The sequence below is a fragment of the Chelonia mydas genome, chromosome 3, assembly GCF_015237465.2.
Source record: "Chelonia mydas isolate rCheMyd1 chromosome 3, rCheMyd1.pri.v2, whole genome shotgun sequence".
Lineage (NCBI taxonomy): Eukaryota > Metazoa > Chordata > Testudines > Cheloniidae > Chelonia > Chelonia mydas.
In genome coordinates this window covers 8,695,293-8,839,471 of record NC_057851.1, presented here as the reverse complement: position 1 = coordinate 8,839,471, position 144,179 = coordinate 8,695,293, and the positions used below count along the sequence as shown (strand labels likewise).

The 144,179-nt window shown below is 45.2% G+C and overlaps 1 protein-coding gene across 5 annotated transcripts; it reads left to right on the top strand.

Moving 5' to 3' along the window:
* The first annotated feature begins 45,792 nt into the window (after nt 1-45,792).
* LOC114021560 (XK-related protein 6) lies at nt 45,793-138,073 on the top strand. 5 transcript variants are annotated; one of them, XM_043542097.1, is made up of 5 exons: nt 45,793-46,574; nt 46,947-47,030; nt 47,842-47,889; nt 49,158-49,397; nt 50,192-50,874. In XM_043542097.1, the coding sequence occupies exons 1-4, from the start codon at nt 45,850-45,852 to the stop codon at nt 49,165-49,167; spliced, it is 867 nt and encodes a 288-aa protein (XP_043398032.1). In that variant the 5' UTR covers nt 45,793-45,849; the 3' UTR covers nt 49,168-49,397; nt 50,192-50,874. The 5 variants fall into 5 exon arrangements, with proteins under 5 accessions (XP_043398032.1, XP_037749783.1, XP_043398033.1 ...); XM_037893855.2 differs by lacking the exon at nt 46,947-47,030; XM_043542098.1 differs by lacking the exon at nt 47,842-47,889.
* Nucleotides 138,074-144,179: the final 6,106 nt, after the last annotated feature.

Genomic DNA, 144,179 nt, shown 5'->3' with positions numbered 1-144,179 from the left:
CTGAGGTCCATAGGGACACAGAGGGAAAGTAGCTCAATATGAAGAAGAAACTGAAGGTTTCTTCTTGGCTCACCATTCTCTTGCAGGACAACGTGAGACACAAAACAAGTGGATCTGCTCAGTTCCCAGGTGAAATTTCCTTGTCTGAATTGAGATTGTTTTCTGCCAGCTTTCTGGTATGGGCCTAGATTGACATAAATAACTTGCCTCATTTCTTATGGACAAATTGGGAAGGTGAATGGAAGGTTAAGTTGTAATCAGGGGGTTGATAAACTGGAGTCAGGATGCTGCAGTCAGGATGTTTGTGCCAGCTAAGATATGCACAACACCTTAATGCTAGGGACCACGGACAGATAAACCTGGAATGTAAAGATCGGGTCCCACGTGAACAGTACACGGACAGAGCATGCAGGACCAGGACTGGTTCCTGCAAAGTAACCAAACCATTCCAAAAATGTGTGGTGTAATGTATAACAAATGCAATGTGTTGTGTAAATGTGTATAAAGGAAGAGGTTGTCTCTGTAACTTTGGGTGTGTGGTCTGATCAACTCAGTGTAGCTTTGCAGTCTGCCAAATAAAGGAAACTGAGTGACAAAATCCAGAGTCAAACCTTGCCAATGAGGCAAGTTATTTATGTCAAGCCAGGCCTACACCAGAGAGCTAGCAGAAAACAATTTCACCTGGGAGCTGGGCAGATCCACATGTTTTGTGTCTCACGCTGTCCAGCAAGAGAAAGTTGAGCTGAGAGGAAACCTCCAACTTCTTGATAAAATTGAGCTACTTTCCCGCTGTGTCCCAATGGACCTCAGCAGTGGTGGGTGGTTCTCATACTCTGATAAGAGCCAATGCAGCAGCCCTGATGTGTTAACATGTGGCGGAATTAGCAAGACTCCTTTTGAAGGGGGGAAAAGGCACTTCCATTTGAGGTTCCGAGCCTCTCCCTTCAGCAGCCTGGTCATTAGAATCAGCTGATGTGTTCTGTTTACTGCAATTTGTCTCATTCCCTCGGAGCCAGGCAGCCGGATATGAAGGAGAGAGCATTCCCCCACTTTTGTCCGGCTGCTGGGGCCAAGGGAATTGTGCAAATTTCACATGAAAAGCCTACGGTGCACCTGGAGGGCCAACAAACGATTGTTATCGACCATGTGACGGGGGGCAGTATTGTGATCTGATCCACTGGGTCAGAGCGACACTCAAGTGTTTTAAGCAGCGAACAACCTGTACTTGGAGAGCTTTTAATTTATGCTCCTCTCCCACTGCACCGATCTCTATAAATCGAAAGGCTTTCCTGCATTGCCCTCTGATCATTCTCAATTAGGCTCAATCTCTCTTTGCTTCTCTCCTCTCCAGACTCACTGAGATCCCAGCTGACCTTCAGCCATGATGAGTTTTCACCTTCCATTTGCTGTTCTTCTCTTGCTCTCCCTGGCTGTTGCAGGTAACATGGAAACTGATATTTAGTGGTAAACAAGGGTGTTGGTAGAAGTTAGGAAGTTAAGATCGCAATGGGCTGAATTCTAGTTCCCAGGGACCATTAAGGGGCTGGGACCATTAAGCCATGTGGTACAGACTGAACCAGATTATGAGATGGGATCCCACCTGGAGAATTAAAATACCAGCATCTTGCTACATTCTGTAATTAGTTATTCCTTCATCGCTCCCCCTCAAAATTAGAAAATTAACAATTAACAATACATAGGAAGCTGCTGTAGCTGTACAATTTGCATGTGAGGTCTTGTAAATTAGGATCACAGTGAGAGCTCCTCAAACTGAATTTTTCTGGGATTTTTAGGTTTTCTGAATATTATTAGTATTTTAATAGAATATTTTGCACTCCAAAATTTGCAAACTTTAACATTTCAAATTTTTTGAGAGAGATTTTTGTGCTTTTCCCTTTTCTCCACTCATTCCCCCCCTTTTCACCACTGATTGCAACAGAATGAAGCCTGGCTAGGGTTTCCGAAACATAGTTACACTTTTTTCTTTTTGCCTTTCAGTAACTTTGTAAAACTCCCTGAGCTTTGATAAAGTTGTGAGTTGTTCCCACATGGCAGAGTTCCAGAGTTTCTTGGTTCCTTGGGCTACTCAGTAACGTCTTCAAAGTTAAAGAAGTTTTGCAAAGTTGTAGAGAAGGAAGCATGTGTGTGTGGAGGAACCCCAGGGTCTAGACTTCATTCCTTTTATTACACTCTGTGGCAAAAAGAAAGAGGAAAATATTTATAAATGTTTTATGAAAATTTAAAAAAAAAACACTTTTCTTCATTACGAACCTAGTGAAAAAGAAATGGCTTTGAAATTACAAAGTTCTTCACATACCTGATTGTTCCATTTTTCAGCCAGCTTTATGTGTTTGATATGTTCATGCCCCTGATACCAAGTGTGAGCCTTTGGCACCACACTGCCCCTTCCTCTAGTTCAGGAGGTCCCAGCTGTAAAGGATCTGGGAGGAGGAGGTCTGTGTCTAGATATGTGACCTGTGCATCCAGTAACTCTTCTACAACTGATGGCAGATACATCTTAGTTACGGTGGGGAGTGGTTCTCCTTAGAAGGCTCTTCACCACCAATGGGTAAAGGCCCTCCTTGTTCATGTATTCCCATAAGAAAGGCCAGAGACCTGCTTGTTAGCAACGTACACACAGGTGCTGTGTGATTTAAATGATACCATAATGTGTGAAATAAGTAGGGTTTAATCACTGTTAGCTGGCACAAGGGTGACCATGAGCTGTCCTGATCTATGCTGACTGCCAAGGCCTTGTTACCATCAAATCAGCTAACATAATCCTTCATGTCAAGGTTCCTTCCGCACTCTGAACTCTAGGGTACAGATGTGGGGACCTGCATGAAAACCTCCTAAGCTTACTTTTACCATCTTAGGTTAAAACTTCCCCCAGGTACAAACTATTTTACCTTTTGCCCTTGGACTTTCGCTGCCACCACCAAATGTCTAACACCGGTTACTGGGAACGAGTCCGTTTGGAAACGTCTTTCCCCCCAAAATCCTCCCAAATCTTACACCCCCCTTTCCTGGGGAAGGTTTGATAAAAATCCTCACCAATTTGCACAGGTGACCATAGACCCAAACCCTTGGATCTTAAGAACAATGAAAAAGCATTCAGTTTCTTAAAAGAAGAATTTTAATAGGAAAAAGGTAAAAAGAATCACCTCTGTAAAATCAGGATGGTAAATATCTTACAGGGTAATCAGATTCAAAACATAGAGAATCCCTCTAGGCAAAACCTTAAGTTACAGAAAGACACAAAAAAGAGGAATATCCATTCCATTCAGCACAGCTTATTTTCTCAGCCATTTAAAGAAATCAGAATCTAACACATATCTAGCTAGATTACTTACTAAATTCTAAGACTCCATTCCTGTTCTGTCCCCAGCAAAGGCATCCCACAGACAGAGAGAGAGGCTTTGTTTCATCCCTCCTCCCAGCTTTTGAAAGTATCTTGTCTCCTCATTGGTCATTTTGGTCAGGTGCCAGCGAGGTTACCTTTAGCTTCTTAACCCTTTACAGGTGAAAGGGTTTTTCCTCTGGCCAGGAAGGATTTTAAAGGTGTTTACCCTTCCCTTTATATTTATGACACTTCACAACCACCGGGGCACACGGTAATGCTGTGTAATGTCGACAGGCCCTCAGAAGTCCCTCAGTGACTTTTGCTGAGAGAGGAAGAATGGTGCAGTGATTAGGTTGCCAACTTGGGAAACCCAGGTTCAATCCTCAGCTCTCTTATAGACTCGCTGTGTGATTGTGGGTCACTCCCTGTGGCTCAGTTCCCCACCTGTACAGTGGGGATGACAGCGCTGCCCTCGCTCACAGGGGTGTGGTGAGCGTAAATGTATTTCAGGTTGTGAGTTGCACACATACTGTGGTAACAGGAGCCAGCTAAGTCCCTAGACTAGACAGACACCACTTCCGGGAAAATCCAGGGGCTGCTGAGAAAACTGCCTAATACTCTCCTGGTGTGACAAGTTCACAGCACAAGGCTCCAGATTTGGTAAGACTTAGGGATTCTTTACACTGCAATCGGGAGTGTGAATGCAGCATGTGTAGACTCACCCAAGCTAGCTCAAATACCATGAGCAGTGAAGCTGCAAGGAAATGAGTAGATACCCAGGGTATGTCTATGCTGCAATAAAACACCCGCAGATGGCGTGTTCCCCAGCCTGAGCCCAGGTGTCTGCTGTGCGGTTTTATAGCCCAGCAACCCAAGCCCCCATGAGCCTGAGTCAGCTGACCTGGGCCAGTCATGAGTGTTTTATTGCAGTGTACACATACCCCCAGGGGCCCAACTGGGCTTTGCCAGCCCTGTGGCTTCCCTGCTGTTGTTGTCTGAGCTAGCTGGATCAAAGCTCCATTCGAGACCCCCCGGGATGAGGCTCCCCAACAGACAGTGCTTACAAGCCCCCATGCAAACAGTGTGTTGATCTAATACTGATGTGTTCCCGTTTCCTGTTTTCCTCCATTTGTGTGTACAAACAGATAACCTGCCCCTCCTTTCTCTTGCAGGCTATGTAGAGCTACCCTTAAATCTCTGTAGGATACTTCCCATCTGTTGATTTAGTGGCCTGCTCCATGGAATGTGCAAGACGGGGAAGAAGTTTTGCAGCATCGAACCCTGCAGATGACAGCTAAAGAAATTGAAGAGGGTACGTGAGATCTAGGGCCGCAGTCAAGCTGCTCATGTCCTGGTCTCGGTTTAAATAAAAGTTCTGGCTGTTCGATTTCCTGCAGGCTGCTTTTTCTTTTCCTTTGGTAAAGCAGAACATACACAAACCTCAAAGGTGAGTTTGTCAGAGGGGGTCTCTGACCACCTGCCACAGCCCTACAACAATATGTTACTGGGCCAATTCCTCGTGGCTTAAAAAAGTTTCCCATAATATCCCTCATGCTTTCAAAATGCTACACGAGATGGAGCCAGAGTCTCTGCTGGTGTAAATGGGTGCAACTCTACTGACTTCCATGGAGTTGCATCAACTCACGTCAGTGGAGAATTTGGCCTCCTAGATGAGTTTGAGATTTTTCGTTTCTCTTTAAATCTGCTGATGTGGATTCAGTGACTCTGAAAGCTGCTGGCTTCACAGAGCAGGAGCAAGGAGAGGGCAAATTGCTCCACCATCTCCCACCAGTAATGAGGAGGGGGCTGTACAAGATGCATAGCTATAGAGAGCCACTGCCCAGAGGAGCTTTACAGTCTAACAGATGGACAGAAAAGATGACACCCGGAGGCTCTCAGAGGATGGAGCTAAGGTAGATGTCTAAGTCAGTGTGCTCTGTCTTCTCTTCTCAAGTAACAATGGTGAAGATGATGGCATGGGTTTTATATCAAAATATATTTCAAAGACAGCAAATACACCAAAATACCAGAATTATCTTAATACACAAAGTAAAGAGAGGTAGCATAAAAAGATGGGTGGGGAAATGACATATCTAGCTTCAGAGTCTGCATTAATCATAGATCCCCTAAAAAGTCAGCCCATATTACTTTAAATTTGTTGGGCTTTCCTCTTCAGTGGAATATCATTCATTCATTGGCTGCAGAGTCAGCCAGTTCACTGAACCAGGCAGCTGTATTTGGTGGCTTTTCCATTTTTGCAGGTTCAATTTTTTAGTTACCGGAGCTGCACATTGGAGCCTTGTTATCTGCTAACCTCCAGGCATCAGGAATATATCCAAGAACAAAACTTAAGGGGGACGGCTCCAACTTAGCAGCCAACATCAAATTGGTGCTTTGACCCACTTCATGTCAGAAATTCTTGATACTGGGGCACTCCTGGCTTATAGCTTGTGTGTGTTGTCATAACACCTCCCTCCCTGTGGATTTTACCTTGACACTGTGGGAAAGCCAGAGTATTCCAAGGACCCTAACAGCTACACTGAGACTTCTCTTCTGGACAGAGCATGCCTTCAGCACTACTCAGACACACTGTGGGCCATGGCTCCCACCTCAGAAGAGGCCTGGTCCCATATCGTTACTCATTTGAGTAGTCGTATTGAAACCAGAGTGAAAGCCCACTGCAGGGCCAGGCTTGTTCGGCCCCGTAAGGGGTGCACTAGTGCTTCTTTCATTCCTTTCCCCATGTGCTAATCAGTGGTTCTTAGCCTTTCCAGACTACTTTACCCCTTTCAGGAGTCTGATTTGTCTTGCGTACCCCAAGTTTCACTTCACTTAAAAACTACTTGCTTACAAAATCAGGCATAAAAATACAAACATGTCACAGCACACTATTACTGAAAAATTCCTGACTTTCTCATTTTGTCTGTAGGAAATTTTAGTTTGTACTTATTTCACTAGTATGGTGACAATGGTAACACCCATTGTTTCATGTTCTCTATGTATATAAATCTCCCCACTGTATTTGCCACTGAATGCATCCGATGAAGTGAGCTGTTAGTCTCTAAGGTGCCACAAGTACTCCTTTTCTTTATTTCACTAGTGTTTTTTATGTAGCCTGCTGTAAAACTAGGCAAATCTCTCTAGATGACTTGATGTACCTCCTGGAAGACCTCTGCGTACCCCCAGGGATATGAGTACCCCTGGTTAAGAGCCACTGTGCTAAAGTTCAAGCAGTTAGTCTCGTTTGTCTGGGGCGCAACAGTTATGCTCCTTGAAATTTCAAAGTAGCTGTAGGGTAGAGCACCACGCAGTGCTGCTGGCATGGTGGCAGAGTGTCACTGGGCCAAAGAGGATGCACCTCTGGGGAATGTTTGGGGGGAAAAACCCTCTTACTTAAGTCAACAAAGTTTCTTTGCCTGAGCTGGGGCCAGTTCCTGAGTTGGGGGTAGAGGGAGAAATCTAGGCTAGAACTTGCCTTCCCTTTCCTCAGTCTCTCCCATCTCCAGAGGAGTCCAACAATCTATCCTTGGAGGAGACCAAGAACCGCAGCCCAATTTGTGTCCAGAGCTTCCCTTCCCCCAGGGCATCCCGGCCAATCTGTCCTGCTCACTCAGGGGTCAGCCAGTCTGACTGAGCCTTCCCATCCCCTGGTCTCACCAGCTGGATGCCACCCTCAGGCTGGTGACCCCGTTCCACTAAAACACACAGAAGACTGAGGTGCTCAGATACTATGGCAACAGGGACCGGAGACGCACCTATTGTAGAAAGAGCTACACCTCTTCCTGAGATCAGGTCAGCCGCCCCGCCACCTTCTCCTTCAGAGCCTGGTTTTCAGAGGGAGGGAGCTCTGTGCTTTCTGAGACTCAATCAGTCCCTGTTAAGATGTCTCCAGTGGGAAACCCTAAATCACTAGTCTTTGAAATCTTGGCCTTGGTGTTCTCTTAATATAGATTTGGGCAAGACTGCTGTAAACAAAACCCAGCAGAGTAACAAACTAGAGCCCTTGCCCCAGCCCAAGAAGAAGAGAGGGAAGGGATAACAAAATGCCCCTGCGTGGACACTTGTGGTCCTCCAAGCCCAAGGAGCTGGCACTCGTGGTATATCCTGTAGCCTGGGGATCAGACCTCGCAATCATTCCTTCCAGGTAACAATAATATCAGTTTGGTGTTGGCAGATGATAGCTACCATCTGAGGGGTGGTGAGAGGCTGGTGCTTTAGCAGTGAAATGTTGATCTGGTTTATAGCAGGCATCAGGCTGCGGCCAACAGCCAGCATGGAAAATTTGAGGCTGAATAGTTAACATTGGGAAAATTAAAAGCAACTGAATGTGGGACCTTATGAAGGAAAGTGTTGGGCAACCTTAATAGGCCCTGGCTATAAATATGATAATCAGATAGTTACACGTCATAACTGTGGACAACTACTTTGTTTTTATTAAGCTGTCTGTCTTTTTGGACAAGAAGTGAGAGAATCAAAATCCATGATGAATCAGGGAATATTGTCAGAAATTTGAGCACAACAGGGGAGAAAAGATACATGGGGAATTTCAGACAACTAGGACTCTCTTCTTGTAGCAGGGTAGAGCAATAATCAGGGACTGAACTCCATCTAACTAGCTTGCTCACCAGGGAGAGCTCGTCACCTGTGTGCTCAGTAAAAGGCAACCAGATCAACCAAGTATCCAGTCTTTGATTTCTGGTTCATGTAACCAGGGCCAGCTCCAGCCAACCCAAATTGCTGCTGAAGACCCAGACGTGCCGCCCCAATAACGCACGGAGTGCCGCCCCTTTCTACTGGCCGCCCCAGGCACCTGCTTCCTTCGCTGGTGCCTGGAGCCGGCCCTGCATGTAACTTCCCCTGTCACATGCCAATTGCTACTGAGCCAGTGTAAACTCTGGGAGAACTGGATATTACTGCATTGGCTGCTAACTGCATTGGCTGTCTTGAGCTCTGCGCTCTCCCAAAGAGCTGAGAGAGGCAAGCTGGCTCCATGCACATGGACAACAAGCTCTTTGCCTGAACAAGGCCCTGTCAAGATTAACCCTTTGCAAACTAGCGAGTGCTCAGGCAGCCAGTCACCAGGGGCTAGATCCACAAGGGGATTTAGTTGCCTAACTAGCACTGTAGGCACCCGAGTCCAACTTTTAGATACCCCTAAGATCTCTAAAACCCCCACTCAGCTGCCGTCTAATCCTGTAGGTGCTTACGTTTCCGCTGGTGGGCACGGGCCAAACTGCCAAACTCCTGATGCTGCTGAGCCATAGGCTCCCCAGCGGATGCCTAATCCCTGTCAGGATTTAAGTATTCACTGGGCCAGAGAGAGGGGGCAAGACTCCAGAGCCTAGTGGTTTGGTCATTGAGCTGGGATGTGGGAGACCTGGTTCCCAGGCCCTGCTCCAAGTCAGGCAGAGCAGGGATTTGAAAACAGGTCTCCCACAGGTGAGTGCCCTAAACATAGGGCTATTGGCTGTAACGGGAGGCTGTGAGGAAGGAAGGAAGGAAGGAAGGAAGGAAGGAAGGAAGGGCTGACCTTGTTTAGGCACCTAACTCCATGAGAGGTATCATGGCTGTGAATCTGGATCAGAGGGAGAGGCCTCCCTCTGGTCTGGACTTAGGTACCTAACTACCTTTTGAGAAGCAGGGCCCAAACCTGCTCCTCTCCTTGGCATTTCCTACCGGCTGGTTTAGGTGGCTACGGTGAATCCCTTTCTTAGGCACCTAACTCTCCCCACCCAATGCATGGGAGCCTGGGCACCTAACTCAGGGCTGTGAATTCCTCTGGGTGACAGGACATCTAGGAGTTAGGTGTTGCAACACCTAGATCTACAATAGGACTTAACCCCAGGTGACCTCTAATCTCTAAGGGCTTGGGAGGGGACATGAGTAGGCTTTGAGCCATGTTGGACTCAGAGTTGACAAAGTGGGTCCCACTCAGGAGAACTCTGGTAAGTCTGTCCTACGTGATAGGACCCCAACCCTTCCCATATGTCACTCTCTTGGCTGTGGAGCCACTTCCTCTTTGGGCCTGGTATCAACTGATTTCTCCTAGGCTGGGGCCCGCCAGTAGGGAGGGTGCATTGGGAGGCCAGGGACAGGGAAGAACTAGTACAATGCCCAAAGTGATGCAGCCAGGATGGGTCAGCAGGGAGTGTGGAGGGTCCCAAATGGGAAGAGGTGGCACCTTCAGGTGCTAAAGAAGGGCTAGGAAGGTGCTTGGCACAGGTTTGTTTGCCAAGTGGTGCTGTCTCCCTCCCTCTTGGGGGTATGAGAAGGTGTTTTTGTTGAAGTGGGAGCTCTGATGAATGGGCTGAACAGCCCCCAGGCCCCTGCTGCAGCATTACACCAGGACAGGGGCTCATCAGAGTCTCAGGCAGAACCCTCCTATGGGACCCACTTGCTAAACATTGGGAGTGAGGGGCAAAAAACAACAAGGCAGGAGTAATTTTCCTGTAATCCCGTCCCTCTACTCCTTACCCTAGTTTCCTCCCCTGACTTAGTGACAACACTGGGCTCACTTCCAAGACAGCCAGTGAGGGGCTTTTAGAAGAGACAGTAGCTTAGACTGCAGACTCTTTGGAGCAGGGACTGTTATTTGTTGTGGTACCACCTAAGAGCCGCATTCATGGGCCAGGCCCCCTTTGTTGGAAGTGCCATACAAACAGAATAAAAAGATGATCCCCGCCCCAAAGAGCTGGCAATCCAACATCACCAAATTATCAGGAGAAACATAGCTCTCACAAGGTGTTGCAGATGTAAGCAGGGTCTGAATGAGCTCTCCCCTGACATCTAGTGCTGAGCTGGGGGAAGAGACTTCAGGAACAGGCTGTGTTTGCAAAGACATGCCTATTAGATGCTTAGATACGCAGCATGATGGAGCTGCTTTCCCCAAATGATCACTTTTGGCTGGTGTTGGATTACAAGTCACTTTGTCATTGAGTGCAGGGGTGATGAAAAGTTGTCCTTGCTGTGTGAGTGGGGGGTGGCAGAGCTGTGCTTGGCTTGTCCTGGTTGAAGGAGTCACTCTCAACTGAACTGCACTTGCTAAGCAGTGGGGAGTGTGCCAAAGCCCAGTGTGGATGAGCAAGTGTGGGGGGCAATTGTTCCTAGTTGGTGGGGTGGGCTCTGCTTGAGAGTGCTAGATGCCATTTGACCTTTGATCTGTCTCCAATGCTTATTGACAGAGCTGATTAGACTCAATTTAGGTTAAGGACTATTTAGAAAATCTGGACATGCACAAGTCCATGGGGCCGGATCTAATGCATCCGAGGGTGCTGAGGGAGTTGGCTGATGTGATTGCAGAGCCATTGGCCATTATCTGTGAAAACTCGTGGTGATCGGGGGAGGTCCTGGGAGATTGGAAAAAGGAAAATGTAGTGCCCATCTTTTAAAAAGGGAAGAAGGAGAATCCGGAGAACCACAGACTGGTCAACTTCACCTCAGTCCCTGGAAAAATCATGAAGCAGGTCCTCAAGAAATCCATTTGGAAGCACTTGGAGGAGAAGAAGGTGATCAGGAACAGTCAGCATGGATTCACCAAGGGCAAGTCATGCCTGACCAACCTGATTGCCTTCTATGATGAGATAACTGGCTCTGTGAATATGGGGAAAGCGCTGGACTTGATATATCTTGACTTTAGCAAAGCTTTTGTTACGGTCTCCCACAGTACTCTTGCCAGCAAGTTTAAAAAAGTATGGATTGGATGAATGGACTAAAAGGTGGATAGAAAGCTGGCTAGATTGTCGGGCTCAACGGGTAGTGATCAACGTCTAGTTGGTAGCTGGTATCAAGCAGAGTGCCCCGGGGGTCTGTCCTGAGGCCGGTTTTGTTCAACATCTTCATTAAAGATCTGGATGATGGGATGAATTGCATCCTCAGCAAGTTCGCAGATGACACTAAGCTGGGGGAGAGGTAGATACGCTGGAGGGTAGGGATAGGGTCAGCAAGGACAAGAGGGGAGGTTCAACAAGGACAAGTGCAGAGTCCTGCACTTAGGACGGAAGAATCCCATGCTCTGCTACAGGCTGGGGACCAACTGGCTAAGCAGCAGTTCTGCAGAAAAGGACATAGGAATTACAGTGGATGAGAAGCTGGATATGAGTCAGCACTGTGCCCTTGTTGCCAAGAAGGCCAAAGGCATATTGGGCTGTAATAGTAGGAGCATTGCCAGCAGATCGAGGGAAGTGATTATTCCCCTCTATTCGGCACTGGCGAGGCCACATCTGGAGTACTGTGTCCAGTTTTGGGTCCCCCGCCACAGAAAGGATGTGGACAAATTGGAGAGAGTCCAGCAGAGGGCAACAAAAATGATTAGGGGGCTGAAGTACATGACTTATGAGAAGAAGCTGAGGGAACTGGGCTTATTTAGTCTGCAGAAGAGAAGAGTGAGGGGGGATTTGATAGCAGCTTCTTGAAGGGGGGTTCCAAAGAGGATGGAGCTCGGCTGTTCTCAGTGGTGGCAAATGACAGAACAAGAAGCAATGGTTTCAAGTTGCAGTGGGGGAGGTCAAGGTTGGATATTAGGAAACACTATTTCACTAGGAGGGCGGTGAAGCACTGGAATGGGTTACCTAGGGAGGTGGTGGAATCTCCTTCCTTAGAGGTTTTTAAGGCCCAGCTTGACAAAGCCCTGGCTGGGATGATTTAGTTGGTGTTGGTCCTGCTTTGAGCAGGGGGTTGGACTAGATGACCTCCTGAGGTCTCTTCCAACCCTGATATTCTATGATTCAACTGAGAGTCTTTTGTTACGGATCACTGGAGCTAGAATCAGGGATCACCAGGTCTCAGTGCTAAGGCTTAGACCTGCGGTGGGGCAATGTCTCCGGTGAAAGAGCCTGCCCAGCCGGCACTGCGGCTCCCCCACTAACTGCTGAAGTCACTGGGAGCTGTCGTGGGACCTCAGGCCATCCCAGAGGCTGCAGTAGAGAGGGCAGTGGCAGAGCGAATGGTGGCGGAGCATCTGACAGCGGGGTGACGGGTGGCAGAGTGAACGACAGCACCGCTGTGGCAGTGGGCAGCGATGCAGAGTGAACGGCATGGCAGCAGCAGCAGTTGAGGTGTTGCTGACTACCTTCCCCCCCCCTCCCTGGGGGGTGGGAGAACTCATGCAACTGCCCCTCTGAACGCTGGGTCTTTGCTGACCAAGGACAGCAACCATGAGTGGGATGTGGTGTGTGGAGGGAGAGGGGAGTGGTGTGTTAAAAGGGACATTTGTTTGTCAGACTTTCATGCTGCAAGGTGAGAGGCTGAGGCAAAGGACGCTGCCCAACGCACTCTGGGGCATATGTTTCCAAATCCCGCTTGTGGTGTTTTCCCAGATTGGTGCTGGGTTCCTTTCCCCTTTTATTAGAAGTTTTCTTTTCCAGACACAGACTCTGTGCTTGCCAGAGGGGAAGTATCGCCTCTTAGAGGTGCCCAGGGTGGTGCGTAATTTTACCAGGTTACTGGGTGAGGGCTCGAGCCGGTTCTGTGTTGTATTGTTAAGAGGAACCCCTAGATATTGGAACTGGTTGCTGCCAACTCCACCAGGCAGAAGGGTTACACAGGACAGACTTATAACCTTCCCCCACTTAAGCCAGTTCAGCTGAGAGCCTTACAGCAGACCTGGATTTGACTCTGGGACTCTCTCGTGCTTTCTGAAGTCACAATCACTAAGGCTCTGAAGTTGGTAGCTTTAGAAGCAATGTCTACACTTATGGCAGCGTGTCGACTATCAGCCCATGCACACACCCCTAGAACGAGTATAAATAGGGGTGTAGACAGTGAGACATTGCTGAGGCAAGTGGAATAAAGACACCCCAGAGCTGTAGGGTATAGACCCTACACGGCTCTCTACACGCCCAAACAGTGCCTCCCTGTCTACACTGCCGTTTTCAGCAGGGTAGTGTCTCCCTGCCAGAGCCTTTCCCCACTCCAAGGAGCTGCCGGAGCCTTTCCCCACTGCCTCACCCCACCAGAGCTTTCCCCTGCTGCATGTAGCTACACACCGAAGCGAAGGCACAGCTTGCTTTTCACCAGCTACACGTACCCCCCATGCTGCCACCAGGGTAGACAAGGCCTAAGGAGGGGAGACATTCCTCGTGTTGCTCAATAGCGACATCTGCTGTCTGCTCAGGAGAATCCTTCCCAGACGACTGCAAGATAGTGACGCAAGATCTGTGCCTGGGGAAAGGCCCAGTTCCATGATTATTTCTATTACAATGACACCTAGAGGCCCCTACCAAGATCAGAGCTTTATTGTGCTTATGCTCTGAACATGCACATAATGACGAGCAGTCTCTGTCGCCACAGGGAGTGACTTGTTCAAGATCACACAGTCGGTCGGTGGCAGAACCAAAAATGACACTGAGGTCTCCTGGCTCCCAGTCCAGTGCTCTCTCCACTAGAACAGACTGTCTCTCAATATAGGCTTTTGTTCGCTTCCCACCACCTCCTCCGCCTGTCCTTCTCTCCATTTCATGACTGGACCCGGTTCCCTCTCAACATGGGGTAGCTCCAGCCTGTGCGGGACTTCTACATGGGTAATACCAGTCCCTGGGCTTCTAAGGTTAGAGGGAAATGTACCATGTGCAGTTATACTTTTAATTTCTGAAGTTTCATTACAGAGGAGGAGGAGGAGGAGAGAGCCGGGCAATAATATTTTAGCAGTGTCACCTTTCCAGGCAGTCAGCAATAATGCAGCTCTTACGGAATCCTAACGGGTTTGCTCCTTAAAGACTTTCTCTTGTCGTTTGTGAGCCCGGTCTCCTGTGGGTACTTTCCCTGCTGTTTTGGGCCTAGGCCGAAAGCGCAACAAGACTTCACAGCCCAGCATGGCTTAAAAGTAAAAAAAGAGACTGTTGCCACCTTTTGGCTTATTTTATAATTGAGTCTTCTTAGAAAGCTTCTTTGCCAGATCAGGTGGCTTCAATCGTTTTCTTGGAAGAAAAATGTCAGTTGTAGAAGCCTGAAGTTACTTGGTTTTGAACCTTTCTGGGTGCAAAGATTGACCTGGATCTGAATTAAGGGCAAGCTGTTATCACAGAAATCAGAGCTGGGCAAGAGCTAGCTGGTCATCTAACCCATCCTTCTGCCAGTGCAGAACTCAGATACCATAGTGAGGGCGTGAAGCGCTCCTTCCACAGCAAACAGGAGGTGAAGAAACTACCCAGGCACGATGGGATCCAAATCACCATGTTGACTAAGTATACACACTGCTGCTCTGGCTGGATTCTGGCAGCTTCTAAAAACATAGCACACGGTGAGCGCTACTAGAGGGCTCACAAACTATTTAAAGGAATCCTACCCTGCCAGTGGGGTATGATTGCCTGGACACTAGGTATGTACGCTGCAGTCGTGGGTACACGAGCTACAATGTACACATGCCTGAGCGAGCTTTAATCTAGCTAGCTCGCAAGAGCAATTAAGTTATGGCAGCACAGACTTGAGCAGCCGCACCTTGGTTAATTACTTGTGCGGTTAGCCTGCACTGAAGCCCACGGCTTCACTGCCAGGACCTGAGCTGTTCAGATTAAAGCTAGCTCAGGTATGTATAGACAAGCTGCTCTCACACCCTGTGAGTGCAGAGCAGACTTACCCTGAGAGAGGGCGGGGCAGGGTGGTGGTCTTGTAGTTACAGCACTGCAGGAGGACTCCAAAAATTGGCATATAATTCCTGTCTTTAACCCAGACTCCCTGCATGACCCTGGCCCAGTCAATTCCAGTGTGCCTCAGTTGCCTATTGATAAAACGGGGGTGCTGTATTTGTGAGGTGTTCAGACATTACCATGGAGGAGGAGGTGGCATAAATACCTAGATCTAGAGAAAGAATTCCCTCCTCAGCTTTGAAACTCATTCCTACCCTACAGCTGAAAGAGTCCAAGGTTGTTTAACTTCTAAGCAGGCTTCAAGGCCCATCTCTTTATGGGAGGCCTTTGGTGCAGGAGATGTGACTTGAGGGCACTGTTTAGTGGGGCTGGGGTATTCCTCCTCATTTCTCCTCTGCTCTAGAGGTTAATCTGGTCCTGCTGTGGAAGGTGGAGGCTGTACTGGGCTTGGAACTCTCGGCTGCACTAAGGCCAGTGGAAGTTTTGCCATTGATTTCACTGGGGCTGGGACTTTGCCCCATTTTTAAATAATGACATAAGATGCTTATTGTCTGGGCCAGGCGGCTTTGCTGTGTCTGTCCTTAGAAATCCAAATAAATTCTCTCTGGGTGAGACTTTCCCTTATCTTCTGATGAGAAGCAAACTCTCCTTCCCACTTCATTCCCTTGCTTTACACCCTTCCTCCTGAGTCTGAAGACTTTGCCTCTTCCTTTCATTGTCTCCTCCTATCTCTAACTACCTCTACCACTTCTTTCTCACATGAAACCATCTTACGAATCCCAAGCTGCTTTATAGCCTTCAACTCATTTGTACACCTGTCCACTTGGTGGCCCACTTCACTGCAGTTTAAACACTCTTCTAATGGCCACAAGTTGGTTAAATATGTCAGAAAATCTCAAGCAAAGCCCCTTTGTGGCTGTCCTGGTAGCAAATGGTTCCCTGCTGGTATAGTTCACAGTCCCACAAAAAGATGAGGGGTGTATTCTGTTTTCTCAGTGCTTTCTGCAATCCAGCCTCCATTTTTTGTCTGCTCTCTGAGTCTGGGGCGATGTGGAGGGTGGGATGACAATGCACCCTGTTTTAATCCTCCCTATTTAGGGTGGAGAAGTTCAATTCTGGACACCCATTTTCAAGAAAGATGAATTTAACCCGGAACAGATGCAGAGAAGGGCTACTAGGATGATCCGGGAATGGAGAACCGGTCTTATGAGGGGAGACTGGAAGAGCTTGGCTTGTTTAGACTAGCAAAAAGGCAGCAGGGAAGGGATGTGACAATGCTCTATAAATACAATGGGGGGTAAACACCAGGGAGGGAGAAGAGCTATTTAAGCTAAAGGACAACGCTGGCACAAGAAGAAATGGCTATAAATTGGCCATGAACAGATTCAGTCTGGAATTTAGACAAAGGTTTCTAACCATCAGAAGGGCGAGGTTCTGGAACAGCCTCCCCATAGGAGTTGTGGGGGCAAACAACTTGATTAGTTTTAAGAGAGCGGGACATATTTATGAGTGGAACTGTGTGACACAGTTGCTTTTGCCGGTAGGGAGCAGGGCTTGGCAGCCCTGGGGCTCACTTCTGGTTTATTTTCCTAAAAGGTCATGCTTCAGGGTTTCAGCTGGCTGCCTGCAGGGGTCAGCAGGGATTAGCCCCTTCCCCTCAATGGATTCTGGGAAGGCTTTTTAGCGCCTTCCTCTGAAGCATCAGGGCTGGAGATGGGACACGGGCAGGGAGGGCCAGGGCTCTGAGTTGGCACCGAGCGCTCTCTCTCTCTCTCAGGTGCTTGGCTGGCTGGTTCTCGCTCACATGCGCTAACTGATCACCATATGTGGGGTTGGGAAGGAATTTTCCCCCAGGTCAGATTGGTAGCGACCTTGGGGCTCTTTCACCTTCTTCTGTAGCAGGGGGGTGCGGGTCATTTGCCAGGATTATCTGGGTACATCTCATTGAATCATTTTTCTGCCATTGCTTGGTTTCTCATGTGCCCCAGGCAGAGAACAGAATAGTCTAGTCTCCTGTGGGCTGTGCTACTTTGGTCTCATTTTGGTTGTTGGGTTTACTGTCCAGTGGTGGCCTATGACATACAGGACATCAGACTAGCTGATCTGGTGATTCCTTCCGGCCTTGAACTCTGAGTCAGTGGAGTAAGCAGCAGACTGGGATTCAGGAGACCTGGGTTCTATGACCAGCTCTGCTGTGTGACTACATGCGTGTTCCTGCTTCCTCTGTCTTGTCCTGTCTGTTCAGACCTGGGGGTCGTGACCCCTCAGGGGATTGCAAGGTTATTACATGGGGGGTTGCGAGTTGTCAGACTCCACCCCCAAACCCCGCTTCGCCTCCAGCAGTTATAATAGCGTTAAATATTTTTAAAGTGTTTTTAATTTTAAAGGGGGGTCGCACTCCGAGGCTTGCTGTGTGAAAGGGGTCACCAGTACAAAAGTTTGAGAACCACTGGTTTAGATTGTATTCTATTTGGGATCAAGACTGTCTCTTACTAGGTGAATGTACAGGGCCTAGCACCATGTGGCTCCCATCTCACTTGGAGCCTCTGGGTGTTACCTTAATGCAAATAACAATAATATTTAGCAAAAGCAAAAATCAGATCAGAATCAAAGCGTTCAGTGCCAGGGTTCCAGGAACTCCCTCTTCTCTGTTGCTCACTCACTCAGCCTAAACTTTCCCTTTATATTAAAGCAATGACCTTTGCTCTCAACCTGTGCACCCACAAATGCATCTAATGAAGATAAAAGCTGGGCATTGAGAGTTCCCCAGGACCTCACAGTCCAGAATCAGCTCACTCAGCAACATGTAACCCACAAACCTCAGTAGGACAAGCAAAGAGCTGTGGACTAGGTTGCCCTATCCTAGGAACAGCTGGTTGGCTGTGGAAGAGGAGGAGAAGCTGCTCAGGGGCTCGGGAACTGCTGAAATGGAGCTCCTCTCCCAAACCACCTTGCCAAATGGGGCTGTGGGAGTTGGTGCCAGCTATTGTAGAAACTCCAGCAGTGGGAGACAGAGGAACTGGGACCTGTTCCCTGTTGCTTTATTTCTATAATTAAAGCAAACAATGCATTTGGAAAACAAATGATGTCTGTCTTATTAATAGTCTCTAACTATCGATAAAGTCACTAATCGAAAAGACACAATACGTACAACAATGCACTGAGACCTGGGCAAGGAATTCCGGCAACAGAACATCCCAGGCCCTAAAACCTAGGAGATTCATCTACAGCTTATGATATTAGTGGGGACCAAAGAGACAGTAAGATCATGTGATGCTAAAGCTTGGCTAAGCCATGGCCTCTCAAGGATTATTGAAAGAAACAATGGGGGGAGGGAGGAAAATGGCTCAGTGTGTCTTATTATGATGTCAAGTATCAGAGGGGCAGCCGTGTTAGTCTGGATCTGTAAAAACGGTAAAGAGTCCTGTGGCACCTTATAGACTAACAGACTTACTGGAGCCTGTAATAACAACATCTTATTAGAGACGCATGGCGCTGTGTGGATGAACGCCAGTGTCCCAGACCCTGAAAAGCTTACCGTCTGCTGGGACAGGAGGATGAATAGTAAATGCTGGCAGTGTAGAGGGATGGAAGGATGAAGGTTTCCGCAAGAATATCATGCAATTGCTCTGGTGTGTGGTGGTAACCCCAGCCCTGAGGTGTGGCTTAAGCCTCTTCCCAGTTGCCCGCTGCTTGGAGAGGCTTCTTCCCGCTCACCTCAGGGTCTGGGTCCTCGGTTCCTTCTCTTGGTGCCTGTTGCTTCCACCCAAATGGGACCCCCTCCTAGTGCCTGGAACACGAGGGAGGCTGTGCCGCTGGGAAATATTTACAACAGCAACTCCTCACTTAATGTCGCCCTGGTGAACGTTGTCTCGTTGTTACGCCGTGGATCTATTCGAGAACACGCTCATTTAAAGTTGCGCAATGTTTGCTTATAACGTCGTTTGGCCATGGGGGCTTGGAACGAGGGTGGGCTGGCAGCCCCTCTATCAGCTCCCCTCCAGTGCCTCTCCCCCCCCGCTGGTGGCCCTGAGGATCAACAACTTGCCCCTCCCTCCCCGTACCTCCTGCCTGCAGCAATCAGCCGTTTCACGGCGTTCAGGAGGCTCTGGGCAGGATGGAGAGGCGCAAGGACATGGAGCACAGCCTTGCCTTCCCTCCCCTCCCCACCCCGAGCCGCCGGACCGCCTGAAACAGCAGATTGCTGCAGGCAGGAGATGCGCCGCCTCCCCACGCCCTCCCCGCCCCTGTCGCCCACAGCAATCCGCTGGTTTGTGGCGTTCAGGAGGCTAGGGGCAGGGGGGAGGAGTGAGGACGTGACGCGCTCGGGGGGAAGGGGTAGAGCGGGGGGCGGGAAGAGGAGGCAGGGCGGGGTGGGGATTGGGGTAAGGGGTGAAGGGGGGGGCAGGCCTGGGGCAGAGCCGGAGGTTGAGCACCGCCTGGCACTTTGGAAAGAACAGGAAGAGGAGCATCCGGACGATCCACCCTCTTTCCCCCTCTGACTCCACCACCTCAACCAAGCTTCCCAATCATTGCTGAGCATAGTAATACATTGTTTGTTTCAAATTGTTCCAGACGTATACTGTATATGTATATATTGTCTTTTGTCTGGCGAAAAATATTCCCCTGGACCCTAACCCCCCCCTACCCATTTACGTTAATTCTTATGTGGAAATTGGATTCACTTAACATTGTTTAGATTAAAGTCGCATTTTCCAAGAACACAACCACAATGTTAAGCGAGGAGTTACTGTACCAGATAATATACTAGGAGCGTAGCTCAACACACAAGGAATGAAACAATGATCACAATCCCCAATGTAACCCTACAACAACACGGGGGACTTTATTAGGTACAAGGGACAAAGGATAAGGAAAGAACACAAGTAACTACCTTAATAAAACAGCATTAATACCTTAACCCCTTTGCCTCCCAACATTTACAATAGGCCCTAATCACCCTGCTCCCTCCTGGCACCTGTCTAGGCAGATAGTGAATTGAGAGTCAGTGCAGCGCTGTAATTGTTGGCCAGGGGTTGTTATGTCCAGGATTGCACCCATAGGGAAGTGGCTGTATAAGGATGGGCTTTACTAACAGCATCGGCTCATAAAATGGGGAGGCAGAAATTGTAACATGCAAGAAAAGTAAGCCACTGTTAAAAATGGAAGCACTGGAACCCAATACTTATGCCAGCTCTCTCTACGCAGTCACAATGCAGCAGAGATTCTGGAGCAACATATAAAGAGGGGAGCAACAGGACTGATTGGCATTTTTATTGCCCCAAGTAGGTGCAGAGCGTGTGCTCTGCCCAGCTTCCCTTCCCTTGCACAATCCACTCTCAACAGCACCCGAGTCCCCGCTTTCGTAGGGCTACAGCCTCTTGTGCTCAAACGCACCACAGTGCGATCTAGCTGAAATGCTTGTTCTAACGTTAAATGGGTTCCATGATGCATCTTTGCTTAAAACTAGCACTTCCCTTCTTTTTAAATAACTGGGGCCCTGGTCACTTGTGGTCATTAATGGTTCCTTGGCATGTTCCATAAGAATAAGGACATGAACCCTGACATCCCAGGCAAATGCCAACCTGAGTAATTGCATTTTCCACAGCTAAAAAAATCCCTACTGTAGCTTCAAGTGGGTCTGAAATTCTTCTTGACTTCCTGTCTGTGATTCAGGACCTACCTAACCCAGGGAACACCTCTCCCTTCTCTGTTACTATGGTGGTAGAGATCAGATGTGGTGCTTTTACTGATAATCCTTAGCTGTTCACCTACAGTGCCTATTCGTGTCAAGAAAGCCAAAGGACATCCTGGAAATTACATGGGTGATGCTTGCTTTTGTTCCAGGGAAACTGAGGAAGAATCTAATTAGGGCTGGAAAGGTCCATGGAAGGGCAATGAAGATGGTAAGTAGGATGGCATGAGTGATGTGTGACTAGAGAAGAAACTAAGCTTATTTAGCCAAGCCAGGAGCAGAGTTAGAAGAGTCTCAGCTGAAGTAGCGGAAGGGCATAGTGAAAACCGACCCATCTTTGGTTTTTTTACCCTGTATTTATTGCAAGTACAAGGAGTTAGTTGATGAAGTTCAAGCGCAGACAATGTAGAAAAAATAAGAGGAAATACTACTTTACCTAGTGTAGCTACGTTATGGCATTCAGAGCCAAAGGAGGTCATCCAGTCATCTACAGTGGCTGGATAATGTCATGACCACAAACAGTTGTACCTATACAAGATAAGATCCTGTAATAAAGGTAATCAAATCTCATGCTTCAATGTATAAACTGATCTCCTGAGGCAGTCAAGGAAGAATTTTTCCACACCACCCCACTGATGTACAGAACTGAACAGTTAGCTAGGTGAATTATGGAGGTAATATTTGACTTCCGCTGAAGCCTCGGGTACTGGCCAGTGCTGGAGGCAGGAAACAGGATTTGATGAGCCAATGGTCTAATTGTGTATGGCAAGTCCTACATAAGAACTGGGGAAATCACAAAACGGAAAGTGTGCGATTAATGTGCTGTAGTGAACCATTTTGCTGCTGCGTTCAGAAATCTATGCAGTTCAGGAAACAGCGTGGAAGGTAAACCATATTCAGACACCGAGGAATAACAGGAGGGAGTTTGTGCAATGGAATCTAAAATGTACTCGGGTATTGGAGTTTGTGGCTTGCTCAGACCAAGGATAAGGACCAATGGCCTCAAGAAAAAGCCCTCAAGCCAAATTCATCCTTAGTGCAACACTATCGATTTTCAATGGCATTACACTAGGGACAGACATGGCTTCTTTACACAAAGAGCAGCTGGATGCCATACTATCAAGGGAGGTGGTCACTGCACCCTTTCACTGCAGGTAATCCAGAGTGAAATGTTGGTGGGAATTCCGCAGGAGATCAGACTGGGTGACCTAAGTGGCCTTTTGGCTCTGTTATTTCTGGGACAGATCTTGAAGGTCAGTGTCCACTCAGTCCTCACTTGGGCAAACTCCCATAGATTGCAAGAGGCATTTAGTAAAACCTGATCTCAGTGGCATTGCATGGGGTGTAATTCTATGCAGAACTTGGTTCTGAGTGAGCCCCTCAGAATTTGGTGCCAGGGTTAGGAAAGTCTAGGTGAGTAGCATTCTCAGACAAACATCCAAACGCTGTATCATGCAATGTTGTGAGCACTACCATATTGAAGTAAACAGAGATGTGAAGTATACTATTAAAAACTACCACTGAGAAACCATTCCCATATGGCACTGAATAATTTTACACAGTACTGGAGACTTTCACACAAATGCATGTAAACAGTGATTCAGAAAGGCACCTAGCTGACTAGTAATTGCACCTCAAAATGGCAGGGTCATCCCAGGTCGTACTTTAGGTAACTTTTAGCAGGCAAACTTTCCTGTTGGTGACACCAGCTCACAGGCTGAGATGCTGAGGTCCCACTATCAAATTTGCTTTGAGTCTCAATTCACAGAGAATTAGCTTAAATTGTGTATGTGACTCTAAAAATATAATCTATGTTGAAGCTGGGAAGAACCCCGGCATCCAGCCACTGCCCCAGCCACAGGCGCCGACTCCGTGGGTAGAGGGGAAGTCAGAACCTATGGCCCCAGCATATAGCTTCTGTGTATAAACAGACGTCAGTCTTCCTGTCCCATCCAGCATCTTCCACCAGCACTTTTGTCTACAAATTTTAAAATCATTGATGCACCATGGCACGGGGTTTCAGGCCGTAGAGGGAAAAAGGTGGGGGGAAGCTCCGTGACTGCAGCTCCTCACCTTTTGGGTGGCGAGGCCTAGCAACCAGAGTCCATAAAGCAGCCCTGGTCCTCAGGGCAGCGTGGCCTAGCAGCCGGAGTCAATAGTCCGGGGCCATAACACCCAGTGCCTATCGCCTCAGGTGGTAGTGCCCGAGATTCAGGGTCTCGGGCAGAAGCACCTCATGCCTCAGGCCTGGGCAGTAGTTGACGCTTCCCCTGGGGGAGGCTAGCTCCCTGTCCCACCTCTTCCACCCGTGGCCTCACCCACACTCCACCCCAGGCCCCGCCCCTTCCTCCTTTGGCCCCCCCTCCCCGCTTGGCCCCTCCATCACTTGCCATGTCCCTCCGCTCACCCGCAAGATGCCCCCCCGCCATCATGAGGCTCCCTGTGTCCCTCCTCTCCTCCACCCCCCTCCCCTGCAGGGGTGAGGAGCAACGCAGTGATCAGCAGGCGAAGAGGTCTTGCAGGGGGGTGGAGCAGAGGAGGGATGCAGCGAGTGGGGGGGTCTCACGGGGGCAGGAGGTCTCACAGGAGAGGGTGAGTGAGAAGGGAGGATGCAGCGAGGAGTGGGAAGTCTGGCCAGGTGGGGAGCAGAGGAAAGGCAGGACGCGGCAAGTAGCAGGAGACCTCACGGGAGAGGTGGAGGAGAAGAGGCAGGGGTGGTCACCACGGCCCAGGCCTATCCGCATAGTAGGTGGGGGGACCCAGCCCCAGCCTACTCCACCGGCTCCTGTCCCAGAGCCCTGTAGAACCAGTAGTCCTGATTTCAGGTTCAGGTTCCTATCTCAACAGACGCGTTCCCTGGCCTGCTTCCTATCCTTGATTCCAGCTTTGGCAGTTCCCCTGGGGGCAGTGGCCGCCTGTCACCACAGTCGACTGGGGTCCTGCAGTGGACTCGGCGTGTTCGTCCTCTACAGTCTGGAGCTCCGGCAGCTTCCTGGCAGGAGTCCGCAGAGTGAGTCCGCTCTCCTCCTTAGGCAGCCCAGACTGAGCTGAGCTGCTTCCTTTTATATCCCGCTCCCAGCTGAAGCATGCCCAGCAAGGGCGAGAGGGCACACTGCGTGGTTAACCCTTGCTGGCAGGGCTTTGGAGCGGAGCCTGCGGAGCAGGTCTGGAGCAGTGGAGCTGCAGGTTTTTGCCTGGAACCTGTCACACATTGTTAAAACAAAGCAAAACTCCTGTCCAGAGGGGAGTGGCCAGGAAGCGACAGAAGGAGGTCATTCCAAACGCCTACCCTGCCTGCTGGACAAGAACCCAAACTGGAGCCAATAGGCATGTTCTTGCACTATGAAGATGAGACCACGGCATAGTCATGCAATTGTTTCTTGCGGCAGTGAAATTGAGGATGAAGGGCTGTAGATTCTTGGCACGCCTCTTCAAAACCAATGTGTCATTAGCTTCCCTCTCGTCCATCCACTGCTGTCATTTCAAAGAAGTTGCACAGGCATTTAAGGATTCCATCTAAGGCTATGTCCATACTCATGGCAGGGTGTAGAATACATACACTGCATGCCCTAGGCACAGGAATAAATATCAGTTATGACAGTGAGGCACTGCTTTGGCGAGCTGAGTAAAGACACACCAGAGCCTTAGAGTATGTGTCCTACACAGCTCTCTACACACCCATGCAGTGCTTCCCATGTCTACACTGTTATTTTTACCAACGTAGCGTCCTGCTGCCAGAGCCTTTCTCTGTGGTGTGTAGCTACAAGTACCCTACATGCCACCACCAGTGTAGACAAGGCCTAAGGTACTGAAATAGCCCTCATTACTGTAGTATCTGAGCACCTCCCAATCTTTTAATGTAATTATCCTCACAATAATCCTATAAGGGAGGAAAGGGCTGTTATTCCTATTTTACAGATGGGGAATTGAGGCACAGAGAGGCTAAATGATCTGCCCAAGGAAGTATGTGGCATAGCAGGGAATAGAACTCCAGTCTCCTGAATTCTAGGCTAGTGCCCTAACCACTGAAACTTACGGCCTCTCCTTCACCATTTTGATTCGCTGTGCGCCTTTAACATACACTTAAAGGTGTGGGGCTACTTTAAACTGTCCGCCCTTCCATCTTTGCTTCAGCCAGCATACCCCATTTGCCCGCTTCTCCTCCGACTGTTTTGATGTCTTTGTCCAAGCTGTTCCCCGCTCATGGAATGCCATCCCTGAACTGATCCATACAGCAGCTACCCTCCCCTCTTTCACATCCCAGCCCCAACACCCACCTCTACAATGATGCTGACAAGCAATGGGCCAGCCAAGGCCCTGATTCAGCAAAGCAGTTAAGCACAAGGTTAATTTTAAGCACGTTTATGTCCCATTGAAGTCATGGCACTTAAGCACATGCTTGAAGCTAAACATGTACTGAAATGCTTTGCTGAGTAGGGATAGCGTTTGGCACATGCTTAAAGTTAAGTATGTGCTTAAGGGCTTGGCTGAGTCAGGTCCTAATAATGGAGTAGTTAGAAACAGAGGACGTGCACTTATTGAATGAAACCAGTGTGTATTAAATTGCGTGTAAGATTATTGCACCCTTCTTAGCCAGTATACAGTATTTGGGGCAGGGACTGTCTGTGTGTGTGTGCGTGCGACTGTTAGCACATTGTGTACCTGCAGATAATAACTTGCTTTTTTCTAACTTGTGTGCACAGCTCGGCAGCCATCTAGTATTAAAAGCCACCTCACAGCCGGGAGATAAAACAAACGGCAGCTTCAAAGCACCTTACAAGCAGCAGCCAGGAGTCACTGCTCACCAGTGCTCACTTACCCGTTAGGGGAGAACAATTCCCTCTATGGCAGGAATGGCTGGGTGGGGTTCTCTGGCCTATGCTATGCAGGAGGTGAGGTAGGGGATCATAATGGTCCCTTCTGGCCTTAAAAACCTAGGAATTAAGCCTTGCAGTGTCCCAGAGGGATGGGTGATCATCATTATCCCTCGTTTCTAGATGAGGCACAAGGAAGTGACTTGCCAAGCACACAGAGGGACATGGTCAGAGGCAAAATTAGAACTCAGGATTTCCTGGCTTGGAGTCCTGTAGTTAGCCCATGCCTGTCTCAACAGGCCAGATCCTGCTGCCTTGACCTGGCTAAAACGCCCACTGGGGTCAATGGGGAATGTTGCTGAGTTCAGACAACTGCTGGATTTAGGTAAGTGCATCAGAATGGCCATCCTGGGTCAGACCAATGGTCCATCTGGCCCAGTATCCAGTCTTCTGACAGGTTTCAGAGTAGCAGCCGTGTTAGTCTGTATCCGCAAAAAGAAAAGGTGTACTTGCGGCATCTTAGAGACTAACAAATTTATTTGAGCTTAAGCTTTCGTGAGCTACAGCTCACTTCATTGGATGCATTCAGTGGAAAATACAGTGGGGAGATTTATATACACAGAGAACATGAAACAATGGGTGTTACCATACACACTGTAACGAGAGTGATCAGGTAAGGTGAGCTATTACCAGCAGGAAAGCGGGAGGGAAAAAACCTTTTGTAGTGATAATCAAGGTGGGCCATTTCCAGCAGTTGACAAGAACGTCTGAGGAACAGTGGGGCGCGGGGAGAGTGCCAGAGGCTTCAGAGGGAGTGAATAAATCAGGGTAGTTTATCCAGTGATCCATAGTTATTTTCCTGTGAGTTCAGCTGCTTTTTTCATTCTAGCCTAAAAATGAAAACATTTATTATCCTCTCAGAGCTGTAACCTGAGCATTGTACTGCAGAATCACCCACCCACCCCTTCTCCCAGCCTAGCTAGGGGATAGCTGAGAGCCTCCTCCTCTTGGAGGACTCCCTGCCATCCTCTGCTAACACCCTTTTACTTCAGCCTGCATCAGACTGACCATCAGTCCAGCGGAGGAGGGCTGCAGGCTGCTCCCTCTGGAGCCTGCCAGGGCCACCCTGAGTTAGCTGGAGGAATCTAGAGAATGACTCTCCCCCCTCTCCTGGGCTGACCCCTGCACTCAGAGCTCTGGGCTGATTGCAGGGTGTTCCTCGGCCACCAGCGTGTCAGGCTAGCCGCTCTCCTTCTACTCTGATATGGCATCAAGTCAGCCTGTCTCGCTAGATCAGCCTGATTCAGTATATAGCAGGGTTCCTGCTCCTCTGCCACAGGGTCAGAGTTTTACAGATCTCATCAGGGCAGCAATTTGTACCTGCTCGTTTGCATTTCTTCCCGCCCTTTACCAGGCAATCTTCAGGATCATTTAGCATCTTCTTCCAGCCTCTGAAATGCCACCAAAGTGCCTGTCATCCTAAATCAGGGACATCAGAGCTCATTTCCCCACTCCAAGCAGTGTTTGTAATGAAGAAGGTAAGCAATATCGGCCACGTGAATGTCTGCGGCGCACCAGTCCGTTCCAAACGGATCCCACGCTGACCGACAGGTGAGTTGAGGTGATGCACTGCAGAATCAATCCTTTTGGGATGACTCCCTGCTTTTCTGCTGCAAACTCTTCCAGGTGTGTTGAGATAGAACACACCAGCTGTATGGGCTGGTATCTTCTAACACACCAGTGATGCGCCATGTGCCATATACAACATGGCCTAACATTCCAGCTGCAGTGATTGGGGAACAGAGATATTGACATGATTGTGAGTACTGAAGCACACAACATTTACAAAGAGAAGGCCATTAACGACTAGCTGAGGTCTACAGACAGTAAGAAAAGGTTCTGAACTACGCTAGCTCTGGTCGCCAGAGAGCATGAACTGGATGGTAAGACTCAGTAAAACAGATACACAGACGACCTTGAAACAACAGGGATGATCCAACAGAAGGGAATGAAAACTCTTTCACATCTATTTTTATTAGTCGGTTACATGGTAGAGGACAGTCCTATACAACCACCTACCTGGGGGATGCACCTTATATACTGTCCCTTACACTATGCTTCTCATTGATTCCATATGCTGACACTCTCACAGAGCTCTAATCACAGGAAAACTGGTTTCTTGCTGTTGTTGTAGGACTCACAATTGTTTTTCATGCTTTTTAATAAACAAATCCAATCCCAACAATGTTGAATCCAAACCTGGATGATGCACCCGGAGTGTATGTAACATTCCATGTATCGTAGATTTTCAAAGCACCCAACATTGGCCTAATTCTGCTGCCATTGAAGTCAATGGGAGTTTTGCCATTGATGTCCATGTGAATAGAGTTAGGCCACCACTCAGCACCTTATAAAATCCTACCCATAATGCACCACTGGACACCTTTCTCCTTGTATACTTGTATTCCTGTTCCTACTGCAGTCAGTGGCAAAGCTTCCAGTAATTCCAATGGGAGCACGATTGGGCTTATTGAAAGTCGCTGCATATCCATACTGCACCAGATTCCTTGTTGTGTCCCTACTTGGGTATTCTTCCATACTAAAATGTATATGGTACAGAAGTGTGCAAATTCAAATACAAACCACTGTACCAGCTTTCCCCTCAAAAATGTTCTCTCTTCTTCCTCTGTACCAGATACCTACCTTTGTAAATGACAATGTGATAGTGCATAAATGGTATTGACATTAACAATTAAAAATAAATATAACCCTGAGCAACAGAAATTGTGTGCAGTAGGAAGGAGATACAATACATAATCATTAGAGCTGAGTGAATAATTCACTCAAATAATGAATTCAGTAATTTTTCCCCCTGTTATTCTCCTCAACTGTCTGAACAAATAGTGAAATTCTTGAAACTATTCCTGATTCAAAATTATTCATGCACATTGTTTTGGTTTAAAGCAAATGGTTTACTTTGTTTGAAGTGCAAATACACAGTTGGGCTGTGCTGTTCAGTGACAGTCACGTGGTATTTCCTCTGTTCCCTGATTGGATGACTTATGTAACTAATGGAGAGTGCCTTTCAAATGTTGACATTTACAATTATTAATTTGCGCTGTGTTCGTTAGTTAACTAAGTCAATCAGGGAAGTGAAAAATGTTATGGGGCTGTATAACGAATGGAAAGAGTACAGAAAGCAAATGTTACAACTGAACACACAATATGACATTTGCTTCTGGTGGATAATCAAGTATTGGAGCTAAACGTTTGCTTTGAAAACTCCCAAGTTCACCGGAAGTTGAACACAGTCAAATCAGAATTCTCTTTCAACGTCAAATGAATTAGTAGAAATCCAACAGTTTGCTCACCTCTGATAATAGGCAGCACTTACGTAGTACATATCCTCAAAACACTTTATGAACATGGACTTACCAATAAATGTGCTTAACACCCATGAATAGGGCCCTACCAAATTCACGGCCATGAAAAATGCTTCAATGACTGTGAAATTTGGTCTCCCCCTGTGAAATCTGGTCTTTTGTGGGCTTTTACCCTATACTATGTAAGCAGTGTCAGGATGAGCTCCACCCTGACATCTGGTGGTGAGGTGTGGCAAGTTGTGGAAAAAAAAACCTTCAGGGGCTGATCTCATTTGCATAGGCACACCCACCCCGCCTAGACTGAGGCCATAGCTGCCCAAATGGTCACTTCGGCTGCTGTGGGATCCCCAGTGTCTCTGTTATTGGGGCGGGAAGAATAAATTGTTATTACCCTGATTAGGGGAACTGTGCTTGGAACTGTACTTGGCCTTTTGTTATGATGGAGGGACTCACCATCAACTGAGTAGCACTCGCTAGGCAAGGGTCATGGGTTCCAAAACTGTGTGAATGGAGAGAGACTTGAGACAGGTATTAGTACCTGGTGGTGTGGGCCCCTTTGTGAGGGCCTGAAGCACCAATTGCACCTCTGTCTCTCTCCACTGTGGAATGTCAGAGCTAATTTTGGGTCTATTAAGAGTCTTGCTACAGGTACTGTGCTGCATTCACTTTGGCCTTATGGTGCACCAGCACTAAGGCCCCCACTACTATGAGCTGAAATCACTGAGAGCTGAAATCACTAAGAGCTGAAATCACTGAGCACTGTGTCAAGTAGTGGGGAGCCGGAAGATCTAGACTGCAGTGGTGCTGTTCGTGAGACGGTGAGCTGTGCAGAGCGGAGCCGTTCGTGAGACAGCGAGCTGAGCAGAGCTGTTTGTGAGACAGCGAGCTGTGCCGAGCAGAGCCGGTCGTGGTGGAGCGGAGCCGTTCGTGAGACAGCGGCGTGTTCGTGAGACGGCGAGCTGAGCAGAGCTGTTCGTGAGACGGCGAGCTGTGCAGCGCGGAGCCGGTCGTGGTGGAGCAGAGCCGTTCGTGAGACAGCGTAGCAGAGCAGAGCCCTGTGGGGCAGTCAGCTTCAGGACACGTAAGGTGCCCCTTACCCCTTTCCCCCACACACAGGCACATTTTAGCCAGACTGGGGGAGTAACACTATGCAGATGAACTTTTGAACTCTGGGGCTGGACCTTTTGGACTTTGGGTGATTTGTGGATTGCTGGACTCAAGAGACGTTTGGGTGCTGGGACTCAAGAACCCGAGGGAAAGGGGCATGCCCCAATTTGCTTAGGGTGGTTTTTTTTGCTCATGGGTTGTGTTATGAATCCTGTTGGTGGTGTTTCCCCAACATAATGCCACATTGTTTCTCTCTGTTATTAAAAGGCTTTTTGCTACACTCAGACTATGTGCTTGCGAGAGGGGAAGTATTGCCTCTTGGAGGTGCCCAGGGGGGTGGTATATATTTGTCCCAGGTCACTGGGTGGGGGCTCGAGCCGGTTTGCATTGTGTTATTGGAATGGATCCCCTAGATATTGAACCCGGCCCTTGTTGCTGCCAGCTCTGATGGGCAGAAGGGTTACACTATACAGATTTAACGGGGGGACACCAGCGTTTCTCAAACTGGGGGTGCTGACCCAAAAGGGAGTTGCACGGGGGTCACAAGATTATTTTAGGACGGGCACGGTATTGCCACCCATACTTCTGCGCTGCCTTCAGAGCTGGGCAGCCGGAGAGCAGCGGCTGTTGGCCAGGTGCTCAGCTCTGAAGGTAGCAACCCATCAGCAGCAGCACAGAAGTAAGGGTGGCAATACCAGACCATGCCACCCTTACTTCTGCGCTGCTGCCTTCAGAGCTGTGTGGCCGGAGGGTGGCGGCTGCTGACTCAGGGCCCAGCTCTGCAGGCAGCAGTGCAGAAGTAAGGGTGGCAATTCCATACCAGGCCATCTTTACTTCTGCACTGCTGCTGGTGGAGGCTCTGCCTTCAGAGCTGGGCTCCCGGCCAGTAGCCGCCGCTCTCCAGTTGCCCAGCTCCGAGGCAGCACCACCGTCAGCAGCAGTGAAGAAGTAAGGGTAGCAGTACCGCAACCCACACCCTCCCCACCACAATAAGCTTGAGACATCTGCCCCCTTAACCCCTTTTTGGGTCAGGACCCCTACAATTATAACACTGTGACATTTCAGATTTAAATAGCTGAAATCATGAAATGTGCGATTTTTAAAATCCTATGACTATGAAATTGACTAAAATGGACCGTGAATTTGGCATGGCCCTACCCATGAGGAAGGGGAGAGTTTTAGATAGGGAAACAGAGGCAGGGAGTGGAAGTGACTATTAGCCATGTCTCACAAGGGAAGTCATGTTACTGCCAGTATTAGATGCTCCCACGTCCTGAACTCTAGCCTGATCCCACAAAGCAGGTCACTATCCACTGAAGTCAATAAGACTATTCTCTTGCTTCAAGTTAGCATGTCCTTCTGTGTTTTGTTGGACTGGGACAGAATGTTCCGCACCTTCTAGCACCGACCTTCTCTGCTTTGCTGTGGGATCACAGTAGAAATAGAAGGAACTGCGGTTCCTCAACAAAAGCCCTCTCCCATCCCCCTCAAGAGCATAAAGCTAAGGCAAACTCTTTTCTTATGGCAGAAGTTGACCCATCTGAGGCCTTCACCACCACTGAAGCTCCAACCAGGGCTTTAAATGGAGCAAGTGGCTTTGTGTGGATCCTCACTAGGGTGAATTTCACCCTCCCATGTTTTATTGTTGTGTTAGGGCAACCAGACAAATCTGTAGACGGGGAATAAGGAAAGATTTAGGAATGATCTGGAAGCTTTATAGACCCCACTGTGAAGACCATGCGTTCATCAGATCCATCAAGGAATCAAAATAAGCCCTGTGCTCTAATCAAAGGCTTGGATTACTTAAAACAAATGCCTGTCTGTGTGCTAAATCATTGCAGATTGTGCATGACCACCATATGAAACATCCCATCAAGATGCCCCCAACAGCCCCCAGTCACCTACAGAACACATTATAAAACAGCAGTTTAAGTTACCTGAAAATCGCACCTTCTATTTTGGGGCTTATTTAATAGATTACAGGCAGTTGATTGAAAATGTAAAAAAAATTGTTCTTATGGGGCGGTTTGGCACAACGATTGCTATAAGCGCATTAAAGCTTTTGCATTGTCTTTGACATTTCAGGTTAGTAAAGGATTATATCTATAGACTGTGGTAATCCCTGTATACTTAGAAAATACATGCACGGCTCTCCAAACGTCAGACATCTGCCCCATTGTGCTGCACAGCTGCCATTCCTGCAGATTTTTGAACAATTTTCTTTGATGAGCAGGTTTACTTCAATGCAAGTCTACAAATGAGAAAAGCTCACATTCCCGTCTGTGAGTGTGTCAAGTCTGCAGTTTCATAGCTTAAATTTTTATCCAAGAAAAACATGCGGTCAGTCAATTTGGACATCACTGTTCCACATGCTTTATATATATATAAATACAAACCTTTAGCTAAAATATGTTTTTGGAACCAACCTTTTTAAAGTAAAATGTAACACAAAATTCTTGAAAACACGAACTGCATCTTGAGCGTAGAACACAAATTATTAGTTTAGCGTTTTCAGCAGCACAATTAACAGCCAGCCCCTATTTTTAACTATTGACTAATTACCAGTAGATCTTAATTATATGGTGTGTGGAGGCACTAATAAGTTTAACAAAGCTGCCAACAACACTAAACACATATGTCTTTACAAACATTAGCTTTTTTTCCCCCTTTAATCACTATGGCAACAGAAGATGCTGGAAAAGGCTGTAATTGTGACTAATTAGAACAGAGCCGTCTTAATACACATCTCTCAGAAGGGTGGAGGAATGGCCCAAAACAAAATGGGGAATGAGAACCAAGTGAGCATCAGCGGAGCTTGGAGGTAGACATGGAAAAGTGAGGGAAAGGGTGTCTTTAAAGCTGCTAACCGCTCATCTTTTTTGCTAAGGACTTGGACTCTGGTTTCATGGGGACATAAATGTCCGAAGACATTTTATCATTGAGTTCTGCTTGGAAAATGATGGCACAGCCTGGCCCACTAGTTTACCCGAGTACTGAAAAAAGGAGCAGATGGAGCAATACATGTGGGTTTATTGACCCTGAATCCTACCCGAAAATGTCTCATTAGCCACACCATGATTCTCCTTCCCTTTGTCTTACTGAATATACCCCTAGGGTGAAACATTGCCCCCCAGGTCAATGGGAGGTTTGCCAATGTCTTCAGTTCACCTCAACTCCGCTTCAGTGAAAGTGTTTGTGGCATAAATTACTCTCGTGTAAGGAAGAGGGGCAGAATTCGGCCCTATGTGATTTTACTGTGCATATTATATCACGGGGTTCGCAGTCTGTATGTTTCAAGACACAAGGCTCAGAAGCGCCAGGAGAAGAAAAAGAGAACAATAATCAATTCTATTATAATGACTGGGGCTCAGAACATCTAAGCGCCTTTGAGGATCTGGGTATTCAAAAGTGTTCCTTCACCCAAAGAACCCTGATCCTGCAAAACACTTACTGCAGGTGGGGAACTTTTACTCACCTGCACGGGTGTAATGCAGCGGGAGGAAGAGGCGGTTGGCCTTTGAGCAGGGCTGGGTGGCATAACAGCAGAGCCCCTTCCCTGGAGGCCAAATTTCAGTTGCATTCCAATCCCATGCACCAGCTCTCAATGCCACACTCACTTAGGGTGGCTGGGTAGCTAACCTGGGCCCTCTCCTTAGCAAAATTCCAGTTGCCCCCCTGCTCGCCTGTGTAGTCTCATTGGCTTCAATGGGGCTATTAGTGAGACCAAAGTCATGCATGTGATTAAAGAATTTAAATTAGATAAATAATTTGCATTATACTTAAAAGATCCCAGAATCTTAGGCTTATATGAGGTTGGGTGTCCTCCAGGAGCCTTAGATTGCGCAGGCCTCCTGCCAGTGACTGCTTACTCACATGAGCTGGCCAATTGACTGGAATGGGACTACTCATGTAGGGTATTTGGGCTCCTAACTTCCACTGAAATCAATAGGAGTTAAGTGGATAAGTACCCTTTGAGGCTCTGGGCCTAGGCATTCATTAGCATGTGGAACGGCTCCACAGTCTAGCCTTATTCATGGACTAGAAAGCTATTTTCTCTACCAATTCAAGCCTTTCCCATTTCTCAGACATTGATACATTTCTGTTTCGAATAGAGCTAAAATACCCGCTTGTGGCTAGCTTCTCCTTGCTCCAGCTTAGCGTGTCAGAATCTCTCGATTTGCACACCAGCCTCAGCCACAGATAATGGCGGGACATTGAGAATGCTAGTGTTAGCTACTTAAAGGCCGCTGCTCCCTGCATATTACACTAGTGCTACAGTATGCTGCAGGGGCTTCTGGGAGCTCCTTGTTATAATTTTGCTACCAAGTCAAACTGGAGTTTGTGGAGGTTTGCCTGTCTCTGACAGAGTCACCCCGTCTCTGGATGCTGTTAAATCTCCTTCGCTAGACAGGGCTTCTGCATTACAGAAATACTTTTGAAGAGCAATTTGGTTTTTGCCTTTGGAATGTAACATACATCAAATGTCAAGTAACTCCCAAATTTTTCTCCTGGGCAGGAATATGCCCATGCTCTTTAAAAGGCCCATTTCAAACTACACAAATTGACTGCGATGCTCTGTTGTTAACACACACACAGCTATTTGTCAGGAACAAAGTATGCATATTTCCAGCGTGTGGCACTTCATAGGACCCTGATCCAGCAAAGTAAGGCGTTCCAATAGGGCTGTGTAACCCACACACCTTCTGGGGGTGGTGTTGTGGCCCATCTAGTGGCACCAAGACCACTTCAAGAAAGAGCTAAAATGAGTCTACTCTACAGCCTTAGCTAGCAGCCAGTTGGCTTTTAGCTTGTGTGGTAGAAGCTCATGCACTAAGCTCCAGAAGTCCGCAGTTTGATCCTGCCCGCCGGCGACCGGGGTTTGGCGGCATTACAACTGCTCAGGTACATGAGTAATTCTTTGCAGGATCGGGGGCCAAATTTGTTTGTCAAGTTCCAATGACTCCTTCTTTGGTTGCATTTATGAGAAAGCATTTTTATTGAAATTTAACTCCTTAGCCCAGCCCACTTGGCAAACGTGTACCCACCCCTACTACACAGGGTTTATTGCAGGTTCAGTAGGCTAATTTTTGTGGGAGGCACTGATTTAATGTTGCTTGAGGGGTAGTGCACACTCTGAATCAGAGAAATATCAAAGGCAGGAATTTACAGCTGAGGATTTTTTGAAATGTAAATTGCTTCAGTTATCTACCAAGGACAAAGTTAATCTTCTTCATAACCCCAGATATAAGCAAACGATGAAGGATTTGCATTTCCATGTTAAAAATATGGGGCTGGATTCTGTTTCCATTTACATCAACGTTGATCCCCGGGCCGAGAGTATCTGCACTGAAACCAGCGGAAGGTACTCCAGTTTTATGATAGTGCAAACGAGAGTAGATTTCTGCCTTTTGTATCGATTTTCTATACGCAGTATGTGCCGTAGGTGATTGTTTATTTTCACATAATGGAGGAGCGGGTGTTGTTGTCAATGGTATTAATGAATTACGGGGGTGCTTGTCACCTTTCAGACTTTTTCCTCACTGAATCTTTGTTCGCAAATACCACAACATACAATGATTGAAATGAGCGTGGGACAATGGACAGGGGTGCAATTCTTTAGTCCCAGTGGTGACATTACAAAAGCAAATCAACACAGAATCAGCATAATTTTCCTGAATAATTTAGATTAATTATGGACAAGCCACACATTTGCTTTTGCGGCAGCAGGCTGACCCCTTTATTCTGATAACTTGAGGAGATATTTCGGTTGTTTAATTAATGGTTGCAGAAATACTGTACACGGCAGGAGATGGAGGAAGCTATAATAGAGTGGTCAGATATTGTAGGGATGGGCACGGTATTAAAAACTTTGATCAGACAGACAGACACTGCAGGTGAAAGGAAAAAATGAGATGATGACAAACAGAGCTTGATTGAACTGAAGCATAATAATGAATTGACGGCAGTAGTGTAGACAAAACCTTATATAGTATTTTTCAACCATAGTTGTCGAAGTGCTTTACAAAGGTGGGTAAGTATTGTTCTCCTCTTTTTACAGATGGGGAAATGGAGACACAGAAGTTAAGTGACTTGCCCAAAGTCAAGTTAATGAAGGACGTAAAAGAACAGAGAGATGATGTGTGTGTGTGTATTCAGGGTGGCATAGGGTAGGGGATTAAAAAAGAACCTTTCCTAGTCCCTAATCCAGAGGTTCTTAAATTCTTACTTAATACACAGGGGAATTTTTACCAGAATAAGGACTATGGGCTTAATCCTGCTCCCAGTGAAGGCAAGGGCAAAACCCCCAATGACTTTAATAGGTGCAGCATCAGGCCCATCAGCAACAGCTCTACTCAGACCACAGGGAGGGGGAAATCAGTGTTTTGTAAGTGGAAAATGTCTTCTAAATGGAGAGTAATGGGTGGACCTTAGTGAGCAGGAAGGGCTTCCGAGGTGTATAGGAGAAAGGCTGAGCCAGAGAGGTGAGAATGAGGATCCTGACCTTGATTTGGGACAAGAAAGGAAGACAGTGAAGGGACCTGGGGATGGTGGGGAGGCGACACAGTCAGAGTGGCAGGAGGGGAAGAGGATTCCCACTACAATATTTTCAAAGAATGTGAAAAAGGGAGGACAGAGAGGAGGGGAGTTAGTAACCTAGTAATTATACCAGGGCCCCAAGCACAGGGCCCCCTCCCAAAACATCTGTAATGTCAGTGTAAATAAAGTGAAATGGGAGGGGTGAATATGGTGTACCCGAGCCCCAGATTTCTCTCAGCGGGCCTGGTGAGAGAAGGCGAGGGCATGGGCCAATGGTTCACCAACAGGGACAAAGAAGAACAGGCAGACTTTGGAGACGCTGTAGTTACTATAACCGGTATAGCTAGCAACTATGTTCTTGTTTTCCAAGAGAGATCCAAGCAGGTTAGGCTTAATGCAACATCCCGTCCTTATCTGATTGACTAGGAAAGGTCATGGATTTAATTAACCGTTCTGCAGTTGCAGTACTAATTATGGGACAATGCTTGATTCTGTCACATGCATGGGGCTGGTTGGGTTCCCAGGATTTTCAGTTATTAATAAGAATATGAGGATGAGTAGAGTTCACTGTTCAGAGGGATATCATTTTGATTATGGCATAAAATCCTGTTCCATGGTCCAAATTCCGCTCAAAGACATGTGTAGGCAGTTCCAGTTGGATCAATCATCCTGAAGAACGATATCACCATATGTCATTCACAACAGCTATTGACACAGTGGTCAAGGCGACCGCTTCCATGCACGCAGTGTCAACATGGGAGGGAAGAAGGTCATCTGTGATGGGAGCTGTGCTTAAGCTTGGGTTAGTGAGGGATGGGCTGGCGACGGGGAGGGGGACTGCAATTGTGGCTAGGCGGTAAGGAAGGAAGGCTTCTTGCAGCCTTCCTCTCCCGCACTGGACAGTCCAGTCTGGCCCTATGATTGCATACCTGATGTCACTAAAAATACCTGATTGTACAAGGACGGTGTCACATGAAAGCATGTTTCTGATGCTTTTATGCATCCGATGAAGTGAGCTGTAGCTCACGAAAGCTTATGCTCAAATAAATTGGTTAGTCTCTAAGATGCCACAAGTCCTCCTTTTCTTTTTGTGAATACAGACTAACACGGCTGCTACTCTGAAACCTGCTTTTCATTCAGTTTCACTTACTGAGAAGTTAGCTGTGCTTTGAGGGTGGCAGCCAGCCACGTGTGAGACCCAGTCATGCACTTCATGGCCAGTTGAAGCCAGTGGAGAGACATTAAGTCTATTGTTCGTACTGCCCTTCAGGAGAGCAAGCTGTTAGCCGTCGTTAGGCCCTTGCTCAAGAAACTACCTTGGAAGTTAACAATCTCATTATTTACCCACTGCCTCTAACCGCCAATGTTTATGGCAAGTAATTGAGAAGGAGCTGTACGGCAACTCCATCTATGCTTGGATACTTACCGTTTCTCTGATCCCCGTCATTCTGGGTTCAGACCGGGGCACACAACTGCAACGGTTGCTCAGTAGCTGCTTCTCTCCTTCTAGCAATGAAAAGGGAGAAGATGGCCGTGGCAGCTCTCTTAGATCTGACAGCCACTTTAGGAACTGTTCACCACAGTATTGTTAAGTCCCTCACAGTATCTTGTTGAAGGGGTTGGAGGGGTTCTCCAGTGGGTTTGCTGCTGCTTCTTCTCAGACAGATCCTGCATGGGAATGGGGTAGTCTGTGCAATTGCTTATGCATCCTAAAAGCCCTTCATGGGGTGGTCCCAATGCCACACCCAGGCTGGAGCTCCCAGATGCTCCGAAGGACACACGCACTGCTACACTTCCCAAGGGGTGCACCATACATTCCCCTCCATGGCTGGCCAACTCTACTGGCTGATGTGGAGGGGGGTGAGATCACCCTTGCTTCAGGGAAACTTGTGCCCCAGGAGGCACAGTCAAGGAGCTGTGCTTAAGCTTGGGTTAGTGAGGGATGGGCTGGCGACAGGGAGGAGGACTGCAATTGTGGCTAGGCAGTAAGGAAGGAAGGCTTCTTGCATCCTTCCTCTCTCGCACTGGACAGTCCAGTCTGGCCCTATGATTGCATACCTGGTGTCACTAAAATTACCTGATTGTACAAGGAAGATGTCATATGAAAGCATGTTTCTGAAGCAGAGATACCGGTTCCTTTTGAGGCACTATAATGAATGAAACCTGTTGCCGCTCTCAGGAGATTAACAGAAGACTGAAAATAGCTAAATAAACTGTGTCAGCACCGTGAAGATTCAGATAATCAGAGAAATCGCACTCTGCAAAGTTTGATAACACACACAGTCACGTTTCCCAAATTTACAGGAACTCTTAAATTCACCAAGAGTTGTACAATGAACGGGGACAGCTAGGCTCCTTAGAATGTGCTCCACAAAAGTCACTAGGTGGGGAGCCCCCTAAGTTAGCCAATGGGAGATGCTGACCAGAGGGGGTGTGTGCTAAGCTCTGCCCCTCTGTCAGAGATAGGGGCTGATGTCCAGGCTGCAGAGCCCAATGATTGTTCCATTGTGGATAAATACCGGGGTAGGGCCCCCATGTGTGAGCTTGGAGACCCCGGGTCCGGTGCCCCTGCTCCAACTTCTCTTGCTGTCTTTATCCAAAGTGGAACAGACTTCAACAGGAGAGACTGAGGGACCCTCACATCAAAATATCCCAGAACTCAGTGGTTAGAGAACTCTCCTGAGAGATGGGAGACCCTTATCCAAATGCTTTCTCCCTCTCTCACGATGAGGTGGGAATTGAATCGGGGTTTCCCACATTCCAGATGGGTGCTCTAACCAATAGGCTAAAAGCTATAAGGTGGGCACCTCCTACTCTGGCCAGATTAAGGGGATCTGAGGACACCTACCAGATTGGGACCCGGATGGCAGATGAGTACTTTCCTTCTTGTGATTTGTGAATTGCTCTGGGGCTTAGGCAGGAAATAGGTTCCCGGATACCTAGAGCAAGGCAGTAAGGTGCATGCCCAGAGGGAGAAACCTTGGCCAAGGGAACTTTTACTCTACAGAAGGTAAGTGCTGTGTGGGTTTAGGTTCCTACAGGCTACAGTGGCAGTTTTGTGGCTCACAGTGGAGGCAAAACTGGGACTTAGGTGACTAAATCCAAGATGTAGGTGGCTAAGTCTGTGGTTTAGACACCTAAGTACCTTCATGGATCCCACCCTCAGTGATGGGGCCAAGGCTAGAACCCATCTTACCTGACTCTTTGGCCTGTCCTGTAATCACAAAACCATCCTTCTTCCTGGGAGAGCGAAACTCGCTCAAAACCAGCAAGTTTTACCCCAAATCATAAATAATTTATCAGGGATGAAGTGAATTGAGAACCAGTCCCCTATCTAGTGCTAGCCTACACTCTGACCAATTGTTTTACGACACCAGTAGAGGCTAATGCAGACTCATTAATCCTCAGTGATAATGCTTAATAATCACATGCATTTTTTACATTAAGAGTCAAGGACAAGCCTATAACATTAAAATGAAAGGCATCCTGAAGCACCATGCTTTCTGAAGCCTTAACCAAATATTCTTCCTATTCCTTTGGATTCGGTTCTTAGTATGACTGAGCTGGATTTTCAATCCGTAGTGGTTTGCCACTGCTGTGTCTTGCCTAACACCACCACGTGTTGTTGAAGCAGTGTTATTATGGTGAGGCAAATAACTGTATAAACAGCACCTTGTTAATGCACAGATATGCTCCCTATGGGGCATCTGTTCTCCTTGATGTGTGCATGTAGCACTCAGTCAGGCAGAAAGAAACTACGTAGGTTAATCAACAGGCGAACTGACCACTGAGTGTCTTCTAAGTCAAACTCATACTGTATCTGCTTGGTTTACCAACACCTCCAACTTTCAGTACAGCAGAGATTCTCTCTCTCACCATGGAAGAGTGAGCTGGATTCCCCACTGCCTCATGCCTGAGCAACAGAGCCCCCTGCTAAGTTCCAGCTAAAGATGCTTTATTGTTGGTGATGCTGCATGAAGCAGAAATAAGAGTTTGATTTGTTGTGTTGTGCTGAGCGTGCGGTGCCATCAGTGAGCACGCTCTTGCTTGACTTGTAAACTGAGTGGGGCTCCCTCAGTCTCTCCTGTCGACTTGTACACTGAGCAACCCTGGAAATAATTGAGGGGAAAATTATATGATGTGCAAAGATGTCGTTTTTCTGACCCTTGCTACAATGTTTAAAATAAACCTTTTAATTATCATTATCCATAACATGAGCGGGCCAGATCCTTAGCTGGTGTAAATGGTGTACAAAAACTCAGGTGCTGGCCCGTCGATGGCAAATGTATATATTAGCCTATATATCTACGGAGACAGATTACAAGTGACTTCCCCATCACCTTGCTTTTTAGCTTTAAATAAACACCAGTAGCATAATCAGGGCTGAATTGTGGCTAGCCCTGTGCAGTTCCCCAAAGGTGAAGGGGCAAAAAATCTCCCTAGCGCCTGGTTGCAGTAACCATCCACGGTGAGGTTGTAGAGTGCAGCCACTGTTCCTGGCTAGTGTGGCTTGCATAGCTAGCCACGTGGGTCTGTGTGCCCCTTCCCTCACCCTTGTGGCACAGGATGCGGGAGAAGAGAGAATGCTGCATCCTTGATCAAAGGTTGACATGCTGTTGCTTCAATGTGCCCTGCCTTGAGATCCCCAGGGGGATTCTGCCTGAGTCAACTAAAATTCCTCCAGGGCTTCTCCTGCATTCTATCTCCTCTTCAGTCCCACAGTGACCACTACATCTTCCCCAGGTTCCCCCTTCCAGCGTCTGTGGTTTTGTAATGACAGCTTCCTCTTTTATTAAATGTTTTTCTCTCCCTTGTTTGCAGGAGCTGTGTTGATCCCAGGATATTAGAGAGACAAGGAGGGTGAGGTAATACCTTTTACTAGACCAAGTTCTGTTGGTGAGAGAGATAAGCTTTCAAGCTACACAAAGCTCCTTCTTCAGGTGTGGGAAACTTACTGAGAGTGTCACAGCTAAAATACATAGACTGTTTAGCATAACTAGTTAACACAGGTTGTAAGAGGCTATGCAAAGTGAAGTAGCCTGTTAACAATCCTGCAGTCATAGAACAAAAAAAAAAGGGGGGGCGGGTTTGTGGGTTACAGATTGTTGTAATAAGCTATCAATCCAGTGTCTTTATTAAGAGCATGATTTTTAGTGTCTAGCAAAGTTGTGAATTTAAGCTCCCAGGCTTGTCTTGAAGGTGTTGTGCAGGTTTCCTTTGAGGATGATGTCAGAATTGGAGTGAAGGTTTTGTGAAAAGCGTTCCCCCATTGGTGATATGGTGTTTTTGTCTTCTATCATTTTTCTAAGTGAATTCTTTGTTGCTTTTGAAACACCCTTTGGAGATGGGGGGGAAACTGACTATACACAGGGAAACAGACTACCCATAGAGAGCTTTCAAAATGCACTAAGTAAATAAACGGGACAAAAATAGAGAGATTATTTTCTCTAATCTCTTTCGGGTAGAGTAATTTTAGGTAGCAATAATAGGTTAAACAGTTTCAGAAAGAAAGACAATTTTTAAATCAAGTTTCTCTTTATGCATCAAGAGGATCACTTATTAGGAAAAAAGTCTCTGGATGCTGTCAGCTGACAAGAATGTCCCTGTTCTATGGTCCATCATGCTTAGGGGGAAGAAAGGCTATGTCTAATGAAATTCTTCCCTAAACAAGATCACTATTGTACAGTAAGTGATAGTTTTTTCCCCTTCTTTAGTGCTCCTTTTGTCTCCTTATCCAACACTTGACTTCATGACACCTCTGTCCCCCCGCACTCCTCTGTTGACTTGGAAGATCTTTTCTTCCTCATGCAAAGCAACTTCCTACTCCTCCTGCAAATCTCTCCTTAAAAACCTCTTCTCTCGGTTAGCCTTCCACTGTTGGCCCCCCTTTATTGTTGTCCGCTCTGGTTCTCTGTTCATCTGTTGTCTGCGCTGGATCTTAACTGATCTTGAATTGCTTTTGTGTCAGTGAGATTGTTAAGGGTCTTGGCCTCCTTATGTGTCAATGCCATGCAGCATGCACCTATAGTGCTACATAAATAAATAAACAGCAGAGTACTTTCTGTGCATCCTTTTTAAAATGAAATGTAACCAACTGCATTATGGTATAAAGTAGAAGTGTTTCCACTCACCTTTAAGACTGTGAAACAGTTTATTTAATCCACAATGAAGATGCTTCTCAGCAATAAGAGGCCTCAGAGTCCTTCCTCCTCACAATTGGCCTACTGATTCTTTGGTTTGCTTTTCAACTGCAAGGCAGAAGAATGATCCTGATGAAGTGGGCTGTAGCTCATGAAAGCTTATGCTCAAATAAATTTGTTAGTCTCTAAGGTGCCACAAGTACTCCTTTTCTTTTTCCCCAAATATAAGTTTCAGAATAGCAGCCGTGTTAGTCTGTATCAGCAAAAAGAACCATTCTATGCATCTCATGAAGTGGGCTGTAGCCCACGAAAGCTTATGCTCAAATAAATTTGTTAGTCTCTAAGGTGCCACAAGTACTCCTGTTCTTTTTCCAAATATTAGTATTTCTCCTCTGAGTGTAAGTTAATTTTTGTCAGCCAAGACAGAGGATTAGGGTCTCAGTGTCATTTATTTCCATATTCATAGTTCTTCCTGGTCTCACACCATGGCTTAAGTCAGCAGAAAACAAGACAAATCTTGTGGCCTTTGAAGTCTGTAGCATGGGGTCCTGCAGTATTCTATCATGTTCTCTTTGTTCCAAGAATGTTTAATAGTATTGCTCGCCACCTAAAGAAATTTTTGTTAGGTTCTCGTGTAGTACTAATGACCTCTGACCTGACCACATACAGAGAGCAAGTGACTACCTAGCCAATATATAAGGCTTTTCTTTTCATTTCCTGTCCTCAGGTTCTCGAGTGCCAGCTCACCTGACTATTTCAAGAGCAGCAGTATGTTTTAGAACTTCATAGAACTTTTGAACTTCCCATGAATCATCTGAAAAGGGCCACAGATTTGTTTCACAGATCCCTTTCCTACTATACTTTGTTTAATATTTACTACAGTTCTCTCACTGTTCTCAAGTTCAAGCGATTTCTCCCCTCTCTTCCATTAGCATTTGTGAGCCAAGATGGGTGAGGTATTATCTTTTATTGGACCGTGTTCTGCTCGTGAAAGAGAAAAGCTTTCAAACTTGCAGAGAGCTCTTCCTCAGCTCTGTGTAGCTGGAAAGTTTCTCTCTCTCACCAACAGAAGCTTGTCCAATAAAAGTTACTACCTCACCATTAATATCATGGGACCAGTACAGCTACAGCAATGCAGCATTTGGAACCGTTTGGATGTACTTTTTCTTAGTTTCCCCCCCTTGAGATTAGCTTTGCAGTGTGCAAAATGACACATTACCACCATATTATCTGATCCCTTTGGCAAATCCTTTTTGGTATTTGCCACCAATGTAATTTCAGAAAGAGAAAGAACAGAACATGCAAACATAGGTCTTCGGAAAGAGAGAAGCACCTGCCCACAAAGAGAGCAAGAGAGCTACGGAGAACCAGAAAGGGAGGGCATGTCGATGGAAACAGATGCAGAAAACGGAAGGGGAAAGTATACCCAAAGGGGAGCATACAGGCCTGTGCAGAAAAAGCAAGAGAGGAACAGAAGGAGAGTCTACAGGGAGACAGTGAACTTCCAAGAAGAGAAAAATGCATCTGAGCATACAAAAGAGCCAATACAGGGATGAAAGATCAAGCATGGAATAAAAGCAAGTGCAAGTAAACAGAGGAGATGGAACCAATGGCTAAATTTCCCACCAAAATAGGTGTAAAGAGAGGTGCGCCCAACCCCAATCCAGGGAAAGACTAAGGAGCCGGGCTCTATCTTTTATTATAAACAGGTCTTTTGAAGCATCCTGCCTTTCATAGCCAAGGTCAGGGCTAAGGATGGGAAAACCCTGCCCACTCTGGGGGTGGAGCTTCCCCAGGCTCTGCCTATAAAGTCCAAGCAGGAAGCTAGCTCTTCTGTTTGCTAGTAGGAGGGTGGTTTTTCCTTTTGAGAGGTGGAAATGCTGGCCCAGGATTGCTCAGGATCCTTGGACAGAAGGATGAGCTGGTTGGAACGCCTGCTCCATACCATTGCAGCTAGGCTGGTCAGTGTCCCTTGGCAATGAATGGGATGGCTACCTGGCAGCCCTCAAGAGATGGAGGAAAGGCTCCCCATACCCACCCAAGTTAAACAGCAAGTGATGAACTAAAGGGGGGAGCAGAGGGCTGGCTTTATGCTTAAGTAATAACAAGGGGATTAGGAGAACCAGGTGATGTGAGAAGCACTGGGAGCTGAGGTGCATGGCTTTGGAGTGTCCTGAGGTAGCTGAGGCTGATTTGTGAAGGCACCATTGGGGTCTGGGGTGGTGGAGGTAGCTGGGGGCCAAAGTGTGGAGGAAGCCACCTGGGAGTATGTATCTGGGGGGACAAGGGGTGGCTGAGGTGCTGGGGGACACTAGGGACTTGGGGGTAGTGGGAACCAGGGGAGATGGTATCTAGGAGGCAGGGGAACTGGGCTCAGGGAGCTGGTGGTCTGCAGTACCCTGGTTTGATAATGAGGTGTGGGCAGCCAGTGCAGAAAGTCCCTGGGCATCGCTAGGGGTGGAGAGTAGCAGGACATCAGAGGTGTGGGGCTGGGGTCAGTGGGACCTGGTCGTGGGGGGTGTAGGGTCCCCCAGTGTAGGGAAGGGCAGAGCAGGGAGCGAGTCCCATGACTGGGTCAGAGAGGGGCAGGTCAGCTGATGCTGGGCAGGGGAAGCTGGTGGAGCTGGGGAGGGGATGGCAGGGCTGGGGCAGCGGAAGACAGGGGTGGGATGGGGGATGTGGGAGGCAGATAGCTAGGTCCCAGGGCTGGCTTTACTGGAACAGGAGGTTGCCTGGCTGGGCCCTTGGCGCAGGGGGTAGCAGAGCTGGGTGCGGGGGGGTCCCTAGTGCAGGGGTTAGGGGAGCTGGGGTGGTGGATCTCAGGGGAGCAGTGGGTCCTTGGTGCAGGAGGACTGGGTGGGGGATCCTGGGGGAATAGTGGGTCCGTGGTACAAGAGGGCTGACGTGGGGGGTCCCGGGGCAGCTCGGGGGCCCTTGGCGCGGGAGGCCCGGGCTGGGGGGGTCCCGGGGCAGCTCGGGGGCCCTTGGCGCGGGAGGCCCGGGCTGGGGGGGTCCCGGGCGCTGTGGGTGGAGGCGGGGCTGCTGCAGCCGCTCCCGGGCGGCGTGGGAGCCGCGCTTCGCCGGGCGGGCGCTAGGGGTCCCCCCTCCATCCTGCGCGGGGCCCGGCAAGCGCCTCCCCCGGAAGCAGCGGCGGCGGCGGCGGCCGGGGGGTGGTGGGGGGGGAGCCCGGCGAGGGGGCCGGAGAAGCGGGGCGAGCGCCGAGCGGCGGCGGCGGCGGCGGCAGCAAGATGGCGGCCAAGTCGGACGGCGGCGGGGGCGCGGGGGTCGGCTTCGCCCAGCTGCACAACCTGGACGAGGCGGCGGCGGCGGCGGCCGCGGCGGGGGGCGGCGGCGGCGGCGACGGGGCGGCCGAGGAGGGCGGCAGCAGCTCCCTGCACATCTGCCACTGCTGCAACACCTCGTCGTGCTACTGGGGCTGCCGGAGCGCCTGCCTGCGGAGCCTGCTGGGGCGGGCGGGGGGCCGGGCCGGCGGCGGCGGCGGCGGGGGCACGGACCCGCTGGCCCCGGGCTCCTCCTCCGAGGGGCCGCCGCACTCCCCGGGGGGGCCCGGCGGCGGCGGCGGCGGCGGGGGCGAGCGGCCGTGGCTGGACTGCCTGTGGATCGTGCTGGCGCTGCTGGTGCTGCTGGGGGACGTGGGCACGGACCTGTGGCTGGCGCTGCACCACTACGGGCGGCGGGACTACGTGTGGTGCGGCCTGACCCTGGCCTTCGTGCTGCTGCCCTCCGTGCTGGTGCAGATCCTCAGCTTCCGCTGGTTCGTGCAGGACTACACGGGCGGCGGGCTGGGCGCCGTGCAGGGCCTCAGCAGCCGCGGGCCGCCCATGATGGGCGCCGTCGGGCGCCGGCCCGGGGCCGCCGGCACCCCCACGCCGGGGGCCCAGCGCCTCTGCAGGCTCTCGGTCTGGGTCTGGCAGACCGTCATCCACCTGCTGCAGATGGGACAGGTCTGGAGGTAAGGCGGGGGCGGGCAGGGAGGCGCCCCCACACTGCGGGGAAGGGGGGGGGTCAGCGACCCCACTTACACTGCGGGGAAGGGGCTCGGGAGGGGGGGGTCACCGCTACACACTGAGGGAGGGAGGGGGTCACCGCTACACACTGGGGGGAAGGGCCTGGGGAGGGGGGGAGTCACTGCTGCATACACGGGGGGAAGGGTTTGAGGATAGGGGGTCACGCCCCACTTACATTGGGGGAAGGGCCTGCGGAGAGGGGGAGTCACTGCTACACATGCACAGAAGGGGAGCAGCAGCGGATGGGTTTGGGGAGAGATGGGGTAGGGGTGAATCCCACCCACAGGGAGAGCTCTAAAGTGTAGGTCTCCCTGCAGGGAGGCGGAGGAGATGATGGTGATGATGTGGGGTGGAGGTCATTCCTGCACAGGGAGAATGAACTCTGTTGTGTGGGTCCGCAGGTAAACGGGAGGAAGAATTGTTTCTGAGCCAGAGGGGACTGTTCCATGGCATACAGCTGGGGTTAGGAGGTGAAACTGGTCAATCCCCACCAGGGTTAGCTCAGGGTATGGGGAGAAGTGGTCCCCACCACATGTGGACATAGTTTGAATAGATTAATGTGGCATAAATAGGGATTAGCTCATTTCTACCCCTGGGAGAATTTCTGGGTATGGATCTGAGATTGCGGGGAGAAGTGGGTTCACATCCTTACCTGCATTCAGGGTGAGCTCTAGGATATGGGTCTGCAAGTAAGGGAAAGATCTATCCCCTGCCCCAGGGTTAGTCACACTCAGCAAAGAGGGGGAAGCAGGTCATTTGGAAGAGGGGAAAATGTAGTGAGATGTCCTGGATAAATCTTTGGTAGTAGGAGAGAAACACCCCTTCAGCAGGTGTAGGGGAGTTGGGGAGTGTCCTCGCTGTAAGGGACTAGAGGTCAGAGATGGGGTTTGTTCCTTAGAGAGAAGCCATGGGGGGGGGAGGGACTTCTGTGGGAAGGTAGGAAAGATTATTCAAGGGAAGGATTTGAATAGCAGGGGAAGGGGGGAATAGGGAAAGAAAAATTCCCAGGGTTGGAGTGGAGGGAACTGTTTTGGGGGTGAAATCTCCAGGATGACTTTGGAGGTCAGCATACCCCCAACAAAGATTTGGGAGGGAGCATGAAGGAGTTCCCATCTCTGTGGGGTTAATTTTTACAGGCTCATTCTAGGGATTTTGGGGAAAGAGGTGATCTAAGGATAATTGTACAGAGCTATTTTGCTACGTGTCCTCTAGGGCAACTCTGTGCGTGGAAAGGGGAGACTTCAGAAGTGAGGCTGGAAGGTGAGAGGCATGGATGAGAGGGGATAGGCTGAAATCCCCAAGTTGAGTGTGGAAGTAACAGGCATCCATATCACAGACCATATTTGGGAAGGAAATTTGGAGGAATAGGGGTGGCTGATAGGGCAAACAAATGGGTTAATTTGGCCCCTTTTCAAATATTTTCCAGGAGAAGAGGCTAGATATGTGGGATAAACCAACAATGAGACATTTTATATGATGGGGCACAGGGGAATCAAATGGCTTGTTGCTGATGGGGTTAAGTTTATCCCTGCACTGAAATCTCCAGGATAAATCCTGGAGATAAGACATCAAATGGGTTTTAGAGGATTGTATTTTTGTTGGGGTGGGTGGGGGGTAGGAGTCAGCAAGGGCTGGTGAGATAGAGGGAAAGTATTTTGTGGATGATGATGTATGGGTAACTGAGGGGTTAACTTTGCTGCTAAATTAAATTTCTGAAAAAGTGGCTGAAGTGAAGATGGAGGCAGCACGTTTGAGGGGGGAAGAGGGGGCTTGATGTTTCTTCTTAGCACAAGAATCTTGAGGTAAAATGGAGATAGCACAGCAAAGATTTTTTTTTTTGAGGAGGGGGCAGGGAGGAATTGTGTGGGAAGGTTCTCTGGAATCGCTACCTAGGAAATAAGCTGGTGAAATCATGCAGTGCAACAGAAAACACGTTTCTGTTCTGTCGTCTTTTCAATGTCATTTGCACTTATTTAAGACAAATGCCCTCTCAATGATTGTGGATATTTTTGCAGCCACGTCTAGGGTGCATGGGTGGGGATGTGTTAGAAAGAAGAATCAGTTCAAACCTTTCTGTCTCCTCCTGCCAGCCCTTATCCTCAAATGCTGATCACATCAGCAAAAGCAGCTTGGTGCAGATGCTCCTTTGGCAAGTTGGGGGTCTCTCATCATGCAGCCATGCAAAATAAGCGATTATGTATTAACCACTGTGCAAATCTGCACTGGCAAAAACAAACCCACAGCATGTTTGAGTGAACAGTGGGGGGGGGAAAAAAACAGGATGCTGTTAGAAGCTCTGATCGTGCATGGAAGAGATGGGGGGTGTGTGTGGCTTCTATGAAGAAAAGAGGCTTAAGCTGCCCAGATTTAGCGGTGACTTTTCACTGCAGAGGTGGATTTCAGTGCTGGGAATGTGCAGGTCTGGGGCTGCTGACACAGGGACTGAGAAGGGGCTCTCCAGACCAAGTCACGTTAACTGAAATAAGAGAGCTCGCTATGATCCTGACTATTACCTGTTTCACATTCAGATCTTGCTAAACAGTGCAGTGGAGTGAAGCTGGATCTCAGTGTCTGACTTAAGAAAGCAGAGATAGCTACGATGGAAGGAATTTATGGACTAACCATTGTGACTATTTCGAGGGTGTTTTTACGCTTCTGCCATGGCTGTTGCGACTGTCATGAAAATTAATCTTGAATGCGGTGATGGGACTAATACTGGAAAGCACTATTTTAGCAGTATTTGCCTGCAGCTAAATTGTTTCATGCTGGTAAGAAGTTTATGTTAAGGGATGGAGGGGGACAACTTAAACAATGTATGATCAGAGTGTGATGCACTGGGCTTAGGTGCCTTCATGAGAATGGATATGAACTGTTCAAATACAGTATGTAGTGAGATCAAAAATATATGTTGTGCGGAAACTATCTGTTGCCCTGCAGCTGGAAGCAGAGTCATGAAGGATAGAGGGAGTAGGAGTGAATTGTATAGAGATCCTGTTTTGAATTTCCCAGGGCTCCTTCTTGGTGAATGTCACCTAATTTGTATTTAATATGTGGGGATCAAATATGGTTTGTCATCCTATAAGGACTTCCTTTCCTAAACACTGATGAGACTTGCAGATAAAAGGATTCATAGCTAAAATTCTTACAGCAGGCATACAAGCTTCTATTAGAATGAATACGTTGATATCTTTGGGGCGGGCGTTAGAGCATTAATATCTCCATTATGTCTTGGAACTGTGTTAGGCTGTATCTAGCAGTTCCAGTACAAATGAGTTAAAAGTGAGGCCTTTTTTTGAGTTTTGTCCCTTATTTAGTATTTTTGTACTTGCACAATCACATACTGAATTTGGGCTTTGCCAAGTGTGTTAGAGAGGTTAATGAAAGTGTTGATGGGAGATGGATTAATTTGTATTTCCAGAGTCACTCAGTTTGCTTATTGCTAATGCTTTTATTGTCCCAATCATTGCACGAGCAATATGATTTTAAGCTTGTATCATTACAAATGTACTCATGTACTTATTTTAACAGTCTACAATTTTTACTTTTCATCTTAATTTCTTAGGTAATCTTGAAGACTAGAACATTTCAGCCAAACTGTCAAAGTAAAGGATGCCAGTCGTGCATATTATGCTCTTTTGTGCTTCAGCACTACAAAACTGCAGAAGGGATGTTCATTGAGGAAGAATGTTGCAGTGCTGTGGTGTTACTTGAAATAGACTGGATGCAGGGTTGCCTTTTAAGCTTGCCAGGGTTGTTGCTCCCACTGAAGTCATTCATCTGTGTAAATTAAGGAATAGACATTTTGACTTGAAAGATTTAGCATCTTGGCTAATTAGCTGTATTAAAAGTGCTCAACAATATTACTTTTGTATCTGTACCTCTTTCTAATCACTGTTGCAAGTAGGTTAGTGGGTCATGATTGCATTCCTTAAAATATACAAGGTTTAGTGTGTAAACTGTGAAACTTCATGTAGCACCATACTATTAGGTTAGATCTAGGAATATACCACTAAAATCCACTGGAATAAGTGTAACCTGAGATTGACAGGTCTAAAATGAAAGCTGATCAATTGAAAATCCTATTTTATTGTATCTCACAGAAATTCTCAGGAATGTTACCTTACATGTAATGCATTCAAATAAGTTTTTAAATCAAGAACAGTAAATGTACATGTTATGAAGAAAACCAGACTATAAGAAAACCTTGTAGTCCTCTTTCCCTTGACATTAAAAATTTATACTCTACATGTGTTATGTAATCCTACAATGGAGGTAAAGACTTGACTGTTTTCTTCACTAGTTGATATACCAAATGTAAACTCCCACGTTTTGCAGAAGGTTGTGTGGAATATGGAAAGATAAATATTATTTGCATAGGTTGTCAAACAAATCTATCAAGGAGCTAAGTTTGTGCTTCAACAGTTGGTTTAAATGGAATATTTTCTGTTAATGTGTGCGTGATAAATGAGGATTGTTTTAGTTAATTCTAGAGCAAAATTCTCTAATGTAATAGTGCGACTTAAACACTCGCTATATTCAAGATACATTGGATGAGAAGTGTTTCTAAATTATGTAGCAACTCCTGGACTTTTAGAACATGTCTGGGTTGCTTAAGATGGGAAGGTATCTATCAAACAACCAGGTAGCTGGAAGTACCCATCCATGAATCTTGTCAGACTCTTCTGTCTTGGGTACTCCGATTTCTAGACACTTTCTGCACATTTGCTGTCTCTTCTGGCAGACTTACATATTTTGCTACTTTTCTGGTTAGTTTGTCTGGCAGCTGAGTTCTTCCTCTTTAGGATAAGCTGTGAAACCCTGGCTGTAGCATAGAGTTCTGTCAGGCTCTGAAAATGCCTGACAGTGGGAATAAGCACTGGGGTAAATGACAATGCTGTGACAAGCCAAGCTGCACCCACAACCAAATATTGAGAGGCATTTCTCTCTGCTTCCATTTACCTGAAATTGCAAAGGAGCTCTGTGTGAGATGGCTCTAGAGAAGAGAATTCTGAACACCTACCTCTAATACAGCACAGTATGGAGTCTCTCATAAGGAATCGCTGTCTGCAGACATCATTCACATTGATTAAACAGCACAAAAGGCATTGATGCTAGAATAGAGGGCATCTAGGCTTAAAAAGGGAACTAATCACCTGAGCAAAAGGAGACTCTGCATTGGCTGTTAACTGGTAGTGAGGCTTACTGCCTTGTTCTGGGTTACCCACTAGAGGGGGGTCAAATCACAGATGTTGAAGCCAATCTTGTGATGTTCTAGCCTTTGGAGAGAAGAGTTTTCCCTAACCTTTTCAAAGGATGGACTTCACCTTTGCAGTGTGTTCTGGAAGACCTCCCCTCCCACACAATCATATAACATCTCTTTGGTAGTAATGTAATTTGCATATGTGGAAAAACACTGGGGTGTGTGGTGGGGGCGGGGGGAGGTGAGAGACCTTGTTCAAAAGAAGTGATGGTTGTTGCTGTTGTCTTGAACCTATCATAAAGAAAAGACAGAAATTAAAATGGAAGGATAGAGCATTGTACTGGGCAAGATGGTGGCGTATAGCATGGAGAAATCTGAATCCCTCAAATACCTTATTTCCCCTCTTTTTAAATGCTTGCTTTATTTCCCTTGAATCCTGACTTGATTTTTAGCAGCCACTGTCTTGAGAAGTAGTCTAGGTAGAAACAAAAGCTTTATACTATCTGAAAGCTTTCAGCTGGTGTAAAGTATTTATCTAACTAGCAGCTCATGAGAGAGAGAAGCAAAGATCATGCTAAAATTAAAGGGGAAGGTGAGAGAAAGGAGCTTGTGGAGAATAGTGACTTTTTTTATGACCCACTGTCTAGTGATCTTCCATGAATACAAAACAGTTTTCAAGGCTAGTACTGATATTTTTTCAAGATGAACAAACTTTTTCAAGCATTGGAGCAAGGAATAGAAATGGAGGAGGGTGAAAATCAGATTTCTGGCCTTCCTAGCCTGTTAAAATGGACTGAAGATTTTGGTTCCCTGTGAAGGTGGAATTGATAACTCTAAAATTCCCCTTTATTGCATATTCTTTGATGGATCCACTGAAATGTACAGTCAGTTCAATAGCCATCAGCCAAGGTTGCCAGAAGGCGATTGTGCTAGAAGTCTTGGAAGACAGATGGTTACGCTAAAGTGCTGCTCGTTATTAACAAAGTTTTCTGAGGTGGAGGCGGTTTGGGAAAACTCTAGAACAAATAGTTCCAGAAGCAGTAAAAGAAAAAAGGCTTGTTCCCTTCAAATAAAACGTACACAAAGGGGAACAAGGCATTCATATTCACAAATGAATAGTTTTCAGATAGAGTTTTAGAAGAAAAAAGGTGTTACTGAGGAGGAAGACCTACACAGGAATCCAAAATGGAGCCTCTTAATAAAATTAGTGTGGCTACCACCTGGTCACTGAGCACTACATTTACAACATGCATATACTTGAACTGATCGTTTGTGTGTATACACTGATGCTATGTTCGTTGTTTTAGTAGCCATATGTTTATATGATTGTTGGTATTACATAGTGCCATGGGGCCCTAAATGAGATTGGAACTCCAAGATCTGTACATACATATAGTAAAAGACATATTCTTCTCAAACAATTTACATACATCCTTTCTGCCTTCTCTGTCTAGTATTAGTAGCTTCTTCCTCCTTTTTAACAGAGTGGGGAATGAGGTACAAAAAGATTGAGGGCCAGATTTTGAACCCATTACTCTCACTGAAGTCAGTGTGAGTTAGTGCTCACCAGTGGAAGTAAATATTCAAGTCATACAAAAAGGGTCTGGTAGCTGGGTGTCAAACCTGAGTTCCAGCCTAGTCCCTGAACCATAAAACTTTCCTTCCTCTGTAATTGTGTTCACACACTTTCTATGTTAGTGTTGGTGGTTCAAATCCCAGTCTGCGGATTTAGATACTTTACAAATTCGTCACCTGTCAGCATTTAGGTTGTCATTTCTATTCTCTGAGTATATTTTCCAGACCTGAAGAAGAGCTCTGTGTAAGCTCAAAATCTTGTCTCACCAACAGAAGTTGGTCCAATAAAAAGTATTGCCTTACCCACCTTCTATCGCAATTCAATGCAGTCTGATAACAATCATGTATGATGAGATTCCAGGATGGGCAGGTAGAATGCTGAACTGACTTGTGTGATTGACTTTCACGTGTCATATGCAAATTTGCCTCTTTGACTTTCATTTCCTGTCAGCGTTTTCTCTTGGCCACTATTTGAATATTAGCTTTTGTAGGGTTCTCTTTCCTGGAGGTTGGCTTGATTGTAGAGCTTCTGGGACTGGGTTCGTTGAATACCTAGGATTTTTCTGTGGGGTTAGATGGAGCACTGGTGTGGGTTATGTGTTGCAGCATGGCTTCTCTCTTTCCCTTCTCTCTGTCTAGGTATTTGTATAGTTCTCAGTGCGGTAGTACTGTATCTGAATGCTTCACAATCATTAATGGATTTTACACTCCCACCGCCTCTGTGCGTAGGGTGGTATCCCCTGTTACTGCTGGGGAATTGAGACACTGGGTAGATTTAAGTCTGTTGCCCAAATATGTGGCTGTCAGGAATTAAAGCTACATCTCCTGAATCGCAGTCTAGTGCCCCATCCACTAAAAATATCCTTCCTGCCACTCTACAAGTGCCTTCTCTCAGACCATTTCTACACTGGTGAAATTTACCATAAAAATTCCTACCAGTTCATCAGAACCAGTATTAAAACCATGAGGAGCTGCAGGGTAGACAAGGACCCTGAAATTAGCTTTACCGCCCTTTTAGGTAAACCTGCCGAAGAGCAAGTCTAATTAAAATGCTGGTGGAAACAGGGCTGCATGCTGCCATCTTGTCTAGGCAGCAGTTCCTACCAGTGCAGCTGACCAGGTTCAGGAGCCAGTGGGAATTTGTCAGTTTTTTCCCCATAGTGCAATAGTGGGGTCAACTTTAGAAGAGTCGGCCTCTTTCCCCTTCCGCCTGAATGATGAAAGGTGCAGTTTATAGCTATCTAAAGCCAAATAATTTAGTGGTCTTCTCTGGAGTTAAAGGGGAGGGAGTTCTTGGGCTAGCTAGAGGTGGGAAGTTGAAATTTCCTGCCAAGTGTGGTACAGAAAAAGACCGAGGCTGAGCTATTTTATACCTTTTAAAACCACGGGTAAGGTGCTCAGAGACCGTGGGAAGGAGTGTGATGTATAATTCTAGGTGAGTTTCAGAGTAACAGCCGTGTTAGTCTGTATCCGCAAAAAGAAAAGGAGTACTTGTGGCGCCTTAGAAGCTCTTGAGGACAGGGAGTCTGTATGTATGGCGGTTGGCATTGGGAGTCCCCCGTCCTAAGTGATACACATTAGTTAATTCTGTGCATCTCAAAAGGTTTGGGAATGACAAATGCCCTAAATCAGCAGTTCTCAATCAGGGGTCTTGGGCCCCCGGGGGAGGGGGGGGGGCTGCCAAGCAGGGCCAGCATTAGACTCGCTGGGGCCCAGGGTAGAAAGCCGAAGCCCCACTGCATGGGGCCGAAGCCCAGGGCCCTGAGCCCCGCCTCCCTGGGACTGAAGCCGAAGCCTGAGCAAAGTAGCTTCGGTGGAGTCCCTGTGGCATGGGCCCCAGGTAATTGTCCTGGTTGCTACCCCTTGACGCTGGCCCTGGTTTTTATATGCAGAAAACCAGTTACTGTGGCACAGGTGGGCCATGGAGTTTTTATAGCCCGGGGGGGGGGTGCAGAAAGAGAGAAGGTTGAGAACCCCTGTCCTAAATGAATTTATAGAATTGCATTGTATGGGAAAACTTGTACCCCGTGGCTCTCTCCGGTTCTTCCATGCTGGTAGGAAGTGGAGGAATATTTTAACTGTTTTCCAGCTGGTTCCCCACTACATCTATGAAGGAACTTGTGGAAGTGCTGGAAATGCATTTTGCCTGACATACCACACTCATACGGCAGCAGTAAAACATGTCAGGAACGGTCTGAGATTGGGATTGGAATTTATCCCAGTTATGTCAGAGCCAGGAAAAAGAGCAACAGAGGCTGATTCTGTTGAAGTAAAACGTGTTGTAAGCAGAAGGCATTTAAAAAATATGAACAATCTGGCGCAAAATGAGGAGTGGGAGGTGTTCCAAAAATAAGGAGAAAGTAGATTAAAAACATGACTAAAAAAAACCCCCTGAATCTTGAATGCCAGGGAATATTTCGCTTAGTTTTGCCAATATTTACAACAGAATTGTAAGCGTCCACTAAAAATACTAAGAGTCTGAGATATGGAAACAAGAGATTAAGGCAACTGGCAGGATGGGGGTATCATATTTCCAGGGAGGAACTTCGTTGTACTCAGAGAACAATGGCTCATGGCATCATTAAAGGAAGGAAATGTGGACTGTTGGTTAGAGCACAGGGCTGGGAATCAGGAATTCTGTGCTCTTTCCCAGTTCTACCACTGACTTGCTGTGTGACCTTGGGCAAGCAAATCATTTTCTGATTTGTGCTCTATAATTTGAATAAAATGAGACATTTTTATATTCCTTTGCAAGAGGATTTTAGCTGGTGTTTGTGGAGCAGAAATTGGACCTGATCTTCGTTTTTCCTTACTAGCCTAAATAAATAATTCCAGAGATCAAAGGTCAGACTTTTAAATTTAGGCATGCCCAATTATGACCGTGTATTTGCATGTACCTAATTTATTCACTCATACCTGATTTGCATGCACAAGTAAAGTGCACATATAGATGTGTGCCTAAATTTGAATTTGGCCCATCCTCTGCATACCTCACCCCGTGGAGAAAAAAAATTGTTTTATAACCAGCCTTATTTTAAGGAGCATTTATGAAATTAGCAGGGGATAGGAGAGAAAAGAGAGACCCTCACTCAAACCAAAAGTTAATGAACTTCCTGGATTTGTATAAAAGCATTAAGCAGCACGAAGCTCTGTATCCTAGCTCTGCAGTAATTTGACGCCCTTTATGGTTTGAATGGAGGGATAAAATGGAACCTGCAATTACACTAATTCTTTCTAATTGAATATTTTGATTTTATTCTTTCCCTTTTAAACCACACCTGTGTAACTAACATTCATAAAGCTGCAGGAATATTTGTTTCCTCTTTTTGGTGGGCAGTGTAAAATATACTTTTCATTGGACATGCAGTTCATTTCCTTATTGCCGGAAGTGCTTCCCTAGTACAACTGCTCTGGAAAGTGGTGGACAATGAACATTTCTCTGCTCATTTTAACTGCTTCCTTTATCACTGGGCTGCATTAGTTACCATCTGGTGCAGAGGGGAATGCTGTGCTGCAGATTGAATGCTTTGAGTCCCTGCGTGTCACCTGACATGATGTTGTCAGGTATCTTTTTAATTAATTTATTGTCCATGCAGGGCTTGTCATAAAGAGCTGCAGCTATATATTTATCCCCACACCATGATCAGTGCAGGCAGAGAAGATCACTGACTTCTGCCACGTAAACTTAGTGTGGGGATGGGGATAACAAAAGAACATTCTAAATCTTGCCTGAACAGAGCTTGGTAAAGGTGAGGAGTTATAGAGTAGGAACTACTTTCTCCCAAGGTCTGTTGTAAATTCATTTAATTCACATCTTTAACTTTTTGGAAGCAAAAGTTTTGCTATAATTGTCAGTTGGACAGGCACCCGTGAAAAAGTTTAAGGGCTAGATCCTCAGCTGATGTAAATTGACATAGGTCAGTTAAAGTCAATAGAGGTATGCCAGTTTACACCCACTAAGGATTTGGTCCAGAATGTTTCTGTTGATAGGTAGTTTATTATTAGAATGGTGAAAGGAGAAGGGTAGGGAGTGGGATGAGAGGGTCAGTTTAATTTCTAATTGTATTATTGGATATTTATTACTGGGTTTTGGAAATAACCATTTTCAGTAACATAAAATGACAGCTTTTAAAATGTAAGTTCCTATTTTCAGCTCAAGCATCAAATAGAAAAATTCAGACAAATTAACATCATAATTTCATTGTATATTCTCTGTATTGAATCTCTGATTTAAAGAGAATTTTGCTGATACTTATTTCATACACACACTGGTGTTTGGATGCTGTCAGTTTTACACTTGTGCGGTAACTGTCTTCCAGTCCAGCGGTTCTCAGCCTGTGGTCTGTAGACCCATGGGTGTCTGCAGACTGCGTTTAAGATTTCTAATGGGCTCCGCACCTCCACTTGAAATTTTTTAGGGGTCCACAAATGCAAAAAGGTTGAGAACCATTGGACTTTTGAGTCAATAAACTGCTTATCTCATACAGTTGTCTTTTCATCTAGTGTTGGTGGTATGTGACTGCTGATTGAAGGCACAACACTGTAATTCATTTATTAATAATTATAAATGGAAATAATTTGGAGCAGTACAAAGCACTGGCAACAGAAATTGATCCGTCCTTCTCCCAGGGGAACCTTACAACTACAAGTCACATTCTAAGCAAGGAAAGATGTGAACTTGCTTCACTTGCAGTGTAAAGTCACTAGCATGTTGTCATGCTAGTGGACTAACTTCAGTCACCAGCAAGCAATTGTTCTAATATTTCTTTTCCTGGTGTTTCCTGTGTTGAGGGGAACAATTCTTCCTTCCTTCATTTTTTAGAAAACAACCAAGAGTGAGTTTGAGAGGAAAGAAGTATTTGTTAGGGGCTTATTCCTTCACCCACGTACTTCCCTGGTCCTTCTCGCATGAACAGAGAGCAACAATACCCGAAGTCCAAAGGTGCAAACAATTCGATGTTTATTGGGGTGAACTTCCAGCAAGCATGATTCCAGTTTCCTTCCTTAGTGTCCCCCTTCCCAGCTCTGACACCACAGAGCCTTACCTGTGTCCCTGTTCCCATTTCCCCCCTTAGCAAAGCATGATTCCAGTTTCCCCACCCCCATTCCCTGTTCCCATCCCCCCCCCCTTACTTCCTGATTGACTGCAGACTATATAGTAAAAATCGAGTTCTGCTTAGCTATACCGTAACCAATCATTTTCCTGAAATTTAACTAACCAGTCCTAACATATTGTAACATGATTATTTAACCAATTGTATCCCACCACCTTAATTAGTTTGCACCCAGCAAAATTAATTATACAGCAGACAGAAACAATCACGGAACCAGACAGAGATTATACAGACAAACAATAGGGAAATGGGGACTACAGTGATAGAACAACACAGAAATGAGGATTTCACATCCCAGCTATTGATAAGTGAGTTCTTGCCAGACAGGATGCTATCAAACTAAGTTTCCTGTTACATCTTCTAGGCACTTCCCTTTCTCTGGAGGCGATAGGCATTATCAGGACAGGACTGTATTCCTAACAGCCCAATAGCACCTTCTTTCAATGTGACTAGTTTGGAATGTAAAGATGTGACCGGTCGCTTCCCAGCTTATGGCTGCCTGTGCTGCTTAGCCAAAGGCCTTAGCCTAAGAATAGGGCCTCAGACTGTCACAGTAAGAGAAAAGAAAAGGAGTACTTGTGGCACCTTAGAGACTAACCAATTTATTTGAGCATAAGCTTTTGTGAGCTACAGCTCACTTCATCGGATGCATACGATGAAGTGAGCTGTAGCTCACGAAAGCTTATGCTCAAATAAATTGGTTAGTCTCTAAGGTGCCACAAGTACTCCTTTTCTTTTTGCGAATACAGACTAACACGGCTGTTACTCTGAAACAGTAAGAGAAGGCTCTTACACCGGCAGACAGTGATTTTGATTCTTTCTTTTATACCTCTATAACTAGCCAAGTGATAAGAATACACCTAAATTCTTAGAGTATAGGCCTTTACAGACAGGCCTGAATATCTGTATCCTAACAGCATTAATATACTTACTGCTTTGGAAGAGTGTTTACTGATCATGTGCATTAGCTCAGTAGATGTTAGGATCAGTTTTTTGTTTTGGCTTTGATTCTGTATCTCATCTGCAAATGCCTTTTATTGAAAAAGGACACAATAGATTACTTATACCATTGTTTTCTGGGAAGGACTTGTTTTTTTTCTTGGCAACTCAATCTTATTTCAGTCTGTTCTTGACACTCAAGTAGGCTAATAATGTGAATGCATATTTTTGATGCCAAGAGAAGGATTTCGGCCTCTTAGCCCAGAAAAATCAAATGTATTCTTCTCACAAATGAAACTGAAATCTTTGACTCACAGTCTAGTCTTGTCACTCTCCTTCCATTCAAGACACTCCCTTAATAAACCATCCCTTGAGGAATTTCATGCTGAGGTTACCACCTATTAAGACATGCCAGAGAAAAGTCCTAGTGCCAGATACTCAGCTGGTGTAACTCTCTTTTGTTTACATCAGCTGAGGATCTGACCCCAAGATAGCTGCAGCACACTTTCAAACTCTGGTGAGGAAGAGATTTCCATCTCAGTTTTGGTTTAATTTTCCATAGTTTTAAGAACAGTGTATGTGTGTTGTCTGTTGACATATGCTTGCAAATGTGGTTTATTGCGATCTGTCATCTTTGCTCAGCGCTGACCAAATCGATGTGTAGCCTTGCATTCCCCTCCTTAGCTTATTCTTAAAAAAAACCCCAACAAACTTTGGATCAGAATTTATTTCTTATGGCTAGTGTGTGTCAAAATTGCACTAGTATTGACCACTAGTCCCTTTGTTGGCTGAACTATGTAAACTTTGTGTGTATGGGGGGTTAAGGTCAGTGTGTGTGTGTTCAAGAAAAATACACCTTTCTGTGTATCCTCCCCTCACCCATAAAACCCTCCTCTCAGCACAGTCGTGCCTCAGCTTCTGCACAGTGGGCTACTTTTCCGGTCATGCTGGTGGAAAATTGCTGCTGTTCACCTCGGTGTCATAACACTAGATTTTTTTTCCTCCTCTACAGAAACCAACTGAGGAGGACTGAAGGAAGGGAAAGGATAGCAGTGGAAAGAGGATGGAACATGGGCGCAGAGGGTTTGGTGGAGAGAGAAACTGACAAGTGCTGTTAGGAAATAAACTTGATTCATAACTTTACTGTTTTGACATAAAATTCCAGATGGCAACATTTTTTTTTTTTAACCTCAGCTATCTGTGAATTTTATTTTTTTAGCTACATGTTAATTAGAGATGGACTTGAGCCACAAAGTTTAGATCCAGATTTGAACCTCCCTGAAGTTTGAGGGGGAATTGGATCCGGTTTTCTGGCTAGGTCCGTCTTCATTTGAAATTCAGGTACATTATCAAGGTAAAAGTGAATCCCCAAGCACATCCACCCCGTTGATCACACGTAGAAGGCGGTAGAGCACTTGCTGGTGCTCTGATGCTGTGACAATGAGTGATTATACTGCACGTAATAAATCACCGGTGTGTTATGCTTCCAGCAGGATTCCACAATTGCCAAAAGATGATCCTCTTGATTTGTAGGTACCGCTCAATATGAGCTCTGTTCCCAGCCTCATTAGATTAGGTCTTTGAACCCATAGTCTTTTTACTTTCAAATCACGCTGTTTAGGTCTTGAATAATAAAACATTAAAGTAAAAACTATACTATGGAAACCAAAAATAAAAAAAATTCAGGATGCTCGGTGGGACTTCAGGGACATTAGGTAAATTTGTTCTGTATTTAATTTCTTATTTGATCACAGTGTCAGTATGAGACCACTTCATTTTACTACTTTTTAACAGTATAAAAGAATAAGTTAGTGTTTGAAATATTAAGAAAACAACTGATACCTGATAGTAGCTGATATGATCCTTCTTTAACAGTTATTGATTCCATCCAAAGGGCTCCAGGTAATAAGATCACATCATATATTTTGTATGTCTGGAGTTTAAAACTGTCAGCTATTTCAGATTAAAAGTAATCATAGGTTTGCAATTTAATTATCAGCTAACAGGCCAATGGGAACTGTGGGGGCGGCACATGGGGTGGAGGCAGCATGCAGAGCGGAGCCCCCTGGCTGCCCCTGCATGTAGGAGCCGGAGACGGGCCATGCCACCGCTTCTGGGAGCGGCATGGAGCGGCCCCCCGACCCTGCTCCGTGGCTAGGGCAGCAGAGTGGGACAAGCCCCAGACCCCGCTCCCCAGTGGGAGCTCGAGGGGCGGCTTAAAACAGCTGGTGGGCTGGATCTGGCCCCCGGGCCTTAGTTTGCCCATCCCTGGCCTAAGAGGTTCTAGATTTCATTTGTGAACCATTTGTCAAACTGATCTGTCTTATCAATTTCAGTTAACTTCTGCTTGGGAAAGTTACAGGCTGCAGCAGAGACACTGGAGCTGTCTGCAGATTCAGGGAGTCAACACTTCAGCTGGTTCACATTCAGTAAGCTTTCTTTGCAATCCTGAGAAATGTATGTAAATGATAGTTTAAGTTCTGCAGGATCTGCTGTTTTAGGTTTCCTCTTGTTAGCTAAAATTTGCAATGGAATGTGGATGCAAGTCCAAGTAAAACTGGGGGTGGGTGTGTGTGTGTGTGTACTGGAAAGCAGGGTTTTTTTCTTGCTGGGATATTTTATTTTGGGACTTAACAATTGAAGAGAGACACACTGAAAATTCACTAGCCAGTTGTGCTTTTGCTGAGTCTTAAATAAAAATGACACATCTTAACAGGAAATTGAACAGACTAACTAACTAACCCCATTAGGAGCAAGACAGTGATTAGTGATGATCATTCTTATTCAGATCACAGTGTTAAGTTCCTGCATACTGTGTTACTGAGTTGTTGTTTATTAGGGGGTTACATTTCTTCTATAGAGATATTAGAATTAAAATGCACATGTCTGAGTTAGATGTTTTTTGCCTGGAACTGACCCTCGTGATCAACAAAAAGATTTTTTGTCTTGGTAATACTCTCCTTTGGGGATTGTATTAATTGGACGTCTGAATTAATTGAAGACTAAACTTCATTAGTCTGCCATTGTCATTGCATTTATATTCTTTCTGTCCTAAGTCCTTAGTGAAAACATCTGTTAGTCACTCAAAATAGAACTCTGCATTCTGAGGAGCATTTCTGTTGTCGTAAAACTGTGGATTATATCAATTAGATTTAAACAGCAGTCACCTTTAAAGAAATTTATTTTCCTCCCAGTCACTTTCATTTTAAAGATGCAACATTTCAATAAGATTCTAAATTTGTATCAGTGGTAACTATACGTCTGTATTCTTGTTTGCACAGCAGCTACTGTGCTGCAGCATCCTGCAAGAATCCAAAGATTCTCTTCTTTTAGCATCACCAATTTTTTGTTTTGTTCTCTTTCATCATTACCTTCTGTGGAAGTCTCTGCGTATTCTTGTCTTGGGATGGGAGGTATTTTTAGCTTTCTTCAGAAGTGCTCTTGGGATAGGTCAAAGTGTTTTTTTGTTTGCACTTTCATCAGTCCCCAAACCTGGAGTTTTCAAATGTCCAGTGCAGTGTATTGCCATATTTATTATTTTCTTTCAGATTGAATTTCTCCTATTTTTGGCTGCTTGTGCTTGTAGTGTTCATAGGACGAAATAGTGAAAAACAGGCAAATGGTAAAGTTGCCCCATTATTTTGCTTAGGACAGAACTTTCACTTGTACCAAATAATAATAGATTCAGTGTTGGTTTTGTCTGAGAAATTTGCAGATTCAACTTCCTTGTCGTCCCAGCCTGGTCTGTCCCATTCTCTGGATGGACATTAGTCAGTTGTGGTTCATAACTTTGCTAGACCCTAGAAATCAGGGTCTTTAATAAAGATACTGGATTTATGGCTTGTTACCCCAAATTGTAACCTACTAGCCCCCCTTTTTGTCCTTTGACTACAGAGGTGTTAAAGGGGCATTTCACCTTGAGTGGTCCTGTGCTAACTGCTTATGTTAAATTATCTGTTCAATCTTGTATTTAGCTCTGACGCTCTTAGGCCATGTCTGCACTACAAAATCATGTCAACCTAACTTACGTCTGCTTACAGCCACCGCAGTTACGAAATTGCTCGTGTGCGTGCACATGTGGTCCCTTGTGTTAGTGGAGCGCGTCCTCATCAGGAGTTCTTGTATCGATTGATTTATCAGTGTGGGGCATTGTGGGATGGCTTCTGAAGGCCAGTAACAATCGACATAAGCAACACAGTGTCTGAACTGACACTGCGTCAACCTAATTACATCGACTGTGACTCTATGCCACTTGGGGAGGTGGTGTTTCTAAATCGGAATAGAGAGGCACTTTCGTTGGCAGAAGACAAATGTAAGTGAAAATGCCTCCACAGCTAAGTTGGGGGGAGGGATAGTTCAGTGGTTTGAGCATTGGCCTGCTAAGCCCAGGGTTGTGAGTTCAATCCTTGAGGGGGCCATTTAGGGATCTGGGGCAAAAACTGGGGATTGGTCCTGCTTTGAGCAGGGGGTTGGACTAGATGACCTCCTGAGGTCCCTCCCAACCCTGATATTCTATGATTCTAAGTTGACGCAAGGCAGCTTACATTGACCTAATCTTGTGGTGTAGACCAGTGGTTTTCAACCAGGTATCCGGGGCCCACTGTGGGGCTGTGAGCAGGCTTCAGGGGGTCCACCAAGCAGGGCCGGCATTACACTTGCTGGGGCAGAGAGCAGAAAGCCGAAGCCCCACCTCATGGGGCTGAAGCCCAGGGCTCCACACCCTGCCACCCGGGGCTGAAGCTGAAGCCTGAGCAACTTAGCTTCACAGGCCCCCTGTGGCTTGGAGCCCTGAGCAGTTGCCCTGCTTGCTACCCCTTAATGCCGGCCCTGGCTTTTATCTGCAGAAAACAGTTGTGGCACAGACAGGCTGTGGAACTTTTATTGCATGTGGTGGGGGCTCAGAAGGAGAAAGGTTGAGAACCCCTGTTGTAGACCAGGCCTTAGTACCTTTCCCAGACCTGAAAAAGAGCTCTGTGTAGCTTGAAAGCTTGTCTCTCGCACCAACAGAAGTTGCTCCGATAAAAGATACTGCCTCACCCACCGTGTCTCTGTTGTGATTGGATCTAACGTGCGTCCAAGCTATTGGGTAGTGACAGATCGCTGCTCTTAGCACCTCTGTCTCTCAAGCACACTCTCGGGGCAGATCCCATGTCTGACACCGTTCTTGCGCAGTGGGACTTTGAAGTCTGGCCTCCTAGAGCCCAGAACTAGTGCCGCAAACCTCCGTAGTCCCCAGTTGTTTAGACACGTTCCCCTCCAGAGTCCCCTTGGCTGTGGGAGCTCTGGTTTCCTAGTTACACGCTTCAGGCGTAACATGGCAGTAAAACAAGGTACAATGGCTTAGCAAAAGAAATTCTTAAGCAGAGACTTTTCTCGTAACAGCATTAGAATATTGCAGATCTTTGGAAAACAAACTCCTGAATGCGATCCCCCAGTCTGATCCCACCACCTCTATAAGGCCTGGATTGATCCAAGTCTGTAGGCTAGGCAGCCCTTTCAGCCTTCGTGGCCTGGCTGTCTTGCTTCTGGCAGTGGGATGGCTTCCCTTACTTAAAGAAGAACCTCTTTTAAATCCCACTCTGTCTCCAGTTTCCCCATGTGCTGCAAGCTATGGGGAGATCAAGGCTCCAGTCCCTCCTCATAATGCCATGTCTCTAAAACATAAGAATGGCCAGACTGAGTCAGACCAATGGTTCATCTAGCCCAGTATCTTGTCTTCGACAGTGGCCAGTGTCAGATGTTCCAGAAGGAATTAACAGAACAAGGAAACTATCAAGTGATCCATCACCAGTTGTTCAGTCCCAGCTTCTGGCAGTCAGAGGTTAAGGGATACACAGATTATGTGGATGCGTCCCTGACAATCTTGGCTAATAGCCATTGATGGAGTATCCTCCATGAACTTATCTAATTCTTTTTGAAATCCAGTCATACTTCTGGCCTTCACAACATCCCCTGGCAGTGAATTCCACAGGTTTACTGCGTGTTGTGTAAAGAAGTACTTCCTTATGTTTGTTTTAAACCTGTCTCCTATTAATTTTAGTCAGAACTCTGCCCTGAAATGCCAAGCCACAGGTCAGACCAGACTGGGAGCAGCGTTAGCTTCATGGGAACTGGTTCTGATAAGCCTTACGGAATATGTACATTGTATAGCCTGGAGTAAACACTGGGTCCCGCAAAGGTCACTCTGCTTTGCTGGAGCAGCATTAAGCCACCTTGAAACTGTTCTAAAGGGGCAATGGAGGATTCCCCTAGTGTTGGGGAATCCTGGGCTAGGCCCCCTTGCCAGTGCAGAAGGCATGTCATGTGCAGGTCAGGGTGGTGGGAGAGAGTGGTGTGGGCCAGAAGGAGTGGGGTTGGAGCAAGATGCACTCTGCTGCTCCCTGGCCAGCACAGTGTTCTCGAGAGGCCAGTTGGGTCTGGCATGAGTTGGTGCAGACCCATTAACTTCAGCACACTCATGGGCAAACATTGTGGCCTTTTCACAACACCTTTAGTGGCTGCCATTGCTGCCTGCACAAAATTGCTCCTCTTATCAGCTGGGTAGAGACACACTGAAAGTCAGTGGCCTTGCTGGTGGAAAACTGATTGTTCCAGTAAGAAAGAGTCATTCAATCCTGAGGGCCCACAAACTGCTCTGTCTTCTCAGACAATGTGTCCACTAATTGTGTCAAACCTGTCACAAACTGCATGCTCTAGTCCACAAGGAAGGTTGCAATCAGACATGGTGTTCACAAGACAAAGTGAAAATCATAATTTGACACAGATGTATTTCTCCCCAAACTGTCATGCTTGTGCTCTGGTCACCTTTTTAGCTCATGCTTCTGAAAATTAGACTACTTGTATTGCTCCCGTTCAAAACCCTGAGTCAGTTCTGAGAGTGGCTTTCTGGGTAACCAAAGGAGGGGGAAGGTGTTTTTCACTATATACCCAACTCTTTCTCTCTCTCATACACTATAAATAACAAATAACTTGGGAATATCTGTCAAGTGTTTGTAATTCCACTGTCAGGTAAATTCTGGTGAGGTGGTGCTGAGCACTGCTACCAGGGTGATCCATTTACTAGCACACCTGTATCAGCATTAAAGGAATCTCTTTACTGGCCAGAGGTTATTCCCTATATTTACCAGTATCCTGAAGAGAAGCAGATGGGTAGTTTGGGTGGAGGAACTGGTTTCCAGAATGAAGAGATGGAGATTATCAGGACTCCAGTTGGATGGAGTGCTGTTAAGATGAAAACCAGCAGGAGACAACCTGTATACAAATTATTCAGAGACACCACTACAAAATACTAGTTTCAGAAATTAAAGTTTGAGTTAAGATGTTTCTTTTCTTGGTGATTGTTCATTCGATGTTTCTGTTATCGCTAGGGGAGAAGTCCCAGCTGTTGGGGAGCCCAATGTAACCGGGTCTAGGGGCCTTTAACTCTCCATATAGCTTTCATCAGAGATGATGGATGAAAGTGTTTAACTCCTCTAAAAGAGGCTCTAAGGTAACACAACGTGCATCAGCTCATTTCAGAAAGGAAGAATGCTTCCATTGTAACTTTACATGCAACTGCTAATTGATGAAAGATCTGAAGGTAAAATAGGAACTTGTATTGAAATTAGAGGAAAGGGAAACCAAAAAAGAAAAACCAGTCAAGTTCCCAAAGTGGTGTTGCATCATTGACAAGTTCTCCATGAACTCCATGAGAAACTGGAAAAATATAATATTAATCAAATGGAAAAGACATGAAAATTTACCAGCACAAATATAAAATCTACTCACTACCCCTTTGCCATGATGTTTATAATGAAAAATCTTAAATTACCTTATTCACCCATTAAAAAAACAAAAACAAACTAAAAAACCTCTTCCTGAACATGTGAACAAGTAGAATTGTAGAAAGCTGCTGTAAATCTAAGGTATTTACCCAGCTTTGTAGAGTAGATGTTATTTCCCTTTGTTACATATCCATACAATTGTATAGACCATTTTAACAGTGCTGTTATGCCTCAATTGGCAAAGACAGTCACTGTCAGCTTATGATCTAATGTTGTGGTTTCTTCAAGAGTTCTGTAATCTGATAAGATCAGATCACTTTGGGTCAAGCTGGAGTGGTATCTAAATGAGCCTGCTTGCTTTCTTCTCCTGGACTCTGCTGCTCATCATTTTGTAGTATTGGTGCTCTGATGGAGGCTGGCTATGTCTGTACTCCTATAATCCGTTTATTAATCAGTGAATTAGAGAAGTGGTTCTTCGCAGTGACTGGACCAATTGAAAAAAGAAAAGGAGGACTTGTGGCACCTTAGAGACTAACAAATTTATTAGAGCATAAGCTTTCGTGAGCTATAGCTCACTTCATCGGATGCATACAGTGGAAAATATAGTGGGGAGATTTTATATACACAGAGAACATGAAACAATGGGTGTTACCATACACACTGTAAAGAGAGTGATCAGGAAAGGTGAGCTATTACCAGCAGGAGAGCGTGGCAGTGGGGGGAGGACCTTTTGTAGTGATAGTCAAGGTGGGCCATTTCCAGCACTTTACAAGAACAGTGGGAGGGGAAATAAACAAGTTGAAGTAGTTTTACTTTGTGTAATGACACATCCACTCCCAGTCTTTATTCAAGCCTAAGTTAATTGTATCCAGTTTGCAAATTAATTCCAATTCAGCAGTCTCTCCTTGGAGTCTGTTTTTGAAGTTTTTTTTGTTGAAGAATTGCCACTTTTAGGTCTGTAATCGAGTGACCAAAGAGATTGAAGTGTTCTCCAACTGGTTTTTGAATGTTATAATTCTTGATGTCTTATTTGTGTCCATTTATTCTTTTATTTAGAGACTCTCCAGTTTGACCAGTGTACATGGTAGAGGGGCATTGCTGGCACATGATGGCATATTGGTAGATGCGCATTTGAGAACTTGACGATTAATGTAACTAGGTATTGCACAAACCATTGTCTGATCTTTAATGTCTTACAAGTGTTAAAGAAACTAAAAGCAAAGAAACCCAAATCTTTGTTTTGACATTTTCTTTTCCTAATAGATTGTTTGAATGCCTAGGATGGATGTTTGGATGCCTTATTATTTTCTGACACGTACAGGGAAACATAGAGACAACACCCATGTCCTCAAAGAACTCCCCTCATTTCAGGGTTCAGTCAAAATTGCCCTGGGTGAGCTTGCTTCTTCACTCTATGGACCTTAACTCCATTACTTTCAGTGCTCAGACTGGAATTAAGGGCTTGTCTACATTACCAGCTGGATCGACGGGCAGCGATTGATCCAGCGGGGGTCATTTTATCGCGTCTAGACTAGACGCGATAAATCAACCGCCAAGCACTCTCCCGTCGACTCTGCTACTCCACCAGGGTGAGGGGTTTTCATAGATTCATAGATATTTAGGTCAGAAGGGACCATTATGATCATCTAGTCTGAGCTCCTGCACAACGCAGGCCACAGAATTTCACCCACCACTCCTGCAAAAAACCTCTCACCTGTGTCTGTGCTATTGAAGTCCTCAAATTGTCGTTTAAAGACTTCAAGGAGCAGAGAATCCTCCAGCAAGTGACCCATGCCCCATGCTACAGAGGAAGGCGAAAAACCTCCAGGGCCTCTTCCAATCTGCCCTGGAGGAAAATTCCTTCCCAACCCCAAATATGGCGATCAGCTAAACCCTGAGCATACGGGCAAGATTCATCAACCAGATACTACAGAAAATTCTTTCCTGGATAACTCAGATCCCACCCCATCTAATATCCCAGGTGCAGGCGGAGTCGACGGGAGAGCGTTTGCTGTTGACTTACCGCAGTGAAGACACTGCGGTAAGTAGATCTAAGTACGTTGACTTCAGCTGCGTTATTCATGTAGCTGAAGTTGCGTAACTTAAATCGATTTCCCCTACACACACCCCCCGCCCCCCTCCAGTGTAGACCAGGCCTGAGTTAGATTACCAGGTAAATGAGTCCTCTATTATGGACAGTTTCATAGGATCTTTAGGAAAGACTGCATCTCCATCAGCACAGTGCCCTCTAGCCACATGCAGGGGCCACTAGTTCATTGCTAACCAAGAGGCGGAGTATAACCTACTGAGTCAGCCCATACTGAGAATGTTTCTGCAATGTTTCTGCAACATTCTGACTTGTTCCTTGGGAGGCTTCCTATCCACGTGCTCACCATGTCCATCCCTGTTTAGATTCAGATTGGCTTGGATCCCTTCCTACCAGATGCTGATCACACATATGTTGCATTAAATCTGTAGTGCAGTAATAGAATAGAAATATTTTAATTTGTTAGTGCCTACTGTACTGAGGTTTTCATAGCACATTCATTGAATATACAGAAATGCACTGTACTCCCAGATATGTAAAAGTGATATTTTTTTTTCTGATGAGAATAGTAACAAGAAAAACTTCAAAGTCAGAACATGAAAGGGAATTTCTTAGTCCACCAAGGGTTTTCAGAGTTGGGCAAATTTTATTCAGTGGTGTTTGAGAATTTTATGTTTTGTTTTTTCCCTCCTGTATGAATAGGTGTATGAGTTTTTAAAGCTTGAAATTTTGAACTGCTTTCATGGGCAAACATTGAGAAGGACATCTGTTGGTGCTGTCTCATTCACCGATCTTTGAATTTATAAATGAAGTGGGAAGTTCATTGAAACAGTTAAACTTTGTACACATCATACTGTTCCGCCGTAACTGAAGCAGGGAGAGGGAATTATAGCCCACAGGAGATGCAATTTATACCTGATAAAGAAATACTTTCCCCACAAATTGTGGGAAGATACCTATAACTTTAAGAGTGTAATAGAGCATTTAATTTCGCCTTGTTCTCAGATCTAGACAGTGTAGACCTGTAGGGCCAAATTCCCACTGGGCAATACTCTACTGATCTCAGCTGGCTGAGAATTTGGCCCCTAGTTTTGGAAATGAAAGGGAAAATTCTTAAAGGTCCTCACAGTTCCCAAAGGTCTATTTGTGAAACATTTTTTTTTTTTGGTGGGTTTTAATTTAGCTTGAGTCTATAGTAAAATGAGTGAATGGGTTGAAGAGGACAGTGAGGAAGGTTGGACAAGTGCCTTTGTACACCCTTTTCCCCCCCTTTTATTTTATCACACGTGTCTGATACTTCATTCTAAATAAGTACTCCGTTATTCACTGTGGAATGTTGTTCGCCAAAATGCATTACTGACTTTGCAGTTGAAGCACATTACCTGCAGAGGATTTTATCTGTTAGATTATATTAAAAAAAACCTAAATGTTTAATAGGACAAAATGAATCGAAAAAGAGTAACTGTGTGTTTAAAAAAAACAATGTACTGTCTCTGTTATATCTAAGAGGCAGGGTTTGAAGTAATAGGGTCTGGTTTTCATTTATACAAAGCCTTGTCTTCACTTGGGAAAAAAAGGTGTGCTCTTACCACATGCTAGCTAGTGCATGGTAAGTAATAGGAGGTAAGATCATAGGCCTGGTCTGCACTGAAAAGTTATATCGGCTTAGCTGTGTTGGTTAGGGGTGTGGGAAAAAATCATACCTCCTTCCAATGTTGCTATGCTGGCATAACCTCCACTGTAGATACAACTACGTCAGTGAAAGGGCTTCGTTTGGGGAGGTGGTGTTTCTACACCGACAGAGAAACCCTTCTGTTGGTGGAAGCTGCATCTATATTATGGGGCTATGGCAGCATAGCTACATTAGTATAGTCTCTGTAGTGTAGACATATCCCTAGTGAAGTCAAGTCAATTGTAGTTGACATGTTAGCAGATAGAAGTGAGTGTTTCCCTTAACTTGCTTGTGTGTGAAAACTACAATTACCTTGTCTTGACTAGGATTTATCTCAAGTTAGTTACCATGTGGTAGCTAGCATGTACAAGAACACACCTTTTTTCCTAGTTTGGGGATATCCTAGAGATACTTTACATAGTTCTAGCAGTCCATTAGCAGGCTGTAAATTATCTCCTAATGGATAATGAATACCATTGTAACACCAAGCAGTTCCAGAAACCGTAAGCTCTAGGCACTTGCTCTTGTAAAATTCTCGGGTCTTGTCTACGCTAAAGGGAAAAGTCGATCTAAGCTATGCAATTTGAATTATGTGAATAGCGTAACTCAAACCGGCGTAGCTTAGATCTACTTACTGCGGGGTCCACGCTACGTGACATCGATGGGAGACGCTTTCCCGTCAACTCCCCTTACTCTTCTCGATCAGGTGGAGTACAGGAGTCAACGGGAGAGCGATTGGCAGTCGATTTCACTAGACCTGCTAAATTGACCGCCGATGCATTGATCGCCGCAGCGTTGATCTTCCAGTAAGTGTAGACAAGCCCTTACTGTTTGTTTATTTTTATTGTAACATCCAAAAGCCCCAGTCAGTGTCAGGGCCCTCTTGATGAAAGTGCTGTGAGATATGGCCTCTGCCCGAAAGAGCTTGCAGTTTAATTTGAAACAAGACTTGTGAAGTAAGTGTAGGAAGGAGGATGTAGCAAACAATAAGATCACTTGGTTACATAGGTTACTTATTCATAGAACCGTGGGCTTAGTAGGAACTTTAAGGGTCATCTAGTCAACCCCCCTTTCAAGATGCAGCATTTGTTAGGTCTAAACCATCCCAGACAGATGGCTATCCAGCCTCCTTTTGAAAACCTCCAGTGAAGAAGCTTCCACAACCTCCCGAGGCAGTCTGTTCCATTGTCCTACTGTTCTTACAGTTAAGAAGTTTTTCCTGAGATTTAATCTGTCTGCTGTGCTGTAGTTTGACCCCATTGCCTCTCGTCCTGCCCTCTGTGGCTAAAGACAACAACTTTTCTTTTTTTTTTATGGCAGCCTTTCAAGTATTGGAAGACCACTATCATGTCCCCACCTTAATCTCCTCTTTTCCAAACTAAACATACCCAGTTCCTTCAGCCTTTGCTCATATGGCTTGCATTCCATCCCTCTGATCATCTTTGTTGCTCACCTCTAGAGCCTTTCCAATTTCTCTGAATCCTTTCTATACATTGGTGACCAAAATTGGATACAGTACTCCAGCTGCGGCCTAACCAGGACTGAGTACAGCAGTACTATAACCTCCCATGGCTTGCATGCCATGCGTCTCTTAATGCAACCCAAAATTGCATTTGCTTTTTTTGCAACAGCATTGCATTGTTGACTCATGTTGAGGCTGTGATCCACCACAACTCCGATATCCTTCTCAGCAGTGTTGCTTCCAGACCAGTTATACCCCCCATTCTGTATTTGTGCATTTGGTTTTTCTTCCCTAAGTGTAGCACCTGACATTTATCGTTGTTGAATTTCATTTTGTTGTCTATAGCACAGTTCTCCAATTTATCAAAATCCCTCTGAATTTTAATGTTATCTTCCAAAGTTTTGGCAACCTCCCCAGCTTTGTGTCATCTGCAAAAATCATCAGTCTAATTGCACAATAATAATGTGATGGTTGCATCACTGGAAAGGGTTTATTTTTAAAGAAATAAAGAGAAAGTCTGGTATACCAAACAGCTTTGCAGCCTACACATCATCAGTTGGCTGATTTCTTGTAGATATCATGGCAGAAGTAGGTCTTGAGAGGGATTTACAGAGGGATGATGGCTGCCCGGGTTAATTCAAGGGAGGGCATTTCCTATGCAAGGGGCAGTATGGAAGATATGTTGGAGTTATTTATGGGTTCTGTTCATTTGCTCAGTAAACTGAGAAATAATGTATGAATGGGTACCCTGAGAACCTTCCCTAATCCTGCATTAGAGAAAAGAGGAGACTAGTGGTTCTTGTCTACAGTTCTTTATCACACAAACATGGTCAGTTTGTTTTAAAAGTAATATCACTAAATACGTATGTATGTACCTGGACACCATTTAAAAAGAAACAGGCAGGGCTTACAAGAATGAAAATGTTCTACACGTATTTTGATACTTGCATTATTTAGGCTATGTCTGTGCTACAAACCTTAAAGTGGCACAGTTGTACCATTGCAGCTATGGTATTCTAAGGTCTCCTATGTAGCTGCTCTATGCCGACGGGAGAGAACTCTCCCGTCGGCATAATTAAACTACTCCCAATGAGCAGGGGGAGAGCGTCTCCCGCCAACATAGCACTGTCCACACCGGAGCTTCTGTCCGTGAAATTTATGTTGGTCAGGGGGGTGTTTTTTTTCACATCTCTGACCAACAAAAGTTTTACTGACAAAAGTGGTAGTGTAGACCTAGCCCGAGATACATTGTTTCTGAGTATCTTGGGTTAACATGCCTCCTCTTAAGAAGAGGGTAAAACAATCCTTAATGAACAGAAGTGGTCAGGTGTTTGGTTTCATATCTCATCTGAAAGATGGCAATTCCAGTAGCACAGTGTGTCCTTACAGCCCAGATACAGAGATTTTGAGAAAGAGGAGTGTTATCTACTGAATTTCCAAACCTGCTGGCTTTTTTGTGAAGGTCTCCTACCCAAGTACTAATAAGACTAACCCTTCTGGGCTCTTGGATCTGAGGGGATCACAGGCTGGAGACCTATCATCTTTGAGGCTATAAAATATTGTAATATTGAGGACAAGTGTTCCTTAAGCCTTTATTACATTTGTTAACAGGGATAAGGCAAGAGATGAAACCTAGTATGTTAAGTTCTCCCAGAGACAACTAGATATTAAAAACAACTAGAAATAAAATGGAGTAGATGGAAAGCTGCAATCAATGTAAGAGTCTGAGCAATCAGTCTATTTAAATTAATAATGCACAGATTCACTGTAGCTATTTCTGATTGTCTTGTTACTACCTGTGGTCATTAATGCTGTGTCAATAGACCTAAGTGCTACTGAGGCTGTGTCTACGCTGAAAATAGGTGTGCTTTGCCATTGAGATAGCTATCTGTATGCAAAATCCTAGTGGAGAACACCCAGAGTTGGTTTTTACCTTAATGAAGCTAATAGAGGTTAGCCTTAGGTGGGGGATACAATGACATAGAATCATAGAAATGAAGGGCTGGAAGGGACCTTGAGAAGTCCTCAAGCCCCCTGTGCTGAGGCAGGACCAAGTAAATGTAAACCATCCCTGAAGGTGTTTGCCCAACCTGCTCTTAAAAACCTCCAGTGGTGGGGATTCTACAACCTCCTTTGGAAGCCTATCCAGCGCTTTAACTACCTTTATAGTTAAAAGTTTTTCCTAATATCTAACCTAAGTCTTCCTTGCTGCAGATTAAGCCCGTTTCTTCTTGTCGTACCTTCAGTGGACATGGAGAACAATTGATCACCATCCTCCTTATTAACAGCCTTAACATATTTGAAGACTGTTATCAAGTCTCCCTCAGTCTTTTCTCAAGACTCAACATTCTCACTTTTTTTTAACCTTTCCTCAGAAGTCAGGGTTTCTAAACCTGTTATTTTGTTGCTCTCCCCTTGACTCTCTCCAGTCTGTTCACATCTTTCCTAAAGTATGGCGCCAAGAACTGGACATAGTACACCAGCTGAGGCTTCACCAGTGTCAAGAAGAGCGGGACAATTACCTCCTGGGTCTTACATATGACACTCTTTTTAATTCACTACAGAATACTATTAGCCTTTTTCACAATGGCATCACACTGACTCATATTCAGTTTGTGATCCAATATAACCTTTAGATCCTTTTCAGCAGTACTACCACCTAGCCAGCCGTTCCCCGTTTTATATTTTTGCATTTGATTTTTCTTTCCTATCTAAAGTACTTCTCTTTACTGAAATTCATTTTGTTGAATTCAGACCACTTCTTCAATTTGTCAAGATCATTTTGAATTATGATCCTGTCCTATTAACTACTAGCAACTCCTCCCAGCTTGGTGTCTGTGACACTGAACCCCATAATCTTCACAGTGATATTATGATATGATTACGGTATAATTATGATGCATTTTGTACAAGATGGGTTATGTGAGATGTCATTGGAAAAGTTCTGATTTGCTGAATTGGATTAGTGCATGCATGTATAATTTTTATATCTAAAGTTAGGAATATTGGCTATATCTGTATTTCAATTGTGCTTACTCTGGGTGACACCCACCACTAGCCTTTCTGGTACAACAATGAAGAAGCCGGACAGTGCTGATGGCCCATCAGCAAAGACAATGGACCCTGAAAGAACTTAACCTTCCTGTGAACGTTCCAGACAGCCTGTAAGTAATGGCTGCTATGCCCTTGCATACCTTGCTGAGTCATGTAACCAGGCCATATGACTCTGCACTCCATCTTGGGATGTCAGTGTTTTTCCACAAACTGAGTTTGGGACAAAGGGTTCCTGCCAGATGCTAAAGCTATATAAGGCAGGGAGTGACATCATCTGTGGTTCTTCACTCTCCACTCAAGACTTCCGGAAACACCTGAGGAACAAAGACTGAACTTGGGGAAGTGCTGGACCCAGGTTAAAGGAATTTCTAGCCTGTGTAAGAAAGACCTGGGGAGTCCAAGCTATAAAGCAAATGCAGCTTGTCCCTTAATCTGAAAGCCTGCTTGTACCATCTCTCAGGGTGAGAAATTGCGTATTCATATCCAATCTAGAATATTAAATTTAGTTTGCGTTTTTGTTTATTTACTAGGTAATCTGCTTTGATCTGTTTGCTATCACTTATAATCACTAAATTCTATCTTCTGTAGTTAATAAACATGTTTTATGTTTTAAATTAAACACAGTGTGCTTCTAAATGAAGTGTCTGAGGAAAAATCTCAGCTTGGTTTAACACAGGCTCGTTATATTTCCTCTTTACATTGGGCGGGAGTGGGGGGAGGCGAACTCTGAGCTTACGCTGTACAATTCCCTGTGCAGTGCAAGATAGTATAATTTTGGGTTTATGTGCCAGAGTGGGTATGTTCCTGGGGAGCTGAGAGTTACCTTGGCTGTAGCCTTTCTATTGCTGCTTCATGCAGTGGCTGATCAGAGAGCCTGCATGTAACTGCAGCTGGGGGTGTCCTTACCTTTGTGAATGCTGGAGAAAATGTAGGATCAGAAGCTGATCTGCAACTTGTCACAGCAGCACAGTGAGAGTGGGAGCCCGGCTAGTGGGTCAGAGGGCTCAGTGGTACCCCAGTTCCAGATGGCACCCCAGGGGGAACCCGTCACAGTGTCATCTGTAGATTTTATAAGCATACTCTCCACTTCATTATCCAAGTCATTAATGAAAATATTGAATAGTACCGGAGCTAGGACTGACCCCTGCGCGACCTCACTAGGTACGCCCTTCCAGTTTGACAACAAGCCATTGATAATTACTCTTTGAGTATTGTCTTTCAACCAGTTGTGCACTCATCTTACTGTAATTTAATGTAGCCTAGTTTGCTTATTAGTGTGTCATGTGGGACTGAGAACATAAGAATGGCCATATTGGGTCAGACCAATGGTCCATCTAGCTTAGTATCCTGTCTTTTGTCAATGGCCAGTGCCAGATGCTTCAGAAGGAATGAACAGAATAAGGCAATTTATCAGGTGATCCATCCCTATTGCCCAGTCCCGGCTTTTGGCAGTCAGAGGTTTAGGAACATGTAGAGCATGGGGTTGCGTCCCTGACTATCTTGGTTAATAGCCACTGATGGATCTATTCTCCATGAACTTACCTAATTCTTTTTGAAATCCAGTTATACTTTTGGCCTTCGCAACATCCCCTGACAAGAGTTCCACAAGTTGACTGTGTGTTGTGTGAAGAAGTACTTTCTCATGTTTGTTTTAAACCTGTTTCCTATTAATTTCATTGGGTGACCTCTGGTTCTTGTGGTAAATAACACTTACTTTTTCCACATCAGTCATGATTTTGTAGACCTCTGTCATACCCCCACCCCCTGTCATCTTTTTTCTAAACTGAACAGTCCCAGTCTTTTTAATGTCTCCTCGTACGGAAGCTGTTCCATACCCCTCATCTTTTTTGTTGCCATTCTCTGTACCTTTTCCAATTCTAATATATTCTCTCTGAGATGGGGTGACCAGAGCTGCATGCAGTATCCAAGGTGTGGGCGTACCATGGATTTATGTAGTGGCATTATGATATTTTCTGTCTTATTATCTGTCCCTTTTTTTGACTGCTACTGCACATTGAACAGATGTTTTCAGAGAACTTTCCACGATGATTCCCAGATTTTTTTTTTCTTGAGGGGTAACAGCTAATTTAGAACTCCGTTGTTTTGTCTGTATAGTTGGGATTATGTTTTTCAGTGTGCATTACTTTGCATTTATCAACATTGAATTTCATCTGCCATTTTGTTGCCCAGTTACCCAGTTTTGTGAGATCTCTTTGCAACTCTTCACTGTCAGACTTAGCTATCTTGAGAAATTTTATATTGTCGCAAACTTTGTCACCTCACTTACCCATTTTTCCAGATCATTTCTGAATACGTTGAGCAGCAGTTGTCCAGTACAGATCCTTGGGGGACCCTGCTATTTACCTCTCTCCTCTGTAAAAATTGGCCCGGTATTCCTACCGTTTGTTTCCTATCCTTTAACCAGGTTTCAGAGTAGCAGCCGTGTTAGTCTGTATTCGCAAAAAGAAAAGGAGTACTTGTGGCACCCTAGAGATGAACAAATTTATTTGAGCATAAGCTTTCGTGAGCTACAGCTCACTTCATTGGATGCATGTAGCTCACGAAAGCTTATGCTCAAATAAATTTGTTAGTCTCTAAGATGCCACAAGTACTCCGTATCTTTTAACCAGTTACTGATCCATGAGAGGATTTTCCCTCTTATCCCATTACTGCTTGCTTTGCTTAAGAGACTTTGGTATGGGATCTTGTCAAAGGCTTTCTGAAAGTTCAAGTATACTATATCCACTGAATCAGCCTTGTCCACATTTGCTGACCCCCTCAAAGACTTCTAATAGATTGGTGACGCATAACTTCCCTTTACAAAAGTCTTGTTGATTTTTCCCCAACATATTTTGTTCATCAACGTGTTTGACTGTCAAAAGTCAAGATATAGCATGTCTACTGCTTCCCTCTATCCGCTAGGCCAATAACCCTGTCAAAGAAGGAAATTAGGTTAGTTTGGCAAGATTTGTTCTTGACAGGTCCGTGCTGGCTATTCCTTATAACCTTATTATCTAGGTGATTACAAATTGATTGTTTAATAATCTGGTCCAGTATATTTCCAGATATCAAATTTAGGCTGACTGGTCTATAATTTCCCGGGACCTCTGTTTCCCTTTTTAAAGATCAATAGTATGTTTGCCCTTCTCTAGTCTTCAGGGACCTTACCCCTCTTCCCAAGAGTTCTCAAAGATAATTACTAACAACTGACTTTGATTAGTGTCATGGAGGTATAAAAACTACTTGTTTTGTGTCTCCACTAGGATTTTACCTTGTCATAAGTAACTCGAGTTAATTATCTTTCTGTAAACACGCACCTTTTTTGCATTGAAGACCTAGATGGAGCAGCTAATGTCACTGTGTGTAGGTCCTTAATATGGTGATTTTCTTGAGAAAGAGATTCAAGCGAACTGGAGAAAAACTTTAAATTAGGTTAACTACAGTGATATAAACTGTAGCTACTTTTTAATCTACCATTACAAAAGAGCTACCTAAAGATAAGTCTTTTACTTTACACAGGAATGGTTGGGATGTTTTTATGAGCAGTAGCTGATTATAATTTATTCTGCTGTTACATGGTGTCTCAGTTACTTTCTCAACATCTGACTTTTATCTGAGGTTTATGAAGTGATGGGAGGCCAGTGCCCAAAGGTCACTACTGAAAGTTCTGTGCCCTGTAAAAATGTTTAGTGGCCCAATGGGTCAGTAAGAAGAAAAGTGACAATTAGGTGGGTGAGTGGAAGGAGGAGGCAGAATTCAAAGCATAGGAAAATGGTCTAAGTCTTTGTTACTGTTTAGTTATAATTGTTACTATAACACATTTACTTAAACAGCTGTGACATAAATAAAGCAGTTCAGGTCTGTCTTCATAATGGAAACCACTGGACATGTATTCATAGTAATAAGCTTTGTAGTCCCCTTCCCCCCGGTGCAAAAAAAAGTCCTCTTTGTATAGGGCCATTAATTTACACAGGGCTTGACAGACACAGACAGATATCTTTCCTGCTCCATATAAGTCTACTGTCTAAAGGCTCAGTCCTTCCAAGTTAGCACACTGTGACTGCTGCTTACTACATCAGTCATAGTTGTTCTACTGTTGCCTTGTACTCTCCCCAGTCTTTCTGTATCCACCTGTTGTCTCATCGTATAATTAGATGGTAAGCTCTTTGGGGTAGGGCGTGTCTGTTATATGTAATCCTGGCAGAATTAGATTTTTATTGTCTTATAATTTAGACAGATAACATTAGTGTTCATTTTTAAGCATTTTTCAATTTTTATTGACTTACATTTTCACAGTTGCAGGAACTTATAGAGGGGACAGGCAGTAATTATTTAATGGCAGAAGATGTTCAAAAAGTTAAAGCTTTATAACTGTTAAAACACATAACATGTCAAAATATACAAAGTAAATATCCTTAAATCAAACTAAATTCTGGAGCAGCATTTTTTCTTATTTTACATATCTATACATTTTGATTTTTATCAGTAGAAATATTTATTCGTCAATTTGTGTGTGTGCGGTGAAATTAATATTTACCTATATCTACCAGTAAAAATCTAATCCTTGCAGTCCTTGTTGTGTGTGTAAGTTCCTGGTACAATGGGAACGTGGTCCTTGATTGGGGCATCTCAACACTACTGAATTGCAAATAATAATTCTACAGGATTTAGATCTTAGATCTTAGTGCCATGTGTACTGCTGACTATTAGGAGTAATCCCTCTGATTTCAATGTGAGCGCTATGTGTGATAGTAAGCATTTACAGAATAAGGCCCTGAGAAATATCCCAGACTTATTTGATAATATCCCAGGATTATTTGAATTCAGAAAGTATGTGTGTGTACACAATATACAGTAAACTGTTTATAACGCTCCTTTCACCGCAAGTCCTAGGCATTACAACACATATATAATAATAATTCAGTGGCAAAAAACTGCATTATGGCAGAGTTGCGGTTGCTTTCTGGCATATCGTCCCCTTGCAGAATGCTGAGTTGAGCAAAACTCAAACTTCTGAAAACCAGGAGATACAGAGTTAAGGTTGCCCATGCAACCTTAACTCTGCCCTCTTCCAGCAATGCCCAGTACATCCATTTACATGCATACCTTTTGCTCTGCTAAACCCATGATTGTTGAAATGCACAAACTCTTCACCTCCTTTTACAACCCATTTATTGTCGCACACAGGATTTGATCGAACACTGTTAAAGGACAAAAAGGAAAAAAATAAAAAAGTTGCTTATGCCACCTTCCCTGTGTTCCCTTGGGCTGGCATTAGCCAATGGGAATTATTTCGATACACTCGAGAATCCGTTGGTGTGCTAGGTGTGCCCACACTAACTGGTGGAGGCAGTAGTTGGGCCTGCGTGGTAAAGGTGTGTTTGTGATATGAGGACATGTGTGGATTACTTTGAGGTGTGTGACAGAGCTGAGATGTAATATGAGGAGATCTCTGTTTTGCACTCTGCAATGTGCGTGAGCAAAGGGAAGAGCTGCACATGTACCTTCAAGATTCATTAAGCAGCATTTCAGTGCAGAATTTTGTATGTTCTAAAATTAGCAGGGCACGGGGGGGGGAGTTATTACAGTGGTGCTGTCAGAAGTGAGCTGGGATATGAGAGCAGTCTAAGCACTTATCTGCATGCACTCCAGGTAAAGTGAGTGTGGTCGGTGTCTGCTGTAGTGGTACTGAATGGTGGAGGTGGTAGTTAGCTCTGCTTGGTAGAGGGGTGTTTGTGAGATACGGGGATTCCTTTGACGTGTGACAGAGCTGTGATTGTGATATGAGATCTATGTTTTGTACCCTGGTGTGTGTGTGTCTGTGTGTGCGTGTGTGTAAAGGAAAGAGGAGCATGTGTACCTCCCCACTACTGAACTCAGCCCCCACTCCCTTTTCCACAAGTAGGGAACTTGTCTCCCTGAAGTCTTCACGCCCTGGTACATAAAAGGTTCTGTTGCTGGTATTCGCCTGTTCCTATAACTTGACTCCCATGCAGTGACTAAAGCGAAGGGAAACTGTGTGGCAGTGGAATGGTGTTCCTGGCCATGTTTCAGAATGGTTGTGGCAGGGCTCGCAAGAGAAATCACAGACTGGGTTTCTGTTACAAAATATTGAAAGTTTTATGTTGTGGGGGGGAGAGACTCTCTGATCCTTGTCCAAAAGACATGACCCATCTCCGAGACACAGTGAGGTGTCAGAACTTGTAATGTTTCTGTACTGTTCATTACCCGTTTTCAGCCACAAACTTGGCTCCTCCCCAACCAGTATGGCAAAAATTTTGGTTAGACTACCTGCTGCTGACGATTATGCTGTGTTCATCATAAACCTTCCCATGAACAAAAACATGCTATGATATAACAGACAACTTGGAGCAAGCAACATGTGTTAGTCAGTGGCGGGTTGTTCACCGGGCAGTGGGATCGGAACATTCCCTTGATCTACCCAGGCAACCATAAAGTGGCTGCAGAGAAAGCCTCATGTTGTGTTGTTGTTGTTGTTGTTTTTCCTTCACTGGGGCACATGTGTAGTGTAATCCTTCCAGACTGCACATCTCCACCAGTGAAGAAGTGAACATGTTTTTAAATACCATTCACAGTCTGGGTCCCCCAAATCCCACTGACACTGTTTTGACCCACTTCACAGGAATAGTCTGATCTCTAACTCTGTGCAAAAAAGCAAAAACCACCTAGAAACTTTTTGAAAAACTATTATTTTTTTTGCAGTGTTGACATCTCCATAAACCCTGGCTCAAGTGATCCCAAATTTGGGTCACTAACCCTACTCTGCACTTCCACAAGGCATAGCAAATTTCAAGAAAATCCATGTAAACATGCAGATTTTAGAGCATTTAAAAGTACTGTGCATTAAAAAGGAAGGAGAGAGGAATGATGAAGGAAAAGCATTACACTACATATCCATCTGTAGTGTAGGAGTTTCTGAAAGGCTTGAAGTGACCTGTTTGTCTCCATGGGATGTTCTCAGCTCAGTAAGAACGGACTATGGAGATGAATAAAACCTGAAACAATAACTCTGAGAGGGCTGAACTGCTTCATTTATCTTAGCAGCTGTTAACCTTCCCCCTCCTGAGTGCTTTAGAGGCTATGATATGCATGAAGTGTGCCTGTTCTCAACTCCCCATCCCAAGTGGGAGGACTTCCCCAGGTCTTGGCTTACATGGGGGCAGTGAAGGGGGCCTCAGACCTTCCCAGAATCCAGCTCACATGAGCAGGGCTACAGAAGGGGGTCCAACCCCAGTAGATGGGCATGGATCCCCTGATCCTGGCACACACATGGGGAACAGCAAGATGGGCTCAGATACCCCAGAGGGGTGAGGCCCCTCATATCCCCACGCATGGAAGGACAGGGAGGGGACTCAACCACCCCAGAGGGGCAAGAGCGCCTCCCCCTCTCCACAGATCTGGGCACACACAAAATGGAAACGGGCAGGTGCCCCTGTCCCTTTTCTTCCCTTATCCCTCTGCCACTCATCCCCATATCCCCCTTCCCAGTGTCCTTACTTTAAAGATAGGACACTGAGGCACAGAGAAGTTGACTTGGCCAAGGACAAATGAAGGAATCTGTGTGAGAACTAAGACTAGAAATCAGACCCTCCTGAGTTCTAATGCTGTGACTGGTCCAAAATCACACTATATTCATTATAGACATTTCTGGTGCTCATTATTGTAGTATCCCAGCGGTCAAACGAATTTATCAGCAGAATGACCCTGTGAGATAATGAAGCATTTATTTCTACTTTGTGAAAAACAAAGAGAGACAAATGAAGTCAAATGGCAACAATAAATCCTTAGCACGAGGTAATTATTTTAAAACTAGTTAAACATCCGACTTTTTCACTTCTAAACTTAACAATGAAAGAGAGTCAAATATTTGGGTTTCTTTTCTGGTGCCAAATGGGCCACAGCCCATTATGTAGTTATGGCAGACTGCAGAGTTGGCAGAGGAATGGGTAAATCAGAGATCATGTGCTCGTTCTGGGGGAGATGATCCTTAACCAGCTTTCATGTGTGAAGAGTGGTGTGTCTAGACATTCAAGCTAACAGCCTTTGATTAACTATTTTGGTTTTGTTCTTGCTCAGAGGTTTAATCAGTGTGATTAAAATGCTTAGCTGCCATGGAGATAAACAGTGTATCAAGTAGTAAGTAAGCACATCCAAACAGATGGGGTGGGGAACATTAGTGTCTCCAGTTAGCTGGGGCTATTGGCGTTTTACAGGAGGTGAGACTAAGGAGTTTAACTCTTTCGCCAGGAGAGAGATGCTGATATAATCAATCAGTTAGAAGGATCCATTCAGACTAAGGATGAGTTCTCCTGCAAGAAGGGAGTTTATCAGAGCAAGAAATAGATGTGCGACAATGATACTAAGGGACCAGCAGTTGAAAAAAAACTTATTATACTTGCAAACACTGCAAGTTTGATGGGGCCACTGTGAAGACCCTGCAAACTCAGAACCCCACCATGTCATTTTTATAGTCACTTACTTTATTTTAGCTCTGATTCTTCTGTAAGCGCAGCAGTTACCATGGGTCTTAAACATGAACAAAGAACTAATGCTTAAACAAGATAGGTGCACGGAGGTCACAATTTGGCCGCTTTAACCGTTCTCTTAGTTCTTTCTATTTCTTTATCTGTTTTTCTTTGTAGGAACAAAAAATGAAATGGGTAGTTTTGGGGGTGGACATTTTTTGCCTTGTGTCTCTAATCACTAGCAGGATTTCCAATTTCCTGTCTAAGCAACAAACTTGTTAAATCTTTCAAAACTGCTGTTTCGGGAGCTCTGCTCTCACACTGATACGTCTGTTTCTTGCTTATGTCCATCTCTTCAAAAACTCAGGTTGCATGGTGCAACGTGCACAGAGCTCCAGGTGCCCAGCGCGGTTTGCTGCTGACATTGCCCGGAGTGCTGCATGATGCAGCTTTGTACGGATGCCTATATTGTGAATACATTAACTTCTACAATTGCTACTATAGCGAGGCACCATGTGCTCCTGAATTTTGTGGCAATCTGCTGTGGCAGCCTGGAAAGTCTGTGGCAGCTTTGCTTAAATGAATTAGTGAATTAAAGATGAAAACAATTGATTCCATTATTCCAGTAGCTCCTGTGTTGCCTTGGTTGATATGAAACTGAATTTTTATTTGATGCTGTTCCTTCATTTTCTGTTTTTGATATGCCAAAGGTGTTTGTATTGGCAACACATAATTGTATCATAGAAGTGGGCAGAGGGAAGCTGGAAGATTGGTTTCTGGGGAATAGGCAATGAAGGTTGTGGCACCTGGGGAGGAATGGGAGATGGTTTGGGGTAAGCACATTAGCTGGATAAAACGATCAGCAGTAAAACAGTTAGCATGGTTAGAACATAAGAACAGACATACGAAGTCAGACCAAAGGTCCGTCTAGCCCAGTATCCTGTCTTCTGACAGTGGCCAATGCCAGGTGCCCCAGAGGGAATGAACAGAACAGGTCATCATCAAGTGATCCATCCCCTGTCGCCCACTCCCAGCTTCTGGCAAACAGAGGCTAGGGACACCATCCCTGCCCATCCTGGCTCATAGCCATTTCAAGTGCCACCATCAGAATTCAAGAAGTGAGAATGAAATGAATTGGGTAGTTCACACCCCTTAAAGATAGTGGTGAAATCTTGGCCCCATTGAAGTCAATGGGAGTTTTTCCAAGTATTCCAAATGACTTCAGTAGTGCTAGAATTTTGCCTACTGTTTTGGGCTGTATTCCGTCCCAGGAAGACAATCGTATCAGTTTTCACGTGCGTCTTGTTCAAGTGCTTGCTCATGTTGATTCCATTGTCGGTGTGCATGCGCCCACGTGCATGGCTGTCGGAGACTTTTGCCTTAGCCCTACCCATAGGGCTGGCTGTGGCGCCCTCTGGAGTGCCACACTCATGTTGTGGAATATCAGGTGCTGCCGGCCCTGTACCCTCTCAGTTCCTTCTTACCGCCCATGGTGGTCAGTTGGAGCGCTTCCGTCCCTTGCTTCTCAAGTGGTCAGTGGTTTTTCTTTGTCTGTTTAGCCTTGTGCTTCTCTGTAAATAGTTTTAAGGCTTGTTAGTTAGTAGTTAAGTACTTGTTAAGTGTTTAGGTAGATAGTGTCCCAGCGGAGACAGTGGGGCATGCCTCGCTCTCCCGGTTTCAAGGCCTACTCGTCTTGTAACAGGCCTATGCTTGTTAGAGACCCACACGAGAGCTGTTTACAGTGTCTCGGGAAACCCATATAAAGGAGCACTGTCGTATCTGCCAGAACTTTCATCCACGGACTCAGAGGGAGGACTACATCCGCCTCAGGTTCCTCCTGATGCAGGCTGCCCTGCGTCCAGCTTCAGAGCCAGTGCGGCCCTAACTGGCACCCAGCGCTTCGACTTCGGTGCTTAGTGAACCTCCAACACTGGGGTCCTCCCGGCACCGATCCCCATCACCAGTGCCAAAGAAGAGAACAGCACCAGCCAAGCTCGACCAAGGAGCTCCGGGCAAAGGACCCTGTTCCGGCCTTAAGCCCACAGAGGGGTTCCTCCCCAGAAAGGACCCGGCACCAACTCCGGGGAGCGGGCCTAAGGGTCTAAGCAAATGGCACAACCAGCCCCCTCCGAGGGCCTGGCACCGGGAGAGTCCATAGCAAAGGACCCGGCTAAGGCTCCCTGTGAGGGCAAGCCTGCTGGAAAGGCGTCGCACAAATCAGGTGAGCGCCACCGGTCTCTGGAGCCAAGACAGAGCCAGAGGTTGCCACGCTCTTGGTCTCCACGTCGGCCCAGGTCTCCCGCTAGCCGCTATGAGTCGCCAGCACCACGCTCTCTATCTCCGTCGTGGCGCCGAGGTTCGCCCGGGTGCCATAGATCACCCCAGTACCAGTCCTGATCCCACCATCGGTCACTGTCGCCAAGACCTCGAGAGCACTCCCCGATGCGATGCTACTTGCCCTACCCCCGGCACCAGTCGGACCAGTCCTGACACCGGTCTCCGACAGCAACCATGAGCCGTCAGACTCAAGCCTCCACAGCCCCACCCTGGTCGCCAGAGGGAGACGACGTCTCAGGCTGGGAGGCGCAATTCAGTCCCTCGCTCAAACAGCATGAGTGGGTATGAGAGGGCTCCGGAGATGTGGAGGAGATGGAGGAGCAGACGGACACACTTTTTAACATGCTCTCTGCGTCCGTCCCTACCCGGGTTGCGCTCCCAGTCCATGAGGGGGTCCTGAATATCGTAAAAACCATCTGGCAGACCCTGTCCTTCATCCTGCCCACCTTGAAAAGGGTGGAAATGAAGTACTTTGTCCTGCAAAGGGGTTTGAGTACCTATATACACATCCGCCTCTGGGTTCGTTGGTTGTGTTGGCAGCCAATGAACGGAACAAACAGGGGCCCACCAGTTCTACACCTAAGAATAAAGAGGCAAAAAGACTGGATTTATTCGGCCGAAAGATTTATTCTACAGCTAGCCTCCAGTTTTGGGTTGCAAATCATCAGGTCCTCTTGGGCCGTGACAACATTAACTTGTGGGGATCTCTCCTCAAGTTCAAGACTCCATGTCCCAGGAAGAGGCCCAGAAATTCACCACCCTGGTAGAGGAAGGGACCGCGGCTGCTCGGTCCTCTCTCCAAATGGCCTGGGACGCCACCGATTCAGCTGCCTCAGCGGTGGCCATGCGGCGCGTCTCCTGGCTCCAGACTGCCGGCCTGTCCCAGGAGATGCAGGCCTCGATCCAGGATCTCCTGTTTGACGGGTCAGCCTGTTTTCCGATCAGACGGCTGCACGGCCTAAAGGATACAAGGGCAACCCTCTGCTCCCTAGGGATGCACACTCCTCAGTCATCCAGGCAGCCATTCTAGCCTCCCCCTCCTCCTAGGCAGTGGCGACCATGGCAGGGGCCTACGAGGAAAAGGGACACTAGGTTCAGCCGCCGCCATCCTTCATTGTCCCACTCTCCTGTGCAACTTGTCCCGGCGAAACACTGGGGGCCCAGACGTGTTCATTTTGAGGGTGCACTCGGGAGCAACACACCAGCCAACTGCCTGGATCCTTTCTGCCCCTTCCTGGACTGCCTTTCGTCTTAGCACTCGGCCTGGTCACGGGTTACCTCGGGCCATTGTGTCCTGTACATAGTGGCTCGGTGCAATTTTTGGCCACCCCTCCATCTTGCGCCCACCTCCCCCCCACCCAACTCCTCTTCAGGGACCCTTCTGACGAGCAGCTCGTTGTTCAGGAGGTCGAGAACCTCCTACACCTGGAGGCCACGGATGACGTTCCATGGAATATGCAAAGAAGAGGATTCTACTCCCAATACGTCCTAATCCCAAAGGTGAAATGGAGGCTCAGACCCATTCTGGACCTGCAGGGCCTCAACAAGTCTCTGTTGAAGTTCTGCATGGTATCCCTGGCCTCCATCATCCCTTCTCTGGATCTGGGGGACTTGTACGCTGCTCTTGACTTAAGATGCTTATTTTCATGTCGCCATCTTCCTGGGGCACAGACGTTTCCTGTGCTATGTAGCAGCAGGATGCCACTTCCAGTTTACAGCACTGCCCTTTGGCCTGTCCTGAGCCCCCAGGGTGTTCATGAAATGCGTGGTGTCAGTGGCGGCTTACCTGAGGCATTGAGAGGTCCAGATCTTCCCATATCTTGATGATTGGCTCATCAAGGGCAAGTCTCCAGAAGAATCATAGAATATTAGGGTTGGACGAGACCTCAGGAGGTCATCTAGTCCAATCCCCTGCTCAAAGCAGGACCAATCCCCAACTAAATCATTCCAGCCAAGCCTTTGTCAAGCCGGGCCTTAAAAAGCTCTAAGGATGAAGATTCCACCACCTCCCTAGGTAACCCATTCCAGTGCTTCACCACCCTCCCAGTGAAATAGTGTTTCCTAATATCCAACCTAGACCTCCTCCACTGTAATTTGAGACCATTGCTTCTTGTTCTGTCATCTGCCACCACTGAGAACAGCCAAGCTCCATCCTCTTTGGAACTCCCCTTCAGGTAGTTGAAGGCTGAAGACTAAATAACCCCAGTTCCCTCAGCCTCTCCTCATAAGTCATGTGCCCCAGCCCCCTGATCATTTTCGTTGCCCTCCACTGGACTCTCTCCAATTTGTCCACATCCCTTCTGTAGTGGGGGGACCAAAACTGGATGCAATACTCCAGGTGTGGCCTCACCAGTGCCGAATAGAGGGGAACCACTTCCCTCGATCTACTGGCAATGCTTCTACTAATACAGAGGTCCAGAGGAGCCTCAATCTGGTTTGCTCCACCTGTGGCGACCTAGGTCTCCTGTTAAACACAGAGAAATCCACGTTAGGACCAGTTCAACGCATAGCATTCATTGTTGTGGTTGTCGACTCCAGGCGGGCCAGGGCATTCCTGCCGGAAGCACATTTTCAAGCCATGTTGGCCATGGTCGCCCACATACAGAGCCAGCCACTCAACATAGCCCACACGTGCCTGCGACTGAAGGGTCATATGCACTTACGTGGTAAACCACACCCGGCTTCATCTGAGGCACCTTCAAATGTGGCTGGCCTTGGTCTACATCCCCAGCAGGCACCCCCTGGACTGAGTGGTCACAGTACCGAGCCATGTCTGCTCATCCCTCGACTGGTGGTGGGATCCCAGATCGGTGCTGCGGAGAGTCCCTTTCGTGACCCTGTCACCCTTACTCACTTTGGTCTCAGATGTGTCGGACCTGGGTTGGGGGGCCCATCTGGGCAACCTCAGCACCCAGGGCCATTGGCTGCAACACGACCTAGCCCTTCATATCAATGTCAAGGAGCTGAGTGGTTTGCCTGGCATGCCAGGCTTTCCTGCCCCTCCTGGAAGGCAACGTGGTACAGGTCCTGATGGACAATACTGCCACAATGTACTACATCAACAGGTAGGGCGGCTCCAGGTCTTTGGCCCTCTGTCGGGAAGCGCTCAGCCTCTAGGGCTTTTGTGTGCATCACAACATTCATCTGGTGGCCATCCACCTGCCCTGAGCCAAGAACATCCTGGCGGATCACCTCGGCAGGACCTTCTCATCTCGCCACGAATGGTCACTCCACCCAGAGGTGGTCAGCCTGGTCTTCTGAAGGTGGGGGACTCCCCAGGTGGACCTGTATGTGTCCAGATAGAACAGGAAGTGCCACGTGTTCTGTTCTCTGCAGGGCAGGGACAAGGGCTCCCTGTCGGACGCCTTCCTGATCCCGTGGTTGGGAGTGCTGGTGTATGCCTTCCCGCCGGTGCCACTGATCCACAGGGTCCTGCTCAAGGTGAAGCGACACAAAGCTTTGGTCATCCTCATAGCCGCGCTGTGGCCTCATCTGCACTAGTTTGCCATGCTCCTGAGCCTTTCGGCAGCCACCCCGTTGCGGCTGCCTCTTCGGCCGGACCTACTGTCCCAGAACCACGGCAATCTGCTGCATCCGAATCTGGCAGAGCTTGCACCTGATGGCCTGGTTTCTGTGTGGCTGAGTGGGGAGGAGCAGCAGTGTTCCGCCGAGGTCCAGCAGGTCCTGCTGGGCAGCAGGAAGCCCTCCACCAGGGCTACCTACGTATCGAAATGGAAGTGGTTCACGTGTTGGGCCATGGATCACCATATCCGGGTGGAGGAGGGCCCCCCTGCAGGATATCCTAGTCTATTTGGTACACCTGAAGCTCCAGGGCCTGTCGCTGTCCTCGATCAAGGTGCACCTGATGGCCATTTTGGCTTTCCACCCTCCATTTCAAGGCAGTTCGGTCTTCACCCATCCCATGACGGCGCAGTTTCTGAAAGGTCTAGAGCACCTTTACCCGCATATCTGAGACCCAGTCCCTCTTTGGGACCTGAACATAGTGCTTTCCAGGTTAATGGGGCCCCCCTTTGAGCCCCTGGCTCCCTTCTGCTGTTATCCTGGAAGGTCTCCTTTTTGGTTGCTATAACCTCGGCCTGTGGGGTGTCTGAGATCAGGGCGCTCATGTCAGAGCCCCCATATACGATCTTCTATAAGGACAAAGTCCAGCTGCGTCTGCATCTGGCCTTTCTGCCCAAGGTCATCTCCCAGTTCCACATGAGTCAGGACATATATCTTCCGGTCCTTTGCCCAAAGCTTCATGCGACGGATGAGGAACGCAGGCTGCAAATCTTGGACGTTAGGTGGGTTCTGACCTTCTACATCGAGAGAATGAAGCCATTCCGTGAGTCAATGCAGCTGGTTGTTGCTGTTGTGGACCGAATGAAGGATTGTCCAGTGTCCACCCAGTGGATCACGGCTTGTATCCACTATTGCTATGAGCTGGCGAAGGTGCTCCCTCCATCGATTGTGACGGCCCACTCCACTAGGGCGCAGGCCTCAGCGCCAGCCTTCTTCACTCAGGTGCCAATCCAGGAAATTTTCCATGCCGCAACCTGGTCTTCCGTCCACATGTTTGCTTGCATTATGCGCTGATCCGGCAGGCTCAGGCTGACGCTGGTTTTTCCAGAGCAGTGCTACAATCTGCAAAACTGGGAACTCTGAGCCCACCTCCTGGGATTCTGCTTATGAGTTACCTACAATGGAATCGACATAAGCAAACACTCGAAGAAGAAAAAACGGTTACTCACCTTTTTGTAACTGTTGTTCTTCGAGATGTGCTGCTCACGTCCATTCCATTACCTGCCCTCTTACCCCTCTGTTGGAGTTGTCGGCAAGAAGGAACTGAGAGGGCTCAGGGCTGGTGGTGCCTGATATACCGCTCCATGAGCACGGCACTCCAGAGGGCACCACAGCCGGCCCTACGGGTATCGCTAAGGCAAAAGTCTCTGACGGCCGTGCAAGCCATTCCACTATAATGGAAAGGACATGAGCCACACATCTCGAAGAACAGGCGTTACAAAGGTCAGTAACTGTTTTTTCATGTTGGAGGTTTGCTTCACAGCTTTAAGTGTTGAAAACGTAGGTCCTGAGTTTTACTTTTCTCTGGGGGTGCTCTACCCCCGCTCTGCCCTGAGGCCCTGCCCCCACTCCACTCCCTCCCCCGGGGCCCTGCCCTTGCTCCGTCTCTTCCTGCCCCCATTCCGTCCCTTCCCCGGGGTCCCTGCTCTTGCTATCCCTCCCCAAGGCCCCTGCCCGTGCTTGCTGCTGTCTGCCCTCCCACAATCCCCTCCCCGAGCCACTGAACAGTTATTTGGCTGCGCCTCCAATCGGCTGTTCGGTGGCACCCCGATTAACTGATGGGGGGCACCACCCAACAGCTATGGCTGGTGGGTGCTCAGCACCCACTAATTTTTTCCCATAGGTGCTCACGGAGTCAATGTCTGTGGTTGAAAACATTCATTTGTTTAAATGAAAGCTTAGCTTCTAGAGCTGGATTCTGAGGCTGTTGAGTATGTGGCCGGGACGGTAAACAACATAGAATGGAAGGGAAGCCTTTTTAATAAAAAGAGTGCTGCAGAGCCCCAAATGAACAGTTTCCCAGCCAGAAATGACATGCTTAATGAACTCAAAGGGTGTGAGTTCCTGGCTCCTGACCCTGTTCTCAGACCTCTGGGCACTGCTGCATCTCGTGACGTCACTTCCTTTCTCTCAATATTTTCATCCTTTTTCCCCTTCCCAAAACGGAGATTTTAGCCTCCTGCATCCATTGTCTGTGTAAAGCCCAGCGGTGTGATCCCCCAGCCTCGCACAGAATGTCCATCCTTGTCTTAATTGTTCTAGTCTGCCTCACAGCTTGGCTACCCGTGCAGGTGCTGTGTCCTTTAAAATGAATTACTGTGGCTCCTTTGCCTCCCCTTTCTTTCTGCCGTCCTTGCCTGTTTTTCATCTTTTCTCAGTGCTTTCAGGGCAAGTATTCCTATGCATGAATCTAGCCTAGATAGGGCTAATTAAAAATGATGCAGGATTTTTCTGAGGGTAAACCACTACATTCCCATGTGCCAGTGCCACATTTTAAACCATGGAAGGTATGGGTTTATCCGGCACTCCTGAAAGCAGGGGGGGAAAGGCACTGTTCAAACACGAGTGTATAGCAAAATCTGTACAAACCCCTGACTATACAGTGACCATTGTTCCAAAGAAATCACAAATATTTTCTTTTCAGTGTGTTAATTTTTTTCAGAAACAACTGTATTATTATTGCCATAAAAATGCTGACACATTTTATGTAACGCATCAAACGAGGTGTATTCATTTTACAGAACTGAATAGCGTTGTTCTGGCCAATTGTTCAATGCAGCATTTTGCTGCGTTCTCTGACATTGCATCATAAAGATGTTTTCATGATGCTTGATTCAGTGTGAATCCCAAGAAGGCAGGAAGGCAGCTCATAATGCCAGACTTGGCAGGTCTTGTTTAATATCCATTAGATATGACTTCAGATCATTTAAATCCTGAAAATAATAAGGACCTGCGTTGGTTCAGGTATCCCAGGCTGACATGTTTCTGTAGACCTGTGTTCTGTGAATTGATTTGCCCATCAATTAGGATAAGGCAGTGCTGGGGGGCATGTAGGCAGGGAGTTAAGGAAGTAGGGCTGGCAGGTTCAGTATTCTGGCACACACAAAGCTGGCAGAGAATAGAACGCAAGCGTCTGCTGTCAGCCATAGTTAGGGTCGTCGTGATATCCATGTGTTCCCTTGGCACAGTTGTAAATCCACAGACTTGCATACCTTGCAGCCAGAACACGAAATCCTGTTGCCAGTCAAATGAGATTTTGGATAGAATTTCTTATTGTAATTGGCTTAGCTTGAATTCATATTTGCACATGAAAATTTTCCATGGTGAATGCTGGCAAGAAAAAGCAGAAAAGCAGTTGCAATCTGGAAATGTAGTGTTAGAACCTTTTCGATATATGGGAAGAAATTGGTCTCATCTTGTGACATTTCATCAGATAAGATTCAGGATATCGAGTGTCACATAACCGTCATTAAAAACTACCGTGCACCAAGGGTTTTCCTCTGGTATGGAGATAGAAACGTGGTTAGTCTTTGTCAATTGTATTTAATTAAGTTTGCAGATGTCATGGAAAGAGAATCTGTTAATTATGAAAAGAAATGGCAAGCAAATTAATGCTTAGGAAGAACTTGATTGGCATTTTTATAAAATATTGATAAAATTTTGTTTCAAGGAAAGTAAAACTAGATCATACATGAGAGCCTAAAAAAGGTTGCATACAAAAAGTGTGAGGCAGTTTTGCATGATCTTTTTAAAAAGTAAATATAAAAATTTTAAAATAGAGGCTTGTTTAAAAGTGATCTGAGAGTTTTCTTTACGTGTCAAGACCTGAGTTCAGGGTTCTGTTTTTCCTGATGCAGCTGGTGACGCCACTGACTCTGAAATACACTAGCGTAAGGAATGCAACACTATGCATTGTTTTAAGGTGTTTGTGACAGATTTGGAGTAGTCCTGTAGTAATTAATTAATACTGTATGTTGGGCTGGTTATTGTGATTTTCTGAATTATTGTCTTGGTTTAACTTAATGGGAGATTGTCAGGGGAAAAAAAACAGGCAGGAAGGACAAGAATGGCTCAAGACAGGCACCTCCCAGAAAACACGTTAGAGTCATTAAAGGACAAAGTCAGAACTATTAGCTTTGATTTTGCTTCCTCTCCAGCCGACCTACAAAACTGATTTTGATCAGGAGAGGAAAAGGCCCCCAAACGCAGAAGATGAAAAGTACTCTGGCAGGATTAAAAGGGACCCTTTCTCAAAAGGGGTAGTAGTCATTTGTAGGAACCATGCAGAGGGACCCCTAGCAGTGTCTGGAGAAGCTAGGCGTGCCTAGGTCACATCACAGGATGGGAGGGTTTTAAGTAAGATAGATGCATGCAGACTGTTAATTTGAAAATCCTTTTTCTCTGCAAACTTTTTTTCCCTACTGCTAAAATAAACAATACTTTAGTTTACGAAAAAAGAAAAGGAGGACTTGTGGCACCTTAGAGACTAACCAATTTATTTGAGCATAAGCTTTCGTGAGCTACAGCTCACTTCATCGGATGCATACTGTGGAAAGTGTAGAAGATCTTTTTATATACACACAAAGCATGAAAAAATACCTCCTCCCACCCCACTCTCCTGCTGCTAATAGCTTATCTAAAGTGATCACTCTCCTTACAATGTGTATGATAATCAAGTTGGGCCATTTCCAGCACAAATCCAGGTTTTCTCACCCCACCCCCACCCCCACCCCCCCCCACACAAACCCACTCTCCTGCTGGTAATAGCTTATCTAAAGTGATCACTCTCCTTACAATAAGAAAAGGAGTACTTGTGGCACCTTAGAGACTAACCAATTTATTTGAGCATAAGCTTTCGTGAGCTACAGCGGATGCATCTGATGAAGTGAGCTGTAGCTCACGAAAGCTTATGCTCAAATAAATTGGTTAGTCTCTAAGGTGCCACAAGTACTCCTTTTCTTTTTGCGAATACAGACTAACACGGCTGTTACTCTGAAACCTTAGTTTACGAAGGCTGTGTGATCCCTGGATACCACTGGTCAGAGAGTCCTGAAGGGAAGAACTACAGGTGGCAGAGCTCCGGCAGACCTCCTGCAGGGTGAGAACGGTAGATGCACAGGGTAGGGCTTAGTATGTGTGAATTTCAGACTTTCACCCCAGGAGAAGTAAAGGCACTCAGCCTAACACGTGAGGGAGTGTGCTCAGAGAGATGGGAAAGGAGACAGGAGCAGCTAGCCCTGTAACCATGACGGTGTTGATGATATCTTCTGTAGCAGAAGAAATATAATCCTGAACTCTGATCTTGGCTGGTAAGTAAGCAGGAAACTGATTTTTTTCAGTTGTTGTTTTGTACATTTCAGACATACTTATCTATATTCTCAGTAATTTGGGATTTTAAACTGGTTTGATTTTATGTATAATAGTAAGGATTTCAGTGCACCGTTTCAAATGGAAAGGCGTTTCGATTCCTATGTATGAGACAAATTTAAGTACTCAAAAAGAAAGAGGGCAGGACTGGCTGCTTTTAAAACCAAACTCTCCTAACCATTACAAGTGATCGTGTCAATTATTTCAAAAGTCTGGTAACAGTGAGGTAATGAAAAGGAGATTTGATTGCTGAGGCAAATGTAATTTACACAGCATTAAGTTCTGGCCAGAGCTGCATTCTAAGTCAGTAGATTGCATTCTTATTGTGGTTTCCATTGCTTTGCTACAGAGACATACAGCCTTATTACTATTCAGGCCAACTAGTTGGGGTACAATAATATACCACCTACTGTTCCCTGACAGCTATAATTTCCATCCAGATGAGAACAAAATGTTTGTATACAGAAACATATAATTACTATGGTTATTGATTTTTAGTTGTTTAGAATATACACAGTGAAAAATAGTGGTGGAGTTTGTATGTCTTTTATTCATTGCTACAGGTTTGGGAACTTGACCTCACCCCGAGAAGACAACAAAGTTTCTCACCTAGACTGAACAGTCCATTGTTCCTTTTAAATGAACCTGCTGCAGAGGGAGTTTCTGTTTCTCAGTATTCTGAATCTCTGTTATCTTTCTTGGAAGAAGCTAATAGCAGGGTTAGGGTTCGTAGGATTTAGTGTCGCTAGATAGGTCGTGTTTTATCTGGCAAAATATATTCCATTTAGGCCTTGTCTGCAGTAATTCTCTCTCCACTGGTCTAGTACAGATGAAGCTCAACCAATGATAACCGTGCAAGTACTCAGGTAGAGGAAGGATGATTTTATGAACATGCAGTCTAGATCCCCGTTAGAGCAGTGCTTCCACTGTTACTAGGTAAATGGCAAGAACAAAAGTTTCTGTAAATGCAGCCTAAATGCTATAGGCCTAAAGAAAAAGGTTTCAGTAGAAGAGATCAGTAGGGCTGACAACTGAATTCTGCTTTTCAGAGTTTTATGTGCTTTGATCCCTACTCTGTTTCTGAAAACAAACTCCTCATAGTTCTGCACTCACAGAACATTCCTCTTCTGAACTTTTCAACGGTATCAGTGGCTGCAGAGGACCAGTAGATTTGAAGTTATTTTCTTTCTGTTCCAAGGATATACTAGGGGGAAAAATCCCATGTTACTTTAAGCTTCTTAAGTTCAGCTCCTGACCATGGTCCTCAGCATTGTCTTAAGCACACCTTACCCGTCCATCTGTGTTTAACCTGTTAGCTCTCCTTAGAGGTCCTTTACCACTTCCATGAGATACTGTATGAATTTACCCAAACAGTGTAAGAGCTCAAGGACTGTATAAAACAACATTTATCAAAAATAGTGAGAAAAATCCCATTAACGTAAAATAAATGGCCTGAAATCGTAACTAGTCTTAAATGGGGGGAGAACTATTATGGATAGGCATAGTCTGTGAAATTACACTGTAAAAGAAAATGCATCTCTCTCTCTCTGGTTTCAGTCACCCAACCTTTCAAGCCTTCTCTGTGCCAGAGAAATGAACCAGTGGAGCACTACTGGCATATAGACCAATGGGTCTACATGAGCCACTCTGTTTGGGGTATAGGTTGTCTGCAGTTTTGCCATGCATCCAAGTTAATGTTGAATGACACATGTCAGTTGAACTAAGGTCTGGAGACTCATCCCACAGTTCCTGAAAGAAGGGACATATTTAAACTGTAAAATAAACAAATAACATAGGCCCCGTCTGCGTTAAGGAAATGAGCACCAGTGCAACTACACCAATGTAGTTACACTGGATCTAATTCCTAATGTAGACACGCTGCACTGGCACAAAGCAGGGTTTACACCAGTGTATCTTAATTTGGTAACACGCCAAAATAAACTGTGCCAATGCAGTATCTGCATTAGAGGGTTGCATGGCCCCTGCCCCAAGGAGTTAAAAATGTAATTTCAGACACAATAAGTCAATGTAGCAAACCATAGGAAGGAAGAGGAGGAGAGCTAGGGTAGTAGTAATATGAACATGTGGTTGCATTGCCCTGTTCTCTGCATGACTTGATGGTTCTAAATTGGTAAAAAGGGTTTTTGTTTGTTAGCTTGCTATTAAAATACAAGTAATTAAATAGCAGCAATCCCCATAGTCCTCTTTGTAGCTGTTACCAGGTTCTAATTTTTTAATAAGCATCGTTTTTGTTGAGGAGGGGCTGAAGGAGTGGCTTTAAGGACTAGTTCCCTTTGCATCTTCCTCTGAAGAATTTTGGCAGCTGCCAAAGGGAAGGGACTCACCTAGATGGCGCACTGGTCTATTTTGATATGGCAAATTAGTCTCTGCCATGCTGCACGTTGTGACATTTGATAGGGTGAGATATAAAGAAGGATCAATAGAGGGGGCTATTTCTGGGTCTAAGAAGGTTTGAGTCCTTGAATCATTTTCCCCCTCCCGCCCCCCCATCCTATTAAAATCTTCATTATGGCTATTCATCGTTTGTGCAGCATAACATTAACATAAAAACCACCTCTGATGCTAAATAAGATCAGAGATCAAGCATAGTTTTAGTATTTGCATTTACTCATTTATGTGAAACATGTTAATGTCACAGAAAAATGCATCAATTACACTGAAAGGTCTTCCTGTATATCCAAGACCCCCCATCTCATTTAGATAAATGACGGTTGAGTGTAGCAATAATTTAAGGCAATTATAACCAAAAGTTCTGCTCAGCATGATTTGTTTGCAGTGGAGCGGTTGCAACAAAATAAGCAAATAGTTTATGAAGAAAAAGATAGGATAAGTGCAGCTTTCAAGTCTCTGACCTAGGTGCAGTTGTCTGTACTCTTCAGAAATACTCTAGCTCCGGGGTGGCCAACCTGAGCCTGAGAAGGAGCCAGAATTTTCCATTGTGCCAAAGAGCCACAGTAATAAGTCAGCAGTCCCACATCCGCTCCCCCGATCCTGGCTCCCAGTGCCTCCCGCCCAACGGCATCTCCACCAATCAGCGCTTCCCTCTCCCCTCACACCTCCCGATCAGCCGTTACGTGGCATACAGGAGGCTCTGTGCAGGAGGAGCGAGGGCACGGCAGACTCGGGAGGGGGCTGGAAGGCGTGGAGTGGGGGCAGAGCCAGGGGCTTGAGCAGTGGGCACCCACTGGCACTTTGGAAAGTTGGCGCTTGCAGCTCCAGCCCCGGAGTCGGTGCCTATACAAGGAGCCGAATATTAACTTTTGAAGAGCCGCATGGGGCTCTGGAGCCACAGGTTGGTCACTGCTGCTCAGTTTGTCCAGTTTTTATTTTTTATCTGGGCAGCTACTTCTGAAGGGATTTAAAGCAATTGTTTTTCCTTAGAGAAGACATCAGGGTAAGAGTTGCTAACATTTATGCCAGTGGGTTTTGGAATTCATAGAATCATAGAATATCAGGGTTGGGAAGGACCTCAGGAGGTCATCTAGTCCAACCCCCTGCTCAAAGCAGGACCGATCCCCAATTAAATCATCCCAGCCAGGGCTTTGTCAAGCCTGACCTTAAAAACTTCTAAGGAAGGAGATTCCACCACCTCCCTAGGTAACGCATTCCAGTGTCTCACCACCCTCCTAGTGAAAAAGTTTTTCCTAATATCCAACCTAAATCTCCCCCACTGCAACTTGAGACCATTACTCCTTGTCCTGTCATCTTCTACCACTGAGAATAGTCTAGATCCAGCCTCTTTGGAACTCCCTTTCAGGTAGTTGAAAGCAGCTATCAAATCCCCCCCTCAGTCTTCTCTTCTGCATATTAAACAATCCCAGTTCCCTCAGCTTCTCCTCATAAGTCATGTGTTCCAGTCCCCTAATCATTTTTGTTGCCCTCCGCTGGACTCGCTCCAATTTTTCCACATCCTTCTTGTAGTGTGGGGCCCAAAACTGGACACAGTACTCCAGATGAGGCCTCACCAATGTCGAACAGAGGGGAACGATCACGTCCCTCGGTCTGCTGGCAATGCCCCGACTTATACATCCCAAAATGCCATTAGCTTTCTTGGCTACAAGGGCACACTGTTGACTCATATCCAGCTTCTCGTCCACTGTAACCCCTAGGTCCTTTTCTGCAGAACTGATGCCGAGCCATTCAGTCCCTAGTCTGTAGCAGTGCATTGGATTCTTCCGTCCTAAGTGCAGGAGATATTGAACAAAAGATATTGAACAAAACCGGCCCGAAGACCGACCCTTGGGGCACTCCACTTGATACCGGCTGCCAACTAGACATGGAGCCATTGATCACTATCCGTTGAGCCCAACAATCTAGCCAATTTTCTACCCACCTTATAGTCCATTCATCCAGCCCGTACTTCTTTAACTTGCTGGCAAGAATACTGTGGGAGACAGTGTCAAAAGCTTTGCTAAAGTCAAGGAACACCACGTCCACTGCTTTCCCTTCATCCACAGAACCAGTTATCTCATCATAGAAGGCAGTTAGATTAGTCAGTCATGACTTGCCGTTGGTGAATCCATGCTGACTGTTCCTGATCACTTTCCTCTCCTCTAAGTGCTTCAGAATTGATTCCTTGAGGACCTGCTCCATGATTTTTCCAGGGACTGAGGTGAGGCTGATTGGCCTGTAGTTCCCAGGATCCTCCTCCTTCCCTTTTTTAAAGATGGGCACTACATTAGCCTTTTTCCAGTCCTCCGGGACTTCCCCAGATCACCATGAGTTTTGAAAGACAATGGCCAATGGCTCTGCAATCACATCCGCCAACTCCTTTAGCACTCTCGGATGCAATGCATCCGGCCCCATGGACTTGTGCGTGTCCAGCTTTTCTAAATAGTCCCAAACCACTTCTTTCTCCACAGAGGGCTGGTCACCTCCTCCCCATGCTGTGCTGCCCAGCGCAGCAGTCTGGGAGCTGACCTTGTTCGTGAAGACAGAGGCAAAAAAAGCATTGAGTACATTAGCTTTTTCCACATCCTCTGTTACTAGGTTGCCTCCCTCATTCAGTAAGGGGCGCACACTTTCCTTGACCTTCTTCTTGTTGCCAACCTACCTGAAGAAACCCTTCTTGTTACTCTTAACATCTCTTGCATTAGTATTCATGCATTAGTATGTCAACCTAGGCCCCATGTAAATGTACAGAATTAGGGTGCAGTGTTTCTGTGTCATCTGAAAACAGACATATGCTAGATGGTAAATTGGATTGAAAACCTTCTTTACAGGAGATAAGAGGCTTGGCCTATCTGGCTTCTTTTGTGAAAAATTTCATTTAATGACCATACAAGGTAGGAGCTTGGAGTAAATCTTTAAACTCTAGATTAGTGATTTCTGAGGTGATCAGTTGTGGGTGCTAAAACAGTGCAGCAAAAACATTTGTAGGTTTCTAAGAGGTCTGTATCATATTTTTTGATGTTTATTGCTGGAAATAGAAGGAAAACTGTAATCTTATTTCCAAGAATTACAAGCCTCCAATTATTTCACACACAGTAGAGTTAACCTATCGAATTCACCTCTGCACGAGGTGGTCAAGTCAAAGAGTGTGATTGAGCTTTGAAAGGGAGTTTAGAATTTTTATGACCACTAACGTTTGCAGTTCTCCATGCTAATCTAATGTTAGTTAGAACTCCTTGTAAAGGGTATTAGCTGATCGCTTGCAGGGGTTAGAAATGAATATTCCCTCCCATGTACAACACTGTCCAAGTGCCTATGTGCATGACATAGAATGGGGTTGAGGAGATTTTGCCCACTTTTGAAGCATCACACATTGACGTCTACCAGAGGTCAAATAGGGCTGTATGGATCATGGTGTGATCCATGTTTCTTTTCCCAAGACGAAGCGACATTAGCCATATTTGAATGTATTTATTATCATGAGATATTGTAGCAGTGCCTTCTCTCATAAGTAGCACGACCTTTGTCAGTTGTATCAATCTAGCTACATCAAAATAAGGGAGGAACCTTCCAGGTCTGCATTTCTACTAAAAGCACTCAGTTCCCCTCTCCCCCAACCAGTGATAGATTTTACTGAATCCAGACCAGATAACCGTATCCTCCACATAGACCTAGACAGAAATAGCTCAAAACAATCTTCCACACCCTGGGTGAGAAGAAGGCATTTCTAGGCAAGCAAAATTAATAGAAGACTCTTACTAAGGACACTGGGGGAAATGTGCTCTGTGGTGGTGTTTGCTAATTTATAGGCAAAGCGCAGACTTAAACTTTGATTTAAATCCAGAAATATGTGCTGAATGCCCCCCCCCACACACACTTTCAGCACATTAATGTACTTTAACCAAGAATTTTTCAATTCACGCTCCTCTTCTCTCTTAAAATCCGCTGGTCTTTTCTGGTGTGCTAAAATCATCCCAGAATGCATCACGGTGACATCCCTGATAGGACTGGTATCAGAGTATGCATTCTGGGATGTTTGTCGTGAACTGGAAAGTTCAGAAGTTTTCACAGAGGGATGAGAAATAGGATTTCCAGTTTGTAGGAATGTTTTATGAAGCAGACACTCGCGTGTGGTTGTCATTTCTAAAGTAAGATATGAGAAGGTGACCTGACCCAGACAGAAGGGAGACATCCCAGTGTTAATATATCACATGGTGAATTGAATGTGAAGTGCTGCTGTCAGGATGGTGTGTATTTATGAGCCATACATGTACGTCTTGTTTCAGTAACTGTTTTTAACCAAGGAAGGAGGCATGAAAAAGCAGGGTGCCCTCAAAGCAGCTCAGGTCCGTGGGTTTGGTTGAGCTAGCACTTCTAGGACTGGGGGCCGGGTCTCTGTCCTGGAACTTGATTTCCCTCCCGCTACGCTGCCAGTTGCTCTTTGTTGTGAGGCCACCCCTTGTTCCAGACTTCTGCCTGAGATGGCTTATTGCGAGAAGGACATATCATTAGCGAGGGATCGATTGTTCAGTGTTGACACTGGTCAGCAAAAATGAGTTATTGTTCAGCAGACACTTTTATACAATTCATAATGCAGCCGAGATCAAAACGGCAGTGTTCACTGTTAATGAAGACACTTAAATTAGGAAATAAGATCCCCGCGTAGCGTGAGACGGCTGCTTGTTTCACACATTTTAGCAGCCATTCACACAGAGGGACTCTGCTTAAGCATTGCTCTGTGGTCTGGGTGAATCCGAAAGCACTGCAGCTGAAAGCACGGTGGGGAGGAGGATTTTATATCAGCAGGGATGTAAAGAGAGTGTTTGGACAGGAGCTCTGAGCCTGATTCTCCACTGCCTTCACCTTGTGTGGTAATTTACATCTGCTATCAAATGTTTTTTGCATCACGTCCACTCTGCACAGGTGTAACGGCAACGCCTGGTGGAAGGCAGTGGCGAATCAGACCCATTGGTTGATTTTAGTTTTTATGTCTAGAGACTCAGGGCCTGATTCTTATTTACCCTGTGACCACTTTACGCTGCTGTAGTTGCATAAAGGGGCCTTATGTTGGGTGTGAATATAATTTATTCCCAATTCAAAGCCCCTTTCAGCTGCCAGAGTGGCCTTAGTGTAAATGAGACTCACTCTCCATTTTATTGTACTTTCTTGAACAACTGAATTTCCTATAGTTTATGATCTACTGAAGAATGACACAATCAGACGCACTAACCTTTAACCAAACACTGTAGCATTTTGCTCAGTACCCTACTGCATAGTAATGCCTAGGAGACCTGTTGCAGAGTGAACAGAGAATAAAAAGGTAAGGGTAAAGCATCACTCTGTTCTTTTACTGAGATAATTTAGGTTTAGTTTTTGATATTTAAATGCATTATAATATATTATCTCTGCAGTGCTATAAATGTGCACAGGGCTTAACGGACAGTTTAAAAGGAATGATCCCTGCTCAAATTCTTACTCCTAAATATACTATAGAATATTTTGTAAAAGTAATGAAGGCTTAAGTCATATGAGACCTCACTATGAGGAGACATCACCTTTCGTGTTTGCGAATTACAAGGGGTGGCAATTAGCAAAGAATGAGCGTGTAGGACAGACTACAGTAATTGTTGGGACAGAAGGTGGATATAGTGATTAAGAGAGCTTTTCTTTCATTTTCAGAGAAGCTTTCTAATATATTGTTCATCTATGGAGGCCTGTAAGAATGAACATAGATTGCCTTTTATGAACCCATAACGTGCTTTCTTCACCGAGGAGTATGTGATATTGATACTGAGTTGGTTCCAAGAGAACAATGTAGGCACATTATTGACAGCTCCATAGTTAAGGCTGCATTGAATTTCTCAGTTAAAGTGCAACTTGAATTCCTTAGTTAAGGGTGAAAAAACATGTTCTGTCACCAAAATTATGCTGCTTACTCCTAACGCACAGGCTTTTCTGTAAAGTTATAAGTAAATTGGTTCAATTGTATAGGAGTTAAAACCTGCTCCTTTTGGAAATTTCAAGGATGGCAGCTATTGGATTTTTTTTTCTCTCTCTCAAATAGAAATGGCTTTTCCACTCTTGAGTCTTCAGCAAGATGTAAATCGAAACAAAATCTCATGCACTGACTAAAATTCAAAATAAACTGACATTGAGACAATAAACATCATTTTTAGAGAGTACTTTTCAGAGAATAACTTTAAAGCAGTGAACGGTTGTAAAACTCCTCATGTTTTGTTAAACACATTTTCCCATTTTCACAAAGAGAATGTTATGCATTTTAGAACTTCTCCGCCCCAGACCTCAGTATTTTACCAATTATAGGGCAAACTGCTCTAATGGCAGAGACAGAAGATGGTTAGAAGTCAGCTTCTAGGTTAAAAAGACATTTTAGTTTTCTGAGCTCTTGAATTGTTCATCTGAGACAACCCATAAAGCCAAGTAAAGCATAGTGTTTTATGAAATGGTAATATGGAGGTCTGTAAAATATATGCTAGGGCAATTAGAACATGAAGGATACCGGGAGGAAGCACGAGCAGGAGCGCGTGAGAGGGGAGGGCTCCTGCCTCACACTGAGAAAGAGGGACGATCAGTGAGTTATCTCAAGTGCCTATACACAAATGCAAGAAGCCTGGGAAACAAGCAGGGAGAACTGGAAATCCTGGCACAGTCAAGGAATTATGGTGTGATTGGAATAACAGAGACTTGGTGGGATAACTCACATGACTGGAGTACTGTCATGGATGGATATAAACTGTTCAGGAAGGACAGGCAGGGCAGAAAAGGTGGGGGAGTTGCATTGTATGTAAGGGAGCAGTATGACTGCTCAGAGCTCAAGTATGAAACCGCAGAAAAACCTGAGAGTCTCTGGATTAAGTTTAGAAGCGTGAGCAACAAGGGTGATGTCGTGGTGGGAGTCTGCTATAGACCACCGGACCAGGGGGATGAGGTGGACGAGGCTTTCTTCCGGCAACTCATGGAATTTACTAGATCGCAGGCCCTGGTTCTCATGGGAGACTTCAATCAACCTGATGTCTGCTGGGAGAGCAATACAGCGGTGCACAGACAATCCAGGAAGTTTTTTGGAAAGTATAGGGGACAATTGCCTGGTGCAAGTGCTGGAGGAACTAACCAGGGGCAGAGCTCTTCTTGACCTGCTGCTCACAAGCCGGGAAGAATTAGTAGGGAAAGCAAAAGTGGATGGGAACCTGGGAGGCAGTAACCATGAGATGGTCGAGTTCAGGATCCTGACACAGGGAAGAAAGGAGAGCAGCAGAATACGGACTCTGGACTTCAGAAAAGCAGACTTTGACTCCCTCGGGGTACTGATGGGCAGGATCCCCTGGGAGAATAGCGTGAGGGGGAAAGGAGTCCAGGAGAGCTGGCTGTATTTTAAAGAATCCTTATTGAGGTTACAGGGACAAACCATCCCGATGTGTAGAAAGAATAGTAAATATGGCAGGCGACCAGCTTGGCTTCACAGTGAAATCCTTGCTGATCTTAAACACAAAAAAGAAGCTTACAAGAAGTGGAAGATTGGACAAATGACCAGGGAAGAGTATAAAAATATTGCTCGGGCATGCAGGAGTGGAATCAGGAAGGCCAAATCCCACCTGGAGTTGCAGCTAGCAAGAGATGTTAAGAGTAACAAGAAGGGTTTCTTCAGGTATGTTAGCAACAAGAAGAAAGTCAAGGGAAGTGTGGGCCCCTTACTGAATGAGGGAGTCAACCTAGTGACAGAGGATGTGGAAAAAGCTAATGTACTCAATGCTTTTTTTGCCTCTGTCTTCACGAACAAGGTCAGCTCCCAGACTACTGCACTGGGCAGCACAGCATTGGGAGGGGGTGACCAGCCCTCTGTGGAGAAAAAGGTGGTTCGGGACTATTTAGAAAAGCTGGACAACCACGAGTCCATGGGGCCGGATGCGCTGCATCTGAGAGTGTTAAAGGAGTTGGCGGATGTGATTGCAGAGCCATTGGCCATTATCTTTCAAAACTCATGACAATCGGGGGAAGTCCCGGAGGTCTGGAAAAAGGCTAATGTAGTGCCCATCTTTAAAAAAGGGAAGGAGGAGGATCCTGGGAACTACAGGCCAATCAGTCTCACCTCAGTCCCTGAAAAAAACATGAAGCAGGTCCTCAAGGAATCAATTCTGAAGCACTTACATGAGAGGAAAGTGATCAGGAACAGTCAGCATGGATTCACCAAGGGCAAGTCATGCCTGACTAATCTAATTGCCTTCTATGGCGAGATAACTGGCTCTGTGGATGAAGGGAAAGCAATGGATGTGTTGTTCCTTGACTTTAGTAAAGCTTTTGACACGGTCTCCCACAGTATTCTTGCCAGCAAGTTAAAGAAGTATGGGCTGGATGAATGGACTATAAGGTGGCTAGAAAGCTGGCTAGATTGTCGGGCTCAACGGGTAGTGATCAATGGCTCCATGTCTAGTTGGCAGCCGGTATCAAGTGGAGTGCCCCAAGGGTCGGTCTTCGGGCCGGTTTTGTTCAATATCTTCATTAATGATGTGGAGGATGATGTGGATTGCACGCTCCGCAAGTTTGCAGATGACACTAAACTGGGAGGAGAGGTAAATACGCTGGAGGGTAGGGATAGGATACAGAGGGCCCTAGACAAATTAGAGGATTGGGCCAAAAGAAATCTGATGAGGTTCAACAAGGACAAGTGCAGAGTCCTGCACTTAGGACGGAAGAATCCCATGCACTGCTACAGACTAGGGACCGAATGGCTCGGCATCAGTTCTGCAGAAAAGGACTTAGGGGTTACAGTGGACGAGAAGCTGGATATGAGTCAACAGTGTGCCCTTATAGCCAAGAAGGCCAATGGCATTTTGGGATGTATAAGTAGGGGCATTGCCAGCAGATCGAGGGAGGTGATCGTTCCCCTCTATTCGACATTGGTGAGGCCTCATCTGGAGTACTGTGTCCAGTTTTGGGCCCCACACTACAAGAAGGATGTGGAAAAATTGGAGCGAGTCCAGCGGAGGGCAACAAAAATGATTAGGGGACTGGAACACATGACTTATGAGGAGAGACTGAGGGAACTGGGATTGTTTAATATGCAGAAGAGAAGACTGAGGGGGGGATTTGATAGCTGCTTTCAGCTACCTGAAAGGGGGTTCCAAAGAGGCTGGATCTAGACTGTTCTCAGTGGTAGCAGATGACAGAACAAGGAGCAATGGTCTCAGGTTGCAGCGGGGGAGGTTTAGGTTGGATATTAGGAAAAACGTTTTCACTAGGAGGGTGGTGAAGCACTGGAATGGGTTACCGAGGGTGGTGGTGGAATCTCCTTCCTTGGAAGTTTTTAAGGTCAGGTTTGACAAAGCCCTGGCTGGGATGATTTAATTGGGGATTGGTCCTGCTTTGAGCAGGGGGTTGGACTAGATGACCTCCTGAGGTCCCTTCCAACCCTGATATTCTATGATTCTATGAAGGTCACAGAACTATCACCAAACCCATTCCAGTAACTGTTTAAAAAGTAAAATTAATTTAAAAAAAAAAAGTCTTTGAGGTAACATAAATGGTAAACACACAATTCTCCCTGCTCTGAAACAAAATGAATGCAGCATATGCTTTCGCAGACTAGCTTCCCATTCTGACACGTTACAGCTCTGTTGTAGTTATGCATCATTACCCTGTGCTGTTCTGACATTCTCTATCGCCGCACACTACCGTCAAACAGTTTTAACAATTGGAACGAGTTGTTATGGCACCTGCTAGCACTGTTACAGTTAAGATTTCCTTTGGGGCTAGAGAGCTCTGCTACAAGAAGGGGTGCTTGTTGTCTCAGTTGCCAATGGATTGCGGGGCGGGCAGGCCTACCCATTGGTTAACAGGTTTGCTATTGATCCAAAGGATTGTCCTATAACTGTTAGGGACCCCCCAAAAGTTTGTGGCATGTAGCATGAGCTCTTCTCCTGCTCCTAACCATTCACTATAGGAATACCCACATGCCTCCCTTGCAGTCAGCTCTTCAGTGAGACAGGGTGCACTGTTGCCTGATTTCATGCAGTTCTACCCTTTTGCCACATAGCAAAATGCCTATTCTCTGGTTTGCTAACCTGGATCCATTTTTAGCACTTGCTGTGGATAAGTGTGTCCTAGCAGGAGTTTGCCTCCGAGGCAGGCTCCTCCTCCCACTCCTGCCAGCGTGCTGTTTAGTCTTCAGAAGCACTGACAGTTTTGTTTTTTAAGAGCTGGTTTCAGGTGGTGCCTTTTGTAGCTCTACAGAGGAAAGAGGGTATTGTCAAAAACCAAATGAATGAGAGGCTTGCTGTTGCTGGAAGGCAGGGGAAAAGGGCTCTTCACTGAAAGAGAATCATGCTTTTATTTCTAGAGTGCTCTGTTCGCCCCTCCTGTGAAGGCCCTCAGAGTGCAGTACAACCGCACTTCTAAAGACAAGCTCAAATATTAGCAAAACCCACATTCACTAACACTAGAACAAATCTGAGGGTCTTTGAAACAGGAAAGGGGAATAGCAGGAGTGCAGAAATGACTTTCTAGTAGTCAGTCATAAGCAAAAATTCTGGGGGAGAAAACAAATTGAGGAATTTTTTAAGAGGGGGGGAGATGAACTTGAGGCAAATTTTATGGGTGTGAGTCCCGCACTCTAGGACCTCCTGTAGCAATGGTACATATGGCTGCCAATCTAAAGTGTTAATAACAGATACCTAAAATGTTGGTGGGTTACAATAAGGTGAGGCCTCTCTAATACAGTTAAGCACACTTGAAAAACCAGCAGGTCTAAGTTATAGTCAATCTATTATTTAAAGCTTTATAGGTAGCCAACATTAAGAACCCAGGGCAAGCATAATATGCTCAGAGGTGCTCGTGGCAGTGAGCAAAGGTGCTGCATTCTCTAGAACAAGCTGCAATTAATGGCGAAGGCTCATTAAAAGAGAGTTAAAAAATTCAAGCCTGGTGGTCCACTGTGTTGCTCTTGCAGGGTTGCCCAGGCTAAATAGTGGTAAAGCCTTTGTAAATGGTATTGCAAAGATCTGATCCGACAGATGACTTCCCATAGAAGGATATGGTCAAAAGTAGCACCAGGATTCTTCACCTGCCTTCCTACCCCTCATTAAGCAGAAACATGAAGGACCAAGGATATGCATGGTATTAGTCTTAAATGCCCGTATCCAAACACACAAATATAAAACAGCATTATACGTCCAGTGTCAGCGCACACAAGTCAGGAAGTGTGCATGTGTGAGAGAGACTGAAACTCTGTCCCTGTCTCCCCCAGGGCAGGCTCTGGTATGCCCCCTGTGTTTAGACATTGCAGCATACGGGGTACGAAAAATTGTAGACGAACTGAGATCTGTGATAATGGACAATATCCACTGCCTGCTTTACTGAGGCAGCACAAGTTTCAGCCAACACGGACTTTTCTGGTGGAATTTGTGGGTTGAAGTGTGATGTGAATATATTAACACACCTGGAATTGTGGAATCCATAGTTAGCATCTTAAAGCACTCCGCAAATACTATACACATGCCGCTACTCAAGTGCAGCCACCTTTGATTTGAAGCCAGGCATACCGCACACTGAGCAACATACAGAGAGAATTTTGTCTAAAGAAATCAGGGCATGGCTTTGCTCTGCCAGAAGGCTGGTCAAAGATGATGTAAGTTAGAGCATCTCTTGGGACAGTCTAACGCTGCACAGGAAGAATAGCATGCAGAGATCCGCACCAGAATCAGTGCAGTGCAAAGGAGAGCTTTGAGCCACTTTGCCACCCCACTCTTGACTTGTGCTCTAAGGGCCAGATTCTCCATTACATTATATCTTCTTTGCACCACTCAGACAGCACAGAGGGGATGGATCTGGCTGTAGCTGGTCAGCAGGAAATTCTCCTGGCGGGCAGGAAGTCCCCCAGACATAAATCCTCATAGTCAGCTCCTGCACCGACTGCTTCTGCTCCCCACGGTGTAGGGGATGCTCCAGGGGGAGTGAGACGGCAGGGTGCAGATGTGGTAAACCTTGTGTTAGTGGGATAAGTTCGATCAGTCCCACGTCTGATCTGACTGATGCTGGGAGCGTGCTGGTGAAGGACCAGGGAACTGTGCGGTTGCCCCGCCCATCAAGTGTTGAGCAGAGCTCAGACCCGGAGGAAAATTGAGCCCTGTATATTTTGGCCACACCCATGGCCCAATTATATCATCAGGCTTCAAAGATGCGGTTCCAGATAGACAAGGCATTTCCAACCAGATGCTTAGACCAGTCAGATATCCCATCTGGCTAAACAGTAAACTCATTTTTTTTATTTTAGCTTAAAGGAAAAGCCCTCTAAATATTGGGTGAAGATTGTTTAAATATGTATCTCTTCTTGGAATCATTTGCCCACTACAACAGTGTATTGTCACTCATGAACCAAGGTTTGTTTCCACAGACAGCCAGATGCTTTTTCTGCTTTCTTTGCTGTTTCCTGATAATGGATCTGCTAAGAATCCCTGTAACCCACCTGTGTTGGAAAGCATCAGATCCTCTAAGAACTGTACCATTTCAACTCTTTGAAGGGACTGCTTTGCTAGTCAGCTTTCTCTTGCTGTGTCTGTCTGCTTTGCTTCAGCCCCAGTAAGCAGTTAGAGAGGTGGCTGCTGAGAGAAAACAGCCTCGTTTGCAGATCTCCTCTTGTTTCCCAGTCTGCTGCTGCTGCAAGAATTCCCTCTTCCTGCCACTTTATAGTGTTCTTCTACAGTACATACCTAACCAACTTAAATCTAGTGTGGGGCCCTATTTTCTTGCCTCCTTCTTTTGATATCCAGAAGCTGGGAATGAGTGACAGGGGATGGATCACTTGATGATGACCTGTTCTGTTCATTCCCTCTGGGGCACCTGGCACTGGCCACTGTTGAAATACAGGATACTGGGCTAGATGGACCCTTGGTCTGACCCAATAGGGCCATTCTTATGTTCTTTGTCAAGCTGTATTATAATATTTATTTGACTTACAAAAATACCCACTAAGATCGGGGCCTCATTGTACTAGGTGCTATATGGACATGTAATAACATTCTCAGTTCCAAAAAGAACATATAATTTAGACTGTAATTATATTGTGGCTCTAGCAAAGAATTGCAAAACATCTGTCCTCACAAAAGCTATAGGTGTCCTGTAGTGGACACTAATTAGTATATGGGAATACATACATATATAGAGAGAGAGAGAGAGAGGTTTCAGAGTAGCAGCCGTGTTAGTCTGTATTCGCAAAAGAAAAGGAGTACTTGTGGCACCTTAGATACTAACCAATTTATTTGAGCATAAGCTTTCGTGAGCTACAGCTCATAGTGTATATATGTATATACAGTATATAGGGTATGTATATGGGAAAATGTAACCCCTTCCCCTAGGCCAAAGTTGGCTGCTGTCAGCTGCTGCTGCATCAGAGTTCTAGCTCTGTGCCTGGGAACATCATCCACATGGTTGGCATGTCAGCGAGTTCTGTGGTGCCTGGTGCAGATGAAATAGTTGGGGATTTTAGCGCCAAGCCTGTAACAAGCTCTACTGAGCATGTACAAATGGCAATTTTCAGAGGCTTGCAACTCAGTCAAATGTGGTTGGATTTCCATCGGGGGGCGGCATATGGCATCTCTGCCCCCTAGACTAAGGCCCTGCGAAATATAAAGTTCCAGCTCCAAATCCTGGAAGTGTTAGAGCTGTTCGAAGAACAGGCTGGGGATTGGGGGGAATTGGCATCAGCAAATCGGCCTGTTTCTCCCTAGCCTAATTCTTAGAAGTGGCTGAACCAATTTTGCTGAAATTTTCAAAAACAATTTCTGCTTGAGGCAGAGAGCATGCATGGAAAAGTTCAGCCCAAATGGCTCATTTGGCAAAGTTATAAGTACTCAAAAAAGGGACTTCTAGCGGCAAGTGTTAAGTAACATTGACTATAGGTCTTGCTGACAGCTCTACCTTTAATTATATTACAACAATACTCAGAAGCTTTGATCAAGGTTGGGGCATTGTTGGATGCTGTCCAAACAAAGGTAGACGTGCTCCCTGTATTAAAGGGCGTACATCAAAGATGACAAGTGATGGGAAGGGGGAAGCAATCAAATATTTAGAATGCCTGTGTAAAAATGAGATATATGTTAGTTTGGCAGTTACATAAATGCTACGGAGTTTCCAAATTGCCCTTCAGCCTAGCCACTGTGTATCGGCTGATTTCTTGGAGGTGTGGAAGCAGAAGTGGGGTCTTGAAGAGAGAGTTGGAGGAGGAGGGGTGAGCAAGCAACACTGGCTTGTAAGTAGCTAGCGAATAACCATTTCGGTAATCTCAGGGAATGTCAAATTTGACGTATTTCACAGGTTGTCATATTTAATGTAAGCCAATGTTGAGTGACTTCAGTTCTATTCCCAGCTCCCACGTGTAAACAGTGTCTCTACAAATGCAGAACAATTTGAAAGCTTTCTTATTAAAGCAATCATCGGGGAGTTAATTAACATTTCAGTGTTTGGGCTCATCCCATTTAAATTGGCCTGATATTGTTGGAGTGTTAGGCTGATGCCTACTGGTCCGGCTCCTAATGGAGTGGTGCCAGTTTGCACCAGCTGAGGATCTGGCATTTATTATTTCTCCCCTGCTAAATTGAACATGGGATTGGGATAGGGCGTATAAACCCCACACCAGGTAGGAAGCAGCTTGAGGCTCAGGCAGCACCTGCAAGATATGCCAGTCTTGGAGGAGGAGCCTTGAAAGGGAGAAGCCCAGTTCAGAGGGGCCCAGACTCATCCCCACTAGCTACTAGGAGGGAGACACCAGTAAGAGAAGGCTAGCTTGCTGAGCCCAGGGACTAACTGGGGGAAAGGAGCCAGCTGCAGGAGCAGTGAACTGAGGCCCTACAGCTGGCCCAAGCTATAAAGCCAGCTCCATGGAGGGGACCACGAGGAGAAAGAAAGGGTTCCAGATTGAGAGGTCAAGAACAATGAGCCCCAGATGGAGGCCGAGGGCCTGGCATAGAGGCTACCAAGCTTTGGGTTTTTCCTGTCTTTTTGGATGGACTCTGAATTACCCCGAAAGGGGCAAGATTTAAAAGTGACCTGGCTGGAGAGCCACATCGCAAAGCAAAGGGGACCAACAGCGAGTCTGGGCGGCAGAACTGCAGTGGATAAAAACTGTGCAATTCTGCACTTAGCGGCAACGGGGTGCCCGCTTGATGAGTCACTTTGTCACAGGGATGTAATGCTTTGATGAATGGAGCCAGGGTTTCCAGCCCTTAGGTTGATTTGTGGGTTTGGGCTTTTTTAGGACAAAATCTGAGAAGATGGGTTGAGCTTTTAGGGATACACTTGTCTGATTAGTGCAGAGTGTTGAATGACTTCAGAGGGAGCAATGTCCAAGTTTCTTCAGCTTGAAGCGGGGCTGCTGTGATGCAGGGCCTCTCAGTATGTTGTGGTGGAGGTGGGAGAAAATGTATGTGGCGGTGAAATGCAGAAAATAATCTGATAATAACCAGTGGGGGCTGTTGTTCAGAAAATAACAGTGTTGGGAAGCAAAGTGCTGGATTATAGAATATTTACTGGGTAAACTTACTAAGGAGAGCCTACGAATCTTTTTAAGTAGTTAACAGAATTCAGTGGCAAATCCTATGCACTCAGAAAATAAAGAAATGTCCAGGAAACTAAAACAAGCTCAGGAAATGTTGATCATGGAACTCATTTTAAACTATTTCATAGCCTTTAAACAGTGATCAAACTAATCTGTGACCTCATAATGGCCTTAATCGGATGGGAATTGTCACACAAGATTTGCTTTGGGCATTTGAAGAAGAGGAAATGGGATGTGGTAGTTAAGTAATTACTATTCCAAGCACCCACTAATTATAATTCTTGATGCAGAGGGGGCTAACTAAGAACGCACACCTTAATGGTACTGAGCACTCTGATCCTGCTCAAACAAAGCACTTAAGCACATGCTTAACTTTAAGAATGCAAGTAGCCTAGGACTACATAAGCACATTCTTACTGCTTTGCTGGAGTTATCAGCACTCTGCAGAAACAGGACCTAATATTGTAACTGTTAAGCTACTGCTTTTTGGAGGACAGTAGAAAGTTTCTTTCCATGTTTATTTTAGAGACAAAGTCTTTGCAAGGAGGAAATTGAGATAGCTAATGAGTACCTGTAATTGGTGGGGAAAGTCTGCGGTGGATGGGCAATGTTTTTCCTTAGAGAGAATAAAAAGTCTGATCTAAAATGGAACGTGGAAGAGCTGGAGGTCTCAGATGAAAATAATTATTCTTCCATAGTTCTCTCACAAATGATGCTAGAATTGGGTGGTATTTAGTGTTCCAGTCTGTCTGTCTAGGAATTCCTAAAGCATCTGTCACAAAACTATGTAGGTGCTGATTTACTCCTGTGATTTTACCTCTACTGTTTGTTTACAAGGCGGTAGCAACTTAATGGGGCAAATCTCCTTAAGGAGAACCCTCCTTTCTAGTTTGTCAGAGTGGCGGAAGTTCTGCCCCTCTGGGCTGTAGGAGTGCCTCACTGTCAAACACAGAATAGGAGACAGTTGCCCTCAGAGGGGCATGTCGTGCTTATTAGGCACTGACCTGCTTTAGGAGTGTTGAACCACGGAGAGCTGCCTTGAATGTAACATACTCTGCCCCCCATTCTGTGAGCTGATGTGGGTTGGGGCCATAGTCTTGCTTTGTTCTTACCCCTCCTGCCCCCTCTGGAGCTTGATATGCGCACCCCCGATCACCCTTGTAAGGGGCTGTTATCTGGCCGCAAGAGAAGAGAGCTCTTCTAGGTTACCAAGGGAGGTTCTGAAATGAGAGAGGAATGTGAATGAAGTTTTGGGAGGCAGTGTGGCCTGGTGGATAAAGAAATAGACTGCAACTCAAGAGACCCAGGTTCTGTTCCCAGCTCTGTCCCTAGCCTGCTGGGTGACCTTGGGCAAGTCAGTTCACCTCTCTGTGCCTCACTTTCCTCTCCTGTAAAATATAGATAACGATACTGACCTCCACTCTAAAGTGCTTTGAGATCTATTGATGAAAAATGCTATGTAAGGGTTAAGTGGTATTATTATTAAGACTACATTTATATCACAGAGGTCATGGAAGACCTCCGTGACATTCTCTGCTTCAGCCTCAGGGACTCTGGAGCTGTAAGCCACCGGGCCCTGGCAGGGTTCCAGCGACAGGGGGCCACCCCCCTGCAAGGTCCCAGCGACAGGTGACAGCTTGGGGTGAGGGGGAACTCCTCAGGGGAGCTGCATAAGGGAGAGACATTTTTATCAGTAAAATCTGTTGACAATTAATAAAAGGCTAGAGAAATTTTTAAAGATTAAACAATTAAGACATTAAGAGAGAGTTCACTTTTAGTTCAAAGCGTGCCATTCACAGGGCTATTCATGAGTAGCACCAGCCCTCCAGTGCAACTCAGATTTCAGACACCTCCTCTGGGTTCAATTGTTTTTCTCTGCCTTCAGATTTAAATCCTTTGTCTTCAACTCCCGGAACACTGTCAATCACTGAAGTGGATAAGTAACCCAGCCTATACATTGGACTTATAAGGATAATAGAAAACTAGGTATGTCATGGAGATTTAAGTAGCATTTACTCTCAGATAATGCACTGACACACTAGAATTTAAAATAAGGATACCGCAAGAGGCATGTATCGCTATTAACTTTCACATCCTTTACTGCTCATCTTAGTTCAGTAGAACCATTGGAGCAGGTGTGATTAGTTAATAATATAATGCACAGATATGTTGGTAGAGTAGCCCTGTTTTAACAGGGCATCTAATGCAGGCAGTTCACATGCATTTCCGTAGAAATACCAAAGACAGATTTTCTTATTCCAGGTCTGCTTAGCTTGAGTGAAAACAAATAGCCGAATTACTGTTCAATTATTACTGTCCCGGTATGCGTAGACTCCCTGCTGCAGTAAAGGCTTGACGTCGACAGCAAGGTGAGCTTTGGAGTTTCAGTGAACTAGAGTAGAAAATGTTGCTAATGTAACACATGCCTACTGGGTGTGGTACTCTGTCCCTCTCTGCTGGCACTTAGACCATCTAGAGCAGCAGCCCCAAACTTCTGAGGGTCATACCCCCCTGTCTGCATCCCCCGCTCTGGGGCTGGGAGCAGGGGGGTGGCGGGACGTGGACAGGGGTAAAGGGGCCAAGGCTGGGGCCACAGCTGGGGGTGGATCTGAGGCCAAGGCTGGGGGCAGGGGCGGGAGTGGTGCTGCAGTGGGGGCTGATAGCTGGGCCCATGGCCAAGTGCCACTCCACTCCCTGCCTTGCCACTAGCCTCAGTCCTGGGCCAGGAACTGATCAGTAGTCAAACTGGGGACTGGCATGGGGCCGGGAGCGCATCCATGCTGAGCCAGGAGCTGGGGATGTGGCTAGGAGCCAAAATGGAGCAGAGCAGGGGATGGGGAGGGGCTGGATGGCGTTCCCTCCCCACCCCCATAGGAGCTGGCCCGGGCCCCGCTGCACCCCCTGGACATTTCTCCACACCCCCTAAGGGGGCGTGCCCCACAATTTGGGGACCTCTGACCTAGAGATTGAGTCTGCTACAGCCTTAGTTAAGCACCGTGTGGCTTTTAGCTCATACAGTAGAGGCTTATGCATTTAGCTCCATAGATCCCAGCTTTGATCCCGTCTGCTGACAACCAAGGTCTGTTGGTGTTACACTAACACCAAGGAAGTATGAGTGAGAGGTTCGGAGACTAGTAATGCCCTAAAGCCCCTCAGCAGTTATCACATTAGCTCTCTTCTTTCCATGTTAATTGCAGTTTCAGAGGGCATGTTTTGAAAACAAGCCACTGACCTGCTGCCAGAGGGCAAGTCACTTCACCATCCTGTGCCTCAGTTTCCCCATCTGCAAAATAGGGATAATGACACTCACCTCCTTTGTAAAGTGCTTTATGATTTACTGACGAAAAGCTTTATATAAGAGCTTTGTATTAAAAAAAAATTGGTTTTAAACATAGTAATAATTATAAGTCACAAGAGTAAATGTCTTTGCAATGTCTTTCAGTGTGTTTGAGTAGCATGTAATGCAATGGAGCCCTGCTGCTGATTGGGCCTCTAGGTACTATCATAATGTTAACAATAATACAGAACAGCTAATTTTCTCCTTTTGTAAATGTAATTAGGTGATACAAAGTTCTGTTCATTGACCTCAGAAGTGGGTAAGAGAAGTTCTGGTTACCTAATCAGGGTGAACATTTCTCCAAACATCCTCCATTTATAAATCCATGTTTATCAGTACCCTTTCTGAAGTTTTACTTATGAATATTAGAACTGGGCTTGTAACTTTTCTGTCTTGATCCATCAGTCTGCACCCTTCTGTTACCTTGTGGGCCAAGAATCTTTTCTTTGTGACACTGACACACACAACAGAGGAACTTATCTGTAACTTGATTGGTCCTAATATAAATGGAAAGAAATGTATACACAAGATATAAAAAACTCAGGTTTTTTCTACAGTACCAACCTAGATTGATGGAATTGGCCTAGTACTGTTCCCAAAAGCACAAGTGTGACCTTGTAATGGAGGTACTGGACATAAATAATTGCTTAAAGCAACTTAGCCCAAAGTCTGAATCTTCACCTTTATCCTTTTTCCCTCCCTTTGTGTTTCCTCTTGCTTCCCCCCTTCCTCCAGTCTGACTCGGGAATGGTAAGGAGATTTATATGAAAGGAAGCCATGTGAAAATCTGTATATCTTTTCAGCTAACTTCCGACTGGACTATCTACAAATATTAAAAGATGTTTGAAATTATCCAACCCCAGTGGTGCTTGAAATTGAGTCATGTTCTGTTGTGTCAACAAAATGTTTCAAGTGGTGATTGTAGAGACTGAAATAAAGGGTGCTAGTGATAATGCTTCCCACAGTGCTGACGTACTAAGAAGAGGAGAAGGCTCATCTTCTGGTAGTGCAGGTGTGTCACTTTAATTTACCTATTTGCAGTGTGACTTGGTTCTCCTGGACCTCTTTAGACATATGCTTTAAGCATTGCTCCAAAGTCACTTAACATCTAAAAAATTGGTCATTTGCAAATTTTGCGTGAATGGCTACTTTTTTTATTTGGATACAATGTGTTGATCATGATTAAGCCAAGAATTCGGTTTTCCATTAGGAGTTGGGTGCTAACAGAACAGGTTCACACCCATTGAAAAACTCTAAAACACTTTGCTTAGTGCATTGCTCCTCGCTTCCTATCATATTGCCCTAAATTTTCCAGTGATTTTGGATGCCTCTGTTTTTGAGTGCCCAAGCTGAGACATTTCTTGTCCTCTGAAAATCAGGCCCTTTTTAGGTGTCTCAAGTTGGGCACCTAAAATTTGAAACATGTAAAATCATGACTCGCTTTGGAAAACTGAGTACTTTCCTGTGAGTTCTTAGTAAGGATATTTGCATAAAAACAGGATCTTTGTTCTGAAATCTAGTCTTCACCTAAAGATATCCTTGCTTTGGACTTGCACCAAAACACAGTGACATATCTCTCTCTATCACACTTAGGGCTTGTCTGCACAAACACTTGGTTTTCAGCAAGCTGCGGGGGGCAAACCTACCCCGCACTAAAATGTTGTGCACTAAGTGTGGGTGTGGACCCTGGTGCTGTGCACTTAAAATTCGCTGCTGTGCTTTAATCTCCCATTCCAAAGCAGGATAAATCAAAAAGTGCGCTAGAGAACTTTTATTGCACGGAAGCAGTGTCCACCCTCACACTTAGTGCACAACATTTTAATGCAGGGTAGGTTTACCCCCCAGCTTGCTACAAACGAAGGGTTTGTGTAGACAAGCCCTTACACCGTACACATTTCTTATCCTGGCCCTCCTCAGTTCTCACCACCACAGTTTGAGATATAGATGTTCTAGGTAGAAGGAGTTGAGAGGAGGGGGAAAAGGGGAAATCAGAGTGTCAAGTCGATTTGTTTGTTTGTTTGTTTGTTTTTGTTCCCTCTCCCTGGAATGGTTTAGCCTTCTTGTATTCCTGCGTCATGTGTGCAGTGAGAACATATCCAATGTGGTGCTTCGTGTAACGCATCTGCTGAGATTAACATTCTGATTTAGGCTAGTAAATTCATCCTTCAGATTATCATATGTAACTTCTCCTTTTAAATGAAGGTTAGCAAGGGGATGGATTTGGTATCATCCTCCAGTGTAAATGAGCACGGTACTTTCAGTCATTTTCATGGCAAGATGGAGGAACAGCTGGCATTGACAATACAATGGGTTTTTTTCCCCTTACGTTTTTATATATAACTTAACAAACCCTTTTGTAGTCAAATATTGCTTTTGTAGGATGTGGTCAGTCACCACCTTCAGTATTTACTTGTGTGTTATGGCACTTTCCCCTGCACGTAGTGCTTCTTTTCTGTCTTTTTAGGTTGTAAACCCTTTGGGGTAGGGACCGTGCCTCCTCTTGTTTATATAACAATTTGCACATTGTGGGTGCTACCAGAAAAATCACTACCTTCACGTAGCTGTATTGTAGCTTAATTCTGGTTGAATGGGTAGCCTAATTCCAAGTGCTTGTAATCTGTTGTACTGTCTGTCATTTGGGACACCAGATGTTGTGGGTAAGATTGTATTTGGCATTGTGTGGCAACCGCTCGACGATCTTTTAATACTGACCCATCTCAGGATTTCTTCTTCCACTTCAATGACTTATCTGATATGGAAGAGTTGTGGTATTTTTGCAGCGTCTACAAATTTGAAACCACCTCTGTTTGTAGGTTGATTAAATCTTAATGAAAGTTTTCGCTGTATCTGCATAGAAGACCCTTTGAAAAATGATTTATTTTTATTAAAATAGCATGTTGGCCTTTCAGTTAGTAGGGAGCTGTTATGATGCTGGAAAGATGCTAAAAAATATCCAACTTTGTTCCTGATTTCCTGCCCAATCCCTCCTCTTCCCAAAGGGAAAGTAATAATTGTCCCACATGTTTTGTAATGTCCACTGCAATTTATTAGGGACCTGTGGGCCATTGTATTTAAATCCTGTAAATGTATGGGATTATTCAGCATTTCTGAGTGCACCATTTAGTTTAGGCATATGCATTTTGTGATGACAAATTAAAAGTTCTAGTTCTCATATTTTGTAATGCTCCGAGGAAGTATTACAGATTTTACCAGTTGATCTTGTAACCTGACATCGCACTGGACTGGTAACTGAAGTCAAGTTTTGCTGGAATTGTGGAATCAAGGTTACAGACAGGTAGAAATGTGCTGTCCATAAACATTATTTCCTTAGAGTCCTGTTGCGTTGTTATTTATTAGTTGGTTCTGAGCAAGTGTCTTTCCCACTCTTCTCTAAAAGAAAGTTCACGCGCTTTGCAGAGTCAAAAACTCAACTCCTTTCATAGGGTTTGGCTTTATTAATAAAATAATAGGTCTTTTCAAGCAGGATCAACTGCTGGTTCTGTCTTATTTTGGCCACTAATAGTCAAACCAAAGAAGGATGCCCTATTTCATCTTATGTTTTCCTTCTGGTGTTTACCAAGGAGTGGAGAGTGTTTCTGTACCTTCTGTGTTGATCCATTTGTCAAAATATGTATTCTAGCCATATTGAGTGGCGTTTGTGACGAATTGGGTCCAACTGACTCATGCAAAATGTGCTTCAGAATTTTTCATGAGATGTCATGGTTTTAAGTTTTATTGCAAAATGATTATGGATTGATCAAAAAATTTGTCTGGCTAGGAAGGGTGCTGGATATTGCAAGCATCTACATTTTGATTTAGAGGAGTGGAGATGCTATTTGGCACATTTTTATCATATTAAAATATGTATATTATAATACCAGTAGGGACATACATGTCATCTATATTAAGAGTTTCATTTATCTGTAGGTTATAACAGTAGGTTGAAATGTTCAGAGAATAGCTTAATTTAATTTTTAAAATGGACATTTTTCCAAAAGCATTTTCATTTTTCCCCAAAGTTTCCGTTTTCCAAAATTTTTCAACTTAACTTTTGTTTGTTTGTTGGCTTTTGGTGATCATTTTTTGGCTTCCAGGTTTAGTTTGAGATTTTGATTGCCCAGGTTAGTCACATTAAGGTTATTTTCAAAAATGCATTAAAAACAGCTAAAAATACATCACACACTTGGCTGTTATTTCCCACATATGTAATTTCTGCAATTGCCACAGACATAACACACAATTATCAATGCAGGGAGGGCATCTGTGATCTGTAGCACAACTGTTGGTGAAGATGTGGTTCAGACTCTGAAAAGGTTTAGAACTCCTGCTTTAAGGGAACAATCCCACAGTGGAAAAGAACCGGTCTGGGTGATCTACTTTAATATCTAAAAATAAAATAGAAAATCAAGTTATTTCACAGTTACCAAAAATCACATTTGGCAATTTTTTAAAAACCTGATTTTCAAGAATGTGAAGGAAACACAAACGGTAAACTATGCTCCTTGAAAATTGATGGAGCTGTAGTGAGTTGCATTGTATCAGTTGTAAGCACATCATTATTCAAAAAGGCAGCAGATTGTCAGAGACATGTTTTGGTGCAAGTTTTTCAGGTTATTCAAAATATATTTTTATTTTAATTACGTATATGCTTCAATAAATATGTATATGCTTCAATAAATTTGCTATTTACAAAAGCTGGCTTATAGTCTGAGTTTGAATAGTAATAATGAACAGATTTTCCTCATTTAATGTCAGAATCCATTATCTCTTAAAATTTCACATACAGCAATATTCTCTTAGAGTACAAAAAACAACAGTGGATTATACTCAACATTTCATTAGCAACCTAGTAGCCGTGGCACAACGGTTTATTTTTAATTGGACATGTCTTGTGTGAGGAGTGTAAAGTAAAAGAGCAAAATAAGAGATCAGATGAAACAGAAGATTCTTTAACAAGGCGAGGATGTAGAAAGGACTGTACTAGAGAACAGGGTAGGTTTTAAGACAAAGCTAAGAGGATAACAGATGCATTTGGTTTCTGCACCCTTATGTCTAACAGTGTAGACAAACGAAATTGGATTTAACAGTTCTTTGCTCAGAGATTAGAGAGTGGTGATTCTAGGGATGCGGCACCCAAACTCACCATCAACGGACGCGAAGTGGACAGTTTTGCCATGCCCAGTAGAGGAGTACAAGGAAGTAGAATTACACTGTGCACATTTCTGCTATAGAGACCACCTCTCCCTCTCTATTCAGAAAGAGACCACAGCCCTGATGCAATGAAGCTCAAGTTTAAGGGCACAAAACTGCTTTTACTGAATGTGTCTGTCTAATGTGCCCTTGGAAGCATTGGGCCCCCTTCTTTGGTTCCTCCCAGGTAAGAACCTATCGGAGGGACAGAATCTTGCCAAATAAAGCATAGCTAGTCTAACATCCAGTGAATGCTATTGTCTTGGGTGGAGAAATGTGGGAGAGAATACTTGATCAAAAGTCCATGCAGTTTGATGGAAAGGCCCCTCATTGATTTCCATGGGCTTTGGATGAGGCCCAGAGAGAGTCAATTGGGCCAAATTTTTAAATATATTAAGGTGCTGAAGATGCAGACAAGCGCCTAGTGGGATTTTCAAAAGTGCCTAGGTGTTTAACGACCAGTGATATCAGTGGCTGCTATTCTCATGATTCATTGACCCTCAGGGGAAAACAGTGTTTCCAGCCCTTGATTGTTGTCACAGTTCTTACGATGATTGGTGTTTTTCTTAAAGCCGCAGCTCCTGTAGTGAGGTGCGTATATGAGAATATCAGGTAGGTTTCACCATTGGAAAAAGTAAGTTTCTGCTCTTGTGGTTGTGAGGAAAAAAGCTTGCAAATATGAGAACTAAAGGCTCAGAAATCAGAAGTCAAATTGAGAGTGGCAGCAGTAGAATTCATGTGGCTATGATGTAGCCATGGTGGCATGTAGAATGGACGTTCACTTGGAATGGTCCCTTGCAAGTCTTCTTCCTTCAGCAAGAGTCAATATAGAAGGCTTCTTAAATCCATCAGCATTGTGTCTTCCAAGAGTGATCATCCTCTTGCTTTGCGTCCTTTGACCTCAGCTCTATAAACCTTCTGTAAAGTGTACCACCTTCTGCACGTTGGACATGACCCCACCATTGCAGTTGTCTTGTTCTCAACTGGTGCAAAACTGAAACTTGCTGGGATCATCAAAGTATCACTTCGTTTTTGACAAAATCAAACCAACAGATGTTAAGAATACACTGTAACTTTTGACACGGAAAACTGTTTAGTTTCCTCTCCTTGGCTATTTTTAACAACCATGTTTCTGCTCCGTATAACATAGTTGTCATCAGTCCTGCATGGAACACTCGTATCTGAGTTCTCATACAGACATCCCGCCATCCAAAGATAGGCCTTTGAAGACACTGAAGTGCCATTGACACGAGACCAATCTGAACATCCTGCTGTCAACTGTCTACCCAGATAGATAAAACTATTTACCCATTTAGTGTCATTGCCGTCTACATGCAGCGTTGGCCAGTCGTTCTTCTCCATTTTATAGGAGGGATGTTTTTGTTTTATCACCACTGATCTCAAGTCCCATAGATTCTGCAGTTTTTTGCACCTCTTCCAGCATTAGCTATAGTTGGTCCGTAGTCTCTCCAAGTAAGGCATTATCATCTGCATACGTGAGATCCTCTAAAGATGAATCTTTAAATTTCACACCTCTTACTTTGACCACAAGCAGCTTTATCGTCAGATAGTCTATTAGAACATTAAAAAACATAGGTGAGAGAATGCATCCCTGGTGTACTTCTGGTTCTACTTAAAAAACCAGTCTGTAATACAACTGTTGACCCTCACCCAGCTAAATGCTCCACAGCACAATTCCTCTACTGAGCACACTAAGTCCTCAGGCATCTCATACTGGTGTAGTGGTATCCATAGTAGTGACTGATGTACTGAGTCAAAAATGGCTGCCAAGTAATAAACACAAAGTTAGCTTCCTTTTGTTGCTGAAGTAGTTTTCCAGTAACATTCTGCAGAGCATATATAGCGTGGATTGTAGATTGACCAGTATGGCGATCATGCTGGTTGTGTCTCATTTTTGGGTCGAGATAGTATTTCAGTCAGTCCAGTCGTATGATCATGAACACCTTCCCTGGGACTGACAGCAGCATTATTCCCCTATAATTTCAGCATGATTGCTCTTTTTTTTTTTAAAGGAAGATGCAGCCCCTTTTTCCAGTCTTACAGAATGTGACGGGTTTCCCAAACTTTTAAGACAACTCTCTGAAGCTCTAATGAAATAACAACTCTAATGAAATATTGTCAAGACCAGGCATTCATTTTGTATCTGTTTGACCACTTCCTCTAATGTCACTAGCCTGTCTTCTGCTGGCTTCATTTTTTTACTAAGTTGTAGTTTACATCTTGGTGGGGATCTGTTCATTAATTCCCAAAAGCACAAACACCAGCACTTAAATCATATAACGATACCCTGGCACTAGTCTCCATTTTTGTCCTTAACTGGCAGAAGCCAAAAAATGGATGTCCAGTGAGGACCTTCAAAGTCTTGAATACCCTTCTCAATGCACTGCACCATATTATTCCGCTGTGGATTACGATCATTCAGACAGATCCTCTTGACTGCTTGTTCAAGATATTTTTGCCTCTGTTGCCCATTTCCTCCTCTCTTCATTGACTTGACTCTGACCTTCCAGCGCATTCATTCTACACAGCACTTTTTTTCTCTCCTATTATTTGATGATATTGTCTGTAATCCAGTGTTACGTTTTCATTCTCCTTAATCCCAGTTCTGCTCCAGCAATCTCCATGATAGAATCCCAATATAAAGTGCACTCTTACTCTGCAGTAGACAGCTGGTCATCCAATATAACATATTTGTGGGAAATCATTACAGTGTTACTGTTAGCAATCTCTTGTTCATGAAGCTTTATCAACACAAAAGCGGGAGAAGTCAAAGTAAAAGAACCCCAAATGTACATATTTTTTAAAATTATCTTGATTTTTTAAGACAGTCTCATGGGTTTTTGGAGGTTGGGGGCCCTGATTAATGATTTTTGAATGCTTGGAGTTGGCAATGCTGAAATAATGGAAGATAAAACCAGGATTTTTAAGGATAGTTCTTAAGGAAATCAAGATTGATTCAATATGGGCCCTAACCCAGTGGCCAAAAAAGCAAGCTAAGAGGCCAGTGTCTAACAGGTCCAAGTTCTCAGATTCAGAAAAAAATCTTAACAGAAAACCACAAATTTTCTGTTGGTTTAGGACCTAGAATATTGTGTAGACAAGGAGAAAGAAGATGAGACTGATTGCTAAAGATTTGGAGTTATGTGATTTATATTCTAGATAGCTTCCGGAAGGAAGTGGAAATAAAGACAGAAATATATGTATTCAGCTTGTGAAGACTGAAGGTAAATAAATAAAAGCAGAGAAAATCCTGCTTCATATGTACAACAGGTAAGGATGAAAATGACTTACAGAAATAGAGATCTGAGATTTGAAGATGAGCCTGAAAAGTCTCGGCTGGAGCCAAAAGGAAGAAGACATAAAGCAGTACTTGTGTCTTGAGCCTCTACCTAAAAATGGCATCAAATCTGATAAATGAATAAGGTGGTAGGCTTAATGATAGGTTATCTGGGTGGTGCAAGATAGATTTAGGATCTGTGGCTAAAAGAATGTTTGGGGTTTAGACGGGAATGGTGCATAATGTAGAGCAGGGCTGCATCTCCGCTGCGTAGCTGCAGACTCTCTAGTACTCCTAAGTGCTGTAATTTTTATAAACTGGAGATGGGTGTAGGAAGGAATACAGTGGAGACACGCAAAGGGGTGGGGCAGCTGCATGATAATAGATCTGTGAACGAGACACGGAAGTAGTAGTTTTCAAATGAAAAGCTAGGAAAAAATTTTGTGGTCACTGGATAATTTTTTGTTTTGTAAGCAAATGCAGTGGGTACAAAAATCTGAAATAGTAAAACTGTCCAAAGATATGTAAGGGGAAAGTAATCAGAGAGAAGAATGGTCTGCAAGAAAATGTCAGAATAACCCAGAGATGTTATCATAGCTGACATTACATACTCCAGAATGCATGCTCATTCAGTCTATGGAGAAAATTTGCTTATAAAGGAAGATTTTCAAAAACACCAAAGGAATTTAGGAGTGAAAGTCCCATTGAAAATAAGAATTCAAAAACGACAATACTGAGTTAGACCAATGGTCTGTCTAGCTCAGTATTCTGTCTTCCAACAGTGGCTGGTACCAGATACTTCAGAGGGGATGAACAGAACAGGGCAATTTATTGGGTGATCCATCCTGCCATCCATCCAGTCCGAGCTTTTGGCAGAGGTTTAGGAACACCCAGAGCATGGGTTGCGGCCCTGAAAATCTTGGCTAATAACCACTGATAGCCTATTCTCCATGAATTTATCTAGTTCTTTTTTGAATCCAGTTATACTTTTGTCCTTCACAGCATCCCCTGGCAATGGGTTCCACAGGTTGACTTTGCATTGTGGGAGAAGTAGTATTTCCTCATGTTTGTTTTAAACCTGCTGCCTATACATTTCATTGGGTGATGCCTGGTTCTTGTGTTATGTGAAGGGTTAAATAGCACTTCCTTATTCACTTTCTCCACACCAGTCATGATATTATAGACCTCTATCATATCCCCCCTTAGCCATCTCTTTTCCAAGCTGAACAAGTCCAATCTTTTTAATCTCTCCTCCTGTGGAAGCTGTTCCCTACCCCTAATTATTTTTGTTGCTCTTCTCTGTACTTTTTCTAATTCTAATGTAACTTTTTTGAGATGGGGAAGACCAGAGCTGCACGCAGTGTTCAAGGTGTGGGCATACCGTGGATATAAAGTATGTCATTATGACATTTTCAGTCTTATTATCTCTCTCTTTACTAGTGGTTACTAACGTTCTGTTCGCTTTTTTGACTGCTGCTGCATGTTGAGCAGATGATTTTGGAGAACTATCCACGGTGACCCTAAGATCTCTTTCTTAGGGTCCAACTTAGCTGTTACCACTTATCATTTTATATCCACAGTTGGCATTATGTTTTTCAAGGTGCATTACTTTGCATTTATCCACATTGAATTTCATCTGCCATTTTGTTGCCCACTTACCCAGTTTTATGAAATTCCTTTGTAACTCTTCATAATCGGCTTCGGACTTAACTATCTTGAGTAATTTTGTATCATCTGCAGACTTTGCCAACTCACTTTTTACCCATTTTTCCAAATCTTTTATGAATATGTTGAACAGAACTTATCCCAGTACAGATCCTTGGGAGACCCCGCTATTTACCTCTCTCCACAGTGAAATCTGACCATGTATTCCTACCCTTTGTTTCCTCTATTTTAACCAGTTGCTTGATCCCTGGTGAGGACCTTCCCTTTTATCACTGCCTACTTTGCTTAAGAGCCTTTGGTGAGGGACCTTGTCAAAAACTTTAATAAAGTCCAAGTGCACTAAATCCATTGGATCACCCTTGTCCAAATATTTGTTGATCCCCTTGAAGAATTATAATAGATTAGTGAGGCACGATTTCCCTTTACAAACGCCTTGTTGACTTTTACCCCAACATGTCGTGTTCATCTATGTGTCTGATCATTCTGTTCTTTACTATAGCTTCAGCCAATTTGCCTGGTACCAGCACTGAAAGTAATATTAAATTCTTACCAGTACAGGGGCCGACCTTGGGCGGAAGGGGCAGGGCTGGGGGTCAGCCTCCCCCAGACAGCCCATCCACGCTGCCCGGGGCTCCGGCGTCGATTTAAAAGGGCCCGGGGCTCCTGCCGCCGCCACAGCCTGGAGCCCCGGGCCCTTTTAAATCGCCGGCCCAGGGCAGCTGCCCCTTCTGCCCCCCTCCCGTCGGCAGCCCGGGGGGTGTGTGCAAAAGGAGCAATGACAGTAAAGTGCTGCTGCCCCCTTCCCCCCACTCCGTCAGCGGTCCGGCAGGGGTCGGGGAAAGGGGCAGTGACGTTAAAGGGCTGGCTGCGTACGGGTCAGTACCGGCTTCTTACCCACTTTCACCCCTGCCTGGTACTGAAGTTAGGCGTATGGGCCTGTGTGACAGTCTGTACCCTCATGCACATCCTCCCATTGGCATAGAGCATCTGTGCTGCTGTAGCCCTGCTAGGGTAGACTAGCTTTTAGGTGCTTAAGGGCCAGATTTTTAAACGTATTTAGGTGTCAAAAGTTGCAGCTTGATGCAGGCATCTTTACACGGCTAAATATCTTAAAGCATCTGCCCCTAAGTGCCTTTTGAAAACGTTTGTGTCTGTAGCGTGTCTCTCAGATATAATGGCTTGGAGCCTCAGCTACTGTAAACTGTCATAGCTCCATTGAAGTCAATGAGATTTTGAGAATTTATACTAGCCGAGGATCTGCCCTGTCATCACTGTTTTCCTTTTCCTTCTTCACTGTGAGCTTTGAGCACACACTTAGAGCTTTGAGCATGCTATTCATGGGAGGCTTTCCTCAAGAAAGGCTATTATTATTGCACATCAATGTACAATATAGCCGTGTGAGCAAGCCTACTTCTGGCCTTTTTTCAAATATGTACCTCACATCACACCACTCTTAGTACAGTCTGCTGTGTGACTTTACATCAGAGTTGATCTGTATGTTACAATAGAATTGTACTTCACGCTAATGACTGGGAGACCTGTTGAATGTTACTGAATTTTGTGAATTAGTAAGGGTGGGAGGAGGTATTGTTTCATGGTCTCTGTGTATATAATGTCTTCTGCAGTTTCCACAGTATGCATCCGATGAAGTGAGCTGTAGCTCACGAAAGCTTATGCTCAAATAAATTGGTTAGTCTCTAAGGTGCCACAAGTACTCCTTTTCTTTTTGTGAATAATCACAATATGTAAAAAAAAAAAAAAAAAAAAAACCCCACCCACACCTTAAACATAAGGCACCACAAAAAGAAATGTGTTGATTTATTTTCATAATTGTAATTTAGTCCAACTATTTTATAGTTTACTGGTAAATGTCCAATACGTAGTGTATTGCGTAACAGTACTATCAGAGTCCAGTCTCCTATTTTTGCTGAGAAGTGGGGAAAGACACTGTGTGTGAGAGAGAGAATTAAAGTGTGCAGATTATTGAGTTTCCACCATAGTTCATGTTCTAATTATTAAGCCTGTAGAAAAGAGAGCACTGCTGAACACTGTGTGACCAAAAATGATTTCAAACAAAGTCAGTCACAATTAACAGCAGAATTCTGTTTTTCCCAGTTTTTTTCCTTTTAGTAACCTCTGAATATTACAATTTATCAAAGAGGAAAAGAAACTCTTAAGAAGCAATTGCTATTTGTTTTGGTCAAGCATTATGCAGTTGCTCTGTCAAAAAGTCATTCTTGTAATCATCCTGTAAATCTCTTCAGCAATTTCATTTGCAACTCTGATTCTTATTTTTACATAGTTGGCCAGAATGTCGGCCATCTGACAGTGGTGTAAACTGGGGAGGTGTTGTATAGCGTTTGTATTCCCTGCACTAAAGTTGGTGCTGGAATTGTTTTCTAACCTGTTGGAATATTTGTTTTTCTTAAACGGAAAGGTCTACAAACGTTCATAAAATGTTTGAAAGATTTGTCTCTCAAATATCAAACTTGAAAAGAAAGGATTTTGTTCCATTAAATCCCAGTTGGTAGGAAAAGCAGCTTGAGAGCTGGGTAAGTGAATTAACGTGGGTTAAATTTACAATAGGAAGGAGTATGTGGGAGATGCCTATTCAGACTCTGTTAAGGAAATAATAGGATTAGTTCTTGTAGTGTCAATGCAGAAAATTTAAAATGCAGACTTCATGCTGACATGAAAACATTGTATATTATTAGCTGGATCTTTGCGTGAAATCAAGGAGAATGACCATAAAGATGACTTTGCTTTGAGACAGTCTGTTTGAATATTTTAAGGTGATACTTTTGAGCGCACACACAAAAGATGAATTAAGTATGTTAAATAGCCCACTGATGATTCCCACTAGATGCTATTATTTGCAGTCAACATGATTTTGATTGGTGCAACATAACTGGTAAAATGTCTCATAACCTAAAAGAATGATACATCAGTGTCAAACGTTTTTGTTTTGTTTTTCTTAAAGCCAAATTCCATTGCTGTCCTCAGATGTTAGTACATGTAATGGAAATATTGAGCCAAAACCTATGTTATATCCATTGTAATATTATATTTTGTTCAATGAAATTACACATTCGTTGTTCATATGTGTGTACTGTAAATGTACAGACATTTTTGTCCATCCTTCTGGATAAAAATGTCTTCAACTCTTCCTATACAATGTGCATTAGTCCAGCTGCCAGATACAGAAAGCATTATTTTCAGTTTCATGTTTGTTTTATCATTTCATAATCATTCATATGTACCTTTATTTTTAGCTTAAGTGAAAGACATGAAGCATTAAGACTGAATTGAGGTTATTTTGAGATCATCCGATGTCCTGCTAGAAGTTGCTGTGAGATATCATCGCCCTGAACAACTTCACGCAGAATGGTAATGAAAAAAGATATAGGGCTTTTTGTTGTTCTTTCATTTCTGTGTCTTCATACTCCAGTTCCTCCTCCATTAGAGAACTGGTCCTTATTACCATATAGGTTGTGGTTTCGTGAACACAGTATTCTACTGTCCCATAACTCATCATTCTGTGACTTCCCCAATAGCAATCGCTGTTGGAACAGGAGGCGAGGTAATGCAGCATTTTACCAGACAAAACAACTCGGTTAAGATTACTGGATGAAGTGTGTGTTTAAAACAGAGTTTACTGAATTTGTCATGTAAATAACCGACAGATTTAGGCCTGTATTCAGGAAAACACTTAAGCACAAAAGTGTGCCTAGGCACAAGCTTTAGGGCATGCTTATGTGCTTGTCTGAATTGGGACCTCAGTAATGAAGTAAATAAGGCTATTATTGCTCTTCGGATTGGTTTGTAACACGCACACAAAAATATCTTCTTTGCTGCTTTGGGTGTTTGGTAACTTTAGTATTTGTATGCGAACTTTTAAAAAGAAATAATATCACTTTGGGGTGAGAGTCTCATACAGCTAATGCTGCTGTCTGTCTTGAATTGCAACTAAACTAAGCATTCTTTTAAATAGATCAGTGAGCATAAGTCTTACATTATTTCATACCATTTGAAATGCTGTCCTCCGAAACTAAATGTTCTTACCATCCTGGAAGACAGTAATATATAGCAGTGAATAGATCGTAATTCAGAGTGAATAAAAATTCCTGTAAAAATAGGACCTCTCTCATGATGATTATGCTAAGTTTTATAAAAATATATATTTTACAAGGAGTTTATTGTACATATCAGAGTACTGTATACTACGGATTATAGCACCATACACTTTCCCCACTCTGGAATTCCACATGCCTGAAACACTACACTCTAGTCTTACCTCTGTGTTTATTTCACTTCCATTATCGCTAATGGGAGTTAAGCACTTGGAACAGGAGGTGATTATCATCCATATATATGTATTTAATCCAGTTTATGGTTTTGAAGTGTAGTGGTCTTTATATGTACTAAATTCTTTGTGCCTTTGCCGATGCTGACCATGTTTCCAGAATAAGCCCAGGAGTCTACACTCGAAAGCATACCGTGCAACTCAATAGGTTGGGGGCGGAGATCTTGTACCAACAGAGTTACATTGGTATAACACTTAGCATGGACACAGTTATATCATGTAAAGGTGCCTTACACAAGTATAGTTATTCCCAGTTTCATATGGCAATAGCTACACTGGGCTATGTCTACACATAACATGCTACAGCAGCACAGCTGCTTACTCCTGGGGGAATTCTGTGCCAAAAAATTTAAAATTCTGCGTACAGTATTACAAATTCTGCAAAATTCTGCATATTTTATTTGTCCAAATAACGCAATGTAATCACACTGGTTTCAATTATTTTGGTAAATTATTTAAACTGTAATACAGTGGCTGGAGAATGGGTTTGGGATTTGAGGAAATCCCCAAACCCCCTCTGTCCTAATAGTAACATAGCTAGTATTGATCCTTTACTTCTAGTTATTAGTCAACAAATATATGCAGCCATACGCTCAGTGTTACATCATACACAACCGAAGAGCAAGTGAGGGCTGGGGACTCAAACTCACAATTTATATTGGCTACTGACCATCTCCAGAACGGTCAGTAGCAAACAGTTCATGGAGCATATTTTGATAGGAAATTTTTTCAGTCCAAAAATTTAGACCAGTTCTAATCACTAAAGCACCATAAGCATTTATAACGCCACACTGTCCTTTACAATAAGGCTCCTTTACACCATTCTGGCAATGTAAAGAAGCTGTACAATTTTTACAGCTGTTTTATACGCCTGGGGGAATTCACTAAGAACAATGGGAACAATTCACTAAGCAGGCAGGCTGCTACATTCTGCTCTGCCTGAGGGGACAGAGCCTGCCCCACGCCTCACTCCTGAAAAACACCCCAAACACCTCAAAAACACCTGCCCCACCACGTTGAACGTGCCGCAGTAGCGAGTGAGAGGGACAGTGTGTCTCTCACACACGCACAACTGCCCAGCCCCCCTCTACCTTTCCAGTGATGATTTAAGTCTCTACTGGCCGCTCTGGGTGCCCAAACCAACCTGTCTGGACTGCCGGGGAGGGGCGCATGACAGCTCTTGTGGCTTCCCTTTGCTTCCCCGTCAGAAGTCATTTTTTTGCGGAGAAGCAAAAAGAATCTGTGGGGGCCGTGAATTCTGCGCAAGCCCAGTGACGCATAATTCCCCCAGGAGTAACAGCTGCAGCACTGTACACATTCATTAAAGCAACAGGAGGAGTTCTCCCATTGCCATAGGTAATCCATCTGCCCAAGAGTTGGTAGCTAGGTCGACAGAAGAATTCTACTACTACTTCACTCAGGAGGGTGGATTTTTTACACCCAAGTAACGTAGCTGGGTCGACTTAACTTTTAAGTGTAAACCTGGCCTGGTATAAAGCATCTTTATTCCAGTATAACTGTGTCCGCACTACGGGTTGTACTGCCTTTACTATACAGGTGTAGTTAAAGTGATACAACTTACTAGTGTTGACAAGACCTTGTATGAGGGGAGATTTTCAAATGTACAGAGGGCAGTTAGCCACTCTGTTCCCATGAAAAGTCAATGGGAGCTGGCCTCCCAACTCTTCTTTGTGCTTTTGAAGATCTCTCCCATGATCCATATAGCAAAAGTACAATTCACTGTTAGCTACAAGTCTCAGAACCCTTTGTAGCCACCTGCTTCAAAATTTATAATTAAGCCTATGTTTGGAAGCCTATCCCAGCGCATCCCTGACCGTTGCCACAGATAATTTCATATGCAGGTGCCAGTGTGGCCGGTATACCTGGACATATGTTATAAATACAGTTGGATATATATCAATATTTATTTTAATCAAAAGCATCTGCCAACATCCTAGAGTCACTGACGACGCCCTGTGACTCTCACTGTGGATTTTATCTTTTTGCTGAACAAAAGCTGTTCTCTCCATGAAAGCCTTAATTAAAAGACATCCCCGAACAGATTGGACCTTTGAGGGCCCGGGTTCCAAATGGAAAGCACTACATCCTGACGACAAAAAGTCATCATGAGTTGTGACAAGAACTCAGGGACACTGCTGCGGACCATATGATTTTGCTGATGCCTGGTTAAGCAACCACAAATTATACATAGTTGGAACCAACAGCTGATTTCAAAATGCTGTTTTCAATCATCCGAAAACCCCAGGAGCTCCCTCTGTAGTGATGGTGTTTTATTTAGCAGTCAAGTCCAGCAGCCTTACAAAATAACTCCTTAGGCTTCCTTCAGTTAGGACAAAGTCCTGGCCCCAGTGGAAAAACTGCAGTGGAAATGACTTCACTTGGACTCTTTATCCTGCTGTGGGGGTCAGTAGTCTACACCTTTTCAGAATCCTGTGAGCAGGGGCACCACATGCTAGTGGATCGCAAAGCAGGACCAGGGTTCTACTACTGGAGTTGTCACAGTCAAATCCCAAAGGAAAGTCTCGAAATCTACGCCGATTGATACCGACCGAGGACCTGGCCATTAGTGGCTCTAACACTTGAGCCCTTAGCTGAAATATCTAACTGTCATGTCTGCAGCAAACGGACACGTGTACAATGGTCATTTTAGTTTCTTTCTGTAGAAATTCATTTTAAAAATGAATCTAAATGTAATGCCAAAACCCAGGGAGTATCTGTTCAAAGCCAGGAGTCCACTAGTTCCATTTTGGAGAGGACATATTTTAAACCACTTCAGTAAAGTCCTGTAGTAAATGTCTGTGTCCTGAAGCAGTGACATAAGGGTACATTTTGTTGTTTCTGTTTTTCTGTAGGTTTGAAGCATTGTGTTGATCTTTATTTTACAAGTTTAATTTTTTACTTACTGATGGTGCATTGATTCGTTAATGTTGGTCAAGTATCATTATTATTTATTTAATTCTTTTCTTTTCTTTTTTTTTAGGTCTGAAAGGTTTTTATTTGGTGATGGCATGTTCAAGAACTTGGATCAATACATTGTATTTAATGTTAGGAGATGTTTTTAAGTTTTCATATTTATAAAAGTGACTTTCAATCTAGAGAATCCCAATGTGCTTTCAGACTATATATACATACTCACAGCACTGTGCACAGATGCACAACAAATGCAGCCACCTCTGGGGTGGGGGGGCATCCATGAGCTACCATGTTGACCGATCGGGGAGCTTTTGGTCAAGGACCCAGGGGCAAATTTGAGTCTTACCAGTTGTGCCATGCGATGTAACAGCCATGCAGAGCAGGCGGGACCTTTTTTTTCTTTTTTTAACATACCATCCCAAAAACACAGAGTAAATGGCCTGGTTCATAGTTTATCTATCTCAGAAACAGGAAGAGCCGAGTCACCTGTGCCCTGCACCAGTTTAGTATGAGCTCCAGGTTTAGCAAAAGTTCCGGTATGATTTGTGTGAAATTAAAGAAAAAAGAAGCTCATGTTCCAATCCCTACAAGCCCAGGCCAGGTTAGGATGTGTAGGGGCTCTATACTCACTCGCAGCCGTAAAGTCAGCCACTAGAAGCTTTGGGTGGAATTCCAGCCCTGTGGAAGTCAATGGGAGTTTTGCCATTGATTTCAGTGGGGTAGGATTTCATGCCTCCAGCCCACAAGCTTTTAGGCATATTGCGCTTTAACCTCACGTTTAAGACCATCCCTATTCAGCAAAGCACGGGGGGTGTGTCTGCACTGCAGTCCTGGGGCGTGATTGTAGTCTGTGTAAACAGACCCAAACTAGCTTTAATTTAGGTACCAGATCAGGGAACCCACAGTAGCATGAGCTTCAGTGTGGGCTTTACAAGCCTGCCTGGCTAATTACTCTGGCAGCTAGCAGAAGCCCACACCACGCTTTAATTCTCCTAGCTGCACTTGAATATCGCTCAGGTGTGTCTGCGCATGCTGCAATCACACTTGGTAATTGCAGTGCAGACATACTCTTAATGACATGCTTAACAGCTTTGCTGGGACAGGGCCAGAATTGGTGTGATAGTTGTCACATGCAGAGTAATTTCTGGTGTAATGCTGAATACCTACCTCATCGCAAATGGAAATTATGTGAGCGAGGAGGGAAAATGAACTTCATAAAGGTTCATTTTAGGGTTCCGGCCCTGTGATCAAGTGTCATGTGCCATGAACAGCATCATTCTGACTGCACGGGATAGATAGACCTGTGTAATAAAGAAGAGGAGAAAACACAGAAAACTAGCCCTGTGTGCATTTATTGTGGGGGGCGATTCTCCCTCTGTTGGTAGCCTCTCTCCCTCCCCATAGAACTTTTTTTTTAAGCAACTTTCCTTTTAAAAAGCCTATTAAAGTCTACTTTGATATTTGTGAGTTTTGTTCAGCTGTATATAAGAAATGTATACGGTCTGTTGCCACATAGCCCAGCCGAGGTGTAAACTACTATGAGATTCTGAAGGGACAGATTTTCATTGCTGAGCCTTACAAAAAGGACAGCTCAATTAAAAGCAGAAGTTGCACCCTGGTAGGTTTGGGGTGGGTATCTAAGTTCAGAAATCTCAGCAGAAGCTTCATCGGCCTAAAGATAGAAATGACCTCGTATCCCTTTCTGCCAGTGTATCTGTTTGAGGTCTTTGTGTCATCCGGTTTCACAGGTCTCCAGTGATTGGGCTCTTACAACTTCCTCAGGAGACTAGTCTGTCATCTAGCTCCCTGTTCAGAGTTTTACGTGATGTTCAGACACAATTTTCAGTTCCATGATTCATCCCATTTCTTCTTGTATCAATATAAATAATGCCTCTTCTTCGTTAGTGTTTATGGCTTTCAGAGACATGTAGGCTGTTACGGCGTTCATGCCCTTAGCGTGGATTCAGCCAAGCTATACGTCATTAAGCTCCAATCCTGCAAACACTTGTGTGCGTTACTTTCTATGCATGTGTAGCCCACTGAGCTGTTGAGTGGGACCATGCATGCGCCTAGTCACTCACGTGCATAAGTGTTTGCGCTATCCGCTAGTGAGTCCAGCAATAGGCAGGATCAAGGAAAGAAAAAAGTGATGTTTGAGTTTCCCGTGCAGCAGCAGAATGTTTAAATTGTCAGTCCTGAGCCTTTTCAAATGCATAATGGCTTTTCTAGTCCGATTGAGTTTGTAAAACCATTTTTTGTTAATAAACCTACATTTTGGGCCTTAAAGTATTTGTCTGTGATCCTTTGACGTGCTTTTGATGGATGTTAAGTGCTGACAACGAGCTCAGAGCTGCACATACTACGGGCTCAGTCTGGTAAGGAGCTACGCGCTCTGACCACAGTTCAGCTTGACCACATGCTCAGTTTTAAGCATCTGAGTTCTACTCAGAGATTTAAATTGAGCACGTACTTAGCTGGATTGGAGCCAGTGTGCTCAATACCTTGTAGAACTCTTGTCTGTTAAGGGATACTTATGATCCCTATCGCTGTAATATCTGAGCACATCACAAGCATTAATGAACTTATCCTCACATAGCCCTGTATGGTAAAGAAGTACTATTATCCCCATTTTAGAGATGGGGAATTGAGGCACAGAGAGACTAAGTGACTTGTCCAAGAGCACACAAGAAGTCTGTGGCAGATCCAAGACTAGAATTCAGGTCTCCTAAGTCCCAGTTCAGTGCCTTAAGCACAAGGCAATCCTCCTTTCCTACAGGAAACAAACACGCAATTCCCATATTGAGAATATTGCAATATTTTTTTAAAGGGTGGCAGACAGTACGATAATTAAGGTTGAGTACAGTAGATAGTGTATCTATTAAACTGTTTACATTATCAAAAGATTTGATGTGGTCCTTACCAGGGGGACTTACTATGTTGCCATAAATCAGCACATCAATACCTGTTATTTTAGAAGGACTGGTGAATTTCAGGCATTTTTGACTAGCGTGGAAGACTCAATCCTAATATGTTCTTTAGTGTAGTATATTGTTCATCTTCATTTTCAGAACAGTGTTCCTTAAATAAAATGCTTCTGCACTTGATCAAAGGGAATAAATGTAATCAGCAAATCAGCCACTCAGGACAATTCCCTGCATATGGTACGTGTCCTCTCCCATGAAGGAGAGGCACTTTAAGAAACATCCTCATCCATTTTAGCATGTGATTGGCCAGGTCTTTCTGTGTCATTTTGCTCATCTAGAGGTATCATCTTGAAAGAACTGAGGCATTCTGAAGTGAATTACAGGACTGTGAAGATTGCAAGACTGGTGGAATGGAAATGACCTTGGAAATGGTATTTCTTGAAGATTACTGTAGATACTGCATAGGACACGGTGTATGTACTCCCAATAAATAACCTGCCTGCCTGACATTCTTAAAACAAAAATTCCCATACATGGGCTGGGCTAGTTTATTTTAAATGTTTGGCTTATTTTTTTACAGTTGTCCTTATTTTTAAGTAAAGTTTTTTGGCCCTTTGGGTATTACATGCTTTTATAATCTTTCCATAATTACATTTACAAATCTGCTTTTGAGCTGCTGATATATTAAATCTTGCAAACTGAATCCCTTTATGTGTTAACCTACATTTGTATGTTGTCTTCATTCCTTTTGGCTGTAATTATCCAAGCTCTCATACCAGGATTAATCCAAGAGCCGCCGAATTATGCTTGTCATTTTTTTTCTTTCTCTGTAGCAAACTTTCTCTTCTTTATAAACAGGCTTGGCAGAATTTAATTCCAGTGTTTTATAATTTCAGTGGATAATATTGATGACTTTTTGAACTTTTTTCTATTTTTATCCATTGTAAAAGTTCAATTATGCAAAATTATGAGTTGTAAGGATTTTTAATGTAAATGTTGCGCACGTGTGGGAAATTCTGGGGGTTCTGGCAGACAGTGAGGTGGTCACACACTAATTATTTAATGCCAGTAGACATTGAGACTCGAAAAGTTAAAGCTTTATACCAAAAAACAATTTGTATATTTTGACAAGTAAATGTCCTTAAATCAAACTCTAAACCTTCTCACTCAGCATTTTTCTTACTTTGCCTGTGGCTACATTTTGATGATCGTCGATGGAAATATTGTTTTCATTGGTTTGCGTGTCTGTGGTGAAATCAATGTTTATGGACATTTGCAGATAAAAAATCAAATCCTTCCCAGCTTCTGTGGAGAGCCGTGTTCGTTTCTGAAACGACTTCCCATGAAGCAATTTTACCTGTTACCCCGCAGAAGTGATGCTCAGCTTTAACCGCAGAGGTTCATTAGAATTCAGGATGGTGTCAGAGTGGGAGAGCTGGATGGAGACAGACTCAAGTGTCACGGGGTGGCTGGCCCCTTGAATCACAGTGGTCCCTTCTGGCCTTGGACTCTATAAATGTGAGGGGAGTCGGGGCCCAGTCTCCCTCTGCTGGGCTTTTTGAAGAGGAATAAGCCTATCTTAGCCCACCTGCAAGCAATAATCAGTCAACCAGCTACCTGGGCAGTTCATTGACTAATAAGCACCTGGGCCTGAGGAAAGCTCCGCTGGAGGAAGTGTTCTTAGAGAGAGGCGCTGCCTGGATTCCAGCAGGAGGATGATGACCGAATCTCTCCAAGCTGACAGGAGTGAGTAAAAAGGGGCCTGCTAGAGAGAAGTGACTGAGGGCTACAGTTAGCGTGAAGCACAACGCAGCTCCAAGGGGAGAGTGGTGCATGTCTTATGTCAGGAGCGTGAGTTTGTCTTGAATGATGACTCAGCTCCCAGAGGAGGGCTGGAGAGTCCTGAGCTTTGGGAGAGGAAGCTTGTCAGCATTAGCCCCCCAGGGTCAGAAGAGGGGACAGGGCACAGTCAAAGCATAGACAGGTCCCAGCCATACCTGCTTTGCTTGGAGAAAAACAGGCATGGCCAATGTCCATAGCAGGGAAGAGGGAATGGCAAAAAAGCCCCTATCGCTCTGTGCTACCGGTGAAGCACCTGTACACTGAATTGATCCTCCCCGGGCTGGATAAGCCACCTTAGTAGTACAAAGCAACTGCCCCAGAGATTTCAGCCCAATGTCTAGAAACTGAAGCCTTTCCCAGAGCACTACCAGTCTCCTCCCACAAGTGCAAATCCTCCTCACCAGGGTTAGATTAATCCAGGCCATTTGTACAATGATTGAAGTTTCCAACTTTTTAACAGCCCCAAATCAATGCTGTTATGTATGCTCTGTCGCGGCAGGGGGAAGGTATGGCATGTCCTTCAGAAACGTTTCCTATTGGGATTTTTTTTTTCTGGGAGAGACTTTCTGTAGGTATTGATTTGCAGCCTATTAAATCTGAATGATTACGTGTGGAGCTGCACAGAGCTGTGTTTAGCAATGCCGGCACGTCTGCTGTCGTCTTTGGAAGAGAATCACAGAGATGAACTTGAGTGCTTTGTAAAACTGAAGTTGATTTCAGAGGATGTTTTATTCTTCAACTGTAGTATCTCTAGAAAGGTTTGCTATGCAGCGGGGAATGACCATGGGATTCTAGTACTTCCTCTTCCCATATACTAATTAGGTGATCTATTCCGTTTAAACATAGATTTAAAGCTAGGCTTTTCAAAGGAGCATGATGGAATTGGGGGTCCAGCTTCCCTGGATGCCCAAATCCGTGTGAGATGCCTTTGAAAATCCCTGTGTAAATGGTATCTTTTAAAAATCCGCTATCCCAAATATTATCAAACTATTATGTAAAACGAAAAAAATCTAGTGGAGGAAAGTATTAAAACAGAGTGACTCTCTCCAAAATAGCCCACGACTGCATCATCACACTCTTGGCTCCCATTGAAGCCAGAGGGGGCTCAGTACCTTTGAAAATAGAAACGCTTTTAGTTAGAGCCCTAAACTCCCAGATCCCTGTTTAACTTTAGGTGCCTACCTTTAAAAAATGTACCCTGTGCTCCTCTGGAAGCAGCAACGCAGCTGCATGACATATCTTGTATATCAACCCCAGAAAGGGTAACGCCCTGTAAAGATGTGCGCTTGTAGCAGGGAAAAGAAATGGAAAATGTTGCCTATGTACAGCCTGAGGTGCATTGACAGAGTCCTTTGCATTTAATTTCCTAAGTGTTTTCAAGAAACCAGAACCCCATTGCCTACCACGTGGCTGATTCATGCTTATCAAGATTCCTAAACTGAGTGCTTGTAATAGTAAAAGGCAGTGGTTGTCCAAACAGTTAGGGCACCTGTGAGTTATTGAAGCATCTTTCAGTGCAAGTGGCTCACAACAGTTCAAATCATAGGATGGCTGGCATCCTGGGGTGGAAGTGAAGCCCTCCAGAGCTAAAACCATGAGCCTACAGCTTTAGCTGAAGCGTCATGCCTTGTAGTTAGGGCTGTAACAGACTTGTGTCCTCCACGGATGAGGCATTGTTGGGGCTGTGAGAAACATACATTGGCCAGTACATTGCATTAGTGTCTAAAAGCCCCATCCAATCTCAGAGCCCCATTGTGCTAGGTGCTGTACAGAGAGGCAGTCCCGGGCCTGAAGAGCTTACAGTATAATAGCTAGGTCTCACAAAGGGTGAGGACAAAGGAAGAGAAGACATTTTATGTCCTAAAATGGTTCAATCCAGTTTACTTGAATTTCCCTCATCTTTTCACCCCTTCCAAATCCCCATTGGGCAGAGATCAAGCTTGGGATGTCTCACGTGAACAGGAGAAATTTTCAGGCAGGCATGAGCTTCAGAAAATGGTGTATTTATGAAAAAAGCTTTGCACCATTAATTTTGATGCTTGCTGCCTGTGAATTCTACCCAGGACGTGTTAAACCAGATTGCCCTGTCTGGAACCTGCGTGACGAACCGAATAAGGCTAGTTTAAAATTTAAAATTTACTCAGTGCCTAGTGGGGGTGGGTTCTTTGGTACTTTACCGTTGGAGACTGGGTCGGGTCCATGCACAGCTGCAGAGCCGTGAGGGAATACTACTGCCATATGTCTCATCTTTCTTCTGCTTCCAGACAGCCACGGTGAGAGATAACGAAGCTGAGAAAGGGAGGCAAGATAGAAGGGAAGGAATAAGAATTACTTAAAGGTTATTGCACGATTTGTTTAAGACCTTGCCTTGATTTATGGCATCATCAAGCCAGTGGGGAATCATAGCTGCAGTTTACAGCTGAGTGCAGACCACCGCAGTCCAGATCACAGAGTACGAACAGAGCTTTGTTCTCTTCGAGTGTCTTTACTCAGGGAGAAGCAGGGTGGGGGAGAATACCAGTGAAGGAAGCAGAATGACCTTACGCTATAATTTATTAACTTCGACATCTTCCTATAGGCAGATGAAGAGCTCATTTACAGCACTACATTTCTCAAAGCTGCCTGGGGGCAGTTATTTAAGCTGGTTTTTAACCAATGTAGCAATTTTCACCCTAAATCGTATCTCCGTTGCCTCTCTGGGTTTGAAGACTCTTGCTGCTTTTAAGGCAATATCCCTTTTGGCAATACTTGGGGTCCTGTGTAACCTGTAACAGGCCGGCCTAATTGCTGCAGCCAGACCCTTGAAGTGCCCAGTCCTGTGTGGGGTTCTCATTTCTGTGGCGGTGTGCAATAGATTTGAACATGTTTTCTACTGTATAAAATATTAAAACAAATCCCAGGGCAGTAGGTTGTAGGGGTGTCAGATTGTGCTGGTGAGTCCAATAATGGTTTCTGTTGAAATAAACTTTCTGAGTGGAGACAAATCGGTAGGGAGACAAATCCCAGCTCGGAAGAACAGCCATGTTCTAGTGAGGGCCTACTTTCAACTTCCAGATCAAGCTATTAATAGAGCGCACAGTATTTAGAGAGCTCAGAGACCACCTTTACAGTACCGAACAGCACCCAAATATAAGCAATGCAGGAAGCTGGGCTACTCTATGAATTTTTTCCCAGTGAAATGCCGCGGAACTTGTCTGTCCTTGCTGGCCGCACGGAGGGGATTGTGCAAAGGCATTGGAGGGCGAGCGTCCCTCGAGTAGCCCTGGCCCGCATCCGCACTGCAGAGCAGTTGCGTCAGCACAGGGGCCTGAGAAGGAGCCAGAATTTACCACTGTACATTGCCAAAGAGCCACCATAATACATCAGCAGCCCCCCGTCAGCTCCCCCACCCCGCTCCCAGCGCTTCCCGCCCACCAGCAGCTCCTCCGATCAGTGCCTCCTCCTCCCTCCCCGCACCTCCTGATCAGCTGTTTCGTGGCGTGCAGGAGGCTCTGGTGGGGAGGGGGAGGAGGAAGGCCGTGGCAGGCTCAGGGGAGGGGGCGGGAAGGGATGAAGTGGGGGCAGGGCCTGGGGCAGAGCCAGGGATTGAGCCGTGAGCACCCCCCAGCCCATTGGAAAATTGGCGCTTGTAGCTCCAGCCCCGGAGTCGGTGCCTAGACAAGGAGCCGCATCTTAACTTCTGAAGAGCCGCATGGGGCTCCGGAGCCACAGGTTGGCCACGCCGGCATTAGCAGTTCACTTGAGTTTTAGCCTGTCCTTCCTGTTGTGCCAGCCATCTTGAGTCAGAAGCACCACCACTTCTGCTTTGCCTTCCCACGGGGAAGCAGTCTGTACCTTCTCTCCCCATCCCCTCGTGACGTCCCTCATGATCTTCCCTGCCTGGCAGGGGAAGAGTCAATTCCATGTGGCTCCTTTCACCTTCCCTCCCTGAGTGTGTGTGATCTGCTGCCTGAAGGCAGGGGACGCGGGGGGAAATTTTCCCCTCCTCCCTTCTAGCAGGAATCAGCTGCTGCCTCGCAGAATTCATAGCCTCCCCGTGCTTTTATTTTCCCCTGTAGTCTCGGGTCAAATTATGCAGCATTTCACTGAGATCCTAAAGAGGCTGAAGAATGAGCTCAGCTTATTCCATGGAAATTCATATTTTTTACAGCCGGAAGGGATCCTTAGACCATCCAGTTTGGCCTCCTGTATAAGACAGGCGGGAGAATTTCACCCGTGTTTTGAGCCCAGTAACTTGTGTAGGAATAAAGCATAATTAGTGTTGAATTAAAGCACATCTCACAGGAAGGCAGCCAGGCTTGACTTGAAGACGTCAAGAGATCGAGAATCTACCCTCCCTTGGTAGCTTGTTTCCCACAGCTAATCACCCTTGCCGTTTAAATCAAACAAAAGTGCCATACTTCTCATTTGAATTTTGCCTGGAAATCAGTGGCATAGACCAGGGGTGGGGAGCCTACGGGCCGCATCCAGCCCGCTGCTTCATTTCATCCAGCCCACGGGAGGTCTCCGTGCTGCGGGCCGGAAGCCCTGAGCCTCAGCGCCCCCGCCCTTGGGGCTGGAGCCATGAGTGCCAGCTTGCCCCACTGCGGCTCCAGCTCTCGCAAGTGACTGACATGTCCCTGTGGCCCCTAGGAACAGGGACAATCAGAGAATCTCTGCGTGCTGCCCCCAGCGCCAGCTTCACAGCTCCCATTAGCCGGAAACCACAGCCAATGGAAGCTGTGGGTGCGGCGCCTGTGGGCGTGGGCAGCATGCATCGCGCAGAGCCCCCTGGCCCCTCCCCCTACAGGCCAGACTTAGTGGCCGCTTCCGGGAGCAGAGCGGAGCCTCGGCATGTTAAATCATAACCCAAGAACTAGGGGTCACCAAATGAAATTAATAGGCAGCAGGTTTAAAACAAATAAAAGGAAGTATTTCTTCACACAATGCACAGTCAACCTCCTTGCCAGAGGATGTTGTGGAGGCCAAGACCATAACGGGGTTCAAAAAAGCACTAGATAAATTCATGGAGGATAGGCCCATTAATGGCTATTAGCCAGGATGGGCAGGGATGGTGTCCCTAGCCTCTGTTTGCCAGAAGCTGGGAATGCGTGACAGGGGATGGATCACTTGATGATTACGTGTTCTGTTCATTCCCTCTGGGGCACCTGGCACTGGCCACTGTTAGAAGACAGGATACTGGGTTAGGTGGATCCTTGGTCTGACCCAGTAGGGCCATTCTTATGTTCTTATCCAGGAGCGGCAACAGGTGACAAAAACATCTTTTTGCTGGCCCTTGACATCACCAACAGAACAGCCAGGACCATCTCTATGGCTGTGGTGATGAAACAAGCATCGTGACTTCACCTCTCGGGATTCCCGAAGGAGGTGCAGACCACAGTGGAGGATCTCCCTTTTGAGGGTGTGAAGCTCTCACTGAGAA

Coding starts and splice junctions, on each gene's coding strand:
- LOC114021560 (XM_043542097.1), top strand. CDS start 45,850: ATGGCGGCCAAGTCGGACGGCGGCGGGGGCGCGGGGGTCGGCTTCGCC. Junction 46,575..46,946: donor CAGATGGGACAGGTCTGGAG/GTAAGGCGGGGG, acceptor GTCTCCCTGCAG/GGAGGCGGAGGAGATGATGG. Junction 47,031..47,841: donor TCTGTTGTGTGGGTCCGCAG/GTAAACGGGAGG, acceptor CGTGTCCTCTAG/GGCAACTCTGTGCGTGGAAA.